Below are 144,179 nucleotides of genomic sequence, written 5' to 3' on the forward strand. Positions count from 1 at the left end.
TCAAGAGAGATGCTTTGGACTATTTCTTCAATTATGTGTTCTATGTATGCACTTAACAATTTGATCACTTACAACTCTCTTGTAATGAGATTCTTCTTTGTTATTTATTTGATGTGAGGATCCAATTCTAAAATTAATTGATAATAGGAGGAAAAACTCAAAGAGTATTTAAACTCTAAGTAGTCTTCGCTTCCTAAATATGACGTCATTTGAACCTAACACAAGGGGCAATATAAAAAGATTAGTTTTTTTTCCTAGTACTTAAATATAGCTTTCGTCGAACAGAATACATAGATTGTTTATAGAATATATTGAGGATACCCATAACACTAGTTTCTTAAATTGTAACTACTAATATCCTACCTTTGGAATTATTATTCAAAGAAAAGGCAAAATCTTAAGTCATGTGTTAACACGCTTTATTTATTAATACTATACCACAAATTATAAACTTGATTGATCATACACCAGTAGAATAATATGTATTAATTATATGTTTGTGTGCCACTCAATAATTTTCCGTCATTTTAAATGTAATATGGATCTAAAGTGGCTTGTCAAATACTTGGAGTTTCTTAGTTACTACTTCTTGTTATACTTATGTATACCAACTGATGTTTTCATGAAGTTACAATTGTCCCATGCTCTTATTTAGCCAAGTGTTATTTATGGGGTACTTACTATTTACATACTTTCAATAGAAACAAGTTCGCATCCAACATATTAGAGCTTTCAACATTACAAGCAAACTTTATTTATGAAACTAAAGAAAATAAATAAATAAAGAAAAGCCTGTCCAGGCACGGCACCATGACCAATTATATATCTGGACCAATATCCCGCCAAACAAAACCAAATACATAACAAGTAGTAGAAAATTAAGCCATGTCCACAAGAAATAGAAGTTTGAATATTTCCAAGTAGTGAACACAAAAACGGGGCGGCATTCATGCATGCGCGCTCGTGCATGAGAGTGACTGACGTCAAGATATACGAGAAGAACTTGCATGTCACGCGTACACTGTTAAAGGGAGTTCCATGCTAATGAAATAAAAACATGCATAAGTTTCTATTCAAATATCTTTGATATTTTAGCACAGACGTCACGTTAAGTATATCCGTACTATGTAAGTTGTTCTCGAGATAGAGATGGAGAATTATTGTGTCAGCAGCCAATGATAGAGCCAAAGCTGATCCATATGGACTTGTCGTATGCATTGTTTGTCCCCTTGAATTGTAAGACGGTTTTGGAATCGAATAATGGGCGAGTCCAAGTGCATGGACCTAGTTTAGACTCTTGCGTTGCAATTTGCATGAATTTATGCCGATCGAGACTGCGACTTGGCCCTTTTTGCTCACGTATTTTGTTTGCGTAGCTTAGCTTAGCTTATATGCTAGCTGTCTTGCTAGACCAACCTGCACTAGTGATGCCTCCTTTTGTTTCTTGTCTTCTTTCATCAATCAATTTGGTAGAAGTCACCTACCCTAGATAGACAATCATGTGGTTATTGAAAGAACTATGTGTGTGTGCGTAGATAAATGAATTTATATAAGCACCAACTTATCCGAAGCTGTCTCTGACATTTCGGAGGTTCTGTGCAAGTTTATAATAGAGCACTTCTTAAGTAATTTTTCTCTAATAGTCCGAACTACTCGGAATACAGGAAATGAATGGTCATGATTGAATTAAAAAAATACTATTTTTATTTACCTATCAATCTAATAAATAAAAGGCCAAGCTACGCAGTCTGGACTACTGAAGACTTATTGCTTCTTAAGATAGCATTTGAAGTTTTTTTGGACAATGTATTCAAGCCAAATTCAACAAACAATCACAATTTCTACTTAATATGTTCATATGAAATATAAGAGGATGAAAATCTAGGGGGTGGGGGTGCCTAAAATTGGGAGCTTTGTGCCACTGAACCGCTTACACATCTCAACACCGTCTCTAAATCTATCTTTTATATTTTTGTCACATTATTCATGAGGATAATTAATCAAGAATTGAAATCTAACGAAACCAATTACATATTTACCAATATAAAAGTTTACTACCAAATGTATAAATCATGTGAGTCATCATAAATTATACTAGAATAAAGGGAAAGAATATATTTGGGTTAGTTGTAAAATGGATTGGATAAGATGGCACGATCTTATCCCTTTGAAGATGTAATAAGTTCATAAGAAAAGCCAAAAAGAAAAGTTGCTTATGAATTCCATTGATCCCGCAAATGATATCGAAGGGAGAAAACGAAAGGATATATTTATAAGACGAAAGCGAAGATGTTACGTATAAGAAGTCAATTTGTTAATGCTAAGAGACTGGGATGGGATGGCAACCCATATCATCCTCTGCATATTTCTTTATGCAACGGTCATCACTCGGATAAATACTCGTATGGTGGCCCTTTTCATTCGCAATAAATAATATTTGATTTGTGGTTTTACCTATCAGAAACTCCGATTGACCTATACGGCTATATAGAAAACTGGATTAGATACGTATCGTGATTGGTGTTTATTTTTATTTTTATTTTTTATTTAAATGGTACCATATTCATTAATAAGAAATAGATACGTACATCAATGAGAATAGGGTCTTAACAAAGGATCTCGATAAAAAGGGGACATTGACGATACTAGAAATGCAAAGGGGACATTGACGATACGTACATCTCATTCCATACAAAGGGGACATTGACGATACTAGAAATGCAAATTCGAGGGTGAATTTTCTCTAACCCGGAGAGGATGATGCAGATCGGTTGGCCATTACATTTATTGAATCATTGGGATAAAATGAATGACTATAACCAATCAGAAGAACTTAATAACAACCATTAGTAGCTCCTAATAATAGACAGGGCTTTTTGGACCTGTTTTGGCTGATTGGATTACTTTCTTTATGTAATTTTCAGTTTTTTTGTCATTTTAAGTTTATTGCCTTTTTTTTCTGAATGTATGTTACAAAATGGTTATAAATACCACATCTTTCTGTAAAATGGGGGAGCTGGACTTTTTTAATTAATGAAAATACTCAGAGTGTTTCCCTATTTCAGTTTTGTGCCTTTCTCTTTGTGAGATTGTTCAGCTTTTGTTTCTAGTGTCTACGTCGTAGGCTGGTACTAGAACTAAAGTTTATAGGGTTCTCAAGTCTCTCCTTGCACTATAAGATAGTGGACCCTACTTATCCATTATATCTATCATTTTAATTCGTTTTTGTCTACTACGCCATACATCACACTCCCACATTCTCTCTCACTTCTTTCTCTCTCCTTCAATTTTAAAAACAAAATAAAAAGTTTCACAGACACTTTGTGTGTGGGTGTGTGTGTGTGTGTGTGTGTGTGTGTGTGTGTGAGAGAGAGAGAGAGAGAGAGAGGGAGAGAGAGAACGTGGGAATGGAGAGAAATTTATGATTATATTTTTTTAAATTAGATATATGCTAACATATGGGTGACGGAAGAAAAAAACAAAAAAATTTGATTTGTGTGAAATTACATTACTGCCAAGGTTCTAAAAGACACTAGACGCTAGTCAGGCTGTGGATTGGGGCCTAGTACCTAAGCTACTAGGCGGAGTCTAGGCGGACTAGGCAGATTTAAGTAAATCTAATATATTTCATGTAAATAAGTGTCTACTTATACTTAAAATATATATAATTTCATCATAAACTTCAAAATAGAATGACATATATATGATGAAGTATTGGAACATAATAAAAACATAGGGAACAAGGATGTAATGTGTGTTCATTTAAGTATGCAACAAGTCTCTTACAATTTATTGAAAAAGTAAATAAAATGCAAAATGAAAGTTATCTTTTTCTGTCTAAGTGAGCCTGACCTAGGTAGGTGCCTAGGCAGGTCTGGACGGGCTAGGCAAGTGCCTAGGTATTCTAGGTGGGCGCCTTAGCAGATCTAGGCGCATTTTCTTAATTTTCAAACGTCTAGGTATTAATTGGGACGGTGGCCAACCACCTAGCGCCTAAGCGGGACTTAGGCAGAGATTTTTAGAACAGTGATTATTGCCTATTATTTTAGTTGTGATATAAGACCAGATTGTCTTTTCACCATCTTTTGGTTGACAAAATTTTTTTTATTAATAAGTATTTTAGATTAGATAACCTTCAAAGTTTTTAACCATCTCATAAAGTAGTAATGTTACATATATCAAACCTATTTATTACATCACATATTTGCATGGCTATGATCCTCTTACTTGTACCAAATTTAGTTATCATATCTCTCACGGGGCATAATCAACGTTTGCACTTTTCAAGCAAAGAGATTTCTGATATGATATGCCACATGGCAATTGATAAAGTGAAAAGGTTTACCGATTTGTGGAAGTGTCTATCATTAAGTGAGTGCGTAAACTTTACTTTTTCTTTGGAGGCTTATTAGAATTGGCTTACTTGACTTAAAACCTAATAGGAAACGTAATTTCTTTTTATTCAATCGCTCACACACACAATTAGGAACAATGGAGAGAGAGAAGAGAAGAACAAAGGAGAAAGAAGAACAGAAGCACATGTACATGTGTATAAATTAATTAAATTGGCTCATCCTATATTTCGATTATTGTTCATTCTCTTTTTTTTTTTTTTTTTTTTTTTTTTTTTTTTTTTTTTTTATTATGATACTCGTTCTCCGTCAATCAAATCGTGCATTTTCCTCCTCTCCTCCAAAAAGTGAAGAGAAAAAAAGTTCGCCCTTAAATCACGTGCCACACATGCATGATACACCAGCAAGTGGATCCGCCCATTTGTTTCTCTTCTTTAACACTGCCGACCACCACCACCACATAACTGTTGGCCAACAGTAAATGGTGAACCCATCTTGCCCTGCCGGCCAAAATATTGTAGGTTGTGTGGTGCTCTTACCATGCACCAACCCGTGACGATGCCATAAAATAAGTGGGTGAGATAGACAACGACATATAATACCAAATAAATAAGCTAAAATTCAATAATAATAATAATAATAATAATAATAATAAATAAGCTAAATCCCATGCATTTTAACCGAGATTTTTTTAAGTCGGACCATAATATTGTCTATATTATTAATTTTCTAAAAATTTCAAAAACGCCCTTTATTTACAGGCAATTGAAAAATGAACAAACTAAAATAGTTAGGACTAACATAGTAAAACCATAAATTGGAAAAAAAAATAGAAGAAATAAAACTGGTAACACGTGTTGCCATTTAGTACTATGATTTAGTAGTATTCATTTTCACTTGTAAGTGAGGAGACTTAAGTTCGATTCTTGCCAAAAGACGAATTTGAACTATATTATTGCTGGCTCATTCTGAGGCTTAGCCCACTCCCCTTTAGTGAAGATAATATCATTTGTACAATATTATAATAAATATATTTAAATTCGTCTAGGTGACACCAACCCATCACCTTTCTAACTCTTAACGTCTTTTAAAACTATGTGTTTATATCTCTTCAAATACACAATCAGATTTTCAGTAATTCTGCAATAGAATCTAGATTTGTATCTTTTATTTAAAAGTTTGTCTCTCCTTTGAAAATATGAGATTTTTCCTATATTATAAGAGATAAATGTACAAATGTAAAAACTAAAATTCAAATTTTGTAAAATCGTCCATAGGCGTCTATTTATAAAAATATTTTCTGCATGTACAAATGTGAAAGGGGATATTTACGTGCAAGAGTGCGAGAGCAAGAGCTTGCACGTGTAGAAAGGTAATATGAAAACTTTCACCATCGCAATAAAAAATATGAGTTATTGTATTATTATATGGTAACTCTAATTCAATTTTTGATGTTCATCAACTCATGAATCGGCACGTGATGTAATTAGATGATATGTAATATAAATAGATGACTCAAACACGATCCGGTTGGCACTTTACTTGGTGTCCATTAAATAAGCTTAAATAAACATTAATGGTTTATGTGGTAGTGCCAATAATATCACAAATTTTTTAGTCATTCATTTTCAGTTATCACTAAGGAAATATCATCCATTCATTTTTCTAACCATTTTCGTTTGCCTAACTTAACATCCAATTACATAGTAGAGTAGGCAGCATTAGAGATGAGAAAAATACTAGCGGTTATGGGTAATCCCAGCTACTTGATCATTTAAATTTTACAGTTACGGTTATAAATAATCGTTTAAATAAATGAACAATTATAAATATAATCGTTTATCCGTGAAATTTAACTAGGTGGTTATGGGTATTAACTTCGATTATAAACGGTTAACTATTTACCTGTTTATTTTATATATGTAAAATTAACACAAATCACGTTCTCTATTGGACAAAACTTAGATCAATGTTATTGACTATTCTGTAGTTAATTATAATATAATGTAGCTCATTATATATTATGTTAATACTTTACATTATGGGTTAAATAACCCAAGAATATTGTCTTCTAAACAATTTTTATAGCCTAAGAATACTTAGCAAATATTATATTACCTTCATTGGTAACAGTTAAAAATATCGTCCGTAAACTATTATTTCAATTATTAGAATGATACAAGGACTTAAAAAATTAAAATACGGAAATGTATGATGAATGTACTATAACGGTGTTTAATTGTTAAAAAATAAAATTATGACAAATTTTTTTTTTTAATTTTCAAGTTGTTAAAAAACATATAGACGGGTGAAAAAGGGATAATGGGAAAAAAAGGATAAATGGATTAAAAAGGGTAAATGGGTAAATGAGTATTAAACGGTTACGGTTAAATGAGTACACGGTTATTATTATGGTTAACTGTTTATAAATGGTTATGGGTATGGGTATAACCATTTAGGCAATTATTTAACAGGTAAACTGTTATGTGGGTACAAGCATAAACAGTTATGGATAAATAACTGCAATTACTCGTCTGTCATAACCGTTGCTCATCCCTAAGCAGCACTATATATTTTAAGTTCAAGTGCCAAAAATATCACAATTATTTTAACCTAAATTATTTGCCCACCACTCCAAACTACCTTTGTATAATCTTAAAATCTGTGGTCCAAATAAAACTTGTCCCCTGCTAAATGTGTTATGTCCATTAATAATGCATCCAATGTATGGTGGGAATATTCTCGTAACTTGTATATTGCTTGGAAGCATCCTATTGCCCCCCTCTCACCTTATTGTAGGAGGGCATGTTAGCTTACCATCATAAATTATGATGTATGTTGATCGTATATCTAATCATTTATCACATGTTATTTCACTTAATTTTGATTTTTTTTTTTCAAATTGAAAAAGTAATATTTAATGTGAAAGTGAACTAGAATTAGGTGAAAAGACATGCGACTGATGTTTAGATGTATGGTGAGCAAACACCATAGTTATAATGGAGAGCTTAAAATCCTCCCTTATTATAGGGATGCAAAGTTTATACTAATTCGCTTAAATGGTTTCTTCCTTTTTTTCTTTTTCTCTTAGACATATATTTGATTATCGATGTACTAAAAAAAAAAGAAAAAACTTGATTATCAATTTGACAAAAAAAAAAAAAAAAAAAGAAAAGAAAAGAAAAGAAAGTCTATCCAATATTGACATCTTAACTTGCATAAATATCTTTTTTTGTGAAAGCAATATTTCAGCTAGACTATACTAGAAAAAAGAAGATGGTTCAAATCCGACAGTTGATCAAGGAAAATATCCTAATGATTATCAGAACAATTCACCATTTGCAAATATCTTTAATCATATGGGTGGGCTCGGTTTGGTTTTTTGTCAAAATTGAAATCGAACTAAAACTTCGGTTCGGTTCAATTTTATTTCGGTTTGGTTTTGTAACAACCTGTCTCTAATTTTACGTGTTTATTAATTTTAAAAGAGTGAATTGACGAAAGTACCCCTAGAGACGAGGTTATTGACTTTCGTAGACCGTTATTTCATGACGCTTATGAGCTATTATTCTACCATATTCTTGAGCTATTATGGACATACATTTATAAAGCGTAAAGGGATTCGGTTCGGTTTGATTCGGTTCAGTTCGGTTTCTGAAACTCCAAAACTGAAATCGAATCAATAAGGTTCGGTTTGATTTTTTTTCTTTTTCAGTTCCGTTTTTTTTTTTTTTGGGTTTCGATTTGATGTTCAGTCCCTTTTTTTTCGGTTTTTGATTTTTTGAACCCACCCCTAATTAATCATTTGATTATAAAATTAAACTACTCTATTTATGGTGTAATATAGAGGCAATTTATACATGAGTCATTTTATTTTTTCATTATTATATTAATCTTCCCGACGGTTGATTTCTTTCTGTACCTTCTTTTAACTTTCATTTATTTGTAATAAAGCACACTATCTTATTTTGACCGGAAGCGTATGAGCGCCCTTAAACGCAATAGGACTATTTTCTCGTAATAAAACATCTTCTTGTGAAAAATGAAGAAAAAAAGGATACTAACTTGAATTTTCGTTGATATTTCTTTAAAGTTGGGGAATTGTTCATCGTTTACTTTACTTGATGTAATGCTTGAGAGGTACTTGCACCAATTGTTTGCGATTAACTCGTATGTGACAAAACGCATAATTGCACCATCACCTCAAATGCCGTTTTCCGCATGACCCCTTCGTGCCACGTGACATGCGCACGTGCCGCCAGCCCTATAGTCCACTCCTATTTTGCCACGTTGACGGTGGAAGTCTACACACGCTTCAATTCCCTAGAGGCTAGAGTCTCGAGGGGCCCTGTCCTCTGCCATCATGCATGCCTACTGATGCTTCCTCAAACCACTAGCCCCACTCCAGGAAGCCATTTACTTTTCACGCGTGACCACCGTAACCCTATCCTCGCTCACCTCCACGTGCTAAGCACGTGACAAACTGGGCACATATCGCAAACAGCATAGCCGCCTTCTCTGACTGAGCAATTATTAGCTGACCTCTCACCATCGCCGGTGGTCGCACCACGATCATCCATCCGCGTGGCTCGTTGCGACGACAGATCTTACCACTAGACAGTTAAAACCCGTAACCCAAACCCACACCCGCACGCAGCTTGACCGGTTGACTGTTAACTTGAGAATTACATACGCATGTAACAAATAACTCAATTATGTAAACATGTGTTGATCCTAAAAATTACCAAATCTATATGGCACGTAGGTTAAGTAATTGATAAACTAACTACGTCCTTTGGTTGTATGCGGGGTGTGCCAACTCGTCGGGCGAGCTCGGGCAGGGAGTAAAATGTGTTGATGTCGAGTTGGATATGCTATTGACTTCTTGATCTCGTGACTGCAGCCGAGGAAGAAACATGTCTGGGCCTTCGGGTTCTAGAACCTGAAGACAAGACTGCTAGTTTTGCGAAGTTCAATATCAAATTTGGCTTTCAATGTGCCGAATTTAGTAACTTGTAACACCTCACTTCGCTGATAAGGCTAATGAGATGACCTCTACCAATAAGGATTCGAAAATCCTTCTCGACCGAGACTTGGATAGATAACCAGTCGGCCTCGACGTAGTGCTATTTATCCAAATTGAAGGTGCTCTGCGGTTAGCTGATTCTACGATAGCAGTGATGTTCATCCAAACTGAAGATGTTCGCCGGTTGCCCTCACAGTGCTGTTTATCCAAACTGAAGATGTGTTGGCGAAAAAGAAAATAAAAATCTCAAAGTGTTTGAGAGATTTCGTGTGAAGCGAAGGTTTGTGCAGGGCATTTTGTGTGTTGAATTGGAGGGGGCTTCGACGTTGCACAACCTCATGTATTTATAGTACTATTTGCTTGCTAGCCATGCTGAAGATTATCTGCCGCGGCATCAAAGCAATCAAAATAATATTCCTCAGAATATTATCTTTAATAACCTCACAGATTGCCATCCTCCTGAATTTGTTTGCGAGATCGAGACCACATGCATGCTTGAATGATAAGTGGCGATTAATTTGTGCTATTAGAGACCATGTGAGGACTCTGCATACTAATCCCATCAGAAGCCTTGCCTTATCCAATCCAAAGCCGTCACTCAAAGTCAAAGACTACCAATGCAACTACAAACTTTCTTCTTCCACCATGTATGTCCATATGCATGCAAGGTAAATTGCAATTTAATTGCAATATCACTGGAGATATCATCATTTAATTATTCTCAATTCTTATCTTTTGTATGCCCTAAAAGAGACCATGTCCATTTCGAACTATACTTCCCTTCAGATGGCACCATGATTATCACTTTTCGATGATAATCATCACCAACTCTTTGCTTGGTCAAGTTCCAAGTTCATCCATTCTCATCCATGCAGAACATGCTAATCCCTTTTAAGTGTCTTTGTGCTGATCACTCCACACATGCACGAATTGCATGGAAAGTCTCTCACCCGCATGCATATGCATCACGCATGGAAGAAAATCTGTTACGCCTTGGACTACAAATCAAACCAGCTAGATTTTAAGACAAAACCAAGTCTAAATAATTTAATATATTATTAAGGGATATTATCATGACCAAAAAAATTACAATATTATTCCTTAATAATAACTAAAAATTATCCCGACTAAGCCATCTAACAGTTAAAACTTCACTCACTCAACGACCTCGATCGTTGGGGCCGATTGTGTAATTTTGGGTCCAAACAACATGCCAATACTAACATTGTCATTTAGTCCAATAATATTGTTTTTTTTGTCAAACAATTGATTTGTTAAATTAGATGTTAAATTAGAGAAATGGAATTCGGACCCACGCCAATGTGCAAGAGCCACTTTTCTCTACCATTGTGGTAGAGCTAATTGCTTCGTCCAATAATATGTTAGTACATATTTTATTGTTTTAAATAATTATATACAAACTCGGGTTTGAAATCCACCGCTGGTATGGAAGCTAAACTTGTGGTTAGGGAGAGGCTAAAATGTCTTTGTCAGTCTTCTCGACCTTCGGAATGGGTGGATAATCGTGGCTTGCCATTAGTTTTCTCATTTAAAAAATAATAATTATATACAAAATGTCCCATAATAAAAATCTAATATCCAGTTCAAGAAATAAAAATCAAATATTCAATCAACCAGTAAAATAATCTTCAACCCAAATAACAAATAGAAAAAAAAACATAATTATAGTATAAAATATTTACTACATAAAACACCAAAATTACGTTAATGAAAAAATTAACTAAAGTGTAAACATTTTTTTTTATATATACAACAAGGGAAAGTATTTAATAAAATGACCACAATCATAATAAGTTACGATAGATTGATCTTTTTGACACCATCCCAAACATAAAAATTATTAAAATGAAATCATGAACTACTAATAGCATCTACCAAAAAAATTTACTTCTATGTAAACACGTGCCAAAAAAGTACAATCGAAAAAAGCGGCCATCCACTAGATATCTTCAATAATTTAGATAAATTACGTCACAATACGATTGAAATCCTGAAATACTAATAGGAAAAAACCCTTCCGCGTCCCTCCCTCTATTTAACCGGAAATAGCCAGTACCCGGTCACCACTCTTGGAAAAGTCGTGTTAATTTCTAGGCTACCCCTTATCTTGTCGTGGGTATAAATACAGACGTGGGCGGGGGCTGATTTAAAGCTCTCTCCCCAATTCTATTGTATTTTCCCTTTTGCCGTCGTCGGATTCTGGTTATTACAGTTATACCAATCAGGTTATGATCGCTGTCGGCTACCGGAAATTTGGGAGCCGAAGCTCTTCCCCTGCTCTCGGCTTCCCTCGCCCCAGGTATTTCCGATACCGACGCTTGAGGTAATCGGTAACTGCTCCACCCGCTCGAAAACGAAACGCCACAAAAGTAGTTATTTCCGTTGTTGTCCTATAGATATTACATTATTTTTTTACGGAGCATGCCCAGCCCGAAGAGTTCTAGCCGGAGGGGGCAGCCGGAAGAGAAGAACCGCAGGCCGAGACCGCTCTCCGACAGATCATCGTCGTTCCACGGCCAGTTTCCCGAGGTGGCGACGCAGCAGCTTCGGAGGCCGAAAACGGTGCCGGACATGGCGTCGTTCAGGAACGCGGTGGGAACGATGGCGTCGTCGATGGAATTACGGCCAAAGCTGACGAAGCTGCTCCTCAACGTTACGATCCAGGGGAGCGTCGGGGCCATACAGGTCGTGATGTCGCCGGAACTGACGGTAGGAGATCTGGTCGCGGCGGCCGTGCGGCAATACGGGAAGGAAGGTCGCCGTCCGATCTTGCCTTCCGTCGAGCCGTCGTTGTTCGACCTCCATTACTCGCAGTTCAGCTTAGAAAGTAAGCGTTTATTGTCTTTTCGCCTTATAAAATCAACGTCCCCGATTTAATTTCGTATGCGATTGATTGACACGTGTCCGGCGCGTATTGATTGTGGTAATTATCTGTGGGGCCAGGTTTGGATAGGGAGGAGAAGCTGATGGAGTTGGGATCCAGGAACTTTTTTCTGTGCCCTAACGCAAAAGCCGTGGGCGGTTGCGGTGGCGGTGGAGTGACGGCGTCGTCCGCGTCATGTTCAAAAGAGGCGGAGAAAGTTTCAAGGAATGGGTTTGCGTGGCTGAAGTTCATGAATTTCATGTTGTAGTTGGGATTAATTAGTTTGGCCACAATTAATTAAATGTTAATTATTTGAAAATTGCATGTGGCAGTGTATATATGTAGGTCTGTCGTAGAAGAAGGTTTTCTAATTCAGGATTTTATTAGCACAAGAAAATGGCTTAATAAGCAGCTTTAGAATTTTGGAGGGAGCTTTCTCTTGATATGTGTAATGTTCCTTGAATTATATAATAAGCACTTGCAATTTGTACAGTTCAAATTTTGGTTGTATTTGACATCAATTATGCATCTTTAGGCATTCAAAAAAAATTTGAATGGGGTTTTCCTGAATTTTCAAGTTTGCCCACTCACTTTAGCACTCCATATGTCAGTTTTTTTTTTTAACAAAAAGGGTCCAACACTTATTACTACGTTCTAGCGGTCGGTATTCTTCACTTTCCGTGAGTACAAAAAGTAATGTTAGGAAATCTAAATTTGTAGAGAAAATTACAAATTAAATAATGTGTTACTAATGGGAATGAACATGTTCATCAACTCTTAAATTATAATTCAACCATCAAATTTTATGTCATTAATTTATAAAAAAAAATATCTATAAATTTAATCTTCCTATCGAGTATAAAAATGTCATTATAAATTAAAAATAAGAAGATAATTTAGGGTGAATCTCAAATATGTATAACAATTGATAATATTATTTAGATGAGAGTGTAGTTATAATATTTAATGCCGCCTCATCCTTCTTCTATTATCATGATTAAAGTGTGTAAAACCCTCCTCCATTATTATTGTTTCGATTAAAAAGGATGTGTACAATCACCAGCTAGATTATGGTAGGGCACGCGTAACTGCTAACTTTTAAGTGGTGGTTGGTCAGTGTAATCATGCACTAGTATTATGATCGGAACACGAATAGTATATCAGATGTTTTTATATAAGTAATGAAATTTTTTATTTTTTTAAGTTATTAACATTTTAACATACATATCTCACTATTTGTATGGTGACACGTGGTGTACAATCCCGTATTTCGGTCACACTAAAAAATCTCTCCATATATACTCATTTTCTAATTTGGCAAATCAAAAGATGAAACGCAAATAACCATTTACCACAGTGGTAGAAAAATATTGAGCCCTTACATAAGGACATGGGTTTAAACCCTGTCAATAGCTACTCTAACAACTAATATAACAAAATCTATTGTTTGATTATAAAAAAAAAAATGATGATACAATCTTTTGTTTTTAAAAAGTCTAAGGAAAATTAAACAACATATGTACTATTATTTAAAACAATAAAACATGTGCTAAAATATTATTCAGCCAAATCTAAAATGCAAGTATACAAAGTATACACTAGTGAGTATCTAAGTATTATCCAAAGTTATTTGAAGAGTGTCAATTTTTAAAAGTAGTTTCAATGAAAATAAAATCACTCAATAGTTTAATAGATACATGCTCTTTGTTCAAAGGGATCACCATTTTTGGATAAAAAAAGGGGCTAGTTGTAAGGCCCATTTCCCATTAAACTTCGACGATCCAAACATTATATTTTGTAAGTCTCAATTCATAGATCATTTTTACAAAAATTCAATTTAATTGGAAAACCACATGATGCAATTTCATTGTTTCTTGTAAAACAAATTGTTCGTCAATTTCTTTGAACTCAAGTAGATGTCTCAAATATTTTCAACTCGGCTTATATTTTGCAACAATGATCTACGAGGTCCAACTTGAAAAATAAACGATTTGAATCGTTGAAGTTCGATGTGCCGTGAGTCCCATAACTAATCCCCATTTGACATGAACGTTGTATTTTAGTTTAGTTGGAAAATATATATATTTTTTTAAGTTTGTTCAGTAGACCATGTTAAACTGTCTTTTAAATAGAGATGAGTTCTATTTGTTTTGGTGACCCTTATTTCTTTTTCAGACAAGTAGTATAATGTAATGTGATCTACGAAAATGTATTTTTATATGCTTAACGATATATGATCAGACCTGGCAATTCATCAACTTTTATACGCGAGAACTTCAGCCCTCGACTTGGTCGTCAAAAGTATATGGTCACTTCGTTGACTTGCAACTTGTAAGATTAATGGGATCATATGCCAGTCACAGAAAGAGAACAACTTCCCTTTTTTTTTTCTTTTTTTTTTTTTATCAAAAGAACAAATTGCTTTAATTATCGTGCTTATGGGCGTCGAGCCTTTTTATCATTGTTCTAAAAAAGGGTCTAGGTGGCCGTCTAGATACTGGGCGCGGTAGTGCCGATGCAATTAGATAGGTGCTCTTAGGCGTCCTGGGCGATCTAGGCAGCTGTCTAGGTGGCGGTCTAGGCAGAGTAGAGGTTTCCTAGGAAGAAATTCCATCGCTTCGACTCCCTCTCTCTGTGCACCACAACTTTCTTAGATGTTGCTCCCTATCTCTGAAATCCATCGAAGAAGAGGAACTTACAGCGCAAAACAGAAGAAGAGGAAACAAGAAAAAAAGGAAGAATGTACAGAAGGAAAACGAAGAGAAAAAGAAAGAAGAAGAAGTGTAAAGGAAAGAAGACAAAGACGATGAGAAAAAGGAAAGAATAAAAATGAATAAACATTTTCAATTTTCAAGGCATCAATAAAGGAGTCTATTGACTGATGTAAGGGATGGGGACCAGGGGTGAAGTGTAAGGGTCACACCACACAAGTGGTGTTTTTGGAAATTTGGGAGGATGCATGCACCTTTTCACTGATTTTTATTTTTATGACAATTAGATATAATCATTCAAAATATCTTAACTAATATGGCATATATGTGTGTTTTTAAATTTTGAACTTTGGATACTAATTTTGCATTTTATCATTTTATTTATTTATTATTGTATTTATGAATTTCATAAAAGTATAATTTTTTGTAAGTGTCAATATGCACCTACTTACAAGATATACAAGAAATTTACCTAAATCCGCCTAGGCCACCTAGGCACGCGCCTAGACCCTGCCTAGGCGCTAGGCACCAACCCTTCCCCTGACTAGCGCCTAGCGTTTTTTAGAACCTTGTTTTTTATACAGAGACATGAGTTTTCAATGCTTATGAATATGTTATTTAGGTGGATTGTGACCACTGGCTGATGCAGGGGAAGGGATCAGCTGATCCTATTTGGTGAATCTTCATATATGATTTGGATGCTATTCATTTGAAGGTTGTAGTTGTCCTACATATATGATCTCCAACTGCTTGATAAAATGTCTTAAAGAAGAGTTGTCATACTTATTATTTTTTATAAAAATATCAACTTGGGCATTATATTCTTGCTATGTGTTCAAGTAGTGAATTTTCTCAATTGAAAGGAATTGGTAGTGATAGGGCTTTTACCACGTGCAAAAGTAGGGATAAAAACACTTAAAAATATTTGCAAGAGTACAAGGTTATCCTAGTATAGCAACTCAAGTAAGGTCGTTTTCCACAATGATTGAATGAATAATTTATGTAGATACCAAATCTTAATTAATTATTTGAAGCAAAGATTGGAAAAGGTCGATTTTGAATTTAAAAATAATAAAAACGAATTTAATTAAAAAGGTTAAAGAAATTAGCAAAGTAAAGAAAACAAAAGAAAACGTTTTGAAAACCAAATTATAAAAGCCTTGGGTTCCGCCGTCCCCTTAACAATCCTATGCAATTTTACCAATTACTTATGAATTTCTGCATACATGGTTTGAAGGTTAGGTTTTGCTAATGCATATTTTCCTCGTGATGTTCAAGCAAAAACATATATTTAACATGCAACCCGTCTGTGATGTTCAGATCGAATATAAATATGCAAGACTCATTAAGCTTTGTGAAACCCTTTGAAAAACCATGCAACCCTTAAGAGCGTGATCCTTAAGTGAACTTACAATTACTAATCACTAGAAGCCCTCTCCAATTTCAAGGTGATGTTCCAACAGAAATTGCATCAAATTACTTGTCTAAAAACCCTAATGGTCGCAAATCACTAACACAATTAGATAGTTTAATCACGATGATTAATAATTCAAATCAAATATGCATCCATTCATAAGCAAATTAATAAAATCACATATTCATACTAAGGCTCATGGCTTCGCTCTAGCAAACGGAAATTAGTTACGAACAACTATAAAAACTAAAGAAAATATATTAACTAGAAAAAGGATTGAAAACACCTTGTAGGTAAAAAGTCTGAAGTTCCAATAGAAATTGCATCAAATTACTTGTCTAAAAACCCTAATGGTCGCAAATCACTAACACAATTAGATAGTTTAATCACGATGATTAATAATTCAAAGCAAGCATGCATCTATACATAAGCAAATTAATAAAACCACATATTCATGCTAAGGGTCATGGCTTCGCCCTAGCAAACGGAAATTAGTTACGAACAATTATAAAAACTAAGGAAAATATATTAACTAGAAAAATGATTGAAAACACCTTGTAGGTAAAAAGTCTGAAGTTCTCCAAAATAATGCATGCGTTCTCCCACCAAAACCCTAATGGCTAAAAAGCCTTATTTATACTACTCCAAATTAAAACCCTCATAGAAAAGGTTTTCTAAAACTAGGAAATAAAATAACAAAATAATAACTAGAAATTACATTTCTATTATGACTAGGAAATCTGCCCAGCAGAGAAATAACCACATTTCTAGACCTTCAGGGCTCCAAAACAGGCCCAAAATGACTCAAATTAACGATTAGGACCTCCTCTTCAAGTTCTAAGAAAAGCCCAAGTCCAAAATCCGTCATCTTCCAGCCCAAAAGTCGCAAATAAGTTTTGCAGCCCAATCTGCCAACACTGCACGCCAGACATAAATTAATTCGCCATGATCAGATGCTTCGAGATGAAACTATGAAATTTTGGTCCAACCTTCTTGACAGATTCATGAACCCGCTCCAATTGGAATCACTCAAAAATTCCACCGTTTGATTACTTTATGCTCAAAACAAGTTCACATGTTCTACATTAAAAACACATAGCAAAACATCAAAATCTCACCAAAATAATAACCAAAATATACCAAGAATAGGGAATAAAATATAGTATAAAATCGACCCATCAGGTAGTCTTGCAAAAAAAAATGGTGGAGATAGGGAGGAACTTAGTATATAATCATGTGTATTTGCTAATTATGTTTCCTTTGTTTATACCGGTTGCTATTGCTTTAGTGGAGAGAGTCTTTTTCCACTATTAATATTGTGAAATGAGAGATCAATGGTTGAGTGATAGCACGATGGTCTATATTGAGAGCAATATTTTTTTTCCATTGATAACGAAATTATATTGCACAATTTTCAAAATATGAAAACATGTTGTGGATAATTGTAACTTATGTTGTTATTTGTTCAATAAACTATGAATGATGAAACTATGGTTTAATTTCTAAAGTTATTATATATCTAAAAAATGTTTGTGAACTTTTATATGTGGCCCTCCAAATAATTTTTCTTGGATCCGCCACTGATTGTGACTCAATGTAGACTCCATTTTTGAAATACAGTTTTAATCCTATTATGTAACAATGAAGAAGAACAACAAATATGCGATATTAAGTACAAATGACACATAATAATACTTTTACATGGTAAAACCTGATAGGATTTTTAGTACCTGCACAAATAGGGTTAAAATCACTGAAAATACTTGCAAGAATACAAGGTAATTATAGTATAAATGCTCATGTAAGGTCGTTGTCTAGATTTTATCAAAGATTTGAGATTTATGAATTTGAAAAGATTAGATAAACAATAAAAAAATTGGAAATTTGGAAATAATGGCAGCAAAGAAGAAAAAAGTATTTTAAAATTAACAATTTAGAGAAATCTAGGGTTTAGCTGTCACCGTCTCAATCCTATGCAATTCTATCAATTACTTATGAATTTCCGCATACATGCTTTGAAGGTTAGATTTTCCTAATGCATATTTTCCTTGTGATGTTCAAGCGAAAACTTATATCTAGCATGCAATCTGTCTATGATGTTTAGATAAAATATAAACATGCAAGACTCATCAAGTTTCGTGAAAACCCTTTAAAAAACCATGCAACCCTTAAGAGCATGATGTTTGCCTTAAGTGAACTTACAACTACTAATCACAAGAAGCCCTCCTCAATTTCAGGGTGATGTTCCAATAGAAATTGCATCAAATTACTTGTCTAAATCAATCAATAAAATATATAAATAGTTTCGCAGTGATTAATAATTCAAAGCAAGCATGCATCCATTCATAAGCAAATTAATAAAATTACATATTCATGCTAAGGTTCATGGCCTAACCCTAGCAAAGGAATTAGTTACACATATTCATAATAAAAATCAAAGAAAATATCATTAACTAAAAAAAAGAATGAAAACACCTTGTAGGTAAAAAACCTGAAATTCTCCAAAGCTTGCTAAATTCTCTCCATGTTGCGTTCAGAACCCTAATGGCTAAAAAGCCTTATTTATACTACTCCAAATTAAAACCCTCCACACAAGGTGCGTTCCCAAACAGATTATGTCTTTACCGTTGGAGGCACTGCAATCTCTTGGAGGTCAACTAAACAAACCTTAGTTGTCACTTCATTTAACCATGCTGAAATTCTTGCCATAGATGAAGCAACTTGGGAATGCTTTTGGTTGAGAGGAGTTGTGGGTTATATTCGAAGCTCTTGCAATCTTTATCTCGTCGTTGATGTCCCGACGGTGATCTTTGAAGACAACGCAGCATACATTGAACAGCTCAAGAAAGGTTACATCAAATGAGACAACACCAATCACATTGCATTGAAGTTATTCTTTTCACATCAACAATAAGTGCATCAGAAGATTGAAGTCACGTAAATCCGTTCACAAGATAATCTGGCCGACCTTTTCACCAAATCACTGCTGAAGACGACATTTTAGAAGTTCATTCATGGAATTGGTATGCGTAAACTTTCTGAGTTGTAACTTTACTATTTCTCTTTGGAATTTTGTCAAACTTAGGGAGAGAATCTTGAAGATACTTGCTTGATCTTAATGTAATCTTTTTCCCTACGATTAGGGGCATTTTTCCCACTGGGTTTTTGCTACCTAACTAGGTTTTAACGAGGCACCCACATTGGGCTAGTCATATCCCTGATGACATCCCGTAGACGTTTCTTTTGACTTTGCAATTCTCACGCATTTTTCCTTAGACTATGGATTTTGTCCCTACTCGAGTTTTTGCCATGGCCTTAGGGTTTTTTAGTGAGACTTACTACTTATGCAAGTTCCTACCTTATTGAGAATAAGCGTTGTTCCTTAGAATCAGTGTCGACGAGTCGACTTCCTCAACTTTTGCATGATGCTGAAGCTACATTGAGTATTTACACACTCAAGGGGGAGTGTTGTAAACTTTCCTAGTTTAAGTGTGATTGTATAAATCCTAAATTAGATTTGATTCTAGTTATCCTTTCCTATTACGACTTGTATTACTTGGGGAAGAAGGAATATCTTCTCTCCTTTTACTACTATAAATAAAGGCACAATGTAGGAGGGATAACAACACACATTCCCCTACAATTCAACAAACACATCTCTCTCAATCTCTCTCCCTCTACCACCGGCTCCCTTTAACCTTGTCAGATAAAATAGACCACAACAGTGGGGGTTTAATTGCACTATATTTCAATTTTGTTTTGTAAAACTTGTTGGTTAGTAGTCAAATTTGTGTATGCCTAGATTGTGGGGCTTATCAAAAATTTAATTGCTTGCTTTATGAAGGAAATCGATAATAATTTTATTGGCTTCGTGATTATAAATGGGATAGAGGAATCAAATATGGAAAACCTTTTTTTGGCATTGTTATCTATTTGTAATATATGAAAATTGGTTGTGATTAATAACATTCTGGATATTGAAATTTTTGGTGGAGATATTATTCTTCTTATAATCTTTCTGCTAAGAACCAAAATGATACCTAGAGGATCCTAGCTTGCAGTCATGATCTGATGCCAACAACATCCGTTTGAAGTGAGAAATAAGGGAGCAAGTCCATCCTGGAATACTTGGTATTTATAGCGTCTTTGGCTAACAAATTATGTATATATCTTGAACAGGTATACTTCAAATTTTCATGATCATTACTTTGACATCATATCTTGCATGCCTAACACTCATGTGAAATATAAATCTAGTTTTAAATTCAAATGAGAATTCACAAGGGTCCCTATCCATTCTGTTTTATCAATGTTCTTATTTCTTGGATGATCTCGCTTTTGTTCAATTATAAATAAATAACCGTTTTGATGGAGATTTGTAGCATCATTCAAGTAAATACAGATTGAGATCGGATTAATGTTGCCAATAGTATGTTTCACAAATCATTAATCTTATTTAATTTCTAATCGTCATTGGTAACAAAAGGGAAACTGCCTTCGATTGGATTTACGCTTTGGGGAAAAGTTTTAGTCCATTAATGGAGTTTTCAATTTCTTGTTATTAAGCCATTCAATTTGTTAAGTGATATTATAGTTAATAGTCTATTTATACAAACTTTTTCCAGTCTTTAACTTTACTCATGGTTAAACGAACTTGGGATCAAAATTTTTTATTATTTTTTATTTTTTTAAAGTAGACAAACTCATTCTACTTCGTAAAGGTAATTTATGAGCTATTGAAAAATTATAGGTTCTGTTCAATATTTTGAAAATTTGGATGCTTGTTACAGTTGTACAAAATGCAAATGTCATCTTAATTAGTGCTTAATATTTTGGTTAAAGAGATTTAATGTGGGGGTTACAAATTTTTAATTCGTTCATGCCAATTAAGTATATTGATTAATATTATTTTTCAAGTGAATATTATATTCATATATTTTGTGAGTATGTATTGAATGAGAATTACAACATGTTATGACATGAGATTATATTCTAATGTTATTTCATTACTATAAATTTGTGGGGTGTTTATGGTTAACATGCTATAATATTTATGAGATATCTGTTTAATACTTGCAAATTATTATTTTTATTTCTTCAACTTGTTGGGGTACATCTCAGCATAAGGCATTGGAAAAGTTATATTCTGGGTATAAAACACGTAAGAGGTAGTCTTGATTAATGACTGATGTGTGACATGCAGGTTGAAGAGTTGAGGCTAATTAAGTGGCCTAAACCTGTTTGAGATTTTCAATTATTTAAGGGAAATACAAATTTATTTACCATATGCATGCATATGCACTTGATATAATTAATTTGAATCTTCCTTCTTTCTTATTTTCGAGTAGCGGGGCTAAGAGTGTGACATCCCGTCCCGGAAATACCGAAATGTACGTATGAAATTACAATTTTACCCCTAGTGTGCTTTCGTCACGTTTTGGTTGTTTGTTGTGTTGTGGCATGTGTTTGGAACCTCACACACTCCCACACACACTCGGACACTATCCTTCTCTCTCTCCCTCTGTCTTCTCTCTCTCCCGAGTCCTCTATCCTTCTTCTTCTTCCTAAAAACGTACGGACCAACACACATACCCCTCAAACCGTGACAGATCGAGGAAACTAAGGACACCATTCAACTCGTGAGGTCGAGGCGAGCACAACCATACCATTTTCAGGTAGGAACCTCAACGTTTTCACGTCGAATTCACAAGCCCCGATTTATGTACTGTTCATGCAAAATTTTTACGTTGAGTTTTTGGGATTTCTAAGCTCATAGGTAGCTTGGTGGTGTCCCAAGGAGCCTCGGAGTGCTTCGTTGGACGAAATTGGACGTCGGAATCGTCCTACTCGAAGTTGGCCGGTTTTGGTTGTTTGCACAGGTAAGATTTCGTAATTTTTAGCCTTTAAAAGTGGTCCAACGTGATTCTTCTGGTCTAGGGCTTTCTTTTGGTCCAAGAATCATAGAAAATGGTTGAGAAACGAAGGAGATTAGTAAGTTTAAAGTTTTTCCCAGTTTCCGGCGACCGGAGTCCGGCGAGGGTAGGCCGGAGAAGAAAGGGGAATATTCCGTCAAGTTTGACGGAATATTCCTAACGGCAGTGACGGTATCCGGTTAGATTTGACGGAATATTCCGTCAGTTTAACGGAATATTCCTGACGGCGTCTGTTGACACCGTCAGGGTGCCTGGCACGTGGCCGCGCGTGGGGGGCGCGTAGGTCCGTGCCTGTGCTGGCGTGTGGGGGCGCGTGCGGGGTCCAAAAATTATTTTAAAAATATGGTTGTGATCCTGAGGTTGTGTAGAGCACGTTGGTATATTCATTTGTCCATTTTGAGCAATGTATGAGAAGTTATTACGAGAAACGGGTTATGTGCTTTAAAGTTAACGTTTTTATAGTTGTTTCGCATTTAGGTGACATGTACCCAGAGGACGAGCGTGCACACGCGAGGCAGGGGGGCTACGACCCTTCTACATATCAGTGAGTGGGCTTTTGTTTTCCGCATATACCTATATACATTTATATTCCCAGAAATTAAATTAAAAAGGGTTATTTGCCTTATGCCATGCACTTTATTATTTATCGTTTATGCATCTTTGTATGCATTATTTGTGGCATACATATACATATGCATATGTCATATATATTTATATGTGGGTGCTGTGGAGGCATAGGTAAGTGCCAGGTAAGCGTTAATTAACGATTGCATTACATAGTGTTTAGTGATGCTTAGAGAGCTCATAACCTGCACCCCCGGTGTTAGTGCTCCCGCCCAGAGTAGGGCACAGTCCTTCACGTGTTGTTCACCTCCCACACCATACGCTCAGCTTGGATCCAAGCTAGGTGCATAGGCCTGTCGTACAGACCACTTTAGGTGGTTCCGACTCGTAGGTGACCCGCGATTATTCGCACAGCCTTCACGTGATCGTAGCACTAGAGCGTATATATGTATTACACCCAGGCCTGTCGTACAGACCACATAGAGTGGTTCCGACTCGTGGGCAGGTTCAGTTGTTGAGTTTGAGATTGAGCTCTATATGCAGCCGTACATGTCACGTTAGGTGACTCCGGTTGCCAGATGTTATGTTATTGTTATGATTCATACCTGAGCACATACATTTCATTACGAGATTTTGACATGGCATATCTTGAGCATGATTGGCATACCCTTGAGCATGTTGGGCATATCTATACATACGTACATATGTTTATTTTCTGGGAAGTATACAGGTTTTACGGTGAGGGGTTAGAATGTATTTTATGAAATGGTTTTCAAAGAACTTTGTTTTTGCCCACTCACGCTTTTGTTTTGCGCCCCTCCAGGTTCTAGTTGCTTAGCCGTTGCGGTGGTTTCCCTTGAGAGCTTTCCGGCGTTCTGACAGACACTCCACATTGTAGGGTCGCCTTCGGGCGTACTACTGTTGTCGTTTTATTTGGACTGCTATAGACCTGCTCTGAATTTGTAGCGCACTAACTAGCACTCATTCTAGTACTTGTATGCTAGTTTTTAATTATTCGTACTTTTATATTACTACTTATTAGCTTCCGCACGTGCACATGGCTACGTCACCTTTGTGTGACGGCCAGCACGCTCCGATCTCGGTCGGGGTGTGTCAGTTTGGTATCAGAGCCTAGGTTTGGCAGTCCTGTGTCCTTGTGAGTATTCTAATAATTTTGGTGTCTTCTGTCAGAACTATGCCGCCTCGTCGGGAACCCCGTCGCTCTTCTGAGCCTATGTTCCCCGATATTACTCAGTTGGGGGAAGCTTTTGCTACAGCCCTTCAGGCAGTGATGCGCCCTCCCCAGAGGACTCCTCTGGAGACCATGTACAATCTGAAGTTGGATAAGTTTAAGGGCAGTGAGGGACCCGAGAGCGCAGAGCGCTGGCTAGAACACATAGAGAAGACTTTCCGGGTGCTGCATAATCAGGGGAACTTGCCTATGGAGAGGTGGGTCGAGACGACCGCTTGGTTTCTAGATACGGAGTCGGCAGCTTGGTGGGAGCAGGAGCTTCGTAGGTTGACTCCGGATCAGAGGATTGATTGGAACGTGTTTACGGGGTTGTTTAGGAGAAGATATGTACCCCCTGAGTACATTGACCGCAAGAAGCAGGAGTTTTCCGAACTGAAACAGCGGAAGATGTCAGCGAATGAGTACTACCGTAAGTTTACGGACTTGTCCCGTTATCACCCTGATGTCGCTGGTAATCCGGCGGAGATGCTCCGTCTTTTCCGTCTGGGCACCAGGAAGAAGTGGCGTTCTATGGCGTCTACGGTCCACAGCGAGACTTATCGGGACTTCTATGAGATACTGTTGAGGATCGAGGACTCCGAGAATATGTCGAGCGATACTGATGAAGAAAAGGACGGCAACCAGAAGAAAGATGACAAAGGCAAAGGTCAGGCATCGCTCGGGCCCCGGCAGACTCAGAACTTCAAGAGAGGTGGAGCTAGTTCTAGTTCGTCGAGTGGTGGCTTCAGTGCCACTGGGCAGGGTCGTGGAGGTAGATTCTCTGGTGGCGCTAGAGGCCAGAGGCAGGGCGATGGTGGGCGAGGCAGAGCCCCTATTTGCCGCAGGTGTAACAACCGACATTTCGGTGAGTGTAGACGTGGTAGCAACGGTTGTTTCACATGTGGACAGGTGGGACATAGAGCGGCAAATTGTCCCCAGGGTCAGCAGTAGCAAAAACCGCAGCAGACCTTTATGCCACCACCTGCACCGCTCCAGCAGATTCAGGGTACTAGTAGCTACGGCCAGACGGGTCGAGGTGGTGCTTACCACTATCAGGGTGATGCTGTCCCTTATGCTCCTGGACAGTATCAGTACCCTCAGGATCCCTATCCCCAGGGTGGCTATCCCCAGTATTCAGGCGGCTATATGTCGTATCCTCCAGCTCCAGCGGGTGGTTCTCAGTGGTATCAGGGAGGACAATATCAGCAGGGAGAGATTGCCACTAGCAGTGCAGGATCTTCGAGACAGGCAGGCCAGCCCAGTCAGGGGCGTGGTGCTCAGGGACGCGGTGTTCAGGCGAGCAGAGGCCGCGGTGGGCGTTAGCAGGGACAGGGGCGTCTTCACAATATTTCTCTGCAGGACGCTCAGAACAACCCAGACTTGATTATGGGTACGTTGAACATTCTTGGTTGTTTTGCTAGAGTTTTAATTGATTGTGGAGCTACACATTCCGTAATTTCTCATACATTTGCTCAAGCGACGCAACCTCGCCCCACACCCCTAGGGTATGATTTAGAGTTTGTTATGCCTAGGGGAGAGAGTTGCGTTGTAGATTGTGTGTACCCGGGGTGTCCAGTGATCGTAGAGGGTGTTGCTTTGTCAGCCGATCTTATCCTGTTAGATATTGTGGACTTTGATGTGATTCTGGGCACGGATTGGTTGCACTTCTATCGTGCCAACATTGACTGTTATGGAAAAGTAGTTACGTTCCACCGACCTGGACTACCTGTAGTTACCTTCGTGGGTGAGCAGAGTGGGGTGAGATATGGCGTTATTTCGGCGCTACGAGCGAAAAAGTTGTTAACTAAGGGTTGTCAGGGGTATCTGGCTCATGTGGTGCTGGATGAGGTTGTTACTAGCAGAATAGAGGATGTGAGAGTGGTCAGACACTTCCCTGATGTATTTCCTGAGGATTTACCTGGGTTACCCCCAGATCGAGACGTAGAGTTCACCATTGAGTTGATTCCAGGTACCAATCCTATTTCTTTAACTCCTTATCGTATGGCTCCTGCGGAGTTAAGGGAATTGAAAGTTCAGCTGCAAGAGTTAGTAGATAAGGGATTCATCCAGCCTAGTACTTCGCCTTGGGGTGCTCCAGTGTTGTTTGTGAGGAAGAAGGATGGAACTTTGAGGCTGTGCATCGACTACAGGCAACTCAATCGGGTGACGATTAAAAACCGTTATCCATTGCCTCGTATCGATGATTTGTTCGATCAGCTGAGAGGTGCTTGTGTGTTCTCTAAAATAGACTTGAGGTCTGGTTACTATCAGCTGAAGATCAGTAGGGATGATGTCCCTAAGACGGCGTTCAGGACTCGTTACGGTCATTACGAGTTTCTGGTTATGCCATTTGGGTTGACGAATGCACCAGCCGCCTTTATGGATTTGATGAACCGAGTATTCCAGCCTTACTTGGATAGATTCGTCATTGTCTTCATTGACGATATTCTGGTGTATTCTAAGTCGAAAGCGGAGCATGTTCGACATCTTACCTTGGTGTTGAAAAGGTTGAGGGAACACCAGTTATATGCTAAGTTTAGCAAGTGCCAATTCTGGTTAGACCAAGTTGCGTTCTTGGGGCACGTCATTTCTGCTCAGGGTATTTTGGTTGACCCTCAGAAGGTTGCAGCGGTAGAGAGTTGGGAGCAACCGCGAACTGTCACCGAAGTGAGAAGTTTCCTTGGTTTGGCAGGGTATTATCGGAGGTTCGTTAAGGATTTTTCGGTGATTGCCTTACCGTTGACGAGGTTAACAAGGAAGGATGTTAAATTTGAGTGGGATGATAGGTGTGAGCAGAGTTTCCAACGGTTGAAGCATTGTCTCACTCATGCGCCTGTTTTAGCACTCCCAGACGATAGCGGTGATTTCGAGGTTTATAGCGATGCTTCCTTGAATGGTTTGGGTTGTGTATTGATGCAGCATGGTAGGGTAATTGCTTATGCTTCGCGGCAGTTGAAACCTCATGAGATGAATTACCCTACACATGATTTGGAGTTGGCTGCTATCATTTTTGCGTTAAAGTTGTGGAGGCACTATCTTTACGGAGAAAAGTGCAGGATCTTTACGGATCACAAGAGTCTCCAGTATCTCTTTACTCAGAAGGAACTCAATCTTCGTCAGCGGAGGTGGTTGGAGTTGCTCAGCGATTACGATTGCACGATTGATTATCATCCTGGTCGTGCGAACGTAGTGGCTGATGCACTTAGCAGGAAGTCACAGGGCCGTATTAATGCGTTGTACGCTAGTCGTGCTCCCCTTTTGGTGGACTTGCGTACTACGGGGGTAAGGCTAGAAGCCGAAGATCGAGATGTGGCATTACTTGCTAATTTCCAAGTTAGGCCTATACTTGTTGATCGGGTGCTTGAAGCCCAAGTAACTGATCAGGAGACTCAAGAACTTATTCAAGCTCGAGAGCAAGGAAGGAGGCGAGACCTCAGAGTTCGAGATTCGGATGGCATGTTGATGCTAGAAGGTAGAATGTTCGTGCCTAAGAGTGTGGAGTTGAAGAAAGAAATTCTCGATGAAGCACATATCTCGGCTTATGCCATGCACCCAGGAGCTACTAAAATGTATCATACCATTCGACCGTTTTATTATTGGCCGGGTATGAAGAGGGAGATAGCCGAGTATGTGAGCAGGTGTGCTGTTTGTCAGCAAGTTAAAGCAGAAAGGAAGAAGCTGTTTGGGTTGTTGCAGCCGCTTCCCGTTCCAGAGTGGAAATGGGAAAATATCACCATGGATTTTGTGTACAAACTCCCGCGTACACATAATGGCTTTGACGGCATTTGGGTGATCGTCGATCGACTCACTAAGTCGGCTCATTTTATTCCTGTGAGAGAGAAGTATTCTCTGAGCCGTTTAGCGGAGTTGTTCATTTCGAAGGTTGTGAAGTACCACGGTGTCCCAGTGAGTATTGTTTCGGATCGAGATCCACGATTTACGTCGAAGTTTTGGGTAGCTTTCCAGGAAGCTTTGGGCACGAGATTACTTTACAGCACGGCGTATCATCCACAGACAGACGGACAGTCAGAGAGAACTATTCAGACCTTGGAGGACATGCTGCGAGCTTCGGTGTTGCAGTTTGGTGACGCTTGGCACCAAAGGTTGGATTTGATGGAATTTGCTTACAACAACAGCTTTCATTCGAGCATCGGCATGGCGCCATTTGAGGCCTTGTATGGCAGAGCTTGTCGCACACCGTTATGTTGGTCAGAGGTTGGAGAAAGAGTTTTAGTGGGTCCAGAGATTGTCGAGGAGACTACTCAGAATGTTCAGGTAATTAAGTCTAACCTGAAAGCAGCTCAGGACAGGCAGAAGAGTCTAGCGGATCGGCGTGCTACGGACAGAACATATGAGGTCGGAGATTGGGTATTTCTGAAGCTTTCACCGTGGAGAGGTGTTGTGCGGTTCGGAAAGAAGGGGAAACTGAGTCCTAGGTACATCGGACCATACGCGGTCACAGAACGAGTTGGTGAGGTAGCTTACAGGTTGGAGTTGCCTCCGGAGTTGGCTAGAGTGCATAATGTTTTTCATGTGTCTATGCTCCGACACTATGTTGCTGATCCATCTCATGTGATACCTCCTCAACCGCTTGAGATTAACCCAGATCTGACGTATGATGAGGAACCGGTGACGATCATTGATTGGAAAGAGAAGGTTTTGAGGAACAAGACAGTGAATTTAGTGAAGGTTTTGTGGAGGAACCATTCAGTTGAGGAAGCTACGTGGGAGACAGAAGATCGGATGATTGTTCTTTGACCACTAGGGGTTGTTATTTGGTTGTTTTGAATTTCGGGACGAAATTCTTTTAAGGTGGGAAGGTTGTGACATCCCGTCCCGGAAATACCGAAATGTACGTATGAAATTACAATTTTACCCCTAGTGTGCTTTCGTCACGTTTTGGTTGTTTGTTGTGTTGTGGCATGTGTTTGGAACCTCACACACTCCCACACACACTCGGACACTATCCTTCTCTCTCTCCCTCTGTCTTCTCTCTCTCCCGAGTCCTCTATCCTTCTTCTTCTTCCTAAAAACGTACGGACCAACACACATACCCCTCAAACCGTGACAGATCGAGGAAACTAAGGACACCATTCAACTCGTGAGGTCGAGGCGAGCACAACCATACCATTTTCAGGTAGGAACCTCAACGTTTTCACGTCGAATTCACAAGCCCCGATTTATGTACTGTTCATGCAAAATTTTTACGTTGAGTTTTTGGGATTTCTAAGCTCATAGGTAGCTTGGTGGTGTCCCAAGGAGCCTCGGAGTGCTTCGTTGGACGAAATTGGACGTCGGAATCGTCCTACTCGAAGTTGGCCGGTTTTGGTTGTTTGCACAGGTAAGATTTCGTAATTTTTAGCCTTTAAAAGTGGTCCAACGTGATTCTTCTGGTCTAGGGCTTTCTTTTGGTCCAAGAATCATAGAAAATGGTTGAGAAACGAAGGAGATTAGTAAGTTTAAAGTTTTTCCCAGTTTCCGGCGACCGGAGTCCGGCGAGGGTAGGCCGGAGAAGAAAGGGGAATATTCCGTCAAGTTTGACGGAATATTCCTAACGGCAGTGACGGTATCCGGTTAGATTTGACGGAATATTCCGTCAGTTTAACGGAATATTCCTGACGGCGTCTGTTGACACCGTCAGGGTGCCTGGCACGTGGCCGCGCGTGGGGGGCGCGTAGGTCCGTGCCTGTGCTGGCGCGTGGGGGCGCGTGCGGGGTCCAAAAATTATTTTAAAAATATGGTTGTGATCCTGAGGTTGTGTAGAGCACGTTGGTATATTCATTTGTCCATTTTGAGCAATGTATGAGAAGTTATTACGAGAAACGGGTTATGTGCTTTAAAGTTAACGTTTTTATAGTTGTTTCGCATTTAGGTGACACGTACCCAGAGGACGAGCGTGCACACGCGAGGCAGGGGGGCTACGACCCTTCTACATATCAGTGAGTGGGCTTTTGTTTTCCGTATATACCTATATACATTTATATTCCCAGAAATTAAATTAAAAAGGGTTATTTGCCTTATGCCATGCACTTTATTATTTATCGTTTATGCATCTTTGTATGCATTATTTGTGGCATACATATACATATGCATATGTCATATATATTTATATGTGGGTGTTGTGGAGGCATAGGTAAGTGTCAGGTAAGCGTTAATTAACGATTGCATTACATAGTGTTTAGTGATGCTTAGAGAGCTCATAACCTGCACCCCCGGTGTTAGTGCTCCCGCCCAGAGTAGGGCACAGTCCTTCACGTGTTGTTCACCTCCCGCACCATACGCTCAGCTTGGATCCAAGCTAGGTGCATAGGCCTGTCGTACAGACCACTTTAGGTGGTTCCGACTCGTAGGTGACCCGCGATTATTCGCACAGCCTTCACGTGATCGTAGCACTAGAACGTATATATGTATTACACCCAGGCCTGTCGTACAGACCACATAGAGTGGTTCCGACTCGTGGGCAGGTTCAGTTGTTGAGTTTGAGATTGAGCTCTATATGCAGCCGTACAGGTCACGTTAGGTGACTCCGGTTGCCAGATGTTATGTTATTGTTATGATTCATACCTGAGCACATACATTTCATTACGAGATTTTGACATGGCATATCTTGAGCATGATTGGCATACCCTTGAGCATGTTGGGCATATCTATACATACGTACATATGTTTATTTTCTGGGAAGTATACAGGTTTTACGGTGAGGGGTTAGAATGTATTTTATGAAATGGTTTTCAAAGAGCTTTGTTTTTGCCCACTCACGCTTTTGTTTTGCGCCCCTCCAGGTTCTAGTTGCTTAGCCGTTGCGGTGGTTTCCCTTGAGAGCTTTCCGGCGTTCTGACAGACACTCCACATTGTAGGGTCGCCTTCGGGCGTACTACTGTTGTCGTTTTATTTGGACTGCTATAGATCTGCTCTGAATTTGTAGCGCACTAACTAGCACTCATTCTAGTACTTGTATGCTAGTTTTTAATTATTCGTACTTTTATATTACTACTTATTAGCTTCCGCACGTGCACATGGCTACGTCACCTTTGTGTGACGGCCAGCACGCTCCGATCTCGGTCGGGGTGTGTCAAAGAGAATAAGACATGTTATATTTTAAATTGATTAATTCGCATTTCTTCACTAATCTTTATGGCTGCTATATTGTTTTCCACAATGTCAATACAATTTAATTACGAAACAGTATTGACATATAAATTTTATAGCATCTTTAAACTGTGGGGGTCTCTTCATCTCAATTTTGCTTGGAGGAATTAATTAGTTGCTTTGACCGTGTGATTATGAATATTATAAATGAGCTTTGCTATACATCTTTTAGATGTAGTAAATTTCTGGATATCATTCAAAATTGTGGGGGTTGGAGGAGAACATGATATACTGGATAAATTTTGACATACTTGAAATTTTGTTCATGGCATTAGATTTATCTTGAATACAGTTCGGTATGAAAATTAAGTGTGGCCACTATGATACTAACACTCAGTTGGTGAGATGTAAAGGATTTAGACAGGTGTACTGAAAAGTTCTCATCGACCATTGCAGAGGCATATTTTGAATGCTAAATATGTTGAGGTACTGTATAGTTTATATTAATTAGAAATGGATGGTAATTTTTATTAAACAGCTTATGGTGATGTTATACATGTAATTGCCATATTATGTTGAGAAGTCATGCTTGGGAGAGATATCTTAAATAGATATGCAGGTTCACTTTGGATTGGAACATGAGTTGATAATCGTTGGAAAAGATATTTGTTTGAGGCTTAATAACCTCTTTGTTATATCCCATTTTATATGGAAGGGACCAACTTTGTTGGAGTCTATTATTGTGATATCCCTTTGTGGAATAGACCAATTTATTTGGTTTGAGATATTCCACTATTTGTGGAAGGGATAAACCGGTTCATCATCTTTGATATCATAGCTATAAGAGCACAAGCTGAATGACTTATGCATATGTATTTGATATAATTATTTTGAGGTCAGAATTGGATCTAGGATATCCTCTGACAAATCCACTAAGCTAAATGCTAGTGATGATTGTTACATCAAGGGGGATGAGACTTGTGCCTATAACATCGATCAAGAGTGATGGTAACCCAACCTATGTGAAGGGAGATCCCATGAAGTAAGTTCATATGGGTAAGAACAAGTCACTTGTTGATTGGGCGTGCATTATTAATTTATGTCAATAACGTGGTTGAGCGTCTATCTCTATTGTGTAGATAGTGCAACTACTGCAACGTGTGAGGTTGAACTTGTGTTCTTAATGAATACCATAACCTATATATAGATGGTGTGCTTGACTGCAGTGCATACTTGATGGATTCACCTATTTGAGTGTGGAAGTGGGGCCGCTTCTTATGAGCTTAGGTAGGTTCTCTAGAGCACTTATGAGTATCCAGGTGGACGCATGGCCTATTCGCGCCAACCCACTAGAACATGATCAATTCCGAGGATTCAATGTGGATGGTCAATCCCAGGATTCATGCAAAGAAATATTGGTTCATAGAAAATTTAATATTCACCAAATTTTTGTGAGTTAAGACTAGCTCGTCCTAAGGCTAGTTCATAGTCCAAAAGACACCAGTTCTAATGCATTCGATTCTCACTTTCCTTTGGTATTTCCTTGTCCTCTTTAAACTTGTGTTACTCAAATTCCTTTTAGTGGTTTGATTTGTATTTTGAAATATATGGGGGATTGTTAGAATTTTATAGGGTATTTCAAAATACAAACCAATACTCATTATGACAATTCATTTTTCTTCAAATCCATTTATTTATTGAATTAAAATTCTAGCCAATAATGTTGCCATTATTCTCAATAATTGGGACGTTGGTATTATACTACTAAGTCTAATATTGTTAGTTAGCCAATTGGTCTTATGCAGCTTACCATGTCCTGATGACAGTTTTCTTTCCAAAAGAAAAACTGATACTTCTATTATATTCTAACATTGGGGGTAATAACGTTACACTTTTATAGTATAAATATACTCTTTGAATTAATTCTCCTTTATTGACCAACGTCTCTTTGGGATAGTTCTATTATATACTTGGTTATCTCTTTGTTGGAAAAATGGATAAAAAGACAATCATCTCCTCTTCTTTTCTTTTCTATCTTTTTGATTCACCATTCTTGAAAACATTATTATATTCTTCACTCCCTCCATACCAAAGGAAAGAAGCGAGTTGTTCACTCGATCCATGTATTATGAGTGTACATTTACAGGGATCATAGGTTGTTGTATCATGGAGGGTAGGGCACCATAACCTGCTACACCGAGACATTACCTTAGAAGGGCGAAATCTACTCTTAAGGATAGTGACCACACGCCTCAACTTAAAATCTTGTTCTAATCAAGGATCGACGAATAGCGTTCTCTACCTACAAAAGATAAGTATTTTATCGTATTTGGTTTATTTTATTTAATAAATTGTGGTGATAAAAATATGATATACTGATATTAATTATCGCCAACATTTCCAACACCCTGCACGATGCACACAATAGAAGGCACACAACAAATCAAAGAGTCCACTAAAGAATAAGACTTTTACAAGACTCAACTTGACAAAATACTTACTAGACTTGAAGCTTTACCAAATACTTTTGTTGTGCAGTACTCCGTCATAAGCAAATTAATAAAATTACATATTCATGCTAAGGTTCATGGCCTAACCCTAGCAAAGGAATTAGTTACACATATTCATAATAAAAATCAAAGAAAATATCATTAACTAAAAAAAAGAATGAAAACACCTTGTAGGTAAAAAATCTGAAATTCTCCAAAGCTTGCTAAATTCTCTCCATGTTGCGTTCAGAACCCTAATGGCTAAAAAGTCTTATTTATACTACTCCAAATTAAAACCCTCCACACAAGGCGCGTTCCTAAACGGGTTATGTCTTTACCGTTGGAGGCACTGCAATCTCTTGGAGGTTAACTAAATAAACCTTAGTTGTCACTTCGTTTAACCATGCTGAAATTCTTGCCATAGATGAAGCAACTTGGGAATGCTTTTGGTTGAGAGGAGTTGTGGGTTATATTCGAAAGCTCTTGCAATCTTTATCACGTCGTTGATGTCTCGAAGGTGATCTTTGAAGACAACGCAGCATGCATTGAACAGCTCAAGAAAGGTTACATCAAATGAGACAACACCAATCACATTGCGTTGAAGTTATTCTTTTCACATCAACAATAAGTGCATCAGAAGATTGAAGTCACGTAAATCCGTTCACAAGATAATCTGGCCGACCTTTTCACCAAATCACTGCTGAAGACGACATTTTAGAAGTTTATTCATGGAATTGGTATGCGTAAACTTTCTGAGTTGTAACTTTACTATTTCTCTTTGGAATTTTGTCAAACTCAGGGGGAGAATCTTGAAGATACTTGCTTGATCTTAATGTAATCTTTTTCCCTACGATTAGGAGCATTTTTCCCATTGGATTTTTGCTACCTAACTAGGTTTTAACGAGGCACCCACATTGGGCTAGTCATATCCCTGATGACATCCCGTAGACGTTTCTTTTGACTTTGCAATTCTCACGCATTTTTCCTTAGACTATGGATTTTGTCCCTACGCGAGTTTTTGCCATGGCCTTAGGGTTTTTTAGTGAGACTTACTACTTATGCAAGTTCCTACCTTATTGAGAATAAGCGTTGTTCCTTAGAATCAGTGTCGACGAGTCGACTTCCTCGACTTTTGCATGATGCTGAAGCTACATTGAGTATTTACACTCAAGGGGGAGTGTTGTAAACTTTCCTAGTTTAAGTGTGATTGTATAAATCCTAGATTAGATTTGATTCTAGTTATCCTTTCCTATTACAACTTGTATTACTTGGGGAAGAAGGAATATCTTCTCTCCTTTTACTACTATAAATAAAGGCACAATGTAGGAGGGATAACAACACACATTCCCCTACAATTCTACAAACACATCTCTCTCAATCTCTCTCCCTCTACCACCGGCTCCCTTTAACCTTGTCAGATAAAATAGACCACAACAGTGGGGGTTTAATTGCACTATATTTCAATTTTGTTTTGTAAAACTTGTTGGTCAGTAGTCAAATTTGTGTATGCCTAGATTGTGGGGCTTATCAAAAATTTAATTGCTTGCTTTATGAAGGAAATCGATAATAATTTTATTGGCTTCGTGATTATAAATGGGATAGAGGAATCAAATATGGAAAACCTTTTTTGGCATTGTTATCTATTTGTAATATATGAAAATTGGTTGTCATTAATAACATTTTGGATATTGAAATTTTTGGTGAAAATATTATTCTTCTTATAATCTTTCTGCTAAGAACCAAAATGATACCTAGAGGATCCTAGCTTGTAGTCATGATCTGATGCCAACAACATCCGTTTGAAGTGAGAAATAAGGGAGTAAGTCCATCCTGGAATACTTGGTATTTATAGCGTCTTTGGCTAACAAATTATGTATATATCTTGAACAGGTATACTTCAAATTTTCATGATCATTACTTTGACATCATATCTTGCATGCCTAACACTCATGTGAAATATAAATCTAGTTTTAAATTCAAATGAGAATTCACAAGGGTCCCTATCCATTCTGTTTTATCAATGTTCTTATTTGTTGGATGATTTTAATTTCTAATCGTCATTGGTAACAAAAGGGAAACTGCTTTCGATTGGATTTACGCTTTGGGGAAAAGTTTTAGTCCATTAATGGAGTTTTCAATTTCTTGTTATTGAGCCATTCAATTTGTTAAGTGATATTATAGTTAATAGTCTATTTATACAAACTTTTTCCAGTCTTTACAGTTGTACAAAATGCAAATGTCATCCTAATTAGTGCTTAATATTTTGGTTAAAGAGATTTAATGTGGGGGTTACAAATTTTTAATTAGTTCATGCCAATTAAGTATATTGATTAATATTATTTTTCAAGTGAATATTATATTCATATATTTTGTGAGTATGTATTGAATGAGAATTACAACATGTTATGACATGAGATTATATTCTAATGTTATTTCATTACTATAAATTTGTGGGGTGTTTATGGTTAACATGCTATAATATTTATGAGATATCTGTTTAATACTTGCAAATTATTATTTTTATTTCTTCAACTTGTTGGGGTACATCTCAGCATAAGGCATTGGAAAAGTTATATTCTGGGTATAAAACACGTAAGAGGTAGTCTTGATTAATGACTGATGTGTGACATGCAGGTTGAAGAGTTGAGGCTAATTAAGTGGCCTAAACCTGTTTGAGATTTTCAATTATTTAAGGGAAATACAAATTTATTTACCATATGCATATGCACTTGATATAATTAATTTGAATCTTCCTTCTTTCTTATTTTCTAGTAATAGGGCTAAGAGAATAAGACATGTTATATTTTAAATTGATTAATTCGCATTTCTTCACTAATCTTTATGGCTGCTATATTGTTTTCCACAATGTCAATACAATTTAATTAAGAAACAATATTGACATATAAATTTTATAGCATCTTTAAATTGTGGGGGTCTCTTCATCTCAATTTTGCTTGGAGGAATTAATTAGCTGCTTTGACCGTGTGATTATGAATATTATAAATGAGCTTTGCTATACATCTTTTAGATGTAGTAAATTTCTGGATATCATTCAAAATTGTGGGGGTTGGAGGAGAACCTGATATACTGGATAAATTTTGACATACTTGAAATTTTGTTCATGGCATTAGATTCATCTTGAATACGTTAGAAACTAATTTTGTTCTCACCAAGTTCGGTATGAAAATTAAGTGTGGCCACTATGATACTAACACTCAGTTGGTGAGATGTAAAGGATTTAGACAGGTGTACCGAAAAGTTCTCATCGACCATTGCAGAGGCATATTTTGAATGCTAAATATTTTGAGGTACTATATAGTTTATATTAATTAGAAATGGATGGTAATTTTTATTAAACAGCTTATGGTGATGTTATACATGTAATTTTTATTAAACAGCTTATGGTGATCTTAAATAGATATGCAGGTTCACTTGGAACATGAGTTGATAATCGTTGGAAAAGATATTTGTTTGAGGCTTAATAACCTCTTTGTTATATCCCATTTTATATGGAAGAGACCAACTTTGTTGGAGTCTATTATTGTGATATCCCTTTGTGGAATAGACCAATTTATTTGGTTTGAGATATCCCACTATTTGTGGAAGGGATAAACCGGTTCATCATCTTTGATATCATAGCTATAAGAGCATAAGTTGAATGACTTATGCATATGTATTTGATATAATTATTTTGAGGTCAGAATTGGATCTAGGATATCCTCTGACAAATCCACTAAGCTAAATGCTAGTGATGATTGTTACATCAAGGGGGATGAGACTTGTGCCTATAACATCCATCAAGAGTGATGGTAACCCAACCTATGTGAAGGGAGATCCCATGAAGTAAGTTCATATGGGTAAGAACAAGTCACTTGTTGATTGGGCGTGCATTATCAATTTATGTCAATAACGTGGTTGAGCGTCTATCTCTATTGTGTAGATAGTGCAACTACTGCAACGTGTGAGGTTGAACTTGTGTTCTTAATGAATACCATAACCTATATATAGATGGTGTGCTTGACTGCAGTGCATACTTGATGGATTCACCTATTTGAGTGTGGAAGTGGGGCCGCTTCTTATGAGCTTAGGTAGGTTCTCTAGAGCACTTATGAGTATCCAGGTGGACGCATGGCCTATTCGCGCCAACCCACTAGAACATGATCAATTCCGAGGATTCAATGTGGATGGTCAATCCCAGGATTCATGCAAAGAAATATTGGTTCATAGAAAATTTAATATTCACCAAATTTTTGTGAGTTAAGACTAGCTCGTCCTAAGGCTAGTTCATAGTCCAAAAGACACCAGTTCTAATGCATTCGATTCTCACTTTCCTTTGGTATTTCCTTGTCCTCTTTAAACTTGTGTTACTCAAATTCCTTTTAGTGGTTTGATTTGTATTTTGAAATATATGGGGGATTGTTAGAATTTTATAGGGTATTTCAAAATACAAACCAATACTCATTATGACAATTCATTTTTCTTCAAATCCATTTATTTATTGAATTAAAATTCTAGCCAATAATGTTGCCATTATTCTCAATAATTGGGACGTTGGTATTATACTACTAAGTCTAATATTGTTAGTTAGCCAATTGGTCTTATGCAGCTTACCATGTCCTGATGTCAGTTTTCTTTCCAAAATAAAAACTGATACTTCCATTATATTCTAACATTGGGGGTAATAACTTTACACTTTATAGTATAATAATACTCTTTGAATTAATTCTCCTTTATTGACCAACGTCTCTTTGGGATAGTTCTATTATATACTTGGTTATCTCTTTGTTGGAAAAATGGATAAAAAGACAATCATCTGCTCTTCTTTTCTTTTCTATCTTTTTGATTCACCATTCTTGAAAACATTATTATATTCTTCACTCCCTCCATACCAAAGGAAAGAAGCGAGTTGTTCACTGGATCCATGTATTATGAGTGTACACTTACAGGGATCATAGGCTGTTGTATCATGGAGGGTAGGGCACCATAACCTGCTACACCGAGACATTACCTTAGAGGGGCGAAATCTACTCTTAAGGATAGTGACTACACGCCTCAACCTAAAATCTTGTTCTAATCAAGGATCGACGAAGAGCGTTCTCTACCAACAAAAGATAAGTATTTTATCGTATTTGGTTTATTTTATTTAATAAATTGTGGTGATAAAAATATGATATACTGATATTAATTATCGCTAACATTTCCAACACCCTGCACAACGCACACAATAGAAGGCACACAACAAATCAAAGAATCCACTAAAGAATAAGACTTTTACAAGACTCAACTTGACAAAATACTTACTAGACTTGAAGCTTTACCAAATACTTTTGTTGTGCAGTACTCCGTCTTCCTTTGCACTCATTCGGATGATCACGTCACACACAACGTCCACCTCATGAGCAAATAGATGCACACAACTTGGTCACGAAGAATGATAATATATGAATGTGAATTCAAGGTTTCTAAAGCTTTCATAAAGTTGTTTTCAAAACCTAACAAACCTTAAGCCTCTCCGTTTTCTCTAAGATGAAATAGTGCGTATTAGGGTTATGCAAAAGGTGAAGAGAGAACAATGAGACTTTGTTATTTGTAGGGAATTCAACGCGTAATTTCTAGGCAATATCAAAACTGATTTCCTTTAAAAATAGCCTAAAATAAAAAAAGTCATAAATTCCTATATTAACTAAACGATTTGATCTCACACTTATTAATGCTTCCAATGAGCCCCAAAACTCCTAGGCTTTCAAGTACTTCATCGCCTTAGCATTAAAAGAACTAGATGTGTAGCATTCCTCTAATAATACAACTGTTTCTAATTCTCCCATCAATTTGGGTTGTTATTGGCTTTTTTTTTATCTCTCGTATCTGGTGTCGGTGATGCTTCAATGAGATGAGTGATCCCACAAAATGCTTGGCCGTCACCTTGATCTCATCTTCTCGTTTTCTCCGTCTGTTAGTCCCTTTGAGGCCATGGGACAAAGCTCTCTCTTTCATTCTTCTGCTTGTCATGATATTAAGAGTGTATATGTCTACTCACCACGGGACGTGCTTCTCAAATATGGCAGCATTCTGTTAATGCTCAAAATTGAAAGGTCAAAAAAGACCAATTCAATGAACCCTTGGACTTGGGATAAAGACTTTTAAGTGATGGACAACAAGGTCTAAGTAGTTCACCCTTAAAGTTGAGCTACAAACATCATAGTGCTTTGTATATGAGTTACAAAAAAGTGCTAGGTAATAGTGTAATATTTCCTCTTCTTTCTTGGTTTGACCCCGTATAAGAGGAAATCGTCCATCTTATATAGGCCTCCAATAAGCCCCAAAAGTCCTGGACTCTCCAGTATTTCACTGCTGTATAATTAAATGAACTAGATGTCTAGCCTTGCCTTGTTGGCCAGTCCTTCCTTACTCAGTCGACATGTGAAGGCGAAGTGACACCTACTCAGGGGCTAGTTGCAAACTTTTCTGGGCAAACGTGTACTGAGCACTTTGCTCGATCCTGAGGAGCTGAAGAGACACCGACCCGAGCGTTTTGTCTGACAACCTTTATGTCCTTTCATAGGCTTCTATTCTTGCTGATGGCCAACACACGTCCCAAATTCGATGTCAGAGTAGGCCTGTCTCTAGGGCTTCATGCTATAAAGTTGTCAATTTGCCAACTTTCTTCAAGCAGTTGGAAAATAGTTTCTTGATAGGTGTTGGGCTTCTTTACTGATAGTCAATCCAGACCAGTAAGCGGTCGCTTATAGCAGTCTAGCCTCCTTCCCTTGGTTCTAATGGCTAGCTATAAGCTTAATGACTTGGTCTTCTTCTCCTTCTTTGGGCCTTCTTAGGCTTGTATTATTTTAGGGGTCTAAAAGGACCATGCGTTAACAAAAATAATTCAATCATTAATTGTATTCCTAAATGAATGCACATGGATATTATTCATGTAGTCCACGAGATATTCTCATTAAGTTGTGTTAACTAAGTAATCAAAGACGAGACTTATAACTAAAGACTAAATGAAAATCAAGATGAACGATTACAAACACATATTGAATACAATCTACTAAAGATGCTAACTAAAAAGGAATTTATTAATTAAAATTTTCTCAATGCATATTAATGAGTTACATTAAAGATTTTTAGTAATTTCCTCAAATACACTCAAGTTCGCTTTCTCCCTCAATATTTAAATAAATGAAATATTGGTTGAAAAAGTAAACGACTGCGGATCAAGTGTGAAACAAGTTGTTTTCTTTGCCATGAATGGTGAAGAAAACTAAATAACAATGACATAAAGAAATAAAAAAAAAGGGGCAATCATAAAGTGAAAAATAGATCGAAAAGAAATGAGATTTGGAATCATTTAGAAATTTTCGAGATATACATTTGAAATTTAGTTGAGTGATCGGGGATCCCTTCGTTAATGCGCATCTTTAAACTGGATTTTGAAAATCTTATCTCCCTTGTGCAGAAATCTCTCTCCTTTGCAACATAATTCGGATTAATTTCCTATTAGAACCACATAAGATCCTTTTCAAATCCGGAGACTCCGTAATTAGATTTTATTTAATTACTCTTTCTGATTTGGGCTTCGGCCCGCTTTAAACCAAAGCCCAGGCCCAAACTTCGATGAGAAGAAGTCTTTAAAAAACCTAGCACGAAACCTGGCGGCAATTCCCTTATAAAATGCCCCTTAAACCCTCTTTCGCCTCTTCAATCGCGCTCTCTCAAAAACCCTAACCCAAAACCCTAGCCCCCTTTTCTCTCACTCTCTCTCAGGTCTTCAATGGAGTTTTGGGGTGAGCCGACTCTTCCTACATCTCTTTTAGTACTCGTTTCGCATGATTTCGGTGTCTAGGGTTACCTGCTGTTATGATTTGCGCTTCTGTTCTGAGAAAATATGCTTTCTGTGTTTTGGTATTTTGTATTTTTTTCTTCTTTACTGGTTGTGTTTTATTGCTACGCTTTTCGGTACCAATAAATTTTTGGATGCGCTTCTGCACGCTGGAGATTGTTGTTGTTGCTAAAATGTTTGTGTTCCTTGTATGGGTCTGAAGTTGTTTGTGTTGTTTCTGTTTAGAAATCGGTGTGATCATTTTGCTAGTTTTTGAGTTGATGATTTTCAACCAGTATTTCGGGTTTACGGTCTCTTAAAACGGCAGTCTGCACGGTTTCCTTTCCTTGGTTTTGTAGTAAAAATGTGGATTTAAAAGGACAATGGAGGTTATTCTGCTTTTTATGGGTCTGCAATGAAATGTGTCTGGATATTTTGGGTTTGCAGATGTTATGCTCTTAATGATTGTTGTACTCTGAATAACGATCCCGTTTTCGTTGGTTTAGGTGTTGAAGTGAAGGCTGGAGAGCCTCTGAAAGTAGTGCCAGAGGAAAGCTCTGTTATCCACTTGTCACAGGTTAATTGATTTGTCTACTAATTTTTCTTTGTAATCACGGTACATGGCATGTGTTCGCAAGTTCATTAATCGTTTCTTGTTCTCTAGGCAACTCTGGGCGAGTTGAAAAAGGGAGGTGATCAGTGTGTTATCCATGTCAAGGTTGGGAACCAAAAGCTTGTTTTGGCAAATCTCTCATCTGATAAAATGCCTCAGATTCCCTTTGACTTGGTCTTTGACAAAGAGTTCGAGCTCTCGCACAACTTGAAAAGTGGGAGTGTCCACTTCTGTGGTTATCAAACTTGCCTCGCAGAATATCCTTTTAATCGTTTGTGTTTATGCTGACTTGATTGTTGGATGATGATATTTACACTTACTCTCTAAGTGCCTTAAACTTGTTAAGATATGGTGGAGTCTCATTTTAAATGCTGTGTTAGTTGTTTGTTTCTCTACTGCTATTTCTTTTTTCTGTTGTTGGTTACCCTCTTAGGATAACCTTTAGTTGGGTCTTTGATTTTTTTCGTACCTCAGCGGGTGTAGTATTGTTGGACTGGGTTGGGTTGAGCACCCTAAAATTGGGAACAAGTTAATTGGCTTATAGTACCATATTGTTGCATTGTTTTTCCAAAATTAAGTTTATTGTAATTTTATCAAGTTTTTGTGTTGACTGTTGTAGAGAGGTATTCAAAACTGTCGGCAGTTGTACCTATTGCTTTTGGGATGAAAAATATACAAGTTCATTATTATGTTTTTTCCTCCATGCTAGTTATCTTTTTAGGAAAACAAGTTTTTGTGAACTGGGGTTTTAAATTGCATGAAAACTAATATAATGCTGATTTTGTAATTTAGTGTTGATTAATATTGCAATATTTAGTGTTTCTCCATTGCTTCCTTGACTAATCGCTCTGTTCTGGTGCCACTGAATCGGATGAGGAGGACCATTCTGGTAAGTTCTATTATATCTTACCTTTCTGTTTTCTGTTTTCTGTTTATCATGAATTTATTATTCAACCTTAGCTCATATGGTTACAATCTTCCATGTATGTAGTATTCACAGATTCAGAAGAGGATCTCCCACTGAATTTTACCGACAATGGTAAATGCTACACTTGGACTTATCTTAATTTTCCTGCGGGAATGTGTCGTAAGTTGAATTCATTCTTACCAGTGTTTGGATTGTGCGCAGGTAAAGTTGTTGCAGCAAAGCCAGCTCCACCCAAGACTAATGCTGTCAAACCAGAATCTTCTGGAAAGCAGAAGGTTAATATTGTAGAGCCAATTAAGGATGAGGATGATTCTGATGACTCAGATGATGTTGATGATTCTGATGACGATGATGACGATAGAAGTTCTGATGAGGTAACCAAAAGGGTTTCATAAGAATATGGCTGTTCTTTTAATAATTATAATTGAAATTTGTTCTGAATTGTCCCAAAAAGTATACAGATTATGAACTTTTTGCACATTGACGGTGTCTTTTGAGATGCCCTTGGCCTCTTTGTGTCATCCACAAGTCAACTTATTTCAACTGCTGTGTTTTTAGCCAATGTCTAAAATTAGTTTGAGCTTTAGTTTTTTTTCCTCTTTAGTTCAGAAATTTTGTTCGTGGGCTGTGTTTCAACTTGTTTGTTGTTGGAGGTTCTTGGGTCAAACCAGTTTCTTGCTTGTATCTAATAAATAACTTTCAAAATTTGCGTTTCCTATTGTAGGACATGCTTGGAGCTGATAGCAGTGATGAAGATGATGACGACAGTGAGGAAGAAGAGGAGACCCCGACTCCTAAGAAGGTAATCAAATGAATTCATTTGGTTCCCGTTTGTTTGCCTTTTGCTTCCGGATTTTTAACTTACTATTTATGCGAGTTCTAATTGTTCATAATTTGATAATTTAGAACTCCAAGAAAAGGCCCAATGAATCTGCTCCGAAAACTCCCGTCTCTGCTAAGAAGGCAAAGCAAGTTACTCCACAGAAGACTGGTACCTTTCCTCTCTCACACAGAAAAGCATTATTTAGTATAATATTTCCGCGAATGATTCTTCCTGTTTTCTAGCTTTAGTAATCGAATTAGGAATTTATCTTGCGTGTCAACATGTGATGTAAATGTATAACGTTTGGGGGAAACTCAACATGCAAAATAAAATCCTAATTCTATAAATTTATCTCATTTACTTAGCGCAATTGGTTGCTTCTGTTACAGATGGAAAGAAGGGTGTCCACACTGCTACACCACACCCTGCAAAGGGAGGAAAGACTCCTGCTACCTCTGACAAGTCCAAGCCACAAACACCCAAGTCTGCTGGCGGTGATCACTCTTGCAAGCCATGCAACAAGTATGTTGAAACTGTTTTTTTTCTTTACTATTAGGTGCCTATCGTATTTTGTTGCTGGTTTTCATGTGGTGTTTTGCTGTTCGCAGGTCATTTAACTCCGATGGTGCTCTTTCGTCTCACAAGAAGGCCAAGCACAGCGCTAAGTAGAACGAGAGGGATGTACGGAAAAGCGTGACATGTCTATGATATGTAATATTTTTGATAATTGAGATTACAGAGGGTTGGGCGTAGTGGTTGTCCTCGTGGTTTTTGAGATCGTCGGCGTGTCCTCGTGGTTTTTGGTCCCTTTGTATTGGATATTGCTCATGAATCTGAAGTTAGGCGTAATATGTTTTGAATCTCCTAATCTCACTATACACTCGTGATGTTTGTTTTTTGTTTGATTTATTCAATTTGATAGTCAGAAGTTGATTTATTCAGTTCGACAACTAGAGAGTGGTTGGTTGGCAAAGAGTGTTTGGATATCATTATTCTTATTAGAGCTGTGATAATGTCTATTTGGCGGTAACAAATTGATTTTTTACCATAATATAATCTCACAGCGTCAATCCTAACATAATCAAGACTGGCATGAACGTGGTGTAGGGTATGGTTAGCCGGAACACCGCAACCTGCCAACTATGGTGGCCGGATCCTTCATTAACGTGCCGGTTTGGTTCGTGAAATGGGTTCTAGGTAATGAACACCCTAATATCAACACACTTGTGGGTGCCCTTTTTCTCCCCATATCCGAAGTTTATAGTAATAGTCTAATAGAGAGATGCATAAAAAGACAATTTTATCCGCATTATTAAGCATGAAGTGCACTAATTGAGCGGGCTTTAGAGTAAGAAATGCTACCAACCTTTTCCAACTGCTTACCTTCTTTGTTCATCGTATAAAAGTGTAGAAAAAAGATTGCGAGGAAATGAATATACATTAATCCCTTTGAATCCTTTCCCACGTAGCAAATGCAGTGATTACGTATGGATAATTACCTAATTATTAGGATTTAGGAATGATTTCGAATTGGTCTTAACCATTTGAAACATTCTAAGTACAATAAAACCTCTATAAAGTCATAAAGTTGGGACTAAACAATTTTAACTTTAAAGAGGTTAGTACTTAATAAAACTGTTGTATCATTGACAAATATTACTATATGAATGTGTGTGTTTCTTTAATATGGAGTTTATTTCCATACAAAATCGGTCTTACGTTAGGACCGAAATTATTTTACGAGTGATATTGCATATTTTTTGTATCGTTGACAAATATTACTGTTTGAATGTACATTTCTTTGATATGAAACCAAGAAATGTTATAACTCAAAGTGGAGTTTATTTTTATTTTTATTATATATATAACTGGTCTCAAGTTAAGATCGAAATTATTTTATAACTTAGGTCATTACTTTATAGAGTATTACTTTAAAGGGTTTTACTGTGACTGTAACTGCATAACAAAATTGGACGTCTGCCCCCAAATTGACCCCTTTTAGCAAGCAAATTGGGGATTAAATTTAGCTGATGGGATGAAGATTTCTTATTAAAAGACGAAAAAATGATGGAAAAAAAGTGATTGGTTGCTTGCATGAATCTTAATCAGGTAAGGTTATGGCGGTCTTGGTCTGTTCACCCTTAGATGATATCACACAAAATGCGCCCTTAAAGCCTCGGATTAGCAAGGTCCTCCATCCACCATGGTAGCTAATATATACAATTTTTACGTTTCTCTTATGTTAATTTTTGTTATTTGATCATCTTCAATTCATTTAATCTAACAACTAAAAATTAAGAGAAGTGTGAAAAGTAAAATGGGATGTAGATAGCATCACAATGGACAAAAACTTAATGCTTTAAAATTCACCAAAATATATATGAAATGAGACGTAATGTTGGAGAAGCATAGTCTATCATTAAAAGAGAGACCATAATATGATCATGCCAACTAAAAACGTCAAATGATAATCCTTGAACATTCAAAAATGTAAACCAACTGGTTCAACAACATGAGAGATTTTGTTTGCCACACTCAACCTGCACCACAATTAGACTACTGCTTTAGACTACTACTACTACCAACAGTAATAACCTGCAACATTCGTTCGAGCGATGGAACACGAAGATACTTTCATACTCCTGGATCGAAACCTGAAACATCGAATAATCACTCTCCTGAATCCTGAAACACTGCACGAGCAAACCTGTACACAAATTCCATGGTAAGCTGCAATGAAAAGAAAAAGGCTCGGACCATAGAAGCAGGGAAACCTGAACCTGCAAAACTTATCAAGAATGTAAGATCATGACTTTTTTCATTCCGTAAACTGAAACAGAAAAATAAACAAAGCTACAAAGGGAGAAGAAAACAAAACCCAGGACAGAACCATGACATTCGATCTTTCACTACTCTTGATTTGTGATTGTCACAGAACCTGACTGTAAATTATGAATGCATGAATACAAGCAGACAAATTTCACACGTCTGTAATATATCAACTAGGGATTGGTTTACACGGAAATAAAAAAATGCCTATTTGATTAAACTAAGTTAGATCAGCCCTTTTTTTTTTGTTTCAAAATATCCAGTTCGAACAGCGTTCTAGCATTCATATAGCCGAAGAGACAAGGCTTTGTTGTTATTGTTTTCAAAATTTCCGGAAGCTAATAGAGAACTAGGGCATTAGGGGAAAGATATATTCAGGTATATCATGCAGGAAGCACGCAGTCATACATATGAATTAGATTAAAAAAGTCATATCAATTCCACATCACAAAAGTCTGAACCTGCACACCACCTGCACATTGGAAAATGTGCTGTAAGCTATATTTATTGAACAAATGCTTACTGGTGAAACATAAATTTCTTTTGTGATTGAGCACGCATAATATATGTTGATATGTATGCATGTGTGTACGCATGGCGCCGGGGGGGGGGGGGGGGAGGAGAGAGAGAGAGAGAGAGAGAGAGAGAGAGAGAGTATCTCTATATGTGTGTACGCGTCTACATATATGTAAATTTACAGAGAGAGTGAGGAAAAACCAGACATAAGCTTTATAATATCAGTAGTCATACCCTCATTTCTCTGGAAGTTGCTATTGCTGCTCTTACTCATGGCCATTGTAATGATTTTCCATATGTGCATGCCCATCATTGTTGCTTCTGTCAGTGTTGACCTTACTAGCATTTTCATTCTGTTCTTTTTCCCTATTCCACTGCTCAATTTTGGCCCGTCTTTCCTCACTTCCTTCTCTAACTGGACTGTGGTTTCTTCTTCTTCCAGGGCTTCTACTTCTACTGCGTCCTCTCTTTCGACCAGGGCTTAGAGTCTTGTTCCTCCGGCTCCAGCTTTCAGGATAACGATCATCATCATCATACCTTCTGCTATAAGCACGGCTCCCATGAGAGCGGTCTTCATAACTACGATGCCTGTAAGGGCTGCGACTCCTGCTTCGACTGCGGCTGTGCCTTCTCCGATAGCTCCCGAATAATTCACGCCTCAATTCCCTGACATTGTAAGTTTATAAGCTTTAAAACCCCTCCAATCCATTTCCAACCATTGGGCCATTGGGCTAAAATAAGCCTTGGGGAAAAAATATATCTCTGGGCTAAATTCCCAGCTTAAATTATTCTGGACCCACCAAACTGTCATATTTCAAACTTTTTTTTTTTTTTTTTACTTATAATCTAACGGCTATGATCAAATGAGATCAAATCTAATAGTAAAAAAGAGATTTGATGGCCCAAAATTAAATCTAACATCTAAAATAATGTAAGAAAATTATTTAAATCAAATTTAACTTAAGACTTTATAAATACCTACTATTTGTATGATTTTTAATTACTTATCAGAATTTAAATGTTTTTAAATTAAAATGTTCATAAAAATAAATTAAGATAAGTTACATAAATTTTATTTTCATAAAAGTTACCGAGATAAAAAAAAAGGCTAAAATCATTATTTAATAATCTTGGGCAAAAATTTTAAGCCATAAGGGTTAGAGGAGAAAAGCAGTTTTTAGGTTATGGCTAAAATTTTTCTGGCTTAAATTTAATTTATCAGTAAATTCTGCAATAAGTAAAGATCATCAAGTAAAGCTTACCTGCCAATCCTTTTCAGGTGCATAAAATTGCAGTATCCACCACGGTTGCATGTATTCTCCTCATATTGCCTGCAGGTGGCTTCACGGAAGTCTGTCACTGGTGAATAGTCAACAATGATAGGACGACCTGCGAATGATTTACGATGGGACAGAAGTTCAGCATATAATAACCATATAATTTAGGCCTAAATAGAGATATAAACCATACCTAGTAGAAACCTTGAGACCAAATTCTAAAGATGAAAGATACAGAGAACACACTAACCAGCATAAAATCTTCCACTCAGGTTCCGAAGCGCATTTGCAGCATGATCTTCCTCCCTAAACTGAACGTACACATTGCCCACCTGCCCAAATCGATAAATTTCCCGGTAGAACCAAATATCAATAATCTTTCTGTTGAAACAAAAAATAAAAGAGGAAAACTGAACAAGAGCTTAACTCTCCGTTCAATATAACATACCATGTGGTCGGCTAGGTTGTCACAGACATTCAGACTTTCAATGTCGCCATACTTACTCAACTCCTGAAATAGATCCTCATAAAACTCCTGCAGTTCCCATACATCAAAATTTTAATTGTTGGGCATATCACATACAGAATACAAATGGATTTGCACAAACGCTAAAGGTTTTCAACTATTTCACAGCTGTGCATTAAGCATTCGGGGCTTTAAGGTAACAAAAGATCGTACAAAAGTTTATTTTGTACCGAACGCACCCTACAACCGATTTCGTAATTTTATTCAACTCTACTTTGTTTCCTCTCCAACTAAAAATACTAGCAAGAGATAAAATCTTCAATTTCGTTTCCGACTTTTTGTTGAATAGTATTAACGATTCAATTTTTAATCACAGCAATTCAGGTAAGTTCAAAAAATGGGGGAATTGCAGAGACTCTAATATGGATAACAAAAAACCCTAATTCAGAGAAACAGCACATAATTAAATGATAAAGCAAATCAAATAAAAACAGCACAAATTCAATTCGGTTTCCGTTGAATCATGGGTTTAATTGCACAATACAACATCACATTAAAGCAAATCCGGCAAAAGGGTTTTCAATTTTCAATACAAAGAAGAAGCAAAAGAAGGTTGAGGGAGACCTCAAAGTGCCTCTGCATCTGGCGGGGGTCGATGGGCTGGCCCTGGGCGTCGACGCCGGGGGTGATCATATCGGGCCGCTGGTACATGTTCGAGAGCAGGAGCGTGGGGCTGACGCTGGGCTTGGTGTGGAGTCTGGAACAGCGGTCGCCGTGCCTGCAAGCCCCAATTTTGAAGTAGAAAGGGCAGTTCACTCGGTCCTTCTCCGTCCCGAATATCGAAGCCAAGTGCTCCGCCATGGCTGTCTTCGATTCTGCTGTGGTTGTGAATTAATGGGCGGAGGGAGGAAGCTTATACGGTGGCCGGAGGTGGGGGGTGGGCTATAAATATTGAGGAAGGGGGAGACAGGAAGTGGCTGTTTGCAATTGTGGTTCTGGTTCTCTTCTAGAGGGTTCGTTCGGACAGTGGGACGTGTTTATGTGAAATTGGGATCACGTGAGGGTTAGCATTAGATCACGTGGCCGCTCATCAATTACAATTATCGTTAAATTAGGCCCGATAATTTCTTACATAATCTATTAACACGACCCGTAAATAAAACGAAATTAACGGATTTTGGATGATAACGAATTGGGTCATTATTAGGTTACATGATAAGAAACTGTTAATAACGGTCCTTAACAAGTTTACACAATAGTGATACGTAGGTAACCTATTTTAATACGTTAAAAAATGTTAATTTGATGATTTTAAAATTTTAAACTACTAAAAAAACTTATTATAAAATATTATAGTCATTTTGTATCTGTATATATTGTATAGTAAATATGTATTATTGTATTATTATTCTATATAAATTTTATAAATTTAAGTTTATTTATTTATTTTTATAGTACATTATAGGCAAAGAGTGAGATTAAAAAATTATAAAACACATTAGAAGTAAAAATATCAAGTAATTTTTATAGTAATTTAAAAATATGTGAAAGCATATATAAATGCTCGTGATTCCATCCTCAACTTTGAAACGTAACTCTTTTTGTTTTGCATATCCTAGACATGGTACTTCCTATATAATGTAGGGAGGTTTCACAAAACACTCCTGGTGCTATTCACTTTTAACGAAAAACCACATTTATACATTTCCCTGTTACTATTCACTATACCTTTAAAAGGGCTTTTCATTAAAAGAGAAGTTTTTTGGATTTTTCGTGAGTTTTCCTATTAATTAGGCTCTTACTTTGGGGTATGTAATACTTGATAGGCAAATTTTTTTTTTTTTTTTTTAATTTTTATGTTCTAAACTAATATTTATGTGACAATATGCTATGCATATACTAATTTAGTATTATATTTTCCATTTTTTTTTGGTCAAATTATGTTTATCATTTTCATTATTTATTGATTTAAAATATATTTTTTCACGGGTAATGAGTTGGGTCATATTACCTGATAACATTAACGGGTCGGTTTCGGGTCAGGTCATATTATCTGTTTACCTTAACATGTGTTATACGACACAACCCATTAAAATATCGGATATGTCACAAAAACACACGACATGAATGTTAGGTTTAGATGGAATGATAGAAATGGTATAGTCTTCGAAAATAAAACTCGTCATTGGTGGGAAATTGTTGTGCATGCACAACAACTATGAGAGAAATTTACAGATGGTGAATAGGCTCAATGGGGTTGGTGCTCATGCTACTTGGCAACCACCAATGGCAAGAATGGTGAAAAGTAGCTTATTTGTAACAAAAGCTGAGCTACTTTCTCCTTGAGTTGTCGAATGTATAGCACACTCAAATTAAACCCTCTTTTTGACAATTGTAGTATAGATATAAGTAGGGATCATTCTAGGATGGGGATTAGGAGGGATTGCTAATCTACTCTAAACTGACTCAAAAACATAAAACTAAACTTAAAAACACTTAAATAAACTCAAAAGACTCAAAACAACACAAAACAATAAAAAAGACTCAAACTAGACTCTAGGACTCAATTTGGACGAAAATAGAATTGGTTTTGACTCAAAATACTAAAAAACACACAATAGCTCAGATTCTAACCTAATTGACACTTAAAACAAAGGGGGGTTTTGGTTTTGACGAATTTGAATTAAAACAAAACAGAAACTAAACTTAGACAAAGTTATGAACGAATTTGGGTATATGGATGGGTGATTAGCTAGCTAGAGGATCCTTCTCCACACATGACACACTTGCATACAAATTGATTTCCAATGCTTTTCGATAAACCATGAACCTCAACACCCCAGATTAACCGTGACATCACTAATTAACCCTCAGATTTTCCTTAAGTTATTGGATTGGATGACATCATACGACAACCCAAAGCATTCTTCAAAAGTTCCCTATATGACATCATAATAGAGATACAATCAAAGATCATTACGTTCAATGAAAATCATAAGCATTGACAAAGCACTTGGAACTATGACATCATGATACTCATGCTAGGAATTTACTTAACATGATTGTGAAAACAACCTTAACTACTTGTGAATATAAGTTTGTAACGATTATGTGAAACTCCCTTATATTCTAGCACCAAATTCAAGTATGCAAATTAAGTGTGCACCCTTAATCAACAAACAAGAATAAGTTATCCATCAAACGGTTAAGTAAATTGCATTCACAATTTATGAAATCACAACTGGAATTAATCAATTCATATTGCAAATATAATCATGGTTTCAAAGTCTCCCCTAGCCAAAACAAAATTAGTTCCTTATGTTTACAACAAAACAAAGAGAATATAAATTAAACATTGAAAACAAAGATTGAATACACCTAGAAACGCTCCAGGTGGCTCCTTCTTCCTTCCTTGCTGCCAACAATGGGGATTTGTGTGAATTTAGGCTCTTGAGGTGTGGTGGATGGTGTGGTGTGAATTTGTGGTAGAGGGTGGTGGTTTTTGAGTGTTGTGGCATCGTGTATTTATAGGGTGAAGGGGAGGCACGAATTTGGGCTGAAAATGAGAGGAATTAGGGCTACAAATCACCAAAGAACAAGGATACTTTCAATCAGATTCCAAGGAGGACAAGGAATGGTCCTTGTGGCAGATTCTAGAACTTCTAGAAGGGTTACATATGACATAAACTTAATGCACGAAAATAGGGCTTCTAGAACTTGATATTTAGGTGATTTAATGTGAAAAGGAATCCTCTTTGAAGTTGGAATTAAGGTAGGAAAAGATTAGGATAGGATAAGATAAGGTTGGATAAGGTTTGGATAAGATAAGGAAATTTGGATAAGGTTCCTTATTTCTTGCTCTTTCCTTATCTTCTTTGCATTTGGACTTCTTTCTCCAGATTTTTAGCCTTTCCTAGCATCTCTTGACTTCAATTTCGTCCATCCACATTGCTCCATAGTTAAGCTATCCAATCCATGCCCAAAACTGCTCCAAATAGCCTCAAAATGCACTTTCTTGCTCCTTTTGCCATTAGGACCTAAAAACATACGAAAATAGCTTAAAAGACTAAAATAGATAGTAGTTAAGTAACTAAATGCAAGGAAACAACATAACTAAGTAGCATAAATATTCTCCTATCAATGTATTGTCGCGAGAGAAAGACTTATGTTTGCTTTTGAGGTGGAGAGCATTTTAGAGAATGAAGATGTTCGGGCAAGATTTCCCTCGCATAGCTCCCCAGGGGTATGGCACTTTGTATGTTGTCAGGCGAGTTCTTACTGCTTCGTGTACTGCAAGTTAAGTTAGTATTTTGTTTGAAATGTGCCTTTGTGGGGCCTTTGGTGTCTGCCTTGAGGCTCGCAATCAAAACTAACAAGGGTTTGAGCATGCCATTGTTATCTTAGTATAAAAGATTGTTAGATAGGTGTGATTTAAGTTAATTACTTGTGCCCTAAGTTACTTAAACTTCTTGTTATCAAATGAATGTCACAGATGAGTTAAGTCTGCATTAAGTTCTTTTTCTTGCCTTGTAAACAAGGATTTTTAGTTCATAATCTTGTACGTCCAAAACAAAGGGAGTTCAGGGCCCTTTCAACCACTTCCTCGATCATAGTTTACTTTTAATGAAAACATGTTCATTAATTTAACCAACTTCAAATGCAAATAGAACTCTTAAGTAGAAAACAGTTGGAAACATCTTGAATACATGCTGAAAAGTACATTAAGTGACATATCTACTAAATAAAAGTACAAACAAAGAGACTCGGGCAAGATTTCACCTTGTCGGGTAAGGTTGAACTTTTTGCAACCTCTTTTCTTTGGGTTTACAGATGGTTGTCTGCTAAAAAAAATGGAGAGTAAATAGGTTTTACGTGAGGGAATCAATACTACAACACTAAGGGAAGGTAGCAAAGCTTCTATACTAGACAAAATATAGCTTTTCCTAAGGGAACTATAACTAAAAGGATTGAATCTGGACAAGTTTCAGCTTTCTGGGTATGAACTGGCTTGAAAGCAAAGTTTGTATGTCTTTTGATTGATTGATTGAGTGTCATTCTCTATAGTATCTATTTCTCCTTTTATAGGCAAGTTGGCTCGACTCCTTTGGTTTTACTCTTGGCCGATGACTTTCGGAGGGCAGTGAGTCATCTCTTATTTACTTCCTTATGCCATCAGAATGTGCGTTTTGGTTGGTGGTGAGTTGATCTCTGTCAACCATCACTTCAATCATAGGCACATGGCATATACTTTAACTGAAATGACTTTAATTCATTTCAGGCTTGTCGACTGGGCTTCAGGCAAGTCTTCATTTGCTTTAGCATCCTTGCTCCTCCTTATCATAAAGCCTAATGTTAAATATTAACCCAAACAGTGCCCCATTTAATCATTGTTAAGTCTGTTAATTAAGACATTAATAATGATTAAATACTAGCCGCATGTTTTAACTTGGGACTTGCACCATTTAAACAATTGTTTTCGAATAAACCCTTGCACTAACTCATGATCTCTAACGTTAACTAACTGCCTGTTATATAACCTCCATTTAAATTTCTCAGCCAATACTTCTAGCAATCCTTATTCTCTGAGTTTCCAGAATTTCCTTGCCTTTCCATTTTTTTCTTGCTATCTACTATCAATCTCTTTCCTTTTCTTCTTCAAAACTAATTAATTAATGGCACCTAAACTTCGCCCTACATGCGAGTCTGGTGAAAGGATCATCAACCTACGTTGCCGACTCAACGACCTTCATCGCATTTGGGATTGCCTAAACCTTTCCATATTCTTCAAGGAATGAGGTTTCCACTTTCTGGGGCCAGCCTAAATTGCCCGAGTTCCTATCCTAGTGGAAAATAACATGCATGCTGCTAATTGGTTCACTCTCAGCTCCTACTTTGTCGAGGCTGGCATTTCGGCTTCCAAATGAGCCAATCTTTGAAGGGGCTTCCCACTGATGGTGGATGAAGCTTGGTCACAGTGGGTGGACGAGCTCGAGCCCATCTGGTAACAGAAGTGGATGGCCAATGAAATCTATGAGTTCATCATGCTCTCTAAGGTCACAGTTATAGCCAAACCCGAGCTCCTAACCACAACTTTCCTTTTCTAGAACAATGAGACCATCACATTCGACTTTAGGATAGGTCCCATATCTCTTATAGACCTAGACATGGCTCTAGTCTTTAGGCTAAGGCCATTGGACATGTGCGTGGACGTCACCCACGACTGATCTTCACTCTCTTGCCTAACTGCTGAAAGCTCGGGCTCATCTGATTCCATCACTTGTCTAGAGTATAACTCTTCAACCAATAAGAGTTATAAGACGTCCTTCACGAGCTTTATCCCATTTTCAAATAAAACTTTCACCCCACCCTCCTTCACTACAGATAGGGCTCAATAACACATGTACTTTCTCCTGTACTGGTTGAACATACATGTGTTCCCAAACAAGTCCAAATGAGTAAAATTGGAGTGGATTCCTTTGGTAGAGGCACTACATTCCTTTGATGACGTCACCATGGGACCTTTTCTCCTTGCACACATCTACTATCTCCTCTACAAAATGACCATATGTGAGCTTTTCGAAACCAACCTCAATGTGCCAACCTGGATGGTTTAGCTCTGGCTCCAGTAGTACTTCTTCGAGTTTCGGGCGCCCAACTTGGAGTTCCCCAAGGGAGTGGCTCCAACCCATATCTTGGCAGAAGCTTCCCCTACGAACCATTCGACCTTTGCTTGCCTCTACTTCTTCAAGGTCTGTCAAACTTAGGCAGACTTGGAGTCGAGTACCTCTGTGCTCATACCTATAGTTCTTGGACTAGATCTTCTAGGACGCCTTTGGAAAGGATGCCAGCGGCCATTGCAAGGAGAAGTTTATAAGCTGCATCCAACAGAGAGACTTGGCATAGGGAGTGTGCAGCGACTACATAGGTTACGAGCGCGGACTCGAAATCTATCACCCCAATTTTTGTGGTAGGCAACTGGGATTCAGGTAGGTAATCCCAGTGCCCTACTTCGACTATATGCATTGTGGGACTTCCTTCCACCTCCACTTTCCCTCAGAAGTAACGTTTCTAGCAACTTAACATAGTTTAGAAGTGATGAGCAGAATCGCCCACAAGCCCGCGACATTAAACTTTGAGTGCACCCCTTCCTTTGACACTTAGTGGGAGACCAAATGGTCAAAGAAGTATAAGGGAGACATCAGAGAGGCCCATGATCATCTCTTCGGGTAGGTTTTCTTCAACTCTTTCCTCAAGAAAGAGGAGTTTGAAAACTGGAATGAGGCGATTAACTAGAAGAACCAGCCTTTTCTTATAAGTATACCCTATTACTTCTGTTTTGCTTCTTATGGTTAGGCTTCCATAATCTGTCATTTATTAACTCTTATTTTGGTCTTGCAACCTAAGGAAACACTGAAGAAATGAATGTCGGGGCAAAAGAATAAGCTGTAGATGCTCTAGTTCTTCAAGAGGCTGCTGTGAGGTTGCAAGGCAAGAAACAGGGTCCAGCTAGGCTGCTGAAGATACTGGGAACGTCTCGAGCTCTTTGGTGGTTCAGAGGCTGAGGTTGTGCCTGAAGTGGAGACCAAGGCTCCTCGTCGGGAAAGGGCGACTGTAATGGAATCTTCAAAGTCTAAGCCCAAGGAAAGGCCTCAGCTTCAACTTGCTTTGCCTGGCCCAATGACAACTCCCACCAAGAAAATGACTAGGTCACAGACTTATCAGTCCTCAAAGCCTTCATCTGCCCATCCAGCTGAAACGGGTAGGAAGAAGCAAAAATCTTCCAGTAAGTAACTTAGTCTCAACTTCTTATTAATTTTGATTCTTCTAGGTTTTGAACTAACACCTTCATTTCTTTTATACTTAGGACCTCCTGTTATTAAGAAATCTCTCCCCACTCCTAAAGAAGGATAGTCGAGCGTAAAAGTCCAACAAGAGGATAAGGAAGTCCTCGACATAATCCTCGAGGAGTTGAAGGTATATCTTTCACTGTTATAGTACTCGGATGATTCTTTTTTGAAATTTTCTTCCCTCAACACTTTAACTAATTCTCTATTACTGTTTGTTTGCTTAAAAAATAGGATACTAGGGTTGAAGGGATTTCCCAGCTTAAGCCTTTATCACATCCGACCCGATCGGCGCATCTTTCCCCTCCTTGGGCCAAGCCTTCAAAGGTATCATTTCTCTCAATCCTAGTTAAGCTTGTGATTTTTCAAGTTAGCAAAACTAATCCTTACCTTTATTATTTTCTAGTCAAAAGTTGGGGCATTTGGACCTCAAGTTGGGTAAACCTTACCCTCTACCTTTTCAACTCTTCCTCTAATGATGGTAGTGACTCCCACTTCTCAGTTCAATCCCACCACTAGGGAGTTGCTGCACTATGTGGAGGACGACCCTACTTCGATAAGTTCATTTTCCCCTCATCCTTCTTACAAATTCATCTTCAACTTCTTCCATAACCTATACTTTGTTTTGCCTTCTTTTAGTTTTCTCCAGTGCACAAAGCCACTAACCAGCCACCACAAGCTTTCAGGGAGCCTATAGTTCCTGAGATCCCTATGGTCTCAGAAGTGACTAGCTCAAAGGCATCTTAAGCTTCTTCTCGGGCCAGTTCGTGTGTTTCCCCCAAAACAGCTGCTACCACGGATGTGCCTTCTCCCAAAGTTCAAGGGTTAACTTAGGTATACAAGTCTTCTTACTTCTGCTTATTTTTAACTTAAGTATGGACCAACTCCTCTGACTTGGTTTTCCCTTGGCTTGTAACAGGCTTCTAGTGAGGGCTCGGGCAAGTCCTTTCGGCCTGTAGTGCGCAATATAGTCATTCATCGGTCTCCCAAGGCATTTGGAGTTACAGGGATCCTTATCCCTCGGTTGAAGAAGACCGCTGCTGCTACCACCTCTACTTCTGGGTTTCTTCCTTCGCTTTCAACTAAAGCTGCTTCTACTACTGCTGCCTCCATGGATGTGAAGTGATGCCTCCACCCTTTGCCTCCATTCCAACTACGGCTTCCTTGCCCGAACTAGTAAGAGAGTTCGGGCAAATTAAGACCAAGTTGAGGTTCCCAAGGTGTTTATATGAGCCCTAAAATCTTTCAGATCAGAGCCAAAAGGACTTAATTGGCTCTTTCAGCCTCAAGGCTCTCCAAGACGCTGAGAAGGCTCTAACCGAGTTGTACAAGGCTCAGCAAATGTCAAAGGTTCAATATGAATCATTCTTCTCATTCTTCAAAAACCTGAGGGCATTGAGGGATTAACACCAACAGGTTAAAAGGCAATCAAACTGAGTGAGGAGTTATAAGGAGAAGTACACTCGGACTTCAACTTCCTTGTAGCAACTGGTGAAGGAAGGCTCGTCCATGGAAGACATGATCATGATGGTGGCCTCCGAGATTCAGAAGTTGGAAGAACAGCTCTCTGCACTGAAGGCCGAGCAGATGACCCTTTTAAGCAAGCTCTACCAAAAAATTAAAGAAGTGAAGAAAATGAATCTGGAAGTGGAAAATGCTAAAGGCCAACTAGCCAACATCACTGCCTTATAATAGCCTAGCTGGATTTTCATAATCATGCAGCCTTATCACTCTTGGATAGCTACTTTAGCTAAGAATGTAAAACTATTAGGCTAGGACTTTTATAACTTCCCTTTGATGAAATAAAATGACTTCCTTTTTCATTTTCTCGCTTGTCTGTTTATACTTCATGGCTTTAACTTGTGGTAAATGCACAAATTGACTTCAACACTCATCTAGACTTCCTTAATATAACAATCTCTGACATCCTACAGAGTTGCGTGATACTTCTTAAAAAACTTAGCATTGACTGGATGGTTTTACAAGTTTCCTCCCAAGTCGGTCAAGTAATATCCTCATCTGTCTAACACTTAGTTGATAAGGAAATGACCTTACCAAGTGGGACTCCACTTGCCAAAACCTCTAACTTGAGCTCACAAGGGTAAAACTGCCTTCTATATCAATTCTTATTCCTTGAAGGTTTTTAACTTTACTCTCTTATTGTATGCTCGAGCAACAACCTTTTTTCATACTTGCATTTTGTTCAAAGCTTCAATTCGGGCTATATCTAAATCTTTAATCTCTTGACACATAGCCTGAATGTATTCCTCACTGTGTAGACCAAACTGGTTTTGAAGCCTCACAGAACTTACATTGATTTCCATCTTGCCTGAAGGTTAAGGCATAAGGGGTGGTCCCAGTTCTTGTTCTACTCATAGCATAATATGTAATAGGTTTCTAAAACCTTAGCATGCCATAAAACCTTCATAAAACATATGTTGTATATAATGTGCTAATTAGTGGTATCAAGTCACCCAAAGGCACTACATTTCTCGGCCCGAAGCCAGTGCATATGTCTCTCGGCCCGAAACCATCTACATATGTTTCCCTAAGCTATATGTCTCCCTCAGCCATATATATCCCTCATCCGTGGGCAGAACAGTGACCACTAGATACGCACAAAATCATTGAACATAGTCCTTCTAAACATAGATACATATATCTCAAAATCATCTTCATAGCATATAGTTATCTATCATATATACTACAAAGAAGTGTGTAAAAGCATGTTCATAAATAGTATATAGTCATCTATCATGTATACTATAGAGAACATCATTTTGATAAAATATGGTATTTCAAAATATTCTCAGTAAGCATAATATCTCATAAAATGTAATCATTAAAATCATGCTTTTCATGTATACATTTATACTATTAAAACATGCATTTTAGAAGGGGTCTACTCACAGATATTTCGCCACCAAAGAGCCACGCAAACTAGTGAAGATAGAAACGCCATAAATAATTGCCCTTTGCGTCGTGGTTTGGCCAAAAATTACCTCAAAAGTGGCGGAGGTTACCGAAAACTATTTGGAAGCCGAAAGGTGGCCAGAGATGGCTGGAAAATGCCTGCAAACACACGGGTCCCGCTAGAAAACTGGGGAAGAGTCCCCTCGCCATTTATGGGTTTGTGTGGTTCACATACAGGGTGAGGGATGGTGGTGTACAGTTGCTGTTGTTGTGTTTGTGTGCTTTCTTAGAAAGAGAGGTAAGAAAGAGTGCACGGGAGAGTTAAGAGAAAGAGAGAAAGCGAGGGAGAGAAGGAGAGAGAAAGAGGCTAAGTGTTTTGGGCCGAGGAACAAAACAAGGGTAGGCCTCTCTTGGGCACACCTATTAAGACCTAAAACAATATTTTAAACAAATATCTCATAACCCAAATGAATTTACCACAATACCCTTCCATTCCGAAAAATCCAGGCCGGGTTGTTACATTCTAGATGCCTCCACCTAGCTTCCCTTCCCTTATTAGCCAACAGTGGTAACCTATAAAAGAGGGTTTGCCCGCAGTTGTGGGCACACATTTTTCACTAGACTCTCCAACTTGCTGAGTCATTCCAAACTTTCTTCCTTCTAGCCTGATCTGCTGCCTACTATCTAGTGGGAATAACAGTAGGTTGGGCAAACTTATTTCTTGCATTTCTTCTTCCTCTGGTCAACTGCCCTCAACTTCAGCCTTCTTCTTCCCCTTATCCTTATTTTTCTTGAGTAAAGGAAATAGAGGAATTACTGGTCATTTCTTCGAGCTTGTTTCTCTGATCACCTCCCTAGCATAACCATATCTTGGTGTAGAGTATTTCAACCTCAGCTTTCTTTGCAGAGTTCATGTTAATGAACAAAGTTTGCTCACTTCTCCTCCGGTATCCGGAGTGATATTCACCATACTTCTTAAAACTTGTACCATAATAGCTTGCAAGTCCTCATTAGTAACTTTTCCACCCAACTTCTCAGAAGAAGTTCGGCTTTCCAAAATTGCTGGACCTCGTAGGGAGGGGAAATCTTCTGGGTGGTCTATCATGTTTGGTTTTGTCGAACAATGGGTTTGCCCAAACTCTGTTTTCCACCAGAAAGTTCACTCGTTCTTTCTTCTTGGCATACAAAAATATTTGTGCAGTCGTACTGGGCGTGCTAAAACTATGTTTGGGCAAGATTTCCCTCTCACAGCACCCCAGGGGTATGGCACTTTGTATGTTGTTGGACGAGTTCTTACTGTTTGGTGTACTGCAAGATAAGTTAGTAGTTAGTTTGAAATGTGCCCTTGTGGGGCCTTTGGTGTAGGTCTTGAGGCTAGCAATCAAAACTAACAAGGGTTTGAGTGTGCCACTGTTATCTTGGTATAACAGATTGTTAGATAAGTGTGATTTAAGTTAATTACTTGCACCCCAAGTTACTTAAACTTTTTGTTATCAAATGAATGTCATAGATGGATTAAGTTTGCATTAAGTTCTTTTTCTTGCCTTGTAAGAAAGGACTTTTAGTTCATAATCTTGTACGTCCAAAACAAAGGTAGTTCAGGGCCCTTTCAACCACTTCCTCGATCACAATTTACTTTTAATGAAAACATGTTCATTAACTTAACCAGCTTTGAATGCAAATGGGACTCTTAAGTAGAAAATAGTTGGAAACACCTTGAATACATGCTGAAAAGTACATTAAACGACATATCTACTAAATAAAAGCACAAACAAAGAAACTCGGGCAAGGTTGAACTTCTTGCAACCTCTTCTCTTTGGGTTTACAGATGGTTGTATGCTAAAAAGGATGGAGAGTAAATAGGTTTTATGTGAGGGAGTGGATACTACAACACTAAAGAAAGGTAGCAGAGCTTCTATACTAGACAAAAGATAGCTTTTCCTAAAGGAACTATAGCTAAAAGGACTGAATATGGACAAGTTTCAGCTTTCTAGATACGAACTGGCTTGAGTGCAAAGTTTGTATGTCTTTTGATTGATTGGTTGAGTGTCCTTGTCTTTAGTATCTCTTTCTCCTTTTATAGGCAAGTTGCCCCAACTGCTTTGGCTTTACTTTTGGTCGATGGCTTTCGAAGGGTAGTGAGTCATCTCATATTTACTTCATTATACCATCAGAAAGTGATTTTTGGCTGGTGGTGAGTTGGTCTCTGTCAACCATCACTTCAATCATAGGCACATGGCCTATGCTTTAGCTGAAATGGCTTTAATTCATTTCAGATCTGTCAACTGGGCTTCAGGCAAGTCTTCATTTGCTTTGGCATCCTTGGGCCTTCTTATCATGAAGCCCAATGTTAAATATTAACCCAAACAGAAGACAATAGAGGTGTGGATGGGAACTTGGTGGAGGAGATTAAGTAGCTAAGTAGAAGAGTTACAAGCTTTGCATGTTGTTAGCAGTTAAGAGAAACAAATGCAGTGGTGCATAGGTTGGCACAATTTGCATTAAGTTGTGACAGATTTATAGCTTAGATTGAAGAGGCTTCTCCATGGCTGATGCCATTTTTAGAGGCAAAGTCAGGGCTACAAAGTCAATGATTTCTTTTGATGGCAAGTAGGGGTCTTCTTTTTCCTTTTGGTGGATTTTTCCAATGAAGGTCAATAAATTTATATAACTTCTAGAGAGCTTCAAACAACAAATAAGCTTCAACTCTTTAGTGGCTTAATTTGCAACGTGCAATATGAAGCACTGTTAGACATATCCTTCAACTATACTAGAAAGTCAAACATCATAGTTCTACAAATTATTTGGACTCCCAAGGCTATGGTTCGAATGAAGTTAATTTTGGATTATTAAAAAACCTCAGACATTTCTATTGAGATCTTGTTGAGTTCCCATGGATATGATTCGAAGCAAACTCATTTATAGACCCTTTGAAAGCCTCATGCATTTCCTACTCCAACATTTACAAGAACTCTAAAGTTGTAAACTCATTTATAGACTCTCCGAAAACCTCATGCATTTCCTACTCCAACATTTACAAGAACTCTGAAGTTGCAAGCTTCGATAACTTTATAGCTACACTTGACAACATACAAGAATTATATCTTAACTTCACTTACCAACAATAACAAATGGGAAGTTTCGGTGGGTGATGCACACTAGTGTCCGAAAGAAAGTCATATCGTGCCGAATCTCCAACCCTTCAACAACCCAAGAATAACCCAACGAAAAATTGCCTCACACATTGATGCTCACTGTGTGCAAAGTGCAATCATATTATGTGGTTCTCTAAACCTTCAATTGCTACAACATCTGGTTAGCCTCACACATTTTTGTTCAAGAGTGTACAAAGCAAAATCTATTTATGTGGGCTCACCCACAATTTTTGTTCCTCATGCCAAAAAAATAAAAAAAAAAGCAAATTTTTTTCAATTAAATTATTAATTAATTGTCAAGAAAACCTCGCACACTCTTGTTCACAAGTGTGCAAACCAAAATCTATTTATGTGACTTCAAAAGCTTCAACCACACTTTTTATTCTTAATTAAAAAAAAAAACAAACAAATGGCAAAAAGGAAAAAATGCAAGCTGCCAGAAAAAAAGCAACAAAAAAAAAAAAAAGGGAAAAAAAAAAGAAGTGCTGGCCTCCAAATTGGGAGGTTTTTTTTTTTTTTTCTTCTTCTTCTTCTTCTTCTTCTCTCAACAAGAAGTTAGAATGAGTTGGGCTTAATAAAAAATTGGCCAAATTTATTTCATTATTCTTGTGATGATATTCTACTTTTAAATTGACCTTTGTGGTGAAAAAGCTATTAATCGTAAACATGTAGTGAAGTTCTTTATCAATCATAGTTCAAATTGGACCTTTCCTCAAATTTTTGTCATCTGTAGAGGCGAAAGTGTCATTTTAGTTTCTATTGATTGCATCGGCCAATCATAAAGCGCCGCATGGACATGAATTTTTGTTTATTTTTAAAACTACTATAATAACTAAAAATAAATAAAAATTACAAGGTTCATATTATCATACTAGCCGTCAACAAACATATCCCACTTCCCCACTTTAAGAGGGACGAGTGTCCAAAACTAAGATTCGAAAAATCACAAAATACCTCACCGCATCTAGATTATAATTATCAATTATTATGCAAACATTGAATTTAGTTTGATTTTAGAATAACATGGTTGGCGGGGATGGCTGAGGTGGCTGATAAGGGTGGGGATTGGGGAGAGATTTCTAATCTTTTTTTTTCTATTTTTGTTGATAAAAAAAAAAAAGAATTACCAAAAAAAAAAAGGAAAAAAAGAATAGAATGACCTTTTGACATAAATTTTGATTTGGCCTGCAATTGATAACGAACTCCACCGCAGAGTTATGATTAATAATATATTTTTTTTTTCCCACAAGGGTTGAGCTAATTTAAAGTAGTGTCTCACCATAGGGATCACATAAATACTGTTTGTACTATACTTCACGAATTCTGGAACTACCGAACACCTGTCAACTTTATACCTTCAGAGACTCACTAAAGGAATCATGTTGAGGCACCCTTGCCTAAGCACAAGTGTTTCTCTCCAACTAGGAGGTCAATCACAACGTGACACGCGACAACATTAGAATAAAGCTCCTAGAGTCTCATATCGACCGCAGACGAAAGCCAAAGACTCTCCTCAACTATGAAAGGAGGTCATTTTCCTACAATTAATTCCTAATGACATTATTCCCCTTAACCCTTAATAGAACTTACTAATAATGACTATGCTTGAGCCTTTGTACCATGGAAACTATACATTGATCATGAGAAATCCTCTACATTGTCACTCATACTAAGGTCTGGTGGTATTTCTCTTTACTTAAAAGTGAAATATCTTATATTCAAATCTCGTAGATAGTAAATTCGATACCAAATTAGGTTGCCTGAAACTTCCCTCATTTGTTCAGAAAAATTTATGTAGCTTAATTTTTCGTTAGTTTTGAGGGTGTGGTCTCCACAGTCCCCAATGCATCATCTTTTTCCCTCTTCGACATTATCCTTTCCTTCCTTCCCTGAAATTCAGCCGCCGAACTCAATCTCTCTCTCTCTCTCTCAGTTCTACGAAATTTCTTCTTTTATCCTCTAAATCATCAGTCGAACTCCAACCCTTCGATTCCCCATCTTCCATTTTCCTTCCAATCTTCTTGAATTCCCAACCCTCCTAAAACCCGTGCCAGTTCCTTAGCTAAATAAACCAGAAATCCCACAGGCGCCACCACAGCTGCATTCCCTTTAGAATCAGTGGATATCGTGTGTTGGGTATGTCCTGTTAGTTTGCGATTTCTGTCCTAAATATATAGTTGCTTAGAATTTTGTTAATCCATTTTTCAAGTTTGTTAGATAAGTATGCAAGGATTGCTTACCACTTTCCCCAATCAAATTTTCTTCAAACCCTTCATTTTTAAACCCGATATTGTTCATAAGCTTCCATTAACGAAAACTGGGGTCTTAGCTCGAAAGCTTGAGGTGGGTTTTTCGAGAAGACGTTGTTTAAGTGTAGGAAGAGATAATACTGCTGTTAGTTCTAGGAGTGTTGATGGTGGCGATGATAGTGGTGAAGAAGAAGAGAAAGGAGATGGGAATTTGGATTGGGAGTTGGAGTTTCTTGGGGAGCTTGACCCTTTGGGTTTCCAGGCCCCTAGGAAGAGGAAAAAGGAGCAAAATGCTAAGTTGGTTGAAAGTGAGGGAATGGATTGGTGTGTGAGGGCGAGAAAGACTGCGCTGAAAGTGATCGAGGCGAAAGGATGGTCTGAGGCAATGGAGGATATGATTACCGTAAAGAAGAAAAAGAAGAAGAACAAGAAGAAGGTGGGGAAAGTAGAGAAAATGGGAAAGAAAATCAAGGAAATTGAAGAAGATTTAGATGTTGATTTGGAGGAAGACTTTGATATGCCGGACATGAATAGTCTGGACAGTGCTAGTCATTTAAGAAGAACTGTGAGTGTGCTGGGGGGTGGGATGTTTGAAGAGAAGAAGGAGAAAACTAGGGAAAAGTTTGTTCAGAGGCTTTCCCAATTCTCGGGGCCATCAAATCGCAAGAAAGAAATCAACTTGAATAGAGCAATTATTGAGGCACAGACTGCGGAAGAAGTGTTGGAGGTTACTGCAGAGACAATCATGGCTGTTGGGAAGGGCTTGAGTCCCTCACCTCTCTCTCCTTTAAACATTGCCACCGCTCTTCATCGGATTGCTAAGAACATGGAGCAAGTTGCAATGACAGAGACACGTAGGTTGGCTTTTGCTCGTCAAAGAGAGATGTCTATGCTTGTGGGAATAGCAATGACAGCCTTGCCAGAGTGTTCAGCTCAAGGTATCTCTAATATCTCGTGGGCGTTGTCTAAGATCGGCGGTGATCTACTTTACTTGTCAGAAATGGATAGAGTTGCGGAGGTGGCCTTAACCAAGGTCGAGGAGTTTAATTCACAGAATGTGGCTAATGTTGCTGGTGCTTTTGCTTTGATGAAGCACTCCGCTCCTGATCTCTTTTCTGAATTATCAAAACGGGCATCAGATATAATTCACACTTTCCACGAGCAAGAGCTTGCTCAGGTGTTGTGGGCTTTTGCTTCGTTATCAGAGTCTGCTGAACGTTTGCTGGACTCCTTAGATATTGTTTTCAAAGATTCCAGCCAATTTTTATGCTTCTTAAGCAAAGAAAAATCAGAATTTTACAGAGAAAAGAGTGTGGACAACATAGAAGATCTTGACTTTGATGGCAGCGATGTAAGCGCTCCGGTGCTCAGTTTCCATAGGGATCAGCTTGGGAGTATAGCGTGGTCTTATGCTGTTTTTGGACAAATGGATCGGACTTTCTTTTCCCATGTGTGGAGAACTCTGAGCCAATTTGAAGAGCAAAGGATTTCAGAGCAGTATAGGGAAGATATCATGTTTGCGTCTCAGGTTCATCTAGTGAACCAGTGCTTGAAGCTTGAGTACCCGCACCTTCATTTATCTCTACGGGAAGATCTTGAAGAGAAAATTGCTCGGGCTGGTAAAACTAAGAGATTTAATCAGAAAACGACATCGTCATTTCAAAAGGAGGTCGCTCGTCTTCTTGTCAGCACTGGTCTTGATTGGGTCAAAGAATATGTGGTGGATGGGTACACTCTAGATGCCGTCGTGATTGATAAGAAGGTTGCTATGGAGATTGATGGCCCAACGCATTTCTCAAGAAATACTTGTGAGTATCCTTCACATAATCTTACAGCTTCTTCTTTGCGCTTGTTTTCATTTGAGCCATTGACTACTCTTAATGTCCTAGTTAGTATTCAACTGATCTCATTATGCTTCGTACAGGGGTTCCCTTGGGACATACTATGTTGAAACGCCGCTACATAACTGCTGCTGGTTGGAAAGTAGTGTCAGTGGCTCATCAAGAGGTGAGTTTAATTTTTTAGCATGAAACCACCTTCCAATGCAGGACTTTGGTCCCTAAATAGTAAAACTTAAATAAATCATCCCCATGATCGAGTCAAGCTTCATGGACAAAAATTAAAGGTGCTCTACCGGTCTCAACATGCCCATGCACATATTCACGAATCTCAACACAAAGAAAATAAACACGAAAAACCTTCAAATGAAGAACAAATCATATTGCGTGGTGTCTCTGTGCGTGTTGTGATAATTCGTGGATGTGAGATGTGGGTAGTAATACCTAAAAAATAAAATCTGGCTGATCAGCAGTAAAAACTACTTACATGTTTATCGGATAAGAGTGGTTTCCAGATGTTTTTAACATAATTATTTTCTGTTTCTTGTAGTGGGAAGAACTTCAAGGTGGTTTTGAGCAGCTAGAGTACCTACGAGAAATTCTGAAGGAGCACTTATATGCAGACAATACCGTCCAAGTATAGACGTGGGAAAGGTAGTTTCTCATGGAATTGACTTGTTGAAAATTCTTGAAAGATGAGTAGTTGAATACATAGTTAGCTAGTGAATTGCAAAATATAATTTCCACAGATGCATTCATCTTGAAGCAGCTAATTTTTGAGCTGATTGAGTAGCTAAACAAAATATAAATGTAGATCCCCCGTCATTCATAATAAAAACGTGTTAGATCCCCCGTCATTCATATTAAAAACGTGCCTCATGCAGCATTTTGGTTTTTACTAACACTACAGTCTCATCAGAACAACTGTTCTTCTGGTTGTCACCGATCATTCCTTTCATGTCTATTTTTTCTTTTTCTTTTCTGTAGAGCTCTGAGAGTAGAGCACTGAACAACTCCAAGGGAGCTCATTCTCCAGGTGAGGATGTATCGAGGTTTAGATTATTTAGGATGACGTCGTAGCTTGAATAGCAAGGCTTACTCTGCTTGTCAGTTACTAGTTAAAGTCCATCTCTAGAGCCAATTTTCTATTTTTCTTGGGGGCTAAGTGAGTTAACTTTTTGTTCATTTCTGATGATATTGGATTTGCTGAACAACTTTGCATCCTTGGTGCTGTTACCATGAAAAATTGACAGATGAGAGAATTGCAATTAGTGTAATACCGAACCTAAAACGAAAGAGTGGTTGCAACTGATAGCATCCTTGCATAACTTTAAATTCTACTTGTACATTAGATTGGAAAAACTCTGTCAAAATCATAAAATTTGTAATCTTACATTTTGAAAGCCAAGTATTAAAATTCTTAACTTGGATCTCCTTGTGATTATTTAATTTATGTCGATTCTTAACTTGGATCTCGTTGTGATTATTTCATTTATGTCGTTTTAAGAAAAATTGCATATCCATCTGTACTGTCTCCATTCAATATGTTTTAGGGTATCATTTCGTTTCAAGTTTTCGGAAAATGTTGCTTTGCTTATAATGTTTTTCTTATGTCTAACATCTTTTGTGGCTTATAAACTTCAGTTCCGTTCTCTTAAGACTCCATGGTCCAAGAAAATGGTCACCGTTCGATTGTAATCCAACAGTAATTAGTGGTTTAACTTTTGTTGTTGTACTTTATTCTTAACCGTTGGACTTAAGATCAAACGCTTGGTGACCACATTTATCTTGGACAATGAGGTCGAGGAGAACGAGACTCTTATAAATTTGGGCCCCTTAGTAGGAGATGTAGAATTCGAATGTAAAAATCCACATTGATTTTGTGACAACTTTTTCTTGTCCTAAATGTATGTGATCTCATTTTATTTCATTCACAAGCTCTCAACTATTTTGCTTTCGTTCATTTCTTTTGCTGGCATATTGTTTCTTAATTTTCTTTCTTTTTGATACGTTTGAGGGTCCAAAGGCCCAAAACAGAAAAAACTAAACCAGATACTACAGGGCCTACTGGGCCTAAGACTTTTACTTTTGTGGGTACTGTCAGGGTTCGTTTGGGTTGGATCTTGTAGTTTTGGTGGTAAATTATACAATTGAGTTTAAGGCTCATTTAGAGCTGTTTGATAACAATTTCATTTTCAGTTTGAAAACTATATTTGTCTATAAATTCTCTTGGCAGGTGGGTAATACTTGGAGTAGCTATTTATGACCAGCTTGATAAGGAATTACGTGAGCTTTTGGGGAAACTGAAATCTTGTTTGGTAACTAATTCCAGTTTTTAGTTTTAAAAAAATGAAAGATACTTTATTGAGTTTTCAAAATTTGCCTTTCAGTTTTTTCACTTTTTAGTTTTCAGTTTTCATTTTATTAAAAATTAATAGTTACCAACTTACAGACAAGATTTCAATTCTCAAAAAGTAAGAGTGAAAACCAAAAACTGAAAACGAAATGATTACCAAATAGCTTCTTAGCAGTATAGCTCACAATGCATGCTGCAACTCTTTTGGAGCAATATTACTATTCTAAATTACACTAAGGCCTTCTATAATAGGCTAGAAAAAAAGTGTTATACCAATATTTTGAGCATGGAGGAATCACCCTACAATGGGTCGGAAAAATTTGAATGTGATACCAATATATTAAACTACGATAGTGATAGCTATAACATAAATGAGTTGGTTCTCACTACTTTATGTATTATATTTTTAATGAGGGGGTATTTTAGGCCATCTCCAACTGAGGGCTGGCCAGATGGCTCGTTTTAGCCCTCTGGTCCTCCAAGAAATTAATATTTTAATGAACAGTACATGACTATATTTGCCTTTGTTTCCAACCGAGGGCCAAAGGGTCATAGGGCTTGTTTTAGCCCTGTCACAAAAAACCGTCTCCAACCGATGACCAAATGACCATAGGGTCATACATAATTTATTATTTAAAAACTACAACTTAAATTCAAATCCAACGGCTAAATGGCGTCAGCTAGCCGTTGGATTTGAATTTTTCTTTTGCTATGAATAGGGTGGATATTCGGCTATAATTCACACAACTTTGAATTCAATCTATTTCAATTCAATCTTTTTCAATTTAAGTTTGCAATGAATTCCAACTTTGGATCTTGAATTCCAGCTGAGGGTCCTCATCCAATTCCAAATTGGAAGCAAAATAAGCAGAAATGAGACGAGAAGATGAAGAGTCTGATTAAGAAGTTCAAGTAAGGCGCAACAAACAAAACAGAGCAGCAGCTATGGCTAGGGCCATGGTGTGTCAGCCAACTGAGGAACAACCTCAATAGGGTGGCTCTATTGCTGGTCGCTCATACAAACCACGAAACAGAGCGATGTCATATGCTAATCTGATGAACAACTACTTCAACCCCAACTTGGTGTACATAGAAGAGGATTTTAGACATCGCTTCTGAATGAGGCGTCATGTCTTCGAGCGTTTACTTCGTGATGTCCAGCAGGTCAATCTATACTTTCGACAGAAGCGGGACAGAGTAGGCCGTCCTGGTTTCTCACCTCATCAGAAAGTTACTGTTGCACTCCGAATGATGGCCTATGGCTCCTTAGCTGATTCGATGGATGAAACCCATGGTATGTCTAAGTCTACATGCCTTGATACTTTTGAACAATTCTGTGACACAATTGTTCAGGTTTACAAAGACGAGTACCTCCGCGAGCCAAATCAAGAAGATCTGAATTAGCTCATTCACAAAGCTGAAGACCGTGGGTTTCCGGGCATGATAAGGTCATTAGACTGCATGCATTAGGATTGGAAGAACTGTCCAATCGGATGGCAAGGAGGCTTTAGCGTCGAGAAAGCCAACTGTGGTGTTAGAGGCGGTTGCCTCATATGACCCATGAATCTAGCATGCTTTCTTTGGAGTTCCTAGATCCCAAAATGACATTACACTTCTTGGGCGATCACATTTCTTCTATAACTTGACGGAAGGTAAAGCACCTCAACTTGACTACTACATCAACAACCGTCAATACAATATGGGGTATTACTTGGCAGATGACATCTACCCAAAGTGGGCGACACTTGTCCAAGCAATTTCAAACCCTAGGAATGATGCAGAAAAGTTGTTTACCTTACACCAAGAGGCATACTGGAAAGATATTGAGTGCATACTGGAAAGATATTGAGAGCGCTTTCGGTATTCTACAAGCACGGTGGAAGATCATTAGTGAATCGGCAAGAGGGTGGAGTCGAGAAAATTTGGACTCCATCATGATGTCTTGCATCATATTACACAATATAATAGTGGAGGATAAGCAAGATGGGTATATTGATAGAGAGTCCAATGACGACCAAGAAGATCCAAATAGGTCAAGAAGGGCTCGTGTAAAAATATATGATGGGCCTAATTTGCCTTTCAATCCAAGAACTGGTAGTATCTCTATAAATAAGTACATGAGGCGCTATAGAATGATACGTTCTCGTGCCACAAACAAGTACCTACAATAGGATCTTGTTGCACATCTTTGAACCAAAAGAAGCATGAAGTAAGCGTTAAAGTTTTATGTTGTTAAATGTTGTTTAAGTTTCATGTTGTTAAATGTTTTTTTTTTATGTTGTATAATTTGTATGTTGGTTAATGTTATTTAATGTTGTTTGATATTGTTTAATGTTGTTTCATGTTACTTAATTTAATTTAATGTTGTATAATGGCTTAGGAAGTTATAGGAAAAAAAATATAATTTAAAAAAAAAATATGAAACAAATTTTGTAAAATAGAAGTTATAGGAAAAAAAATATATAATTTAAAAAAAATATGAAACAAATTTTGTAAAATAAAAGCTATGGAAAAAAAAAATAGAATTTAAAAAAATATATGAAAAATAGAAATTATAGGAAAAATTTTATAAATAAAAAATGATAATAAAACTGTAAAAAAAAAATAAAAAAAATTTCAAATGCAACGGCTAGCTGAAGTTAGCTAGCCGTTGCATTTGAATTTTTTTCTAAAGCATTCATGTCGGTTATAACTGACAGGAATACATTTATATGAAATAATATAAACGTAGCCTAGGGTTGGCTAGCTGGCTAGTTGCATGCAACTAGCCCTCTTCGATTCCACAACCCTCTGGCCTAGCCCTCGATTGGGGACGGTTTTCGGGCTATTTTCGGCCCTCTGGACCCTTCGATTGGAGATGACCTTAGCTCACTACTATAAACTATGGTGCATGCTCATCATACACCTAATAATTTGTCATGTTTCCTTTTACTTAACCTCGATTAATTTTTTGTTGAGTTGAAAGGGCTAATTCTAATCAAATGGTGCTACATTTTGTCATTCACTTTGTGATTTTTTACTGTTGGTGGAAAAAAAAGGGTCGAAAATATAAGAAAGTTAAAGACATTGCTTTGGTGGATGGTTGGCTAGTTAGAGCATGCTCAGAAGATGGCATGTATACTTGGTTGGTGTCGGTGGGCAAGGAGACAATGATCAATGATCTCTCGGCCATGTCATAAAGACTCGCATCATTTTGCATATAACATGATTACTGACAACGAGCGGGCCGAGTGCGAGGATGGGGATTAGGAGGGCCGACCGGCAGTATGATGGGGTCGCTCTACCATACAATTATAGGTTGGATTGGACTCTCTTTTATTATGTTGCTGCTTATTTCACCTTCCTTTTTAAGTTTTCTCACTCCGCGGTGCCATGGTTTATTATGCTTGTACTAAAAAAATCTGACCAAATAAATAAATGAACATATTTAAAGATAATCAATATTAAGCTCGTATTAAAGATCTTATTAGAGTAAACTCACACTACCTTGGTAGCTTTCACCTCCTGTTCAGAGTTAAATTCTGGGATTTGATGGCGGACTTAAAAAGCTTTAGGTTGGCATAACAAATAAAGAGTGTCAAGAAACAACACATACCCCTCACTTTTGGAAGGTTCGGGACTTGTGTAACAATAGTGCTATAAGAATCAAACTTAAGCAGTCTGATTTCTAATGTAGGTATCACACTCATCTAAAACCACTATAGAACGCCCAAGGAGAGAGGATAGAGTTTGAACTTAGGACACAATGGAATGAAAAGAAAAACTCTATCTACCAATGCAATCCACCACTTTCTTATCTTCCACACACTTAAAAAGTTCTGTTTTTGTAAGAAACTCCTTTTTAACTGCCATCAATACATCTCGATAACATATCCAATGCAAGAAATGAATGACTCGAAAATACTAAAATGTCCCCTTACTACAATGTAAAATATGTTAAACTATGGTCCAATTTAGATGTCTAAGAATTACTAAAATGTTGTTACTCTTATTGGGTCCTACCACTAATAATCCGAGCTGAAATAGCAAATTTTCAGACGAATTCATATCGTATTAACGGTTTGTGTACACCATAACACTCTTACCATTTATAAAAGAAAGTTAACACATTTGTATGGTGGTAACTAATCGTGTACAATGTAAGAGTTGGGTTACATCAATTTTAAGTGTTTGCGTGTGTTTATGAACGGGTTGGGTTTTGTGAGTAACTTAGTTGGGTTTTTGATGGGCAAGTAAAGGGTTGGGGTTGGGTATAGGGAGTAATTAGTTAGCAAAACCTTGAGGGGGAGTAAGTTGTGTTTTGTCAACTCACTCCCATCCAGTACTCTGCCATTTGGTGTTCAGAATTTAAGCTTGATTGGACATGCTTTTAAAATGATTGAAAACATTTTTCATGAAATTTATTTTGAGTTCTGAAAGCATGGTAAGTGCTTTTTGGAAGAAGTATCAGATATGTACTTCTTGTATGAAACAATTCAAATGTTTTTTTAGGATCCATTTAGATTTTTACTAAGGATTGGTTTAAAAAATATTTTCACCATAAGCGCTTTCAGTTATTTTAAAAGTACTTTCAAACAAATCCTTTAATTAGATAAATGACTTAACTATATTTAAGATATGTTGAATAATAAACAAAAACAATTATGTCCAATTTGAAGGTTCTTCACTTATAAGTGAGACGTTTTAAGTTTAACTTAGTAATTACAACTACCAGTTACAAAATACTCCATTAGTGTTTAAATTGTAAAAATAGTACCAACCATTTCATCAATTTCTTTCTTCCCTAGAAAATAAATGCAAGCAACCAATTAAACAAAAGGGTAAGGGAAAGGTTAGAATTGCGTGCAAAGCATGTTAATTCCAGCAGGAAATTTGGACTTTTGGCCATCCATTTTTGGATTAATTCCAGGGGATACGTTGTGTTTTATATAATATATACATACACATATTGTGATGCTTACACATGCTTCACCCGTTGATCACTCTCTTATAATTTATATTTTAATTACTGTGGATCGATGTGGCTCTTTAATATTTCTTCCTTCTGTTTGCCATATACTCCAACACCATCATCATCAACATCCATAGATTCAGATTTCAGACTCAACATGTTACACGCTTGTTCTCAGTGGCGTGTGTCAACCTATGTATGTATGTATGTGTGTGTGTGTGTGTGTGTATTATACACATAGATATACTAACTACTTAGATTAGATCTGCTTAATTTCTATGCTAAAGCTTACAAGAAAGGGGTTTGGTCCAACGAGAAAAACAAGTCACATGCACAACTAAACTACTCTATTTATGTGACAGCTCTACAATGTGTAAAAAAGTAAATAAGTTTAAATAGGGCTTGTTTGGATTGTTTATGTAGAAAATTTTCTACTCGTAAGTGATTTTATTAGTGTTTTAACTAGAAACATATTGAATCACCTGTTAATTGTTTCTCTCAACAAAAAAACTTGTAAATTCTTTTGCCAAACATTATCAGAAAAACGTTTTTAACTTTTCGAAGGCAGTGTAGAGCAGAATTTTTTATGCTTCGTTCTCCAATGATGAGGTGAGAGACATAGAAAGAGTGAGAAACATGTGGAATATTACTAAATGGGTGTTGACCCCATCGTTGCAGAAGAAATGGGCCTAAGGTATTTCCAAAGGCAGATACGTCAATACCAGAATCGATGCTTCAGTCCATGATTGAGGCAATGGTCAATACAAGACAATACTCAAACCAAAAACCAATTAGCCCAAGAGAAGCCAGCGCATGGCATCAGTGTGGTAGTGGGACTGTGAGGACCAACTCTTGAGATAATTTCTAACCAATTTGAGTGCGCTATGGTCACTGGCATGGATACGTGGACGATTTCAGCCTGTTCATGTATTTGAGACTTATAATGCATAAACAATCGCCTGCGTAGAAGATTAATGACATCACGTTTCGTATGTGGACGATTGATTGTAACATTATTCAAATAGTAGTTCTACACGTGGAGGCATTCCATTTGCTAATATTGTAGGTGTTAGCTGGCCATGTTCAATTGGAGGAGGAGTACCCACTCCACTTGGCACTTGCTCTTAGCAGGCAGGTTTGCATCTACAGGCATTGCATTGTCCTATTTTGCCAACTAATCTTGTCAGCAATCCCACATTGTGTGTTTCTCACATTATTGTTCACATATTTGTGGTTCCTACAAAACTTCTTAACCCAAAGCTTTGTTGTACATTAATACATATATGTATGTGTGTGTGTGTGTGTGTGTGTGTGTGTGTGTGTGTGTGTGTGTGTATACTTTCTTCTACTTGGTTTATTTATTTATTTTTATTTTTTTACATTTTGGTCATTGGATATATACCTTTGGTTCTCTTTTTCTTTTTCTTTTTTTGTTTAACCAAAGGTTGATCCCCATAAATCTAGACTTGCTTGATGAAAGCTTTTCTTAGTTTAGATCAAATTTAGCAAATAATACACATTGCTTTAGTTATAACTTATAATGCGAGGTAAGTCATTGATTGGTGCCAAACTAAACATGAAACTCACATTACACCAATCAAACAGTTATTAGTCATTTATGCATGTGTGAGCGACGCATATTAATGTAATTTGAAGTTTTTCCGCATCAGTATATTATATTTTAAAATGGAGAGATTATCTCATGTAACCAGTTCATTATGTGTCCATTTTTTAAATCATTAATAATAAGTGATTTTTTAAACACGTGACAATTGTTTATTAGACTATAACGCTACAAAGACTAAAAACAAGTTCCATGAATTTCACCTTAAAATGGTAGTGCTTGAGAGAGTAAAATGATGCATACGAGTTGAAAGCATGTTTTGAAGTGTCGGCAATTTTGTGGTTAACTCCAACATATCACATACCTTTATGACCAAAAAATTAAATAATTGATTTTCTTACGATAGCATATTTTTATAAGGTTGCACATGTTCTAGTAGAAACTTGCATCAGTGTACATATATTAGTTGTCTTTTCAACTTCCCTACATTATAGATTCGGGAAATATAGAAAAATAATTTAAAGCAGGATGATCTAAATTTAAAGTACTTTAATCAAATACTAATAGAAAACATAAAATAATTGATTAATTAGTCTCACCATGTCTTGAACCGACAGAAAGATAATTAGTCCAAATCCAAATTGGTGTTATTTATATTAATTGGGAACTGTTATTGGCACTCCAAAAATCTCATTCTACACTATTCACAAATGTATTTTTCTTTCCTAATATAAAAAAATTTAAAGTGTAGAATAAGATTTTTGGAATACTAATAATAATTCCCTATTAATTTAGTGCAGTGGAAAACAATAACCGGAGGATATGCATCTCTTTGATTGCCCCCTACCCAAGAAAAAATCAATTAATCTTTTTGCCCTTTCTTATATGATATCCTCATCAATAATTAAATGTAATGCTTAAACCATTACACACAGTTGTTTTTAATAGAATTTGGCTTAGCGGTGGATTGTTTCGGTGGTTGGCTTTTTCACTTTAACCTGCTGCATTTTAGATAAAACTCTTTTTTTCTGCTTTTAGTGTAAAATATTGCTTGTAAGAAAAATAAAATAGCATTTGGCTTAATGGTAGTTATTTTTACCTTGTTTAAGAAAGTCTAAAGTTCAAATCACACATGTAACTGAAATATCTTTCACGTTGAGTTTGATACTTAGTTATGTTTGACTCCATTATGATTCCGCATCTCTGTTGTGTGTGTGCTCTATCTCATTGTAAAAGTCTTATTGTTCGTCAGAAAAAAAAAAATCGATAATTCTATTTGACCATACAAAAACTAGCACACTTCTAGACATATTCTTTATTAAAAATGAACCCTACTATTGTATGTAGGACCTATTAAAAAGTGTCAACATTATTAATTTTTTTTTACTGGTGGTGTTATCCACACAACATTTGTTAATTTTTGTACTTTAATTATGTTTAATTCATTCGATCCGATGATTAAAAATTAAGAAAAATGTGTGAGAGATAAAAATGAATAGAACCACCGAATAAAAATTATATATTTAGGCTTGTTGCTCAGCAACTCCATATCTGTTGTTAATTATAAGCATGGTGACTCTCTCAGTTGATCAAAAGTCTGATGAAAGATGGTTGTTCATCCAATTAATCAGCCCATTGTATTTCTGCCATATTAATATTATCTCTTTCTGACAGACCTATCGGAGCTTGCTTTGCTTTCAAAGTTACAAAAAACTAATTTACCTAATTAGATAATTATTGATTACTTTTCAAGTTAATTAAAAAAAATTGCTCCTCTCATAAACAACTTTAATCTCCCTTTAATATTAACTTTATCTAAACAATTATTATTGTTACATCACCTGCATTGGAGCGAGGTTATTATACTGCCTGCAGGTCTCCGAGACACTCATTGATGCAAGCAAAGAAAAAGTTTAAGACAGGTAATGACCCTTGAAGAACAAGTAATCCCTAAACCGTGGTTAGCTACTTTATAATTTTAACCTATTATCTCCAAAATTAAACTTATCTTTTGATCAGTTAATTACTTAAACACAACAAGGCAGTAGAGGTGAACACTGAGAAGATGATGAGTATCATCATTGGGTACAAATATATGATTGAGACAAGGCACGAAAAGTGTTTTAAATGTTCTAGAATGTCCTTCCCCACTTGTCACAAATGTTGAAATTGAATTTGCACATCGTCCTAAACTCATTAACTTGTAACAGAACAAACTGTCATGACTCATAAGCAAGCTAAAGAGGTGAGGTATGTCAGTCAAAGGCTCTTTGACGATCAAATTAGTAAGCAATATTAAGACTCAAGTGGGCAAAAGAATAAATATGCAGAGATTGTGTTACTAGAGATAAACCCTACAAAAGCGTATTTATATTAGTCGAGAAGATGACATTTTAGAATAGTAGAATCCTTATTAAACCAGGAAAATCCCAAATGATATCTAGGAAGTAGTAGATATTGCATCCTCTTAAGAGTGTGATTACTTGCGGCACTGCCAATCCTTAGAGTGTAAGGACTCCAAGTTTATGGGAACTTGGTGATTCCTTGCTGGATTAGGTTCCTGAATCTTGCGGAACAATCATGGTCTATCTCAACAAAGTCGACTGGCTTCGCCCGTTAATTCCGGAACATGATGTTACTGATCCATTTATTCAACTTTGCAATTAAGGCTATTGGGTTCATGATCAGACTTCTAAAGTACGTGTATTCTAGTCCACCTTATTCTGGCACTGGAAAAATCATTGGTCTCACAATTTCTCCTAACTAGGCATTTGAAATCACTTATTTCCCATGAGCATGGGACAATTACCCAAAGACCATGTCTTTCAGAGTAAGCCGGACTACATACCATTTTCTCCCTTCAGACGTGTGGCATCCTAGCTTCATTTCTTGCGAACCTTTGGACATCGAAACGTTCTGTATTCGAGCGCCCTACCTTGTGAACCGTGCCTTCAATTTCACAATGATGAGAATTTTTGCAATTGCGCGTGTGCAGAAAATGAAGTTTTATCCGTCACTTTCTCTAGGAAAATCCAATCGTCGGATTCGTTGTTGACGATCCATATTCAATGACTAGTTGACTCCGAAATATTCCTTTTAAACATCCTTAGGTCTCTTATTTGGCCTTTACAAAAACCGCCAAACTCTTTCGAAAAGGTCTTGAACTTTCCTTCTGCAAATCAAGTCTGAAATTTCAGCCATGTCCACATCTCTTTGCTCAATTTCTTTGAATACTTTCACTCGAACCAATGGCTTCACCTTCAAACAAACTTCCTGCTCCTGCTGCTAACTACAATTCTCAGTTTGAGCCTCCAATGGTAAAGGTATGAAGTGAGGAAGAAGTGAAAGTTTTTGTTAGACTCCGTTAACATCTTCTGCATAGCTAAATTGACAAATAAGAAGGTCACAATGACATCCAAAATCTTATGCCAAAACCTTCCAATCCCAAACATCCATGCATTAGAATCCACCCCTAGTACTTGGACCTGGGTTTGAAGTTTCCGTTCTCCCCCTTCTTGAAGCAAGTGTTGAACTGCTTTGATGTTACTCTTCTACAACTTAACTCTCATGTCGCGCATCCTCACCTGCTTCAAGCTTCTAAACGACTAGTATGAGGCGGAAATGGGTATCCAGGAGTTTACCATCGACAAGAGCTCTGATCCTTATTACTTTTTTCAATCAAGATCCAGTGTCATATGCCCTGCCTATATAATCGAGTTGCCGCGCCACGACAAAGACTAGTACAAAGTGTCCTGATTGTAACTGAAAATTAAGAAAATGATATGTCCTGACTTAGAATTCGAAATATTGCATCCACCGGCCTCAGCTCCAACATCAACATCATGATTATTGACCAGTGCCACCCTTAGTTAATTGATACAGCTTGCAAAATTATTCCCTTCGAACACCAGAATTGAAAATAGCTCATAGCTCTAAAGTGAACAAGGGAACATAGGCGGGATGCCATAATTGATTTATGCACCAATCATCCCATCGAAATTCCGTCTTAGAGTAAAGTGGATGCTAAATATGGGAAATATCTAGTGAAAGTCCTAAAAACCTGAAGGTTGGAGAAGAAGAAATTGAAACGTTCTAAAAGCGTCGCAAAGAAATTTGTCAGCACAAATCTTCTAAAAAGAAAACGAACAAATCGAAGAGCCCAAATGATTATCCAACTGATAAATTACTGGTAATCCAAGATGCCATTCCTTTTGAGTTGGGTCTAATCGCCTCCAAGAAGCGACAAAACCTGATTACTAAGGACAAAGTAGTGCCAGAATTACGCAAGGACAAGAGTTTAACTGATGCCCCTCACGTCTAAATACTTTCACTTGTTGCCGCAGAGCCACAACAGCAAGAAGACCAACAGTAACAATAATAACTATGACCTGTTAACTAAACAAAAGCCGTTAACTAATTGGGTCGTTATTGGTTTACCTGTGTTGGGGCCCAAAAATGTCACACACCAATCCAACCAAGTCTCAAGGCCCAAATGTCATGCAAAGCCTTTATTTAAACCCAAACACATGCCAAAGTGCATGATTGATAAGGAATATATTTACAAACATGCTACGCCACAATAATTAAGCCGGATATCTAAATAAATCACGCCATATTCATGCCTATTCATCATGCCAAGCTTCCTTATGCTAGTCACTATTCATGCTAAGCCCAAGTCACATATTTGAAGCTTGTCAAGTGAATTGTGGTGTGGATGGTTACGGAAGGTTATTGGGCCTAAGCGGAATCGGGGTTATAAAAGGCTTTGGGTTGCTTGGGGGCCCAAGGATCCAAGTCCATACCCTTTGCATTTCGCGCAGGCAAACATTAAGAGAGAACTAGCCTAGTTTACCTCTTTCCTTAGAAAGCCAACCCTTTTCGTTAGAACTGAACTAGATTTTTGCTTAAATGCATGCTAACCTAGCAAGTCAGGCATTTAATGCTAACTTTCCCTTCCCAACTTGCAGAGATAACCAACACGCGAAAGCCGTGAAACACGCTACCACAAGTAGCGTCTACGAAAGGCCAGCTTGGGAAAGCCGTACCTCATGAAAAAGCAGAATGCAGGTGTGACATCCCACATCGCCCAGGGGAGTGATCCTTATATTTATATTCCCATCTCTACCTAGCATGAGGCCTTTTGGGAGCTCGCTGGCTTCGGGTTCCATGGGAATTCCAAAGTTAAGTGGGTAGCGCACAAGTGCATTCCCAGGATGGGTGACCCATTGGGAAGTTCTCGTGTGAGTTCCCAAAAACAAAATCATGAGGGCGTGGTCGGGGCCCAAAGCGGACAATATGGTGTCAGGCCCGGGAAGTGGTCCCGCCCAGGCCAGGATGTGACAACAGGTCTCAACAGTACATCTACCTTACACCAAAAGGGAAATAATATGAAGGCTAGGGAGAAAGGAAAGGGAATATCAAGCCACAAATGGAGATTACTTTGAAGCCTAGATGAGAACCCTTCATTTACAAAATGAGGGAGATAAGCCATTAGAGGGAGGGGTAATACAGAGAGATAGAAAGGAATGCAAGAAGAGAAAGCCATGTAACAATGCAAACTCTTTCTCTCTCATGTTAAACTAGTAATCTTCTAGCTTTCACACCACACCTCACTTGAGCAAGTCTTTATCTTGATCAATCATGCAATCTTTGAGTCATTGATATCATCAAGGTATTTCCTAAGACAAGCCAACTCTTTCGAGATATTCTGGGACTTGGTACGAATCCGAACCAAGGGAGACAAGAGGACGTTCTCAAAGACCAAGTCCGTCTCGACCTAAAAGTCCCCCCAACAACCTGTTAAGAGCATGTTAAGACAACAGATTTGAAACGGTACGACCCATTAAGATAACGAATATGATATGAAAACGATACAAATACAAAAATCATGACCTGTTTGCCGGGCATAGTTGTAAGGGTGATTGGTCAACGAATTTCATCAATTTTCTTGGGAACAAAACTTCGCTGTTAAAATTTCAGCAGAAGGTTCTGCTTACACCCAATCCCGAGTGAACATGTGTCCACTCTGAGATTGAGTGTAAGCAGGAATTCTTTGTGAAATGTTCAGCAGGGAAGGTAATTCCTCTTCTTGGATGCCGCTTTTAGTGCTTTATGTCACTGCCCGCAATTTCCATATGCCACTGGGGTCCTTACAACGACAAATCTCTGACTCCAAGTCAGACAGGAAACGTGCATGCCCCAAACTTCACAAATTTTGTTGCATTGCACTGCATGCTGGCTATTAATTAATAACTATTAGTAATACCAGAGCTTTGTAAATAATCAACGGTATGGAATGCAACGATGACAGTATGTTCGTATTATGTAAGTTTTATTCTTGTAAAATGTTCACACAAAATTCAGTAGGCCTAAAGAAATTTGATGATCATTAGCCATTTCTTGAGATGCTCGTATAGTAAACGCGTACACCAATATTTTTGGCCGTTAAATTATATTGTTCATTGAATACTTAATCGACACCCAATCATTCGTTCTAGTGAAATGCCATATATTAGAGCATAGTAGAAATCTTTCCAAATTCTTCCGAATAAAGACTTTGCTATATTTATCTCAGTCACCGATACAAAAGCAGATGATCGACTCCAGTTGCTGATGCATGTAACGCCCACCGAGACAAAAGAAAATGTTTACTCTATGCAATAATTGAGATGGGATCGATTTGGTACGATCTAAAATCACTACTCATATATGATGATTATCAAATGATAAGTAAATTATGATTACAAGTTCAACTAATTTGTTTTTTTCTCCACCCAAGAGCTTATTCCCCACAATCCAAGGAAAACTATAAGAGGCAAACCCAAGAAAGAACAAAACTTCACAATTACAAGCAATCTATTTGAAAGAAGATAGTACTATCTCCTTGTCCTTGAAAAAGAAAGTGACATCTACCTCTCTTCCTTCACAATTCACTCTGTATAATGTAATTAAATTACTAACACCATTTGTTCTTTCTCTGAAAAATTCCATGTTTACTTGAACGATGACATGAAATTCGTTGAGGAAGACGCAGGAAGAACCTTTCTGTTTTCCACCAGCACGATGAATTTTAATGAACTGCACTTACTTAAATCTGTGTTGAAGAGGAGAAAGATGCTGGCATGGCATGAGAAACAATAACCGGTCTGTGTCTATTAAATCTATATAGAATTTAACTATGAGCTGGGGATGATGGTTCCAACGTAGCCAAATCCGCAGATCAGGAACGTAATGGTTTGGAGGAAGAGGTATATGAAGTAGTTGTTCTTCCCGTGCACAAAGTCATAGCATCCACAGATGAACAGAAACACCCCGAATCCCAGCTCCAATAGGTGAAGCCTGTTAAAATTGAATATTAGGTGAGAATGGTAATAAAAATAAAGTGTAGGTGAACAATCTTGGGATGCCTTTTTGTCACCAACAGATAATATTAATTTTATTGTTAATAAACTCATATCATATACTAGCAATAGATTTATATGATGCTTTAGGTTTGATTAACCAATGCAGAGATTCTGATTTACAATAACAAAAAGGGTACAACCGAAAAAATTATTCTTACTTGGGGCAGAGGGATTAGGTTTGTTGGAAAATAATTAAAACTTAAGGAGCATGTGATTGGTTTTGTGCCAATTATTGGAGTTCTGCAGAGTAGACAGGGTTCTCTATTTGCCAGTTAAAAATGTGGTGTCAATGCAAATAGTTACAAATTTCTATGCACATTGCACAGGTCAAAATAAAATAAGAATTAACGGCAAGTCAAATAGGAAGAACAGATGGTGTTAGCGAAATTTTACCTGTTTCCGAATTTGAATCGTGGCTTTTTGAAGAGTTTGCTGGCAGGTTTAGTCTTGTTAGCATCTGCTGTTTTGTTCTTGGCAGCCTCTGCTGCTTTGTTTTTGACAATATCTCCAAGCTTTTCAGTGACAACCCACTCGTTAGATCTTGCAGTCTCTAGTAGGCCAATCAATGTAGCCTTGGTCCGGTGCAAAGACATCACATTCTCAAAAAGAATCCAGTAAAACAGAAGGTGAATTGACCTGTAATGTTCAAGAAGAATATTAAGTACTTTAATCCTATAGAAGAACACGTAACGAAAGACAATTGATCAAGAAATGAAGGGTAGAGTCTACAAGACCTTGGAGTTCCAACGGAGTTCAGAATGGTGATGATGGAAGGAATATATACTGCCCCCCAGATTGGAACATAAACTTCAGGAACCAAAATGGTCAGAGGAAGTACAACACAGTAAAAGAAGAAGGTCACCATGTGAGCAATGATCTTCCGGACAAAGAAGAAACTGTATATGGTGTAAAATTTCTTCCACAGTGTAACTTTCTGCAGCAGTACATACAACAAACACAATTAGAAGCCATGAATAAGAAGGAAGAAGAAGAAACTGCACTAGAAGAACATGTGAATAGTGCAACTAAACTGAACTCACCTTAGTTCTGATAATTTCCATCGCCATTTTCCTAAACAGATTAGCAGGACCACAAGACCATCGGTGCTGCTGGAAACGGAAGGCGTTGAAAGTACTAGGAAGTTCACTTTTCACCTGAAACAAAGACAATAATCAGAAATTGTGTTCGTGTCATGTAATTGGATAGTCATGAAATTTAAGTGCTAATCATGAACCAAATAATTTGTACAATGTAGTATATACATTCGGTTAACAGATACCTGTAGGTCACCGAGATACAAGAATTTCCAGCCTCTGAGACTAGCACGGACAGCAAGATCCATATCCTCCACTGTCGTTCGGTCTTTCCACCCGCCTGCCTCATTGATAGCAGCAATTCTCCATACACCAGCAGTCCCTGCAATGTGTTCGTATGTCAACTTCAAGACTACAAATCTAAAAATAAATAAATGCAGTAGAAAGTTACTTGAACAAGAAGAAATTAGCAATTACTGTGGCTTATTAGTAACTTGACAATGAAATTGCAACCTTCATAGATTCTCAGTTGACTATTTATGCAAGACAGTTCACTTCTGTGATTCCAAATATTTTTATTCCAAAACCTATTAAATCGTAAATTAATGATGATCATGATAATTATTATCTAATTATGAGGAAGATGATGGCAGCATAACATTTCTCCCTCAACCGACCCGGATCAATTTTCTACTTTTCTCACATACCAACCATCTGTGTTTTTAACTAACAAGCAACAATAAAGAAAGAGATATATTACTGAAAATAAAATAAAAAAAATAGAAGAAATGGTTTTTGATAAAATAAAAATATATAGGAAGTATACCATTGAAGCCAAAGAAAGCATGTGTTGCTGACCCAACTTCTTGCTCAACCGTGAAATGGTAATCCAACGACATCTCCTGCATTCTTGTCAACAAGCACTCGTCCGAATTCACTGCAGGACCAAACCACATACCCAAATTTAGCACGAGCACAACGATATTTTAAGTTACTCTAAATTACGAAGAAATAGATACAAACATATTATGCTGTTCGATTAGCCTAACTCGCATATTAGAGTAAGTAGGTGTAACATAACTGACAAAAAGAAGAGTGTACATGTAAAATAACTAAAATAATGTCAACGAAATTAATGAAAAAAAATAATAACATGTGAACCTCTTTAATAATAGGAAAAGGAGGGTGTTGGTCTCGTTATCACTTGACACAATTCAGGGTCGGCCATGCTAGCTTGAGCACGACAAACCAAGTGTCGGTAAAGCAGGGAATTAATAAATTTTCAGTGTCGAAATCACGGCGCAGTCTACTAAGCGTGATCATACAGAAGATTTTTTTAAAAAAATTCAAATATTTATATTACAACACTTGATGTATCGTATTGGGTTTTCGTAGCATCAAAAAATTTCTGTAGACCACTGTAACATGGGCACAACAAACAATACAACACCAAGTGGACAGTGCCCCAGCAGATAAGGGTCGCCCTTGGGAAAGTAAATGACGAAATCGACCCATTTACGTTCCGGAAATTGATCCGGTTCCGGCATCTCGCTGAATAGTTTGAGCCGTACAAGCCGGGTTCACCTACGCCAACTTATAATGTCACAAGAGAACCTTACTTGTTGTTTTGCAGTAAAAAGACAAACCTACCCCGCATTTCCAGCAAATGATCGTGCCGGTTCACATCATGAAGGTGACGCTGACTCTGTGACTTAGGGAAGGATAAGGACTCATATGTCCTATGTTAAGGACACTCTCACGTCATTTGAAACAATCAAGGTTAAATCGTTATCTCATGAAACGACATGTTACAATGATTGTGCTACCAGACTCTGAATCACAACCGGAACGCTAATACCTAAATCACGGCTGAACTCTACAGTGTGCAATTCACTGACCCGATTAACAATCTGATATAATAACATATATTTGGCTTTAAATTAGGGCAATTCTGATTAATGGCCCTAAAACTGGCAAATTAAAAAAGAGTCACACTAATCATCTGAATCAGTGCTTTCTTAATACTTCCTCATGTGGGTTCCAATCGATACCCTTGATGTAGGCAAGCAGACAAACAGGTGTCGAAATCAGAGATGACCAATAAGGGCTGCTAAGTGGGCCGGACCCCGTGATTGATGGTTTTCTCTCTCTCTCAGCATATTAAAAGACCACCGACACTCTCCGGAAAAAAAATAATTAGCGCAATTAAAGCGTAAGCAAAAACAAATAATATCATATAATTAACAATTTAAAAATAGTAATAATAATAATGTAATTTAATAATAAAAAATCAGGTATGGGAATTAAAATTCAGAAGCTAATTACCGAATCTCCATCGAGCTTGAACAAGGGCAATGTCAGGGTTGTGGACCAAGAAGGGGATGGCTCGGCGGAGGTAGTCGGGCTCGGGGCGGAAGTCGGCGTCGAAGATGGCAACGTACTCGCAGTGTTTGACGTAGCTGCGTTTGAGTCCTTCCTTAAGGGCACCTGCCTTGTAGCCTCCCCTGGTTTCTCTGATTTGGTACCTTATGTTTATGCCCTTGCCTGCCCACCTCTGGCATTCCAGCTCCACCATTTGCTGCAACAATTTCAGATTAATTTTTATTAATCTATTTGCCATTTTTGTTGAAAACCCACTTGGACATTGCGCATTGGAACAACCCCATGTCAGAAATTGGGTCTGAAATCAGACAAATTGAGATCCTTGGAGCTCTGCTAATGGACTAAAAGGAAAGGGACCCATTGAAAGGATGAGATTCTTTATACCTTGATTGTAGGGTCGGTTGAATCATCAAGGACTTGGATCACGAGACGGTCGGACGGCCATGAAAGTCCACATGCAGCTCCGATGGAGACCTTGTAGACCTGACCCCAAACACAAAACACAATCGTGAGATTGAGCAGACACAAAAAGCACCATACTTTAAGGCTTTTTGTTTGATTTTCTCACAAACCCAGAAAATAAAAATGGCAAAAACAATCATATCTTTATATGTATATGTGTGTGTGTTTATATACCTCTCTTTCATTGAACATAGGGATTTGGATGAGAACAACAGGGAAATTGGAGCTTCCTACTTCAAGGTCATCCTGAATGGGCTCGTATTTGTAGCGTTCTTCTGGTTTCTTCCAGAAGAGCTTGACCAGAACGATGACCACTCCCATATAAACCCTCTCAAAGAAGAGCATGAGAGACATGGCCAATGAGACATAGACCCCAACTGTCAGCAGAGGAACTATCAATGGCGCTTTGATTAGCTCCCAAATCAGCCCAAGTTGCCCTGCAATGTCATTTGTCGTCCCTTGAAACGTTTCTGGTATCAGAACTTGGGTTGTGGTCTCAGCCATTGTACCCACCCCTCTCTCTCTCCTCTCTCTCTCTCTCTCTCTCTCTCTCTCTCTCTAGAAAAGAAAGAGATTGAGATGCCAATGAACAAACCGGTTGTTCTTCAGATCTCTCTCCTCTGCTTTCTCTCTCTTGCTTTTGGTAGATGAAATGTGGGCAAAGTGAATGTGGCTCAAGGTTTTATACGGAGGAAAATGAATCAATTCAATGGGCTGGAAAATCCTTTAATTCAAGGAAAACCAAGAAAGGGAAATTAATATGCACAACAATACAGATTGGCTCTCTCTCTCTCTCTCTCTCTCTCTCTCTCTCTCCCCCTCTCTCTTCACTCAGAAGTGGAAAGCACAGAACGAAATCTGAGCTTTCCTTCTCTCTCTCTGACCTAACTTTCTCTCTCTAAGATCTGTGCCAAACCAATGCCAGTTCTGCCTCTGGCAAAATGAATCAGAAGGCAGGACAGTGGTGCGGGAGTAAGAGAGTGTATGAAGGGGACTGTGAGGCAGAGAGAGAAAAAAGAGGGTATTTTATAGTCAGTTTTGGTCCTATTTGGGATTTTTATATTAATTTGTTTTTATTAATTTTTTCCTACTTTTGCCAGTCTATCTGTATTCTAATTCACTGTCTTTTTTTAGGTAGGTATCATCCCTGTGCAATCAAGAGAATCCTCTCTCTTTAACTGTGAACCTATTCATTATTTTGCCCATCTTTTTACTTGCTTGTTGCAATTTACAAGGTATATTTTCTTTTCTTTTTTGGTAAATTGTTATAGTTTCTTTTTCTTTTTTGTCATGAAATGGGTATTAACTTATTTGACAAAAACAAAAAAGGATATCAAAAACAAAAAAAAAAAAAGCAAAAAACAAAAAAAGATATAAATAATTACTTCCAGATCAAGTCATTAATGATGCTGCAATAGTCACTTAATATTACGGTTTAGCTTACTTTTTTTTTTACTTGTAAGTAAAAGTCTAAGTTTCACTCATATAACATATCCCTCACTATTTAGGGTAAATACATGATCATAATATATATATAAACCTATGTCACACCAAGGCAGAATGAATCCCAATTTATTGCTAATTACATTTAGCATTCTTTAGGTTTTTGGGCGACCAAGAACAGAAACAGAAGCCTTTCAATTCACTCCCCATTCTTTCTTAAATAAAGCTCGCCCTCGAGCCCTGGGGCCATGAGGCTTTAGCAATTTTTGTCTTTTGTCTACCAAATTATTTGAACCTTCATTAGATTAATGCCATGGTGGGCATGGAACTCGTAATTAGGGAAGCCATATTTATACCCAATTGACTAAAACACTCATCAATTTAGTGGAGAAACAGACATTTTAATACACAAAATGTATAAATAATATAATTACAAAACATTATGGTGCAATGTGAAAATTAAAATCTCATGACCCATTTTAAAAATTACTTCAAACGTTAAAGATGTAAAATGTAGTTAGCCTCCCAATTTAATATCGAACTCACTGGAAATATAGATAATCATTGCATTTGTGGAAGCTCCTCCAGTCTATAGGGAAATGAATTTTGTACGTCATTTTATTTGTTCAACCTTTTGATTAAACAAATCAAACAAGAATCAAAGACCAAGAATGAAGAGGAGTGCGCAGAAATTACTCTTCCAATCTAAATATAGATCAAGTATCGCTAGACCAACCAGTCTATAGGGAAATGAATTTTGCAAATCATTTTACTTCTCATACACCATCTCAATCTTAGTCGTCGGATTGAATGAATGAAAAAAAAAAAAAAAAATCAAAGGACAAAAATTAACAAGTGATGTATGAAAAATAAAAATAAGTGTGTAGATAGATGCACCACCAAAAAAAAATGCAATGATAAAGTACAAAGGATCATTGATTCTATCACTTTTGTAATTACAGATTTTTTTTTTTTTTTGTTGATATAAAACCGTCTTATCCTTCCCTTTTTAAGCTGCACTGGCTTTGGCAATGGGCTCATGCCATAGCATATGAATAGGTGGACGCTGTGAATTTGTTCTATTAACTTTTTGAATTTTTCAAAGAAAATTATAAAATTTTCGAGGTAAAAATATAATTTCACTGTTTTGTTGATTTGTAAAGTTTAATCCCAGTTTAAATTATTGGAGATCTCGTTCATATACTGCAGCGATCATTTTCATTGAAAAAAATAGAAAGAGTCTTCGTGCAAAATAAGGTGGTTTTCTTTTTCTAAATGGAGAAAGATGATGAGAGATAAAGCTTATTTATATGATTAATTGTAACATTTTGAAGATTGAAACGGTTAACCTTTTTTCGTATATGTAAACTTCATTGTGAAAATCATATAATAACGATCTATTTTCAAATAACGAACACTATATCAAACATTATATTAATATGATCCAGCGATTCAATTTTTCCTTGAAAGAGTATAGTCGCTTATGAGCACTGAACAACCAATTTATGGAGGTGAGAGACTTGGGTTAAGTCACATAACGATTGTTTTTTTAGTACTAGTTATATTCTACAATAACGGGAGGGAGGAGGATTTGAAACTAAGAACGTGGTGGAATGAAGAACGCCTTAACCACTAGAGCAATCTACCAGTTGCGTACGAGTATAAAGTTGTTGAATAAATTGTTAACAAATTAACTATTGCCCTTTATATTTTGTAAGTAAGGCCTTTTTTTCTTTTTTCTTTTTCCTCCAATAGACCTTGCCCCTTTTTAGGGCTAGGTAATTTAGTAGTTGTGCTCACTTCTCTTCGAACATTTTTTTCCTTTGCTAGGCAAATAATTTTGAGGATATATAAGGCATGGGTGACCCCGTCGGTGAAGATTAAGTTTTGGTTAAGGTACAATCCTTGTGTTTGTTCCATAATTTGCCTTTACAAAGGAAAAGGGACAATCGAACATTTTTGTGAAGATTTCATTTGGGACTATTATATGAACCCTTGTGGTCCAAGCTTTTAAAAAATCAAAATCATATGCTGAAAAGCATATTCTGTGGTACAAGTCGGATTCGAGATTTATTTTTTGTCATTTTTTATTGTGCTAGTTAGTTGTAAATTGTAAAGTACTTTTCTTGACCAAGCTAACATGCTTGGAGATTCAAAACATGAGTTGGATTTTTTTTCTTTAGAAGTAGGGTTTTCAAGTTACAATCTAATCCCTCCATCCGATCATTCCAATTCAATAAAAGTTTGTCCATAAGGAGGGTTTATTTAGTGGTGCAAAGTAGCCTCGTTAGATTTGTAAGTAGAAGATTTTAAGTTTTACTTCCCTGAATGATGAGTTTAATATCATACTATGGCTTACTCATTATGACTAACACAAATCCTAGAATGAGAGGTCTGACGACCTTAATTTCTTATCCTAGAAAATACAACCGACAATTATACAATTATACAAACACAAATTAAGAACTCAAGCAAAGAAAAAATGCCTCGTAATCGAGAATAAAAGAGGAATACCACTACATATGAAAACTAAAGCTCTTATTTTTGAAGGTCCTACCTTTGTTCTTTTCTCTTTTTATACGGTTAAAATTCATAAACCCATGCATGAGCATGATATGTATCATATATATGTGCAAGAACTTGAAAGTCCTATATAATGAATTGACAGAATAATGCTGAGTGTGGATAAAGACACCAATTTTCAACCTTGAAAGACTAATTGTTGTGTACAAGATCAATTCAACCTATCAGCTACCATTATCAACGGAGTGAAAAGGGCTAGTTTTTGTATAACTTGTATCCAATCACTCCGCCCATAATTGCACTAGACAGGGTGTTTGGTCTTCTGGCTTAAGGATGATTTTGTTACCGCTTTCTCCTTTTGTTGTGTATCAAATTTAGGGAGTAAGAGAGAGAGAGAGAGAGAGAGAGAGAGAGAGAGAGAGAGAGAGAGAGAGAGAGAGAGCTCAAATTTTATGGTTTTGGTATCTACGTATATAGAGGTTTATATTTATGTTACTTCTTCTAGGGTTTAGGAATTCCTTAACAGATACAATAAGTAAAAGGGCTGAGAACATGTTCTCGCTATATATTTTCGATTTGGTGTCAATATATTATTGAAGTGGCTATCAATATGTTGTCGATAATTTCGCTTCATGAACAGTAAAGCGGCATCCCCTACATATACATATAGTTTGTGGAAAGACTCTTTATTCTTACAACTGGTCATAGATCGAGATTAATTGGTTGAGAAATGTTAAGGAGACTTTCTTAAAGTAGGACTCTGTTAACCCACAGTTTAACATTAATTTTCATGCCAACATTGTGTAAAAAACATGAAGTGACAGAACGTTCATAAAGAGTTCCACTCTTAAGAGAAATTTTTAGCATTTCTCTAATTTTGTTTTAATTGACAGCGATAACACTAATAATTAAGTTGTGAAAGTATCGTCTTCCCATTGTAACAGCTGCGCGCATGCTATTGGAACGTGAAACTTGCTAATGAAACTCAATTAAGGAATTTAATCATGTGGATTATTAATGACATGAATTTCAGAACTCGATCAGGTTAATGTTTACACTATTGATGTTTAAGCCAATACAACCCATGCAAGCATTCGTACCAGAACCTTGATTGAAGGGTCATGTCTGTCATTTTGGCAAAACTGTGGATTTTTTTTTCATTTAACTTGTTCTTTTTGTCAGAAAAAATCATGGATGGGAAAACCCTATTCCCAGTATTAATTATTTGCACCAACTAACTATTAGGAGTAGGAGTGTACAACTCATAGTAAATGCTAAAAATTGAAACTGACCAAACTATTTGTTAATTTATCATGCATGTTTTGTGGTGCAATCTTTATTAAACTCATAAGTTTGATTCCATTTTTAAAGTAACAAGAATTGATTTCTTAGAAATTATCGAAAATGTACGTAGGAAAGACATGTCGAGGATAACATAGAGGTCACACAAGCTAAAAGAAATACCATACAAATTCACAATTACAAACTCATCATGATTCATGAATACAATACAATTCTTCAACCACTAGGAAAGCCCACAACTAATCAACAAAAAAAATAACTTGTAGAACCATTGTAGAGAGATCACGAGGAAGAGACCGCACTACCTCTATTAAACTTGCAATTGTTAGCAAAGAGCACTGCTATGACTCATCTCCAACAAATGTTGAGTTCCCTCCTCACAGCCATCTGCCATGCACACAAAGATAAATAAAAATGGAAACCAAATTTAACTCTGAACAAAAGCCGCCGCTCAAGGATCTAAGTGCAATCCGTAAGCCATAGACACCACAAAGGTTCCCCTCAACAAAGGGAGAGAGCAACCACAACTACGACGTCTTTTCTCACTAGCAAAAGAGCGACCATAACAACAAAAAAAGCATGAAAGGGAAAAAAGGAAGGAGACCTAAGAGAGATTGCCACTGACCCCAAGGGCAACGATCAAGGGGATCAGTGGCTGAGGATTTTTTTTTTTTTTTCTGTATTTCTTACTAGATATTGGCTAGGTTTTTATTTTTTTTTAAATTTTTTTTAAGCATTATTCCTATTTGTAAATGATCAACTGTTTAAGAGAGTGAAAAAAAAAACTCACCTAGTAAAAAAAATAAAAAAAGAGAAAGAAAAATAGATGGATCATACTATTAATATATAAAAAGGAAAACTAATAACAATGACTTGAAAATTTTGAGTTTTAATGATAAGGACAAAATAAAGGGTAAAGTGAATTGTAACAGGATTGACTTTTTAGTGTAAAAATGTGGTTTTTCTTTAAAGTGAACAGTACCGTAGGTTTTTCGTTAAAATTCCCTATATAAAACCGATCTTCTCCAACCATTGTAATAATAATCAAACTCAAAGTGGCTGATATATATATATTTCAAATGTAAGAATATATGAATATTCTAGTGTGACACGGTCCATGTGATATATTCAGTTTAATGAATATTGTTTTTGGATGCAATCTCATTATTCAAAGTTTGAGAAATGGTGTTGAGTTTCTACCCAAGTGTTCTGGATTCGAAACTTTCCCTTCTCTAAATTAAAGTAAAAGTTTCGAACTCTTCGCTCTCCCTATAATAATAGTAAATTTCAAAATATAAATTAAAATAAAAGCATGAGAAATGATTTCCTATTTTAATATCGTGATGGATGATAGTTGATTATGGACTTTAACAGAAAACATGCATGTCATCTCTCTGCCTATAACAGTGCACATATCCATCTAATGTGTACATTGATGGGTGGTAGTTGTTTTTGGACGCAATCCCATTGGTTGAAGGCCTGATTGCACCAGAATTTATCATATTTGGCATTTCGTATTATGGATCTTGTTAGAGCATCTTAATCGAGAGATGCAAATTTAATATGTAAAACCCACAGTTACGTTTCACTTACATCTCATTTATATTTTCAAGAGATGTAAAAAAAGAAGTAACTTACTTTTATTTATTTTTTTCGGCTGAAATAGATATTTTACATCTCTTTGAAAATTAACTATTGGCGAACAAAAAATGTAAAATGCCAAGGCATTTACATCTCCCATTAGATAGGGAAGGTGAAGCTAATTATTTCATTGGGGTAATTGAAATTTGAGTGGTATGTTAAACCTTGATCTCTAGCTACTTTGGATGCTGGAAATTCTCCAAAACTATATGGGAAGGTGAAGCTAATCAAAAGAGGATAATGTGCCAAAAAGTTAGACAATGTGACCTACTCCCCCATTTTAAGAGTGGGTCTTTTGGGACCTCCCCATGTAATAATATGCCATTCTTGTCTGATTCAATTTGATTAATCTTCTACTAGCTCTTTAGTAGTGTTTTTGGTGAGAAAGAGAGAAAAACTATCAATTTCTTGACATAAAAGAAAAGAATACTTGCTTGTTTCCAGAGAAAAATAAGAAAAACAAATCCCATATGACCTCTTTGGTGACTTTAAAAAGTTAAAGAGGAAGAAACACAACACGTGGAGTGAAAAAGAAAGAGCACATTGAGAAAAAAGTTTTGTGAGAAAAACGCAGTTGGTTGGTTTGGAGGAACACTAGATATTATATAGTATATAGTAGCAGACTAGTAGTACTGCAGACCGACAAAAAAAAAAGAAAAAGAAAAAGGGATTTAGTAGTAGTACTGTACACAAAAGCCCTAGATTAAAAGTTGAGATGTCTGGGTTAATTAATTTATATAATATAAATATAGCTACTGGTGAAGCTTTTTTCATCATGTATTGCTAGTTCATAATGAGCTACTTTTCTATATTTTAATGTAAATAATCTCGTTTGTTTAAAAAAATAAAAAAAGAACGAAAGAGATTTTTTTTCAGGTTTCTTGACACTAAATATATATGCTTTCTTATCAAAATTTTCCATAGCTTTTTCTTTTTATTCTTCCTTACTATTTCAATAACTTGAGTGTCCCACCACTGTATTATTTTTTTTTCACTGCAAGTGTGTAAACATTTACATATTGCCAACATATTGATATATATATATATATATATATTAGACACACTCTCTTTCTAACGATATGTATATTTTGTTTGCAAATTTACAAGACAATGAGCATCTTACTAATTCGTGACTTAAAGTCTCTTAAAAATTGTGGAGCCTAAAATAATTTAAAATTATAGAGGACACATGAACTTTTGCTCAAGAAGACAAGATTGCTCTCGTTAAATGGGCAGACTCCTCAGATACTCCCGCGTGTAGCTCAGCACCCCTGAAGGTCCATGCAGCTGAATACGTTTGCTCACAACTCACTTGCCCTTGGTAAGGAAAAGTCAAAACATTAAAGATGAGAATTAATTACCCAAATTCTATCTTTAATACATTCCCAATTGAAGATTGACTCCATTCAAGTAAGTAATCCCTATTTAAATCAATTAGGGATATTTACTCAATTATCTCAAGATATTATTTCATATTTAATATCTTGAGAATATTATTTCCATACACCTTGGCCAATAGGATGCCGCCATGTGTAGGGTAAAACTCTAACACTATGGCTGGCCCTCTCCCCTATATATATCTCCAATTCTATCAAATTTCGGTAAGTTTTAGCTACCCCTAAAAGCCCTAAACATTTACTTTTTTCAGAGAAACTAAGTTAGGCATCGGAGATCCATTGGCCTAACCGCCCTCTCCCCACCTCGTGGGCGCATGAGGCTTAGGTCTTTGATCAAATGTGTTGGTTGTTTTGCAAGTGTATTTTCATCAAAGTAAGAGACGACAGAAATTTGCATTGACAGAAATGACATGAAGATCAAGGTTAGAATATGCCAAATGTCAAATGTGGAGACTAAAACTGTTTGAACATTAGAGCCAGTTCAATGGCTTACAATGTGTACTGGTTGATGAGCTGGTGAGAAAACCATTTTGTTTCAATGAGAGAGAGAGAGAGAGAGAGAGAGAGAGAGAGAGAGAGAGAGAGAGAGAGAGAGAGAGAGAGAGCAAGTGAGCCGGTGCAATCACAAAAGATGTTGAGATGAAAGGAAGACTGATAGTATGACCACATTCAGGTCATTTGTTGAACATGTAAACAAGAAAAGGATGAGAGCGAAATCGCGAGGGCTCAATTGCATACATGTAATCAGAAATCAGCTGGCTTAACTACAAATATTGATTTAAACTTAATCACTATATCACTTGAATCGAAACTAAACCTAACCACTTTACTGTTGGGGTGATGATAATTATGTTGGTAAGATGACTACAATGATGACAAATCCTAATGATGCAAGCACCTGAAGTCATAGTTTATTATGTGCTGACTTTGAGGTGATACCACACAAAAACTATGGTATAGTCTGTAGAACCTCTTCATAAGCATACTTAATTAATTATTTGGCGTGGCGGTAATTATGTTGGTAAATTGACAAATACTAATGATGCAAGCACATGAAGTTGTGGTGCATGATTTGGGATTTATCACTTCCTAATTAGGATAGGAGCTACTTAGCTTTTGTGCCTAAAAGAACGCTGGAGAGTACAGAAAGGGATGTGTCTTTCCAATAGAGAACTATGTCCTATATAAGCATTGCATAATATGGATTTGAGCCACATGCTAAGTTGGATAAAAGTAATTCATCGATAAATGATTGAGAGTTTTTGTGTTGTATTAGTGTGTTTAATGAATGATTGAGGAGTTGGAAATGGTTTCTTGCTTATGTTTTAATTAGGTACGTATGTATTAAATTGGATGTTGGTTGGATTATTTTCAAGCATTCCACATGACTTTACTTACCGAATTGAGAATATGACGAACCCAACTTTAATTTTGTTAATTTGTTTTGGTGGCTTTCAATGAAATCTGGCATAGTTAAATTATCAAAAAATTTAAATATGGCACAGCGAATGTACCACAAAGTTGTCAGGTATTATATGTCGTTCAATTCATTCATATGCAATTTAGGGTGATTCAATTCATCAGTGATCAAATTTGTTTTGAATTTCCTTTTTCTTTTGATTTTCAATTCAACATTGTCGTACAGAACAAAGGAGACACCATTAATGGAGTTACGGATTTGGATGTCTTTAGTGGAACAAATCTTTTTTTTTTTGAACCCATACAATTATAGACATAAAAGACTCCCGGGGATAGAACCATAGCTTTTGAAAAACAATTACCAACATCCTCAATTTTTATCAAGTAATATATGAATGTAAATAGCACTCCCCTGTCTATGGCATACCAATATCCCCAATTTTGCTAGCTTCTTTTCCTTCCACATGATCGTAAGGATTACATGATCACATGAATGTAATATATGTATATAACCACTACTCTTCGGCACATATATTTTCAAAACTTTCTACACCTTCAACAATTAATGTTTTAAATCCCACAACAATGCACGAGTACACTTGCATATGGTATTCTAAGCTTCAACATTTCGTGCACTAGCGACAATGGGAAAGTCATTAGCATCTATGTTGTGGGCAAAACTAATCTTTAGTGGATTTCATGTGATGACTCGGTCTGGGCATCAAATCCCACATCACTTAGGGGATGTGCTTTATATGTGCATATCTCATCTTTCCTAGCAAGACATATTTTGGGTATGAAAACTCAAGAACAAAACATTGGGAGATGGACCTAAGGTGGACAATATCTCAGATCATCTCCAACTGAAAAGACTAAATATAACCCCGTCTAAAATTATAGTCTTGCAAAAAACATCTTTAAATGAATTGTGTTAGGCTATACTCATATAACATCTCCAACCGAAGGCCCCTCAATAATGATTGGTTTTAAGTTTATACTTTAAATTTATTAGTTAATTTAATTAAACTACATTTAGATGTTTTCATCTAACCATTAGATTTGAATCAATTGCAATTGAGGGGCTAGGCTCCAAAAAAAGGGCTAAGAGGGGGGGGGGGGGGTCCTACATTTAGCTAGCCTAAGGCCCTCTTTGGCCAAATAATGGTCTGGTGGGCTCTATAAAATTATAGCTCAGCCATCAGTTCGAGATGAGTTTTTTGGCAAACCAAGCAATTTTTTGTCTGTTGGACCTTTAGCCCTCTCCATTGGAAATGACCTTACTGGGAGTGAGCTGTAACATTTTATGTAGAGGGTTTCCACTTAAATGGATATATATTTTCTTAATGAACCAACGGATAATAATCTATTTTCATATGGCTACATATTTCTAGTAAAAGAGTCATAATCTAACCATTGGGGTATACATCATTTAATGGACAGCAATCTATCTTCTAATTTTCGTGTGTGTGTGTATGTATGTATGTATGTATGTATGCATATAAAATACATTGCTTCCAAAATCCACATTTGCATCCACGTTATTTCCATATTATGCATCAAACAAGTCCAATTTCTATTATTCTACATAAAAACATAACACATTAGTGTGGTAGTTTTGTAAGCAATGCACTAGTTTGTAATTTTTCCTAATGGGAAGATAAGGGATGACAAGAAATTAAGAATCAAACTTCTTTTTTCGTGAATGTGTGTGATAAATGTTGTTACCACTAAAGTTATTAGTCCCATGTGCATTTGTATTTAATACTTTATTACTTGAACATTACAACCAATAATTCTTAACTACCAGTCATATGACAGTATAATTACTATATAAATTACGATAACACAAGTTAGCTAATGTATTACCAAGTTGACAAGTCATATTTCATGGTGGCAGGTAGCCTTATACTATTATTTTTCCATTTATAGAGGATTGTGCTTTTCTAAATATTTTTTTCGTTGAGGCCATTTTAATTCTCGTGTTTGTTATGTCCATTGACATTTCGTGGCCCTCTCAAGTTGCAAACCCCCAGAAGAAATTTAATTAAAAAAAAAGACTTGTTCATCAAAATTTTGATGTTACATCACATATCTGTCTCTCTGTGTGTGTATATATATGTATTCTACCGATGAAGTGTAGCCAAACATGATTAGTACTAGTTAACCGAAGTGTGTATGTATATAAATATACATACATATATATATATATATATGCATGTATGTATGTATATATATTTATGTATTCTACAGATGATATGAAGTGTAACCAAACGTGATTAGTACTAGTTAACCGACATGTAGACTTCAAATAATATTCTCCTCACTGGATGTTAGTTAGATAGAGCTAGATTGTATGTGTATGCATGTATTTGTGTATATTGTGGTGCCCCATACCTTCTGTGAGAGTTACAAAATACAGACTAATGCAAGTGGCCCTTTACCACAGTGGTGGAAAGATGTTGAGCTCTTACATGATGGCGTAGGTTCGAACTCCGTCTGTGACTAATCTAACATCTAATTTAACAAAATCTATTATCTAACAAAAAAAAAAAAAAAATACAGAATAAGAACAATTCAATTGTTTTCTTTTTTTTATACAACAATGATTTTTTTTTTTTTTGTTAAAATTATATAACAATGATTTAGATTAATTAATGAATTAATTTTCTAGTGGATGCATTATCCACTCTCAAGGCCTGCAGTTGGTTGGCTTTCCATTGCAAGTGTCATTAGTTTTTTAGAAAAACTAACGAAAAGTTCAAAAAAACTTCTCTTTTAATGAAAAGCCCTTTTTAAAGGTATAGTGAATAGTACCAGGGAAATGTATAAATGTGGTTTTTCGTTAAAAGTGAACAGTATCGGGAGTGTTTTGCTAAACCTCCCTTCTGTGTGCTCAGAACGATAATATGTATGTGTTTTGTTAAACATGATTAGTACTAGTTAACCGAAGTGTGTATGTATATAAATATACATATATATATATATGTATGTATGTATGTGTGTGTGTGTGTGTGTGTGTGTGTGTGTGTGTATTTATGTATTCTACAGATGATATGAAGTGTAACCAAACATGATTAGTACTAGTTAACCGACATGTAGACTTCAAATAATATTCTCCTCACTGGATGTTAGTTAGATAGAGATTGTATGTATATGCATGTAATTGTGTATATTGTGGTGCCCCATACTTTCTGTGAGAGTTACAAAATACAAATTAATGCAAGTGACCCTTTACCACAGTGGTGGAAAGATGTTGAGCTTTGTATGTGTGAGTTCGAATTTCGTCTGTGACTAATCTAACATCTAATTTAACAAAATCTATTATCTAACAAAAAAAAAATACAGAATAAGAACAATTCAATTGTTTTCTTTTTTATACAACAATGATTTTTTTTTGTTAAAATTATATAACAATGATTTAGATTAATTAATTAATTAATTTTCTAGTGGATGCATGATCCACTCTCAAGGCCTGCCGTTGGTTGGCTTTCCATTGCAAGTGTCATTAGTTATTTTTGCTTGGCTTTCCCTTGCTTGTATCTATTTGTGTGCTCAGAACGATAATATTTATGTGTATATACACACATAATTAAATATATGTTGTTAAACTATTTGCAAGGCCGAGTCAGAAATTTAAATACGATAGTGCACCTTAAAAGATTCAAGCCTTTTGTATCTGACAATTGATAAATCAAGCTAACTTGTTCAACTTGTTATAAAAACCCTATTTAATTTGTGACTTTTCCCTAATATTTTTTTAGTTGTTGTATTAACAATCTAACACCCATTCATACCGGCAAAAACATGTAAGTTAACAGGATCTATACCATAAAATGAGTGAAAGAAAACAAAATTGAGAGAAGGGACACTCAAGAAGTTTTGTAAATACATTTATTAATTATTGACGTGGACCATCAACCTAAATTACACATATTTAAATAATTAAATAAGACTCTAAAAAATTAACAATTTGTCAATATAACGTGGCTGAAAAGCCTCTGTAAATCTTTCCAGCTTCAAAATGGTAGACTATCGAAGCGAAACCACCAGTTGGTCCCCTTTTTAATAAGAAAAAAAGGAAAAAAATATAACGTGGCTAAAGTCACACTATGTTTATTACAGCATACAATTCTACATTATGTATGTGCTAGGGTTGTATAATTAAGCAACTGTGTTATATATGCTAGAATTAATCTGCAATTTGCATATGTTTTCTAGTTGTGCAAATCTAAGTTCACAGCAATGGAGACAAAGCATGGTAAAATAACTGATCGAGATCGGAACCCTTGATTCCCTAACCCTAAACTTTGGAGGAATTATCACGGGGCAGGGACAACACACAGTACTTCTCAGAACAGAACAAATTTGGGCATTAGGATCTTTGAGGTGTTTGTGAATAATGTCGATACATACATCATCTCCCTCATCGTTATTATAATTAATATGACTGTGTTCTGGTTAAACATCACTTCGTTGTATCACACAATAATAAGAGTATCACATCATATTTTGGAAATAAGTGTTTATTCTTTTTCTTTTTTTTTTGTTTTTTTTTTTGTTGAAAGTGTTTATTCTTTTGTTGGTCCGATTTAAAAAATGAGTGATTATTAAACATGACACTGCAGTACTACTTCAAGAGAGAGAGAATTAAACTAATTAATGAAAGATCGAGAACCTGCAATTTGTAGTATTGTAAATCATATTCATATATATATATATATAAATTTATTTATTTTCTTGATGGTGTATATATGGGCGATGATTTACTAATCATTTCGTGTAGGTAGTACTTCAAGCAAAGTTCTAAATTAAGAAAGAAGCACCTCCAAGCTCTTTAAAGATTCCAATTATAGTTTCTTAATTTGTACTAAATGCTTAATTATTTTATGATTAACCTTGATAAACTTCAAACAGAAAAATCTTGATAAACTTAAAATGCATGGGTTGGGTGATGATCATTCCCTGCTGGGACCCATTATCAATGATATTCGAGTTTTTGTTCGTCGTTATGACTACGTCTCAATGAACTTAATCCGTCGTGAGGGGAATGCCGTTGCTCATCGATTGGCACTGGCTGGATTGCAGGGCACAGTTGTGAACACATGGGTGGATCACCCTTCAGAGTCGATTATTGATCTTTTGCTTGGGGAGGCTCCTCATCTCAATATTTGATATTGTTGCTATTTGATGTAATCTAAATTCGATTGGAGGATAGGAAACTATCGTTAAGTTGTTTGTGCGGGACACTCTTTTTCCCTCGTCTGGTTGAAATCTTGGTAAGATTTTTATTGAGGTCCTTTGATGCACACTATCCTCTTGTCTGGTACGTGTTCTCTTCTTTAATGAATATCGTACTTTCTTTCAAACAAAAAAAATAAAAAAACACAAAAACAAAAGGACTTACACCATTTAAATGTGTATCAATTTTCAAAACTCACGGAGTTTTAATTTCTCATATTGCACCATTAGGTTTTAAAATTAGACCAACTTATGTCCTTGGGCTATTAACCATGTAATTCTTCATTAAATTGCCGTTGTGGCTGCTAGGTTAACGGGTAATGCACGCTTGCACTACATGCACGCACAGAAAAATCATCATTGAGCTTATACGTCAACCCATATCAAGTCTCCTATATAACACGGAACAAACAAAAAAATATAAATTGATACAATTTCAAAACTTCATAGTACATTTAAAAAATTAAAACTTACTCTTTTCCAAACAAAAACATAACATCGTTATGCACCAAGGGAAGGGTTTAGGGTTTTTGGTTTCTGGACGTCTTTAGATAAATTTTTGCCTGAGTTTTCTATGATGTGGAGAAAAGGGCTTAAGGGAAAAGGTCAACCAGAAGTCGACCCCTTTAGATAATTCAATGACCTTTTCTATCTCTTATTTTTTTTTCTTTATTGCCCATGAACCATAATATGTAAGAATTAATATTAGTACTATTTCTTTTTTCTTGATAAAGTTGTGGCAAGTTAGGTTTAAAATCTCCCACAAATTGTTCTGATATGGTGGCCACTAAGTAAACAAACAATACACCAGATTTTTTTGAGTCGTGTTTGACTGCCCTTTGTCCCACTTATGAAATCTAATCCCACTTTTTCAAACTTTTAACTGCAAATTTGTCCTCTTACAGCATAACCAGCCGGTTTTACTTTTGTTTAATTTCCACGTAAAGAAGATACTTGAGCCCTCAATTTTGGCTATCATGTACGTGCAATGATTTGTGCCATGATTTATGCTAGGCCTAGGTGCCTTGGTCTAATTAACATTGTTCAGATGTACTTGACTTGAACCCAGAAAACAATAACAAATTGATATTTAAGGGGTGTAGTCAAACTTGGATTTGAGAGGATTTTAAAAAACAATGACAAATTGATATCTAGGCCTAGGTGCCTTGGTCTAATTAACATTTGTTAATATGGACATATTTCCCAGGCTCCTTCATTTCATATGTACCTCAATTCATATGCTTATTTTACCAGTAATCCAAAAACGTTATTTTGCTTTTTTTTTTTTGAATATCAATAACATTTTCATGTAGGTTTCTTATTACTTCAATACATGAATGTATACGAAAAACACAGATCAAAAGTTTAGGGCTCAATTTCGTATGTGCTTCAATTCATGTGTTTATTGCTCATTTGCATAATTATGTTGTTATGTATTTTTTTTTTCCCTTTTTGTGCTACATATAGATAAAAAAAAAGTATGTGGAATAAAGGAGGAATAAAGATGGATGGAGGATGGTGGAACTCGAAGCAATGTCAAATGTATATAGCATGGCAAACAAATTGAAAACTAAAGTCGAAAAGTGAGAACAACTTCACCTTTAACTTCTTGTTTTTATACGATCTCATTCATTTGTCCCCACTCCCTCCAAGACCCTCTCATCCTTCTTCATCCCCATTTCCCTCACATATATTTTTCTCCATCTCTAGCATAAAAAATAAAAAAATAAAACTTAAAAAAGAAATTGTGCCTCTTATTACTACAATCTAATGTTATTCCTCTTAACTTGTAAGTGAGAGGTTTTAGGTTCGATTTTCACCAAATGCGAATTTGAACCACATTATTGCTAGCTCATTGTGAGGTTAATCCCACCCCCTCCTCCATTAGTGTAGATCGTATTTTTTGTTCAAAAAAATAAAAAAATAAATTAGTTTTCTTCCCATTTTATGTTAGTAGTATGTTTGCTAGCATTTTTACAATTTAGTTTTCTTCCCTTTTTTTGTCACGTAATTGAGACACTAGCTCAATAAGAAATTGTTCGGATTTAAGGATTCAGGGAAATTGGACTTAACGGCCCACTAGCCAATCAAGAAATCATGGCCAGACTAGAAATTGGTCCAAGCCTACATCAATACATTTTCTTTTTGAGTTCTATTGCCAGAGATAAACAGAAAACAACTATTTTTGGTTTAAATAAATTAATTTCGCCCACCCTTTTTGCTTTCTGCACATTCATGTTTATTTTACCTTTAATTATCTTTTGACTTGTTCAAGAATAAGATAGTGCAAAGAGATGACTTATATGGTACGAGTACACTGTCAATATGACGTCTTGTGCCAATAATACACGTGGATATGTGAAGATATACTAACAAATGTCTTTTATTATTGGCACTGAACATTACCGTGACGATGCATCCATTCCATACAAGTTCTCCTCATGCAGAGGGAGAAAGTGTGGAAATCTATTTCCTTTAAATAAATAAAAAACAAAGTGCATCCCAGATCAAAGAAAAGTTTAGTTTAGCTAAGCTTGTCACCTATATCAATACATTTGTTATATATAACACTTTTAGTTACTAAATAAAATATTTTTTTTATTTAAAAAAAGGTCTTTTAGCAATTTCAAATATTGCATTATAAAAGCTGAAGAACTCTTTGCAAAATGTCACCCGAATCACAAGTTGCCCATAAAAGAAAAAACTCCCACCATAACTTTATGCAGTCCTTGGTTACAATATTTTGAGCATAAAAGTAACGAAGACTAACAGATTTCGTCATGAATACTTACAGTCACCTTTGTTTGATCAAGATGAGCACCATCCCATGTCTTCGCTCCAGACGACGGGCATAAACTTACATGTTTCTGGCCAGATAACGAGTTCGAGATATTTCTTTGGCTATGAAGTCTAATATTGTTTCTTACAAAAACAAGATCCTCCACTCTATCCATTCTCCATCGGTTGGATGTTTCGTGACCAGGAAACTCATATTCTTGCCATATCTTTTGACACATTGCAATGGTTGAAACCTGACTCAAAATTTTTACAGCTAGTGTCTGTAAGTTCGGCGTCTCAAATCCAAAGTTCTCCCACCATGCAACTGGCTCCATTTTATCCCTACACTCCACAGCATCTTCATCTCCGAAGGAGCCCTTCAGTCGCCAGTAAGAGCTGAGCTGCTCTCTTGGCACCCGCCTGTTTGCACTTTCCGGCTCATATCTTTCTAGGGTGGCTTTCCAACCTCTCATGACAATTTTATCTTTGGCTTTCCCAAAATGTCTAGGGTTCAGTATGTAACCAGCAGCATGAAGTGGAGAAAATAATGCATCCCATCTGTTCTCTATCAGCTCTTTCAACTGATTCTGTATGCCATAATCAATATCCTTACATTTGATGGCTTCAAGAGCTTGAATCCACCAGTCACAAATATCATCCATGACAAGTTTATCAATATCCAGTGTAGGAAGCAATCTTACAAATGGCTCGTATACTTGCAACAACAGATGCGCGCTGCTCCAGAAGTCATCCCCTAAAATGGCAGCTTCAATACTTAAAATGTCATCTGATGCACTAATCTTCCATTGCTTCCACCCTTCGCTGACAACCAATTCTTGAAGTTGTTGCTTTAGCTCAAAAATCCTCTGAACGATGCAGAAAGAAGGTGCAAACTTCACAGAAAGTGGATCAACACTTCCCTTTGGATTTCGACTGAACCTACATGAAGAAAAGTGCTGATATGTGGTAATGCATTGCTCAATTTCCTTAGCACAGTAGACAACGGGTTTTAGGGAGTCCATTTCAGCTATTTCTCCCATCAACATGCATACAGAGTGTGAAGTACACGGAGACAAAAAAATCTGAGGAAACTTTGACAACACATCTGAATCAGATCATTTGCCAGCATTGCCTAGATGAGAGATTACCTGAAACACATTTCCGGGCCTGAATTACATAACAGTATCATCAAGAACACCTGCAAATACATTCTCTGCCCCATCAACATCATCTATATCAACTGCTTTTAAAAACATAAGACCTCTTGGATTGGAGATGAATATATTAATGCGGAAGCAGCCAAGCATACTTTCTAAGCAACCAAAACACAATATTGAGGATCCTGTGTGAGCCCAGGACTCCCTAACTAGAGCCAAAGATCTTTCTATCCTTCCCTTTTCTCTACTTAGGAAAGAATCAGAAAGCTCATCAACTGACAGGGGTTCGTATCCAGGGCCAAAAGTAGAAATTGCTTTAGCCATGTCATGAAAGTAAGGAGAGTTGACAACATTGAGATTCAATCCATGAACATAAAAGAATCTGGCTACTATTTCATCTATATCTTCTTTAGTGGCACAGGTAAGACTTGGCCGTGATGTCCGAATGCGCTTGCTAGGCTTTGTACATCCAGAAGATTTTTAGTCTTGTGAGTTATGCGCTCTTCCTCTGAAGTCTGAAAGGATTCTCTTAAATACCTGTCTATTGCAGGGCAGCTTTTGACTCCAACACCGGAGAACCCAAGTAGGTGGGCTCTAACACGAGAATAAGATCCATTATAACGTAGGTTACAGTGGTTGCATTTCCACCTTTTGGTACCACTTCCTTTGTCAAACCTGCCAAACACAGTAACATGATTCCATCCCCACTTATCAGATTCTGATGGCATATTTCAAGCCTCATTAGTGATTACTGCATACAACGTGTGAGGGGAAACAAACGATTTAGTAAATAACCATGGAGAATATTATACATGGAGCCAAGACAAACAGAACAAGAACTCAAAGATTTTCTCAGGTATCCATTGGTTCCTTCTTTCAATTTATGAACGACGCCAAATTCCATAATGATAAAGGTCATGCCATTATCAAGCCTATAAGAAGAAATGAAAAAAAGTATTTAACACCCACATAAATATGTTAGCATGCGGTGAATCTCATTTTTGTTCTAAAAAAACATTGTTGTATAAAAGTACAATTCAAGTACAAGTCGGAATTGACCCTATCATTTGAACAAAAGAACTTACCACCTTCGGAGGTTTCCAAGATGATGTGCCTTTCAAGATACCAAATCCGGTTGAATATCCTTCAACTGTTCAACCTTAAAGTTATAGGGCATGCACCAGATGTTGAGAGTAAACTCTCCAATATTTAGGGTTATCTCCTTGAACTTTAATGATCCACACTTCCAACATTGAAACGAACCATTCTCTATAACTCTTCTCGTAACTAGTCACTGTGACTGAGGCTAGTAAGCTTGTCCCAAGGTAAGCTTCATCTCTTCTCTCCTTAATCTACTACCCATACTTGACCTTCTATTGCATCCAAGATAATTCTAAAGCTATTGACCCTAAAAATTACAAAGCCTACGTGGTGCGCAGGCCGAGTAACTAATGAGCTAACTACGTCCTTCTGTTGATGCGGGGCGTGCCAACTCGTCAGCCGAGCTTGGTTGAGGAGTAAAATTTGTTGATGTCGCATTGACCGCTTTGCTGACTTCTTGATCTTGCGATTGCAGCTGAGGAAGGAACAAGTCTCGGCCTTCCTTTGGATTCTCAAGCCTAAAGACAAGGCTGCTAGTTCTGCGAAGTTCACGAATCGTCAGCGCTGGATTCGGTCACAGTGATTATATTCGTGAGAGTATAAGCATGTCGAATCGACACCAGACCATATGGACACAAGTACTCAAAGGAGATGTACATCTTGATGGTCAATGTAGTTCAGCCGTCAGAATGTCGAAATCCGAAACTCACTTATGAGTATCTAATCATAAAATTAACCGGCGTTCAATGTGCCGAATGTCGTAACTCGTAACACCTTACTTCGCCTAGAAGGCTAATAAGATGACCTCTGCCAATAAGGATTCGGAAACCCTTATCGACCGAGACTTGGATAGATAACCAGTCGGCCTCGACGTAGTGTTGTTTATCCAAACTGAAGGTGCTCCTCGGTTGGCTGATTCTACAGCAACAGTGTTGTTTATCCAAACTGAAGATGTTCACCGGTTGCCTTCACAGTGCTGTTTATCCAAACTGAAGGTGTGTTGGCGGAAAAAGAAAATAAAAATTCTCATGATGTTTAAGAGGTTTGCGCAGGGTAATTGTGTGTTGAATTGGAGGAGGCTTGAATGATGCACTCTGCTCTCTATTTATAGCAACAAAACCTCCTCAAGATCAAGCTGAAACCATATTCGGACTAAGACTTCTTGTTCCAACTTTATCTCGACTAATCCTATTCCTATTAGAACTTTGAACTCACCCCCTGTTAAGGCCGTATTCATTGCCGGTCGAGAATCCATATTGCACTAGGCTTCCTTATCGTATTGGAACTTCTTCGACCCATCTGTTTATCCAAACTACTCTTTCTTGTAATAGGACTCAACCATCTTTACTGAATGGCCCAAGACCACCAGGCAGCCCATAGTACATTTGGAAAAGCATTGGGCCGAACATAAACCTATACTCGGCCCAATAATATTATTTTGGGCCTAAACATTACCCCTTCACTTCTGAGGTCTTCGGCTTAGAATCCTTAGCCGATTTTACGACCTTGAAGAAGTGAACTCTACGAGATAACCATGGGATAACGAAAAGCCTCACACGTCCCATCCATCAAGTGCATTTATGAAGCACAATCACACGATCCGAATTCCCCTGCACTTCTTGCCGTGTGTCAACCCCTTGGTCAACCTAGCAATCTTTAATCATGACCCTCGAAAATGTACGGCAGCTGAAATGTCTATTCCTCATTACAGCATTAAATCCGCCGCCACACACAAGCGTGCGTTCTCAAACCATGAAAACCTCGATCTTTCCTTCGAGATTCCCAAGATATCCATAATGATTAGGGATTTCCCAGTCGATTTCGCCCTAAAATTTGAAAATCAAATGTTTTTTTTTTTTTTTTTTTTTTGAAGATCAAACGTTCGATCTTCCCCAATGCCTATAAATACCTGAGTTTCCTTCGTTTGCATTTTACACCTTCAGAAACCTTGAAACTCCACTACCCATTTCTGCCTTCAAAAATCCTAGAAAGTCTCAAGCTTTCATCCCAAAGATCTTTCCAAATTATCCTCCCGAAAATCTTTCTAAGCTCTCCACAATGGCTTCCAACACCTTCATTTCCAAACTCTCCAATGAATGTGCCAAATGCAAAGGCTTCATCGATCGGAGTGCCTTCAAAACTTTGCGCTTCGAGAACGATTTGAGCACCACTCATCAAATCTTGGGGCCGCTCTTCAAGGATGCAGTACCATCGTCCATCACCATACTCTTCAAGGCTCACTGCCTGACACCCTTGCTGCAAGGGTTTGATTGGTCAAAATGGGACCTATCAAAACCCCAATAAGCCTAGCCTACGACCAACGCCAACTGGGCAGCCTGGGTCGTTCGAATGGAAAATTTCTTTGGTCAAGAATGAAAGGCCCTTGGCATCTATGATGCCATTAAACTCTCGACCATAGAGCTGGTCATAGATAAGGAACTTCTTATGGCAGCGCTAAGTCTCTAGTGCTCGGGCACCAACACCATGATCCTTCCTTTTCACCCTCTTGGCCCCACCATCCTCGACGTCTTAGCTATTCTTGAGACTTCTTCTTCTGGCATCCTGATAGATGCCACCCTCTTTGGATGCCTGTCGAATCTCGACCTCAAGTCGCTTTTCGACGAACGAGCCATTGAGACGCTAAGTCAAGATTATCAAGAGCCTTCGAAAGAAGAGGTTCAGAAGCTACATAAGAACTTCTTCAATTACAACACCCTCATCCTCCACTTCGCTGGCCGATGAGAGGTGAGTTTACGGAAGGGAGAACACGAAGCCTTCCTATTTTATTAGTACAACAAATTTATTTGTTGTACTAAGTCCAACAAGTGCCTGGTCGAAAATATGCCAGTGGCCGAAGCTTTGGCCAGTGGTCACAACCTAGCGCTCAGCCCGGTCGTTTTCGCCAATCTTCTTCGTTGCTTGGCCGAGGCAACTATTGGCAAAATTGACCCAAATAGAATGGTCCTCACTAGGTCTTCCAACTCTGGCTACAAGTCTATTTCGCCACACTTCAGCCAGAGATTTCCAGCTTCCAACCCACTACCTCGCTCGGCCTTCAGTTGGCATCCCGGCCGGCGCCTCCTCACTAGGCTGAAGAATTTTTCAAATATTTCTTCGGCCTATGTTCTCTCTAACGATGAGTTTTTAGTGTGTCATTGCCAAGAACACCCTTGCTTTATTAGGCTTCCGTCACCGGCATAGAGCGAAAGTGAAGATGTTGCTCTTCGTTAGAATTGGGGATAGATCGTGTTAACACGTGACCTTCCCCTTGGTTGTGACTCTCGCCGAGCAAGTTGGGAGGTCTACCACCCCCACTTCACTGCCCGACAACTTGGATGCCTCTAAGGTTGTCCGGTACCTCTACTTACTTCTTGTTCCCTCCTAAGCCAATAACGTCTTTTTGGCTCTTCAGAGAGGAAGTGTAGAGATTCTGAGAAAGAGTTTAAGGATCGGTGCAAAATATTTTGCCTCCGACCAACTCTTCCTGAATCTCTTGGCACTGACATTCTCGGCGACTGGTGGGAAGAGTACACTCAAGCCTTTTTTAGGGTTTCGGTCAAAGACGTCGTTAACAAAATTTTCGACGATCGACCCAGAAAACCTCTACCCCCCCAATCCAAAGAATCGACCTGAGGTATATGGCTACCCTTCCCTTTATTTCTCTTTTCTACTGTCACTGAACCTTACTAATTTAATCTCATTTTCTCAGATGGTTGAGCGTCGAAGAAAGTGGACGTGATTGCCGCAGCTGGGGCCAAGAAAAAATTTGCTTTCTCCAATAAAAACAAAACCGCCGTGCAACTTCGCAAAGCAAACAGCCTTGTCCGGAAGCTGAGGTGGCTGGTGAAGCTCCCCGACCCTTAAAACGAGTCAAGAAATTGGCGAAGAAGGGGGAACGGGAGATTCACATGATCTCCAGCCACACTACTCGAACGACTGCTCCTGATGATTCTCTTACCGCCCCGATCGTCCAAACCCCAACGGAAAAACTGCCAACATCATCCTGCTAAGCGGCCCGACTCGTCCTTGGGGCCGTGGTTGATTGAAAGGCTGCTCCGCTGGTCAAAGAACCTGCAATTCCGGGGCCGACGGTTGTGCCCGTCCTGGAAAAAATGGCCCCATCCGTCGGGACAAATCTTCCGAAAAAACAATCAACGATCATCTTGGTAGAGGTATGCTTATGTCGTCAGTAACCTTCTCCATTTTATCAGATTCACAAGAATTAACAGCTTTTTATTTTAGGACGATGAAAGCAATGAAATGCCATTGGCGAACCGTCCTCAACCAGTCGAAACTTCTACCATTAATCTTCCAACGGTTGAGGTGGCCGACCCAGTCGACCTTCCTGCAGTTGATCGCAGGAAAAGACCACCCATTAAGCCCGAAATGATGGTAGAGATGCCGATTCATTCGCAAGATCAAGACTTCAGCATCCCTCCCTAAGAGTCACTTCAACTTTTGTAAGGCTCGACCCCCTTCTTTCGTCAATTTTACTATAACAAAACTGAACCTAAAAAATATTAAATGTCAAATGCCCAACTATTTGTTTCACCGACAATTCTACGTGTCAAATGGTGTTATCTACATTTCTTGGCCGCCTCAGTGGCCATCGAACGTGGATAACCTCCATTGGCCGCGTGAATTGAGGAGTGGTCTTAAATACTAGGCTCGGCCATTAAGCTCTCCGGGTTCGAGCAATAAACCAGAAGACATGGCCGAGGTTTCGTCTTGGCAGGTTTAAAACAAATTCCCTCTGTTATGGTTCTTATAATTTTCCTCCTGTTTAAAAATCCTTTCTTGTGTAGCCTTCGTGGGAGGTCGAGCTTGACGCTCTTCTTCAGAGCACCATTGGCATGGCTGGTTCTTCTGCTGCATCGGCCGAGCTTGTAGAGACCGTGGCCTCGTCCCATGTTTTTGTCAAGCTGCAAGAACTGCTATTCCTTTTTGCCTCTCCGGTCCTTCGGTGCAAGGGCCTCAACTCCATAGGGGGTGCCTGAACGATCTTGCAAATGGCGGTTTCCTGAGCATGGAGAATGTCGCCTATCTGTCTGATCTTCTGGAGCGTACTCGGCAACATTTTACCACTTTTGAACAAGCTTTCCAGGCTGAGGACGACCTGAAAACGGCAGAGATTGCGCATGAAGCTAGTCGATCAGAGGTTGAGGCAATAAAATTTAAGAAGACGCAGCTGATCGGTTTTGATCGCCAAATTTCTGAGCTTCAGCGTCAAATCGCCGAGCTTCAACAACAAATGTCAGTTGTTGCTTCAAAGCTTGAAAGGGATTTCGAGGCAAATAAAGCTCAACTGACGACTTTCGCAGCCGGCATAAAGCAGATCCAGCAGCTCTAACTTAATAAGAAGACGAGGCAGGCTGAGATCATACTGAGCAAAGTAAGGTGGCTGGAGTTGAAGGCCGCTCTTGAAACCTTTCTCCCCTCGACCCCTTAGAATTTTAAAAGTCTTTTATAAATGTATCTGTACGTCATTTTATAAATTCAATACAATGATATTTATTTTCGCATCTCCCACGTGAGTGGATATTGTTTCTTTAAAAAATTTCCGTTGATTGGCAAGTTGTGAACTAAACTAGTTCGATCTTTAAGGTGGCATGTCCTCTTGCCGAGAGCTTTGTGGACGATGAACGGTTCTTCCCAATTCAGCGACCATTTGCTGAACCTGGGGTCCTTAATCCCCACTGGCAACACAGTTTGCCAAACCAACTCTCCATCACCGAACGTTTTTTGTCTGACGCGTTGATTATAAGCTCGCTCGACAACCTTCTTCCGTGCCATCAATAAATTATAAGTGTTAAGCCGAATTTCTTCAAAGTTTTCTAACTCTTGTCTCATGGCTTGACTGTATTTGACACTGAACAAACTACTTTGCTCAATCACTCGTAATGAGTTTATACTTAACTCCACTGGTAACATAACGTCGTGTCCGTAGGTCAACACGTAAGGAGTTGTTCCGGTGGCTGATCGAGGTGAAGTTCGGTAGGCCCATAATGCTTCATTTAGCTTTAAATGCCATATCCCAGGTCTCTCTCTTACTGTTTTTTCAAGAATGCCGATCAATACCTTATTGCTTGCTTCGGCCTGCCCTTTCGCCTGTGGGTAATACAGCGTGGACTGCTCAAGTCGAATATTCAGATTCACCGTGTATTCCTTAAACCTATCGGCTGTGAAGATTGTGCCATTGTCAGTTATGATCGTTTCTGGCACGCCAAATCTGGTCACGATATTTTCCTCTACAAAATTGCAAACTTCTTTAGTTGTTAATTCGGCGTATAATTTTGCCTCGACCTATTTAGTAAAGTAATCGGTTACCACTAATATCCACGCGTGTTTTGCTGCTCCAGAAGACGACGTGATTTTGCCGATTATGTCCATTACCCATCCTTTGAACGGCCATGGTTTGGTAACTGAGTGGAGTAATTCGACCGGGACTCTCTGTATAGGTCCGTGAATCTGACACTATATGCATTCTCGGGCATATTCAATGCAATCCTTCAATATACTTGGCCAGAAGTAGCCGTGTCGGCGAAGCAACCAACGCATTTTATGTCTAGATTGGTGAGCTCCACAAATCCTTTCGTGTACTTCGGCCATTGCTTGGCAAGCCTCTTGTAGGCCGAGGCACAATAACAACAAACCATCCTCACCCTTTCGATATAACTTATTCTGATATAACACGTAATTTGTGGCGTGAACTCTTATCCTCTAGTCATGTTTGTCGTTGGGGTTATCGAGATATCGTATAATCACCCTTCTTCAATAGTTTGGTATCGTCTCTACAGCACATACTTCTACAGGGTCTCCTCGCTCTAATAACGATGGTAAAGACATCACTTTCGTGCGTATCACGTGATTGCGCTGGAAAACTTGCTAATTAACCAAGGCTGGGTAAGATCACAGTTTTGTAGGTGTTGCCTGGCCTAACTTGCCCCCCTTGGAGTTGGGCTCCAGAGGTGATTTGGGCGAGCTCGTCTGCGTCAATGTTTCGAACATGCGAAATGTGCTCAAATGTAATCCTCTCAAACGACTCGGCCAAGTAAGTGGCAACCATATGATAAGGCGCCAAAGTACAACTCATGCAACAAAAAAATGTCGTTTAGTTGGTTAATCATTAGTTCGAAATCACCACGGACGAGAACGCGGGTTGCTCGTAAGTCGTGGAGAACTTGAAGGCCGATGACAAGAGCTTCATATTCGGCTTGATTATTCGTACAGCTGTAGTCCAACTTAAGAGAGAAATACCAACGATAGTGGTCGGGAGATTGAATGACGATGCCAACACCAACCGAGGTTAAGGTGCTAGAACCATCAAAATGCATTGCCCAGTAGTTATCTCGTCTTTCAACTAAACCGATGTAGACTTCGGTACCCCCAAAACCGTAAGTAAAAAGGTGTTGGGCCAAAAAATCGGCCAGAGCTTGTCCTTTGACGGTTTTTTGGGGTATGTATTGCAAACTAAACTCGGATAAAGCTATTGTCCATTTCTCAATTCGGCCTTTGACGATAGGCCAAGTAAGCATGTAACGAATAACATCTGTTTGGGCAATGACCTGTGTAACTGATGGGAGCATGTAATGTCGAAGTTTTGACACGGCGAAAAACAACGCCAAGCAGAGTTTCTCGATGGGTGAATAATTGATCTCAGGCGAATTCAGATTCCGGTTGAGATAAAAGATAGTTTGTTCACGCCCAACATCGTTATCTTGCGAGAGGAAGCAACCAATGAACTCATCGGCTGCCGAAATATACAGTTTGAGACGCCTACCACGTCGAGGCGGTACGAGTACAGGTGGCATTGTAAGGGAGACCTTGATTTACGTGAAACCCACCTGATGTTCTTCTCGCCACTCAAACCTGTATGAGTCCTTGAGTTTCAAGAGCGCAGAAAATGCTTTCAGTTTCCCTGCCGAATTAGCTATAAATTGGCAGAGAAAATTTATCTTCCCAAGTAACGACTGAAGTTGCTTCTTGGTTGTCGGAGGTGGGGCGCTGATGATCGCGCGAGCTTTATTTTCGTCTACCTCAATGCCTCGATGGTGTACAAGAAAACCCAAGAAGTTACCAACCGATACACCGAATGCACACTTGGCCGGGTTCATTTTGAGATTATGTTGGCGCATACGAATGAACACTTACCGAAGATCATCTAGATGTGTTCAGCGACTCTTCGATTTCACTACCACATCGTCTATGTATACTTCGATGACTGTACCGATCAAATCATGAAATAAGTATTCATAGCTCGTTGGTATATGGCATCGGCGTTCTTGAGGCCGAATGGCATAACGACCCATTCGTACGTGCCGAGTACCATTGGGCAACGAAAAGCTGTTTTGTGAACATCAGCTTTAGCTATGACAATCTGGTTATAGTTAGCATGGTCGTCTATAAAGGACAACATTTCGTGATTGGCTGCAAAATCAATTAATAAATCTAAGATCAGCATCGGGTATTCATCCTTGGGAGTTGCCAGATTCAAATTGAGGAAATTGATACAGATGCATAGAGCGTCGTTTTTCTTTAGCACCGGGACGATTTTGGCCAACCACTCGACGTATCAAACGGTCCGAATAAACGCGGCTTTTAAAAGCCAAACTAATTCATCCTTTATGCCGACCTGTACTTCAATCGAGAATCGGTGAGGGGGTTGTCAGAAAGGCTTACAACCAACTTTAATGCGTAATTCGTGTTCGACGAGGTTTTGATCAAGGCTCGGCATCTCATGATAATTCTCCGCGAAACAGTCTTTAAACTCGTTGAGTAATTTACTAAGTTCGACCTTCATGGGGTAAGGTAGTAACGCACTAATAAATAGCAGCTGTGGCTCATCGGCTGTGCCAACATTTATCTCTTCTAATGGATCCTTGACTTGGGGCCGATTGTCATCGAGGTCGGCCAGCATGGCCTAAACTTTGTCTAGCGATAAAACGGAGCTGTTATCTTTCTCGGCCAAAAATTTGATTAAGTTTATGCCCCGGTGTGGTTACTTAGGAATAGCATACCAGTGAGCCAGCAGATATTCCATGGTGGATGAAACCACGACTAGGCGTCTTCCTTGTTTGGTGGCGTCAGTCATCGGTGTTGGTGATTAGGTCTGCCAAGCCGAGTCTTGCCGAATCCTGGTATGTAGTCTCGGTGCCTACCTCAATGGCTTTCTGGACTAAGATCCGAGTCGGCTATTCGTTCTCATTAAAACCCTGTAGGGTAATGTAGCCGACGTGATCATCATAATAACGGGCCTGAATCATGTTGATCTCGAACGGCTGATTATCGGCTTGATGGACTACCACCGATTTGCCGTCCCAAATGATGAGGACCTGGTATAGCGATGAAGGAATGCAGCTCATTTGATGGATTCAGTCGCGGCCAAGCAATGCATTGTATTCGGTCTTTCAGTCAATTATAAAGAATGCAGTCATGTGATTTCGACCTGCAACACTTACTTTTAACGGGAGCACTCCTTTGGTTTGGGACTTGTCGCCGATAAAGCTACTCATTGTTATTCATGATGGTATGAGCTCATCATTGGAGCGGCATAATGCCTTCATGATGGAAATCGGCATAATGTTGACTATGGCTCCACAATCGACAAACATCTTGGAAATGAGGTATCCTTCAATACGAGTCGTAATGTATAATGGCTTTAGATGTTGGAGATTAACAGAAGAAGAGCGAGGAAACAATTCGACCAAGGCTGCTTTAAGTTTGTCGTCTTTACTGATTTCTCCATTCTCCTTGGTAGCGATGAAATCGACTTGTGTCGCTTCTTCGGCAACCACATCTTCATCCAAGAAGTTTGACTGGTGGTGGGTTGGTTGAAACTCAGCCGGCATGACATGGACCATGCTGATTTCCATGTGCTCAAGGATTGAATGACCCATCGAGTCTTGGTTGTCGTCTTCCTAGTTAGCGAGTGTGGTATCAGTCTTAGGAGTATCCTCAACCGGATCATTTTTTGCCCCGCTATGTACCTGCTCTTGTGGCGCGTTGACCGAACCTATCTCATTTTGGTCGTCGTTCTCGAACTTTTTTATTGTCGAAGAGTGATTTTGTTCTTGTAGTGTTTTACGAGTGCGTTCCTCATAGGCGATTCGGGCGTTCCTTGTGTCCAGGTATGCATCTAAACGCACCACACGTTCCTCCTCATCGGCAGTAAGGCCGAAGAGAGACACGGCCGAGAAGACTTCAAAATGATATCGTAAGTGCTGAAGGTCTTCGAGGGAAAAAGGAAGCTCAGCAGTGTCTATATCTGTGTATGGGTCAACCTCAAAGCCGAGGACTCAAGCCTCACGTATATGCTGAAACCTCGCTTTTATTGTTGGATCGGTGGTTTTCTGGATAATTTGTTCAACATCAGGACAAGTTAGTGCTAGGTCGAGAGATTCCTGACATGCCTTAGGCAGTCCGTACAAGTCATTGGCGGAATATTTCTTATGAAATTCTCGCATGTACTCCAAGGATTCATTGAGAAATTGAGGGTGTAATTTCGCTGGACTTTTATTAACGGTTCTTGTGGGGGTAAAGGGGGAAACTTGCTTTCGGCTTCTTGTCTGAAATGCTCAAAACGAGCTTTCATCTCTTCAGCCCGAAGAAGGAGCTTGATGCGTTTTTCGGGCTTTTCTATGGTGGTTTCAAAGTCGCGATCAACTGCCTTTTTCTCTTGAAGTAATTCGGCCACAATGGCCGCTTCTTGCTGCCTCTTTTAGCTGTCATCGGGTAGTCGAATTAGCTTGTGCTTATTGTCATCGAGCCATGCAATCTATCCGCTGGCGACGATGTTTTTGAGACTTGGATAACGCTGTATACATACCAGCTGGAGAATTGTAACTATACCAACGTTGGTCACGTGGCTTGAAGGTTTTTTGACCCACCGATGCACTCAAACTGCTGGAGTTACGCGAGTAGTAATCCTCATTATAGAATGGCGCGTCAAAGTCAAGATGTCGTCTGACTGGGGTTGGATCTTTTGTTCGTACATGTAGGCTGAGTCTCTTGAACACTTGTCGGCGTTGCCCGGCACTGAGTTTCTTCAGAGGTTTTACTGTGGTCGTGCACGGCTGACATGAAGTTGGAGCGTGAGGTGTTTTCTCTTTAGGTTCAGTTAAGGCAATTTGTGTTTTATAACTGCCGCATAAAACCATTGATTCATTTTCTTTGGAACTAGAACCTGACATAGGTTCGATTATGGCCGGTCCCGAAAACTCCGTGGGTGGTTTATTTGAAAATAAATCAATCTTGAGTCTCGACTGACCGTTCTGCTTACAGATATATTGCACTGGGACGAATTCGGCCTTCCCTTTTCCTTTGTGTTTAGGTAGATGAACATCCATCATGCCAATTGTTGTCGAGGGAAAAGGATTGACGTCAACCGCCATCTGTTTCTTAGGAAATTTTAACTTACCCTTTTCAATCCAACTTTGAATCACATCACAGAACACGACGCAATTATTGGTAGCATGCTTGTTCAAATTATGGTACTTACAATACGGTTTGCCTTTCAACTTTTTGGCCTTAGGAATGTTATGTCCTGGCCGAAGTTTTATGATTTTTGCTAACAACAACTGGTCGAAAATTGCATCAGCCTTGATGATATCGAAAGTGTAAACTTTTGATGTTTTAATCGTGTTTTCAGAGGCCGAGCGGGTTTTGGCATCCTTGGGATTGATATGAGCTAATGCCTTGCAAACGTATAGTTTGTCTATTACTATTTCAGCCGCGTCCACATTGGCGTATTGGGGATCCTCACTTTCAGCCAATGCGTAGCTAATCATAGGATTCTTGTATATCGTTCCCAGGGACGGGGACTTTGAAATCTTTTCCTCTCGGAGCAAATAATCACACTGTTCAACGTGTTGAGCCAGTTCGTACATATCTCATATATTTGCCCCCATGAATTTCTTTTTGTATTCCACGTCCAGGCCATTTAGAGCGATTCTGACAAATTCAACTTCAGGGAGAGGTACTCGGCACCAATTCCTGGCCGACTTGAACCTTGTTAAGTATTCCATTGGCGATTTGTCTGAAGCTTAAGCCATCCTAGCTAATGATGAAACTAACATTTCCATCCCTGGTCGGTAAAATTGTTCATGGAATTTCTTGACCAATTCCTCCCAACTCTGGACGGAGTTAGGTGGGAGGTTTATGTACCAAGCAAATGCTGAACCCATTAGTGAGAAGTTGAATAGTCGTAGTTTATGGAAGTCGCTATTAACATCTCCACATTGCGCAGTGAACCGAGCCACATGTTCTAACAAAGATAAGGATGATTCTCCAGCAAAAAGACTGAAATTTGGGATTTTGAAGCCTTTAGGATATTCGAACTCCTCTACATAAGCCGGGTTTAGATGGATGAACTTTGGGAACTTCAGCCCTTTTTTTTAGGCCGAATCGATCATCATTTGGACCTCGGTCATATTGACAGATGCTGTTTCCACTCCCTGGTTGGGTTCGTCTGATCTACTGCTTGATCCTCTTCTTTTTTCCAAGTCGATTGGTTGGAACCGAACGAATCCTTTCTCAGCGTGTAGTGGAACATTCTTAAAGATAAGCTGTCGAGGTTTGCCGACGTGGCCATCTTTGAAGGCTTTACCGACCAATAGTTCAAGCAATCTGGTCTGTGTATTACTATTGCTTTGTATTGCTTCGAGCAAATTATTCATTTTCTGACTAATCGACTACTCGACCTGCCGAGATTGTTCATCAAGTCGTCTTCGAAGAAACGACCTAGTTGGGGATCAGAGTTTTCCCCACCATCTTCGTTGCAATCTTCCATTATTCCTTCGATGAAAATGCCTGCAGTTTGGTTAGGAATTTCTGGGTTGCAAGGTTGTCCGCTGAGACAAACTTCCTTCTTTCGGTGTGTCGCATTTGCCACCTTGGGTGGCACAACAATGAAGGGATTTTGCACCTGTGACAAATCTTGTCCAGGGCCTTGTACTGGCAAGTCGGTTGTTGACTTTCCCATGATTGTTTTCTTTTTTACGAACCATGTCTCAATGGTCATGAACTCCGAGGGTCTAGCACAATGTCCCACTAGGCATGCCAAAATGTTAACCCTAAAAATTACAAAGCCTACGTGGTGCGCATGCCGAGTAACTAATGAGCTAACTACGTCATTCGATTGATGCGTGGCGTGCTAACTTGTCAGCCAAGCTTGGCCGAGGAATAAAATTTGTTGATGTCATGTTGAGCGCGTTGCTGACTTCTTGATCTTGCGATTGCGGACGAGGAAGGAACAAGTCTCGGCCTTTGGATTCTCAAGCCTGAAGATAAGGCTGCTAGTTCTGCGAAGTTCACGAATCGTCGGTGCCGGATTCGGTCACAGTGATTATATCGTGAAAGTATAAGCACGTCGAATCGACACCAGACTATATGGACACAAGTACTTAAAGGAGATGCACGTCTTAATGGTAAATGTAGTTCGGCCGTCAGAATGCTGAACTCTGAAACTCACTTGTGAGTATCCAATCATAAAATCACTCAACGTTCAATGTGCCAAATGTCGTAACTCGTAACACCAGACTAGTTGTACTTGTAACTCTATCACCACATTAGCACTGAACGCAACACTACTTTTTTGAAAATTAATAGCCTGACCCGATGCTTGAAAATAAATATCCAGAATGTGTTAGATCACCTTACAACCCTCTATCAAGGCTCATGAAAAAAAAAAAAAAAAAGCTATCGTCCGCAAACAGCAAATGGTGTAGACATGGGGTAATTTTTGCAATATGAATCCTATTAAGCACCCCTTCCCTCTTTTTCCTCATAATTAAAGCTGGCAAACCTTACACACAAAGAATGAATAGATATGGTGAAAGAGGGTTGCCCTATCTCAACCCCTGCGAAGGCATAAGATATCTTTTCGTTTTTCTGTTCACCATAAAAGAATGCGTCATCGATGACATACATGTCATAATGAGTTGGACTCAAGCATTCGCAAATCCCAACCGTTTAAGTACGCCCACTCCACTCAATCATACACCTTACTGAGGCCCAACTTAAGAGCTAAGAAACCTTCTCTACCACCTCTCTTATTATGTAAGAAATTGTTGGAAATGTGCCCTAAAACCAATCATATGATGATACTTTATGGACATTTCACATGTTAAACTAATCTAGTTTAATATTAAGGGCAAAGATTATTGTTTGAGCCATCTCATATAAATGTTATATGCTTAAACGATAAGTCCAAGGAATATGTGATTGGAAGAATGCGATCTAAAGAAGTTAGATTCATGAGACCATTCTTTCGTTGACACATCCTAAACGTTCCTGATCATAGGATTGTCAATTGGGCATTGACAGTCCGTTAAGATCAGTACGTGCTATGTCTTCTCTCAGGGAGAGTGACTAGTCTCGAGTCATTGGTGTGTGTGACATCAAGACAAGTACGTAGGTGCTCAATAGAGAATGAGTTCACTGAACACGATCAACAAAGAGTTCTCATATTCATGTCACATGAGAACTCATGGTTGGGATAATGCAAATTAGTCTTTTGACCTGAGGCATCACAGTTGTCTTGTGGTTAGGTCCTTAATCTTTGATTATGTCAAAGTCACTCCATCAGGAGGGTGTCCACGGCATCGTTGGGGTTAAGCCACTTAGACATGGAGACAAGTGAATGCGCAACAAGGGATCTCTAACCTTCAAACTGTTTGAGGGAGAATACTCTATAATATGATTTAGAATCTCTGGCCAGAGTATGAATGAGATGTTGGAATGCGTTCCAGATCACATTCAAGGTAATCATATAAGCACAAGATTCACATTGGATAGTAGACATGAATAAACTATCAAACCAAACAATGTGGTCAAGAGTATTGTATTAGAGAAAGACCGTATTGCATTTGTAATCCTAAAACTGAATAGGTTCTCCACCTCTTCTGATTAGCTTGGGTAACCATGACATGCTGCTAGGCGTCAACCATGGTTTGTGGAAGCCCTAAAAGTGTATTATCACTAACGGGAGAATTGAAAGTAAGTTCCAATTCACAATCGATTTGAAAGAGTTTGAATCGCCCACTGCCTCGCTAAAAGGAACCTAATGGATCGTACACCGTGTAAGGTAAAGATTGAAGATTCAACGGAAATGAGTAAGAATAATTAAATGGTTTAATTATTTATGGCAAGGATTAATTAATATGTTAATTAATCAAACGAATAAGTTCGTTAAAGACCTCGGGATAGTTTTGGACCTTAAGGCCCAATGGGCTTCGAACGTCAAGTCCATTGACTTAAGTTGTATGACAACTTAATGAATAATGATTCACAAATGCCCAAATAGCCCAATAAATCCCATATGGCCGGCCATTTAGAGGAGGGTAGTGAACTTGGCTTAATTGCAAGTTTGCCACTCCATTGTGAGGTGGTATAAAGACATCTTTATAGCCATTTCATCCTTAGGGTTTTCTTAGGAGTAAAGATGAGAACAAAAACCTCCCTTTGCTCTCAAAGAGGCCGGCCACCCTAGAGGAAAACATCTAGCAATCTTACTTCCTCTAGGTCACTCATTTCTTCTACAATATGCCTTGGTGTGGAGACTTAGAGGTTCTCAATTTTGGGAACTTGGAGAAACCTTTTCATCCATCCAAATCTATGGATCTAAGATGCAAGGAATGAAGGCCCTCTCTTTGGGTGATTAGCCTTTGCTTATGCAAAGAGGAATCTACAAAGGTATTGATTTCTCAACTCACTTTGTTTTGAGTTGAGTCTTGGTTCACCTATCTACTAGGCTTTGAAGTTCATGGGTTAAGTTTTGTTTTTGAGTGCATATAAACATGATTCCACCTTTTAATTGTTAATTGCATGTTGTTGATGTTGCTCAAATGAACTTGTTTTTCACAAATCTTCCTTCAAGTGGTATCAAGAGCCTAAGTCTAGTAGTTGGTGAATCCTTTTAGGTTTTGTAGTTCATAGTTTGTGATTTGAATGTTGTAATTGTTACAAGCTTTATTCTTGCTTCTTTGAATGTAAATTTTGTTAGAAAATTTGCCATCTCAAATGTTGTAGATGTAGTTCATATGAGCATGAATTTTGGAGCTAAATTTTGGTGCCATGTTTTTTGGGAAATTCGGCCAAATCCAAAGGGTGGATTTTTGGGTTCTTGTTTGACTTGTTAAAAGTGTTTTAAAGTGACTTTTGGAACCCCTATGTACCCTAGTATGGTTGTATGTTATTTCCCTTAAGTTTGAGTGGTTTTGGTATGTTTTTGGGTGAAGAATGTTCATGGAGCTCTTATGGGTTTTCATGGATGTTCTTCATTGTTCTTGATATGTTCTTGCCAAGAACAAAAGGTTTAGTGTTTTGATTCAAAGTTTTGATTTATTTCATAAAGTTTTTGTTTTGAAATATTTCTTATGTTTAAATATCTTAGATATTTGTTTTGAAAAATTAAAGAAATTTTAGTGGGTAGGTGTGTAATGATTTATTCCATTTCACCCACCCCACTTACAAAAACTTTGAAATTTTTTTAAATACTTTGCTTCAATGGCCGGCCACCCTACTCAATTAGGGTCCTTGTGGGGCTTTTATGCAATTACATAAAGTTTTGATACTTTTGTGTATTTGTAGTTTGACCCAAAAGTTTACGTTTTTACGTAAAGGTCCAAAATCACTAAAAGGACAAATTGTTTTGCTCCTTTAATGAAGTTTTAGCTTTTGTGGAAATTTTTGGGTTCTAGTTGTAATTACATGAAGTAGTGGACTTTTGTGTTTTTACAAAGTGACCCCAAAAGTTTTTGTTTTAACATAGTGACCCAAATTGTTGTGGTCATTGTTTTTGGCCCAAAACAAAATGAGAACAAAAATTGTTTTGTCTTTTTAAATGAGAATTGGATTTTCATTTCATTTAGCTCCATTTAAATCAATTCTATGGATACAAAAACCAAATGAAAATGTTGCATTCAAGTTTAATTAGTTAAAGCGTTAATTAATTAAAGAAAGGGTGATTATGAACCTAAGCCTACTATAATTGAGCTATGTGAAAGGCTGTTTCAAATTTGTTTGAACCATGGGAATGTGTAGATTAAATTTTGGTTGTAATTTGATATGATCAATTGTTGTAAAAGAGCATAAGCTCTTCTTTACTTTAAAGTAATTTGATTTGATCAATTGTTGTAAAAGAGCATAAGCTCTTATTTACTTTGAAGTACTCATTTCTTGTTTTATTCGATATGCATGAAATTGGAGTAGTTGGGTCCAACGCCCAATAAGACAACACGCCTTAATGTGATTAAACGCGTAACTAAAATCAATCACCATCCCTAGACCGAGATTCAACACTAGGCTCGTGTTGAATCGAATCAAAGGTTCATAGTCATCCTAAGGCCCTAAGGCAACTATATAGTCCATCAATGAATGCAAATCTTATGTTAGTAGTACCATATAGTCTTACTTTAAAAACCGTTTTAAAAGCATAGTGGGAGTATTATATACTACTAAATCAATCATATGGACCAATAGTTGTAATAGGACCAAAATGTTTTAATTGGATTAAAATGTATGTTTATATGTGATGAGACCTAAAACCCTCAACAAACCATTATTAAGTTGATAAGCGAGAGATGCTTTGAATATCTCTTCGTGGCCTTCCACCGTGGTCGGCTCCAATCGTTTGTGACTTGTACACCGGCTTCACCCTATCATGGGGGAGTACAAAGTGCATGCTTACACTCAGGAGGAGTCCATAAACATATGATGAGGTAAGTGTAGGCAACGAGGATGGCCGATATCATATCATTGTGAGGCTATTCTTGAACCCCTTCATGAACTAAGCATGGTGGGAATAACTTAACTAAGTGCAATGGTGCCGATATCGTATCATCGTGAGGCCACATTCTCTAGAGGCCAAACTAGATGGGTAATTACAAGAGTTGTAAATGAGTAAAGTGTTATTCTCTCATCATTATTTTTGCTAACCAATATCGTATCATCGTGAGGTGGGCTTGGTAATGGTGAGTCTCCCATACCCCGCTAAGAGTTCAACAAAACTCTCGAATTCCGATGAGGGATATGGAATTTGCTAAAAATAGTGGGTGGTGCTATTTTGATTTAAAGACCCGGATCAAATAGCTTAAAATCAATCAATTTATATTCGTTATGTATTTGTTTACCAATATATTTGCAAAACGCTATCCAAAACTTGACAAAGAAAAACCGAACGCTTTAGTTTCCGAACTTGGTACCACAATCCCATAGATTGTCTTGAATGGATTGTAAAAGTGCCTAAGTAGTCTCATCCTCACAATCTTCCTATTGATAATGTATCAATGGAAGAACATGTTAGATAAGTCTACCATGAAGAGGACAATGCAAACTCTAGTGCTTGTCTCTTTGTTACACGAACAAGGAACTTGAGAAGTAAGCACAAGGGCATGGACACTTTATGTGCCATGATTCTTCACTTACAAATTGTTGTATGAAGAAATGAGAGTTGCCTTGAACAACTCTTAAAAGTTTGTAATTATGTTGAGAACATAATGGTTGGTTGAAAAAAATAGTCCATCAACATGGACTTATGATGATTTTGAATCATTAAATGTTGAAGTGTCAAAACACTTAACGAGACGGAAACTAGGCAAGGACTTCACCTTTGTGTCCCTATCCTAATGGTTCACTAAGTTTATTGTAAACTATATAGTGAACAATAACCGCACACTCTCCAAATCGTTTGATGTGTATAACACATTTGAAATAAGTTTCAAGAGAGATAGTGGGAGTTTAGGGACCATGACTATTGTAGTCAAAAGGGAAGTCAAATGAAGAAGGCAAAATAACTCCAAGGGAACAAACTTTCTTTATGAAATGATGGACATTGGAAGGGGTATTTGCAAGAAATGTCTTGCAAGTGTCAAGAACACACCTTTCGAAGGTGTTGTAAAATGTTCTTGAATAATTCAAAACAGTTGGTTCTTCTACTTGAATACATGATTCTATATTAGCAACTATGTTTTACAATTGTTGTAAAAGTGTGCTAATAAAAAGTAGAAGATTAATGAGAGAAGAGAAAGTACTTCACATTCAGAAAGTGAATAAAATATAGATCCCTGCGAAAGCGGATTGTACTTACTTCCTCATATGAACTACCAAAGAAATTGGAAAATACTAAAGATTGTCTTTACATTCCAATTTTAAGGAACTTAAATCCGTCACTATAGTAGAGATGGATAAATGTTTTGTTTGACAAAACATTGTTCTTTATTAATCAATAATTAGATTATTGTAATTTAATTGGTTGTCTCTATAGTAGAGATGATGTGGTAGTTTAACTGTTTAGAATACGATGATGCTTAAAACCCAAAAGGTTTCAAAGAATTCAAGAAATGTAAGTTGATGAGTAAGACGTCTAAAGAATTTACCTCCTTAGATTTGATCCAAGGAAAAGTAACACTTTAGATGAGTTTCCTTGAAAGATATCAAGGAAAATAGCATCATATGATAATGTATTTCTCCATTAGGAGAAGAACGAACTTGAATAAGATTTAGTTCGTTGGATGTTATCTATTACCCATATATAGGATATATATACTTCTAAAACAATATGATTGTCAATTAGAAGATCTTCCAAAATTTTCATAACTCCATAAGATGTAGTTGGAAAGAAAGACAAATCTTAAGTATGTTAAGATTTGGGGTTGTGTGCTAATAAGCAATATTTGTTTAGAAAAGTGATCAACAAATATAACAACCTAGTTCCTACACCACAAGCTCCAATGTAGTCGAGAAGGATTTATAAACCGTCTCAGTTGAATGGTTTGAACTTTATGACTATGTCATGGAGTTACACCTCTTAATTCGAAAGAAATAAGAATGAAAATCCTTATGACTGCATTGAGTGTATATACGATATATACTCAAGGAAATGGTAAAGTACCATTTAACTCGAAATAATGAAACCTTAAATATCTAATTGGTAGCTTAAGGTGACTACACTCAAAGAGGATGGTTGACTTTGAATAAACCATCTTTGACATAGTCTTAGTTTCAATTAATTCGAAGATTGCTAGATACAACTAAATGGTGATTCAATATTTGGACATAATATGGGTTTCCGAAACCATTATTAAGATAGTCTTGATAATATATGTCTAAAACTATGAATCACAAGACATGTAAGTTGTAGAGATCCATCCATCATGAATCTTAGCAAGCTAGTGGGAGCTATAAGCGTCTTATGAAGAAAGATCAAATCGTTTGATTTCTCATAAAGATGTAAATGAATCTTTTGTTTACTGAGTTTACAAAAGATTAGTGGGAGTTAATCATATTCCTAAATTTAAATATATATATATGATATATTAATTTTGGAAATAAAAGGATACTTCTTCGTTAAAGTTATGACTTTAAACATTCTATAAACGATAGAATGTATATGGGAGATATAGTCTATGGGATGGAAATCTATAATGATATATTTCAAGATATAATTGGATTATATCAATCCCTAAAATAGACAAGAGATGCTAGGAAGTTTCTCATATGATGATAAACTTCAATTAGAATGACAATTCTAGTGAGACTAGGAAGTTGTTCTTCTCAAAGGGAATGTACCCTTTGACTCCCAAAGAAATAATGCGTAAATAGAATCCTTTATGCATACGCAGAAAGGTGATTTATGTATTTCATATTGTATGAAAACATTGATATAAGTTGTACCTAGAACGGTACAAGATGATATCAGTGCAAGCCCAGGATCTTAACCATGGCAACTGTCAAGTGAATCCTTAGGTATTTAAGAAATACTAAGGATGGATTCCTCAAGAATGAGGAAGAATTAGAGTAACGTAATGGAAGCGTAAATGTATTAGATTATGAATCTAATCCATCATAGAATATCTCTTCATTATGAATGAAGTGATAATGAGATATCTCTTTATTATGACTAAAGAGATATTTGGGTGGAAACGTTAAAAGTAATGACTTTAATGTGTTCCATCATGTATGCAAAATATATTGCTATATAGAAGCTTACAACATTGTTGTTTGGATGGGAAAGTTCATTTATGAACTCTCCATTCGGTTCCAACCAGAAAGTGTATGACACTAATGGGGCGATAACTCAAGCCAGGGAATCAAGGTCTCATCAAGGTCCGAACTCAAATGAGAGACTGAACCACATGATTGAGAATCATGTATAATGGTGATGTCGTTATTCTCAAGGTTGCTTCTATGGATAACATATAGATATCCGTTGTCTAGGCCTACTACTCAGCCATTTATGAAATGACTACAGAAGAGGTATCATCACTGATGACTAAGCTGATTGGCTCTAGTGCAAGTGGGAGATTGTTGGAAATGTGCCCTAAAACCAATCATATGATGATACTTTATGGACATTTCACATGTTAAACTAATCTAGTTTAATATTAAGGGCAAAGATTATTGTTTAAGCCATCTCATATAAATGTTATATGCTTAAACGATAAGTCCAAGGAATATGTGATTGGAAGAATGCGATCTAAAGAAGTTAGATTCATGAGACCATTCTTTCGTTGACACATCCTAAACGTTCCTGATCATAGGATTGTCAATTGGGCATTGACAGTCCGTTAAGATCAGTACATGTTATGTCTTCTCTCAGGGAGAGTGACTAGTCTCGAGTCATTGGTGTGTGTGACATCAAGACAAGTACGTAGGTGCTCAATAGAGAATGAGTTCACTGAACACGATCAACGAAGAGTTCTCATATTCATGTCACATGAGAACTTATGGTTGGGATAATGCAAATTAGTCTTTTGACCTGAGGCATCACAGTTGTCTTGTGGTTAGGTCCTTAATCTTTGATTATGTCAAAGTCACTCCATCAGGAGGGTGTCCACGGCATCGTTGGGGTTAAGCCACTTAGCCATGGAGACAAGTGAATGCGCAACAAGGGATCTCTAACCTTCAAACTGTTTGAGGGAGAATACTCTATAATATGATTTAGAATCTCTGGCCAGAGTATGAATGAGATGTTGGAATGCGTTCCAGATCACATTCAAGGTAATCATATAAGCACAAGATTCACATTGGATAGTAGACATGAATAAACTATCAAACCAAACAATGTGGTCAAGAGTATTGTATTAGAGAAAGACCGTATTGCATTTGTAATCCTAAAACTGAATAGGTTCTCCACCTCTTCTGATTAGCTTGGGTAACCATGACATGCTGCTAGGCGTCAACCATGGTTTGTGGAAGCCCTAAAAGTGTATTATCACTAACGGGAGAATTGAAAGTAAGTTCCAATTCACAATCGATTTGAAAGAGTTTGAATCGCCCACTGCCTCGCTAAAAGGAACCTAATGGATCGTACACCGTGTAAGGTAAAGATTGAAGATTCAACGGAAATGAGTAAGAATAATTAAATGGTTTAATTATTTATGGCAAGGATTAATTAATATGTTAATTAATCAAACGAATAAGTTCGTTAAAGACCTCGGGATAGTTTTGGACCTTAAGGCCCAATGGGCTTCGAACGTCAAGTCCATTGACTTAAGTTGTATGACAACTTAATGAATAATGATTCACAAATGCCCAAATAGCCCAATAAATCCCATATGGCCGGCCATTTAGAGGAGGGTAGTGAACTTGGCTTAATTGCAAGTTTGCCACTCGATTGTGAGGTGGTATAAAGACATCTTTATAGCCATTTCATCCTTAGGGTTTTCTTAGGAGTAAATATGAGAACAAAAACCTCCCTTTGCTCTCAAAGAGGCCGGCCACCCTAGAGGAAAACATCTAGCAATCTTACTTCCTCTAGGTCACTCATTTCTTCTACAATATGCCTTGGTGTGGAGACTTAGAGGTTCTCAATTTTGGGAACTTGGAGAAACCTTTTCATCCATCCAAATCCATGGATCTAAGATGCAAGGAATGAAGGCCCTCTCTTTGGGTGATTAGCCTTTGCTTATGCAAAGAGGAATCTACAAAGGTATTGATTTCTCAACTCACTTTGTTTTGAGTTGAGTCTTGGTTCACCTATCTACTAGGCTTTGAAGTTCATGGGTTAAGTTTTGTTTTTGAGTGCATATAAACATGATTCCGCCTTTTAATTGTTAATTGCATGTTGTTGATGTTGCTCAAATGAACTTGTTTTTCACAAATCTTCCTTCAGAAATGCCCAACCTCGGCGGCCAATAGAGAGTTATCTGAAATAAGCCTACCAGAAACCTTGACAAGCAACTCTCGTCCCACACTACTTAGACGCTTGCCTTTCCACCCATTAAGCCTCTTGGTAATTCTTCCTTTGATGAATGAGAATGTTTGCTTCTTGTTCCGCCCCACTGAGGTAGGAAGCTCGAAGTAACGATCATGTCTCTCAACTCGATTAAACCCTAAAAACGAGGCTAGTTGTACTTGTAACTTCATCGCCACATTACCACTGAACGCAATACTGTTTTTTTGAAAATTAATAGACCTGATGCTTGAGAATAAATATCCATCAATAAAATTATCAGAATGAAATGTCTCAATCATTACTGAAACTCAAATCGCCAATTTGCAAGAGCAATTTGATGAATCAACCCTAGACCCAAAAAGGAATAAGATAAGACAAAGACACAAGGTTACGAGAACACCTATCTTGAAGAACTATTATCCTAGGCCAACCCCTGTAGATCTTCAATTTAAAGATAATGATATGGGTGAAAAGGTCCAGTATGATGGAAGATCAATTGTTGAATGGAATATTGATGGGCAAACATATTACCAAGTAATCAATACTATGAGACATAAATTACAAGTAAATTCTGATAGTGCCATTGCACAGGCTATAATAGTAGGATTTATAGGTCAACCGCGTGGATGGTGGGATTTCTACCTAAGTGAAGAAGCAAAGAGTCAAATCCTTGCTGCCATGAAGGTAGGAGAAATCAATGGACAAATAATAGCTCAAGAAGATGCGGTGAATACTCTAATCTACACCATTACCCTACACTTTGTTGGATTTACTAAGCTACAACAAGATAGGTCTAGAGAACTCTTAATGAACTTAAAATGTTCGAATTTGTCTCATTTTAGGTGGTATAAATATGTTTTCTATGCCAAGGCTTTTTTTAGATCCGATTGTAATGCTGATTTTTAGAAAGAAAAGTTTCTTTCTGGATTACATCCTCTATTTGCTGAAAAAGTGCGAAGTCGGATAAGAGAAAAATTTGGAAAAGTTATACCTTATGATAGGTATACTTATGGAGAACTTACCTCTAAAATATGTGTTGAATGACTAGCACTTTGTAATGATATAAAGCTGAAAATGCAACTTGATAAGCAAAGAACCTTAAGATAAAAAGAAATGGGAGATTTCACAAACAATTTGGCTTTGAACCTAAAGGACAATCTTCTTCCAAGAAACCCTTTCGGAAAACTAAAAAATTTCTCAGAAAATCCCCATAAATCCTCAAAACCTTCAAGGTCATTTCGCAAGCGAAATTTTCAATCTCGCAAACAAAAAAAGGGAGAGAAAGATCAGATAAAAAAACCTCTTGTTTGCTACAAATGGAAAAGTTGGACATATGAGACCTCAATGTCGAATGAAAGAGAAAATCAATAATCTCAATCTAGATGAAGGTCTAAAGAAGTAAAGGATACGTAAAGAGGGCAATGAAAAATGATAAAATAGGCATAAAGTAGGGAAGCAAACTCACATTAATTTATTAATCTTCAACTTCAATGTTACAGGATAGCACCAAAGTTGCAAAGAGATACAGTACTCGAACACTCAATAATATAGTTTACAAAGTGAAAGTTTTTCGTCGTGATTACAACTGATCTTGAAGGCTTTATAAATAGAAAACTAAAAGCAAACCCAAACGCCAGGTGTCACACAAGCAGTGGAGCATCAAAAAGCAGCCTATAATAATGAGCGACATCTTCACTTTTTGTAATGACACTGACAGAGCTTCACGTGGAGCAACAGAAAGATTCTTGAAAAAAACACATACCAACAAGCAGCTACAGGAACCATAGGACAATTAGTAAAAAAGGAATGAAAACTTACATCTAGATTTCAGACAGACATCATCTTATCCTTTCTTTTTTCCAGAGAAAAAGCATTTCAAGCTTTATTTCTTTGGACGAATATGAGGATATATTCCATAGCAATCGTCCTTATTATCATTTACATAGTCTTCATCCATGTTATGCTGAGATGACATTTCTTTAGATCTCATCTCTTCGTCATCTAGGTCCTCCAACTCCAGGATTTTGAGAACCTTTTGTTTTAGATCTTTCGTCGAACAAGATAGGCTGGACTCAATTAAAGACTTAAGTCTTTCAGTCTTTAATGATGATGATAATTCAGGGGATTAATATGAAGGTTCAATAGCACACTGCCTATCAGGCAACATTTTTCTGGCCTTGAAACATCTGGCTTAAGATGATCTAGGTAAAACTTGTCCCACCAACAGATAAAGAGCTGTCTTTCAAGCTAAGGAACAAAATTCCAGGCACCATCATCATCAAACAAAACCATAGTCCCATTTCAAGATCCAAGAGAGTTCATAAAATATCATGAACCAGATAAACAACTTCATTTTTTTCAGGATAATCATCATTTTCTTTACTAAAATTAATCATGTTCCTTGGACAGAGGAACAAACCCGAGCTGTACGACTTTTGAAGAAAAATGTCAAAGAACTCCCGTACTTAGCATTGGCAAATCTGGAAGCATTCAAAATAGTGGAAACTGACGCTTCTAAAGAGGGCTATGGAGGGGTTTTGAAACAAAAAACTGAAGACAACAAAGAAGCCTTAGTTTTCTTCATTTCTGGTATCTGGAAACTAGCCCAGAGGAACTATTCAACTGTTAAGAAGGAACTTTTATCTATAGTCCATGCAATTACTAAATTTGAAAGCGATCTTTTTAACAAGCGGTTCCTAATAAGGGTAGATTGTAAGGCTGCTAATGATATATTGTTGAAAGACGTTAAAAATTTAGCGTTAAAACAAATATTTGCCAGATGGCAAGGGATTCTGTTAGCATTTGATTTTAATATTGAACATGTTAAGGGTGAATGTAACTCTTTGCCTGATTTCTTAACTCGTGAATTTTTGCAAGGCACATCAAAGAAAGAAGGAGCATAATCTAGCCCTCGCTAGATGAGGCTCTACCTCGATCTAAAGAGGTTCTCCTTCGTCCTCCCAAAATCCAAACCCAAGATGCTCTCCCTTATAACAAAGACAGGGAGAAGGTTGTAGCTGACAATCTTTTCAGATGCATCATTGCAATTCCTCTTATGAACATAGAGGATTCCGATCTACTGTTATCTCCAAGATAGGTTGGTGAAAAATACCACCAAGATCATATTCATCCATTTCTCAAGCCAAGATATTGGTACGAAAGACTTCTGATAGAGACCAAATCAGTCGATGTTGTTCACAGATACAGGAGTGAAACAAACAACATGATTGCGTTTTCAAAAATTACGATACTGAAATTATCTCTCTAGAAGAATGGGGAAATAGCCCCTATCATTTGCATCTACACTCCAACCCTGATATGAGTCCAAGAGGGTATAATTTATGGGATTACCAGAAAGCTTAGGATGTAGTGTTATGTTTCCAAAACGTTTGCTATTCCCACACCTGGTTCATCCACTTTCATCTTAGAAGTCTGAAAGAGATTCCGAATTGGTTTAGAACATGGTTTATTGTTTAAGGTCCAAATTTGGATTTTCTGCCCCAAGTAACTGTTGATTCTTTTCAAGATAATTCTAGTAAAGAAAATGTTGATTATCCTGGAAAAAAAAAAAGTTGTTTCTCTGGTTCATGATATTTTATGAACTCCCTTGGATCCTGAAATAGGACTATGGCTTTGTTGACGACGATGGTGGTGCTTGGGATTTCGTTCCCCAGCTTAAAAGACAGCTCTTTATCCGTTGGTGGGACAAGTTTCACCTGGATCATCTTAAGCCAGATGTTTTCAAGGCCAGAATAATCTTGCTTGATAGGCAGTGTGCTATTAAACCTTCCCGTTCTTCCCCTGAATCATCATCATCATCATTAAAGACTAAAAAACTTAAATCTTTGATTGAGTCCAGCCCATCTTGTCTGAAGAAAGACCTAAAAGAAACGGTTCTCAAAATCCTTGAGCTAGATGACCTAGATGACAAAGAAATGAGATCTGATGACGTGCCATCTCAGCATAACATGGATGAAGACTATGGAAATGATAATGAGGACAACTACTATGAAATATGTTCTCCTATACGTCCAAAGAAATAAAGCATGAAATGCTTTTTCTCCAAAAAAAAAAAAAAAAAAAAAGATAAAATGATATCTATCTGAAATCTAGATGTTAGTTTTTATTCCTTTTTGAATAGTTGTCATATGGTTCCTATAGCTGCTTGTTGGTATGTGCTTTTTTCAAGAATTTTTTTGTTGCTCCACGTGTAGCTCTGTCAGTGTCATTGCAAAAAGTGAAGATGCCGATCATTATTGTAGGCTGCTTTTTTATGCTCCGCTGCTTGTGCGACACCTAGCGTTTGGGTTTTCTTTTAGTTTTCTATTTATAGAGCCTCCGAGCTCAGTTGTAATCACGACGAAGAACTTTTGCTTTGTGAACTATATTATTGAGTGTTTGAGTATTGTGTCTGTTTGCAACTTTGGTGCTATCCTGTAACATTGAAGTTGAATATTAATAAATTAATGTGAGTTTGCTTCCCTACTTTGTGCCTATTTTATCATTTTTCATTGTCGTCTTTATTTATCCTTTACTTTATCTCTGTTTATTTCAATTTATAATTATTGTGTTGTTATGTTTATATATATATATATATATATATAAACACACACGCAGGCAGTTTACTTGCTTTCCAACCCAAGTGGCACTATGAAGCTATACGAGTTTGTGATCATATTTGGGTGTTTGATGCTGGTTTTGGCTCAAATCCCATCTTTTCACTCACTCAGGCACATCAACTTGGTGTTTGTCCTTATTTTTTGCCTGGCATATAGTGCTTGTACCATTACTGCCTGCATCTACATTGGTAATATCTTAGCTCCGTTGAGAAACAGGAGACACAGTCGCTTAAGTTAAATGCATTCAATTGACATATCTAGGCGTAGCTAAGTTGGTTTGAGAAGTGTGTTACCCGTAGATACTCAAATTCAAATTACTCATTTTGTAATTAGAATATATTAGAATATCGTCTCAACAAAATAAAAATTAATTACATGACGTAATCTATTTGTTTGAATCAGATGAACACTTACCGAGCATAAAATATAAATCTTTTTTGTCTGGAAGTTCTTCCAAAGGGCCACATAAGGACTATTACTTGAATGGCAACACTCAAAGTCGAGTTTTTGGGGTCTTTATTAATGTCAATGCCATCATTGCTACAACATTTGGCAATGGTATCATTCCTGAGATTCAAGTTTAAAATATTCCAATTGTCCTTTAACTTCCCTCTCATATTCTTAGAATTTAAGCACTATAGGCTTGTTCGAAAGTGCTGCTCTCCAACAAAGTGTTTTGTTTCGCAGTATTTTGTTAGAATCACATAAGTTATTTTATAAAAATTCAAGTGCTTCTTACATATATTTTACCCTAAAACCGCTTCCTAGAAAAGTGTTTTCAGGTCCCAAAAATCAAACCGAAAAACATTTATGTCTATATTTCAGCCAATAACGGCCAAAAAGCACTACTAAACACGCCCTAATGGACTAAAGCTAGATTAGGAACTAATAATTGTATGACCTTTTGATAACAGGCAACAATAGTATTAGCACCACCAATGAAGGGAAAGATGTTCAAGGGACTATGTGTTTGTTATGCAGTAGTGACAATGATTTTCTTCAGTGTTGCCATCTCTGGCTATTAGGCATTTGGCAACCAAGCTGAAGGCCTCATCCTTAGCAACTTCTTGGATGATGGCAAACCTTTAGTGTCAAAGTGGTTCATCTTCATGATCAACCTTTTCACCATACTCCAACTATCAGCCGTTGGCGTGGTAAGAAATGATCGAACGCCACACCAGAAATCTCTTTTCGTCTTCAAACATGGAGCCAAACACTAATCCACATCGCTTGGCTTGCAGGTTTATTTGCATCCCATGAATTAAGTTCTTGAGCGAGAATTCGTTGATCCAACGAATAAACAGTTCTCTGCTCGCAATGTGATCCCAGGGGTAATCACTCGCTCAATGTCTGTCATCTTAGCAACCATCATAGCAGCAATGCTTCCATTTTTCGGGGATGTCAATTCGGTTATTGGGGCTTTTGGTTTCATGCCCCTCGACTTCATCTTGCCTGTTGTGTTCTATAACTTGACCTTCAAGCCATCTAAAAGAAGCCCCATTTTTTTGTTAAACACCACTATTGCAGTGGTTTTCAATCTTGGGGGTTCTAGCTGCAATTGCTGCTGTAAGACAAATAAGCCTCGATGCCAAAACTTATCGGTTATTTGCTAATGTATGAACACCATTAAGAGAATATCTTTTGCCAGCGAGTTTTCGCTCTAGTGCTATAGACAGCATGGATGAAGTGTAAATCCTGTAGGTTGGTTTTCCCTTGTAACTAATGTATTTGCTCGCCGTTCCAGTGTGCATAATTTTATGCACCTGCGACTTGCAGCAATTCATATTTTTACTTGCAACAGTAGATGCAAGACAATCTTCAATCTAACAAAAGGTTGAAATCTACACAATATAATGTGTCTATGTATAATGTTGTACCATCTTTGCAAAAGTAGCTGCAAATAATATCTCTACTGCAGGAAGTTCCAAATACCGATCCTTAAACCAAAGAGCAAAATCCATAATAAGTTACGACATAAAAACAACAGTAACAACTCCAAGATCTTGTTTACGGGTATATCAAACACCCGTAGAAACCTTGCACTGTGGCCTTGCAAACTGAATAACACACTTCTTCAGGTCAGAAGCTCAGCATAGACCTAAGCAAGTTAGAAATAAAAGATATCAGTATACCCTAGTCAGTGATTTTGTATGTATGTGCGCGTTGTGTGAGAGAGAGAGAGAGAGAGAGAGAGAGAGAGAGAGAGAGAGAGAGAAAAGTAGAGCTACCTCTATGTCTAAGGAACAAAAGGGATGACGTCAAGAGATGTTCCCGGACCCAGCATTGGCTGCGGGACGTTGTGACCAAAATCCGATGGAGAAGCAGGATTGACACCCTGACAAAAACTCGGCGGAGAAGCAGGATTACCATTCTTTTCTTTGCTGGTGTCTGGCTCAAAACAAGCAACAACGATCTGATACATCAAAACAACCCAAAGACATTAATTGAAAAAGTTCTGATTAAAATGTAATTGAACTTCAGACTGATTGTGGAGAGTACTAATTAATTCTTGAAATGCAATAAAACTGCCATACCAGGCCAATTCGTAGCACTTTTTAACTTACTATAGTTCCACAGAAAACAGTAGATTTCTAGAATATTACTACGGGAACTGTAAAACTAAATTTTGTAATTCCATTTCCACAATCACTCAAAGATATAACTTACTTGAACAGGCGTAGCAGCTATCATAAAACCGACTACAGAACCACCAAAAGACTTCCTTTCAAGATTAACCAGCCAAGCAGTTACCATCCTATTTTCTCCAAGTGGATTACACATTGAACTATTTATAAATGTTCCAGATAGAGAGATAATCTGAAATGAACCCTGCATGGAGGAAGAAAGTAAGGATTAAAGAGTTACTCTAGCTATGGCATTATTTTATCTCACCAGTTTTCCTAGTTACCAATCATAGAATGCTTCACTGAACAAGGTTCAATCGATAATTTTCTTCATAAAATACCAGTTAAAAATGTTAGTCATGTCAAGATCAAGTTACTTGAGGTTTAACACTAACATGACGTTATGTTCATTGTTTGAGTTGGAAATTAGTTTTATGAATTATCTGACGGTCTTCCTTGACCCACTAGTGTCGTGTTGAGTTCGAGTTGTGTTTGGAAATTGTAACCTACTAACCCCAAATAAAAGTCTAGCAATCCATTGAACAAAAAACTAACAAAAGGTAAAAAAGGAACTCAAGGTAAAGGAATTGGTGAAAAAAATTCTGTGTGGGAGTCATGCCTTGAATCTCAAATAAGCACCTGTAAGTTTGCGGATACAAATGGTGGAAACCACACCGACAGCAGAAAGAACATTCATTGTTCCATTAGTTGATTGAGATAATACAAGTAATTCACGAAGAATGTTCTGCAAAACGAGAGAGAAAACAACATATGAATTAAGAATAACTAATCAAACTGGCCTTGAGACACTCACGGATGTATCTAACATTACCTGACCAGGCGCAACAATCAGTATATGATACTCTACCCGAGCAGGGTACACAGGAAACCTATCTACAGAAACAGAAGTAGTGGATGTCAGAATGAAAATACGCTTATATAGCTTCTGAAGTTTAAAGATTTGGGAAATAGCATGTTAAGCTAATAATGTTACAACTTATGTGTGTTAAGTGCAACAATAACAAGCAGGATAGCCGTAGAATGAGGAAGAGAAGAACAAGGAATCTCGAACTATTTAGGAAGTGTTATAAGCCAAAAAAATACTCCAAGTGTAGTGTCAGACTTCCCGTTATGATCCTTGTAGCTAGATTAGTTTCTGTTGATCATCAGAAATAGGAAAAGTCCATACTGGGAAGAATTCACTTGAATCATCGCTATAATTGGTGATCGTTTCAAACCAAAAGACACCCAATTTCCCTAAAGTTATATTCTCTATCCAATATAACGGCACAAAATTGATCTTCGATGTAACAGCTTGCAAGAGATGAAATGTTTTTTCTAAATCTATTAGAAACCATGCACCAAAAAGCTTTCAATAGGACAATAATTAAGCTTTTGAGAAATTACTCAACCAACTAGATACAAGAATTTAATTTCACAAAAAGAAACCGTAGAAGCGAAGAACGTCCCAAGTCATACAAATAAATTAATATACCAAAGTCAGATTCCTGTACTAACCATGCATAATTCCACCCATGCTATCACCAAAAAACCAACAGCAGGAACAACAAAGATTATCTTTATCATCATCACCACCATGTAACTAGAGACAAAATATTATCTTTATTATCACCATCACCTGTTTCCTTTTGTCCTTCTTTGGCGGCCCCCGATCCATTTTCTTCATACTCCAACTTCACTCCATGTTCATCTCCATCAGATTCCAACTTTACTCCACTTTCATCACCGTCAAACTCCATCTTCACTCCAACTTCATTCCATTCACTACATTGGACTCTAAGGTCATGGTTGAGGATTCCATTAAAGTGTCAGTTGCATTGGCGGGCTCACTATCAGTGAGCGGAGTCTGAGGAAAAGAGTCGGTGATCTTTTGCTCTTCCATGGGATTGGTAGGTACTAGGTTCTGCGCACAAAGGGGAAACATAATAAAATTAGCAAGGATAGGAGGGAGGTTGTGTGTATACGTATGAACAGAGAATTGTTCAACAATAGTTCTGTTTGTAAGTTAAAGGCGCCAAGAGGGTGTCCTTCTTCTTCTTTTTTCTCTCAACTGTTTTTATTTTCAGTTGGTTTGGATTTTTTGGAGCGTATATACAATTTTGATGCAAGGGTGGAAAGCTCCCTATTCTCTATTGCTGTTGCTTTCTTTATAATCTTATTCAAATGAAACCCTTATTTACTTTCGTTCTGATGTGAAAAAAACTTACCCTTATTTACTTTCGTTCTAAAATCATAAAGAATAAAATCCCTATTTTCTGAAAAAACAAAAAGTTGAGTTGGGAGGAATTCATTATCCAAGATCCTCATTCAACATATCTAGTGAATTATTTTACTAAAGACAAATCCTAAACAACTATTGAGACTTCAAAGTCTAAGATTTTGATCTAATTCTTGTGGACATTCATGGACTCATTCAAAATATATTCTATCAAAATTTTGCATAAAATTAAAACTTTAATGAGGAGACAAACATAGAAATTAAGAGAAATCCTCAAATCTTGATAAAATAACAGTTAAATAAAAATTATTCCCCCACCACACACAAATATATTTTTCTTTTAAGTTCATCTAATTCTAAACCGGTATTGTATTGTTTTTTTTTTGTCAAACTTATTTACTCATTAATCACAAAATATGTGCTTCAAAAAAATCAAACCTATATCTCATCCGTGAAATATTAAGGATATGTATATATACCCATCCTCTCCACCTAAGTACTGAAATCATCCAAAACCCCAGATTGATCTTCTTCCCTAATCTTATACTTATAAATACCATGCACAAGCAAAATGGAATGTTAGGCCGTCTCTCGTGAACAAGGTAAGCAATTTCGGGGTCATTTTCCTTCATTTTTATATACCTTTTTTGCATGTGCATGTGCATGCGCTTACTCAAGCCTTGCTTGGTATCCCTATATCTTCCCAGCGTATTATAGATCGATGTCAGATCCATGCATATATGGATAGAACAATCTCTTCTCCTTCATAATCTGGTGTTCCCAGTAAAGGAGAATCACACATACACTAATCAATGGATGAGCAATCATTAACCTACATACAGATCCACGCTATCATATGTAGTCATTGGTGTTGGAAATTCAAATAAAAACAAGCTGTAAAAGGTTGCTTCTAGCTGTTAGTTTCTTTACAGGTTGTATCCACACATGCTGCAACTACAAAGACTAAAGTTTCCTCCATGTGCTAGCTGAAATGGTGATGAAAGACAGCAAGTGTGCTGCCATGTGATGTGCTAGCAGGAAGACAGCAGTGTGCTGCTGTGTATTAGCCAAAAGAGTGTTGATTGCAAGCTGGAAAGATAGCTGCATATGTGTGCTAGACTGTCCAAAGTTCTTGCATGTGTTTTAAAGGGTGTAAAGAAGTTAAACACCCCATTCATTGCATGTGTTGTTGCATTGTTTATCAATTTCTGTTTTGTATAAATAGGCCATCTTGCTAAGCTTAAATCATATCATCCAAATCCCATTTCCATTCTCATTTTTCAGCTTGTAAGCTTTAAGAGTTGTAAACTCTTCTAATATTTCAAAGTGTTTGTTATCACCAAGCTTGCTACTTCTTTCATATATCAAAGTCCAAGTGTTTTACCAAAGCTTGTTGCTTCCCTCCTTTCTCTATTTCTTTGTCCAATTTTATTGAGAGTGAAAGTGAGAGGTGTGATAGAGTTTGTAAACTTATCACCCACATATTTTGGTATTGAGTTAGTAAACTCTCGTGAATACCAACAATTGGATCCCAGATAAGAGTGTGCACATATATCATTTGTGATGACCAAAACCTAATTCAAAAGTGTTACATCAATTTGACTTTTGTGATTCCTAAGGTTTTGTTATGTATCATAGAGTTTAGATCTAATGGGAGAAAAAGTTTTTTTTTATTCTTCCGCTAATATCTGATAGGAGTGGAAGGGGTAAAAAGATATGAAGAGTTACATTCACTACAATGAGAGATTTTTCAGTGTGACCGGATCATAAGATGGTACACCATATGTGTGTTAAAAAATTAAAATTTCCTGCCATTTATATAAAAATACGTGGTGTGCCACCCATATTCCGATCACAATGAAAACTTTCTCCACTACAAGAAACTAGCGGTAGCATTAGTAGTACACGATCCAAAAGAGTTATTAGTGCTTAATAATTACCATGCTTCCAACATTAACTTATCAAGGTTGGTTTCACTTAGTACTATGATCCAATGGTATCCATTTCCACTTGTAAGTGGGGAGATCTTAGGTTCGACTCTTGTAACATAATAAAATTACCATAACAGACTTTGTATAAGGATTTTATTATTGTACTTTGTTAATTTTTTTGTATAATAGAAAATGTATTATGGATAATTCGAACACTATTTTTTATATATAATTTTATTTTAAATATGTCAATTTAAATTAAAGTAATTAAAAAATTAAAACCATACAATTAAGTTAAATTAAAAAGAATAAAAATTCAAAAACTCGTACGATACCAAATATGTCATCACACAAAATATTTAAATTAAAATAAAATAAAAAAGAATACAAAAAGTCAAAAACTTTGTGTGACAAAATATTTCATTGTGCAAACAATTAATTTCATAGCGCAAAAATTAATAAAATAAAATTAAATAAAAATATTTAAAAATAAAAAAAACCTTGCATGACAAAAATATTTCATTGTGCAAATAATTAACCTTGTCGTGCAAAATATTAATTTAATTTAATTAAATAAAAAGTTATAAATAAAAAAACTTTGCACAACTTTGCATGACGAACCCTGTGCGACAAAATTTTCGTCGCGCAAAGTTTTGATTTTTTTCTTTTTTGAGCAATGAAATCATACTTTGCGCAAAGTTTTAAGCAACGTAATCATATTTTGCACTACAAATCTTATTTCGTTGCGAAAAGTATTTTTTGTAGTAGTGTGGTATTCAAAAAGAGTTGGAACACATCGTCTGAGTTTGGATCTTTAAACCTTGAACATTTCATTTCGCTTGATTTTAAGAACCGAAATTGCACTCCTTCAATTCGTTGTAGATCGCACTTGACACAAAATTGCAGCCTAACATTAAAACAAAAATAAACACTTAGCTAGGTATTCATCTTCACGGACGCAAACTAAGAATCAGACAAGTTCTTCATAACCAAATAAGGTTCGAACCAAGCATAAAAATGATATGACACCTAAGATACATCTAGAAACCCCCCAAATAATGTAAAATTTTGTTAAATCTTCAATTACAAGGAGTCGACCATCATAGATCTGTTCAATTGCTTGTTCTAAACACAGATCAAGCCTAAAAACAAAAAACAAAAAATTTTAAAATAAAAAGAAAAGCAAACATTGACATTAGAATAGATCTTCTAAACACCAAGTTAAGTTTTAGAGTAATAATTAAAGAACAAAATAACAAAGATAAATAGAATATGCAATTAAATTCAACAAACAAGATAGATGTATATTATAAACATATCTTCTAATCAACGACGAGTGAGATTGCGTATGAAATTTTAATGTAGATACTTGATAAATAGTAGAATGACTTTAAGATCTCAAGAGAACATGTGGTTAGGACTTACAAGAGAAAGAAGAGTTGGAGGAAGAGAGATTGGTGGGGGTTCTTGGGAAGTGGGAGTAGTGTTTCGTAGGTGGGTATTTAAACTAGTGAATCAAGGGTATTTTGGGAATAACGAACACTATGAAGATAAGATTGATACTTTGTTTTTCAAATTTTGGAGAGCGAAAAAGTAGGGGTCGGTGGGGGTCGATAGAAGATGTATCTATGTGGGTGGCAGTAGTGTTATTCTTAACAATTAAGAAATTTCATTTTAATATTAAATTTTATTACACTTTCGCTTTTAATTTTAATTATTTCTATTTCTAATACTATTAATTTGTAAAAACAAGAATAAATTTAGGGTTTACAATTGTGTTATTCTCACCCATTTGCAATTGATATTGTAAAAAGGCCAATGTGATGTGAATGGTAGTATTATCGTCCATTCTCCTAAAAATATCTTTTATTATTTGATCCTGCTTGTAATATTTAATATTGATGGCAATGCATCACTAATTGTTTAAGGAATTGGAATTAATGTTCTGTTATATATGAATACACCTTTTAGTTATTCTTAAAGCCACAATGATACTATTTGGGTTAATATTTGAATATTGGGCTTAGTAGAAGGGAAGCCCAAAGGCGCTAAAACATGTTACATTTGCCCGAAGCCCAACCTTGAAGCCTAAATGCGGGTTAGAAGCCGTCTCAGCCAAGACATAAGCCACATGTCTATAAAGTGACAAGTGATGGAAATCAACCTATTATTAGCCAAAAAGCACTTTTTAGTGGCACTACAAGTAAAAAGATGATGACTTACTACCCTCCAAGAGCTTTCGGGCAAGAGCATAACTAAAAGCAGTTGGGCCAAACTGCCTATAAAAGGGGAAGCAAGCATCTAAGACAAGGAGACTCAACCAATCAAACAAACAAATATACAAACTCTACTCTCAAGCAGATTTGCATCCAGAAATCTGACATCAACCTAGATTTAGTCCTTTTAGCAATAGTTTCCTTAGAAAAGCTATCTTTTGTCTAGTGTAAAAGCTCTGCTACCTTCCCTAGTGGTGTAG

General features: G+C 37.4%; 6 protein-coding genes and 2 pseudogenes across 8 annotated transcripts; 4 read left to right on the top strand and 4 right to left on the bottom strand.

The window, feature by feature from the left end:
- The first annotated feature begins 11,660 nt into the window (after positions 1–11,660).
- Positions 11,661–12,761, top strand: LOC137742764 (uncharacterized). The gene is made up of 2 exons (XM_068482711.1): positions 11,661–12,226; positions 12,343–12,761. The coding sequence occupies exons 1-2, from the start codon at positions 11,821–11,823 to the stop codon at positions 12,528–12,530; spliced, it is 594 nt and encodes a 197-aa protein (XP_068338812.1). The 5' UTR covers positions 11,661–11,820; the 3' UTR covers positions 12,531–12,761.
- Positions 12,762–41,354: 28,593 nt separating this feature from the next.
- On the top strand, positions 41,355–44,816 carry LOC137741915 (histone deacetylase HDT1-like). 2 transcript variants are annotated; one of them, XM_068481615.1, is made up of 10 exons: positions 41,355–41,480; positions 42,022–42,092; positions 42,180–42,385; positions 42,992–43,017; positions 43,120–43,167; positions 43,258–43,430; positions 43,781–43,858; positions 43,963–44,047; positions 44,269–44,401; positions 44,488–44,816. In XM_068481615.1, the coding sequence occupies exons 1-10, from the start codon at positions 41,468–41,470 to the stop codon at positions 44,546–44,548; spliced, it is 894 nt and encodes a 297-aa protein (XP_068337716.1). In that variant the 5' UTR covers positions 41,355–41,467; the 3' UTR covers positions 44,549–44,816. The 2 variants fall into 2 exon arrangements, with proteins under 2 accessions (XP_068337716.1, XP_068337717.1); XM_068481616.1 differs by having other exon boundaries at positions 43,129–43,167.
- A 1,517-nt stretch (positions 44,817–46,333) lies between these two features.
- LOC137742650 (splicing factor U2af small subunit B-like) lies at positions 46,334–49,959 on the bottom strand. Of its 2 annotated transcripts, none has more exons than XM_068482571.1 (6): positions 49,592–49,959; positions 48,950–49,036; positions 48,752–48,833; positions 48,487–48,613; positions 47,459–47,890; positions 46,334–46,586 (listed from the first exon to the last, which is right to left on the bottom strand). In XM_068482571.1, the coding sequence occupies exons 1-5, from the start codon at positions 49,826–49,828 to the stop codon at positions 47,491–47,493; spliced, it is 933 nt and encodes a 310-aa protein (XP_068338672.1). In that variant the 5' UTR covers positions 49,829–49,959; the 3' UTR covers positions 46,334–46,586; positions 47,459–47,490. The 2 variants fall into 2 exon arrangements, with proteins under 2 accessions (XP_068338672.1, XP_068338673.1); XM_068482572.1 differs by having other exon boundaries at positions 46,334–47,180.
- A 14,946-nt stretch (positions 49,960–64,905) lies between these two features.
- Positions 64,906–68,410, top strand: LOC137742203 (RAP domain-containing protein, chloroplastic). Its single transcript, XM_068481995.1, has 4 exons — positions 64,906–66,936; positions 67,053–67,135; positions 67,517–67,620; positions 67,954–68,410. The coding sequence occupies exons 1-3, from the start codon at positions 65,103–65,105 to the stop codon at positions 67,607–67,609; spliced, it is 2,010 nt and encodes a 669-aa protein (XP_068338096.1). The 5' UTR covers positions 64,906–65,102; the 3' UTR covers positions 67,610–67,620; positions 67,954–68,410.
- A 14,139-nt stretch (positions 68,411–82,549) lies between these two features.
- LOC137742391 (glucomannan 4-beta-mannosyltransferase 2-like) lies at positions 82,550–88,105 on the bottom strand. The gene is made up of 9 exons (XM_068482248.1): positions 87,293–88,105; positions 87,041–87,139; positions 86,600–86,852; positions 85,101–85,211; positions 84,520–84,656; positions 84,281–84,394; positions 83,975–84,174; positions 83,634–83,876; positions 82,550–83,175 (listed from the first exon to the last, which is right to left on the bottom strand). The coding sequence occupies exons 1-9, from the start codon at positions 87,620–87,622 to the stop codon at positions 83,013–83,015; spliced, it is 1,650 nt and encodes a 549-aa protein (XP_068338349.1). The 5' UTR covers positions 87,623–88,105; the 3' UTR covers positions 82,550–83,012.
- Positions 88,106–104,759: 16,654 nt separating this feature from the next.
- On the bottom strand, positions 104,760–106,744 carry LOC137741615 (uncharacterized; annotated as a pseudogene).
- A 28,196-nt stretch (positions 106,745–134,940) lies between these two features.
- LOC137741486 (GABA transporter 1-like) lies at positions 134,941–136,529 on the top strand (annotated as a pseudogene).
- A 616-nt stretch (positions 136,530–137,145) lies between these two features.
- Positions 137,146–139,293, bottom strand: LOC137743033 (AT-hook motif nuclear-localized protein 2-like). The gene is made up of 5 exons (XM_068482955.1): positions 139,173–139,293; positions 138,366–138,427; positions 138,153–138,278; positions 137,577–137,738; positions 137,146–137,322 (listed from the first exon to the last, which is right to left on the bottom strand). The coding sequence occupies exons 1-5, from the start codon at positions 139,291–139,293 to the stop codon at positions 137,146–137,148; spliced, it is 648 nt and encodes a 215-aa protein (XP_068339056.1).
- Positions 139,294–144,179: the final 4,886 nt, after the last annotated feature.

The sequence above is a fragment of the Pyrus communis genome, chromosome 8, assembly GCF_963583255.1.
Source record: "Pyrus communis chromosome 8, drPyrComm1.1, whole genome shotgun sequence".
Taxonomy (NCBI): Eukaryota; Viridiplantae; Streptophyta; class Magnoliopsida; order Rosales; family Rosaceae; genus Pyrus; species Pyrus communis.

Excerpts from the sequence above, each read along its gene's own strand:
- LOC137743033 (XM_068482955.1), bottom strand. The coding sequence starts at position 139,293 with ATGGAGTTTGACGGTGATGAAAGTGGAGTAAAGTTGGAATCTGATGGA. Across the intron at positions 138,428-139,172 it reads AGAAGGACAAAAGGAAACAG|ATAGGTTTCCTGTGTACCCT; the intron begins GTGATGGTGATA and ends CTGTTTCTGTAG. Across the intron at positions 138,279-138,365 it reads TGATTGTTGCGCCTGGTCAG|AACATTCTTCGTGAATTACT; the intron begins GTAATGTTAGAT and ends CTCGTTTTGCAG.
- LOC137742203 (XM_068481995.1), top strand. The coding sequence starts at position 65,103 with ATGCAAGGATTGCTTACCACTTTCCCCAATCAAATTTTCTTCAAACCC. Across the intron at positions 66,937-67,052 it reads GCATTTCTCAAGAAATACTT|GGGTTCCCTTGGGACATACT; the intron begins GTGAGTATCCTT and ends TGCTTCGTACAG. Across the intron at positions 67,136-67,516 it reads TGTCAGTGGCTCATCAAGAG|TGGGAAGAACTTCAAGGTGG; the intron begins GTGAGTTTAATT and ends TGTTTCTTGTAG.
- LOC137742391 (XM_068482248.1), bottom strand. The coding sequence starts at position 87,622 with ATGGCTGAGACCACAACCCAAGTTCTGATACCAGAAACGTTTCAAGGG. Across the intron at positions 84,657-85,100 it reads TGCTTTCTTTGGCTTCAATG|GGACTGCTGGTGTATGGAGA; the intron begins GTATACTTCCTA and ends AACACATTGCAG. Across the intron at positions 83,176-83,633 it reads CGATTCAAATTCGGAAACAG|GCTTCACCTATTGGAGCTGG; the intron begins GTAAAATTTCGC and ends CAATTTTAACAG.
- LOC137741915 (XM_068481615.1), top strand. Across the intron at positions 43,431-43,780 it reads ACGATAGAAGTTCTGATGAG|GACATGCTTGGAGCTGATAG; the intron begins GTAACCAAAAGG and ends TTCCTATTGTAG. Across the intron at positions 44,402-44,487 it reads TCTTGCAAGCCATGCAACAA|GTCATTTAACTCCGATGGTG; the intron begins GTATGTTGAAAC and ends TGCTGTTCGCAG.
- LOC137742764 (XM_068482711.1), top strand. The coding sequence starts at position 11,821 with ATGCCCAGCCCGAAGAGTTCTAGCCGGAGGGGGCAGCCGGAAGAGAAG. Across the intron at positions 12,227-12,342 it reads CTCGCAGTTCAGCTTAGAAA|GTTTGGATAGGGAGGAGAAG; the intron begins GTAAGCGTTTAT and ends CTGTGGGGCCAG.
- LOC137742650 (XM_068482571.1), bottom strand. The coding sequence starts at position 49,828 with ATGGCGGAGCACTTGGCTTCGATATTCGGGACGGAGAAGGACCGAGTG. Across the intron at positions 49,037-49,591 it reads AGATGCAGAGGCACTTTGAG|GAGTTTTATGAGGATCTATT; the intron begins GTCTCCCTCAAC and ends TGGGAACTGCAG. Across the intron at positions 48,614-48,751 it reads GAGTGGAAGATTTTATGCTG|GTCGTCCTATCATTGTTGAC; the intron begins GTTAGTGTGTTC and ends AATCATTCGCAG.